The sequence below is a fragment of the Rhipicephalus microplus genome, chromosome 4, assembly GCF_043290135.1.
Source record: "Rhipicephalus microplus isolate Deutch F79 chromosome 4, USDA_Rmic, whole genome shotgun sequence".
Taxonomy (NCBI): domain Eukaryota; kingdom Metazoa; phylum Arthropoda; class Arachnida; order Ixodida; family Ixodidae; genus Rhipicephalus; species Rhipicephalus microplus.
The window spans coordinates 33,806,343-33,934,114 of record NC_134703.1 but is presented as its reverse complement, the minus strand read 5'-3'; the positions used below and the strand labels follow the sequence as shown (position 1 = coordinate 33,934,114).

At 45.1% G+C, this 127,772-nt stretch overlaps 5 protein-coding genes across 6 annotated transcripts; all 5 read left to right on the top strand.

Annotated features, from left to right (window-relative positions):
• The first annotated feature begins 5,469 nt into the window (after positions 1–5,469).
• On the top strand, positions 5,470–7,145 carry LOC119171371 (uncharacterized). Its single transcript, XM_037422219.2, has 2 exons — positions 5,470–5,617; positions 6,809–7,145. The coding sequence occupies exons 1-2, from the start codon at positions 5,606–5,608 to the stop codon at positions 7,076–7,078; spliced, it is 282 nt and encodes a 93-aa protein (XP_037278116.1). The 5' UTR covers positions 5,470–5,605; the 3' UTR covers positions 7,079–7,145.
• A 25,991-nt stretch (positions 7,146–33,136) lies between these two features.
• LOC119171856 (uncharacterized) lies at positions 33,137–64,230 on the top strand. The gene is made up of 4 exons (XM_037422718.2): positions 33,137–33,563; positions 47,195–48,210; positions 60,631–60,764; positions 62,518–64,230. The coding sequence occupies exons 1-4, from the start codon at positions 33,418–33,420 to the stop codon at positions 62,821–62,823; spliced, it is 1,602 nt and encodes a 533-aa protein (XP_037278615.2). The 5' UTR covers positions 33,137–33,417; the 3' UTR covers positions 62,824–64,230.
• Positions 64,231–64,371: 141 nt separating this feature from the next.
• On the top strand, positions 64,372–75,370 carry LOC119171370 (uncharacterized). Of its 2 annotated transcripts, XM_075892505.1 has the most exons (7): positions 64,372–65,022; positions 66,264–66,694; positions 68,276–68,545; positions 71,553–71,817; positions 72,807–72,875; positions 73,544–73,633; positions 75,245–75,370. In XM_075892505.1, the coding sequence occupies exons 2-7, from the start codon at positions 66,273–66,275 to the stop codon at positions 75,365–75,367; spliced, it is 1,239 nt and encodes a 412-aa protein (XP_075748620.1). In that variant the 5' UTR covers positions 64,372–65,022; positions 66,264–66,272; the 3' UTR covers positions 75,368–75,370. The 2 variants fall into 2 exon arrangements, with proteins under 2 accessions (XP_075748620.1, XP_075748621.1); XM_075892506.1 differs by lacking the exon at positions 73,544–73,633.
• Positions 75,371–77,375: 2,005 nt separating this feature from the next.
• Positions 77,376–79,870, top strand: LOC142813883 (uncharacterized). The gene is made up of 2 exons (XM_075891841.1): positions 77,376–77,818; positions 79,462–79,870. Exons 1-2 carry the CDS (start codon positions 77,596–77,598, stop codon positions 79,803–79,805), a joined length of 567 nt encoding a protein of 188 aa, XP_075747956.1. The 5' UTR covers positions 77,376–77,595; the 3' UTR covers positions 79,806–79,870.
• A 19,943-nt stretch (positions 79,871–99,813) lies between these two features.
• On the top strand, positions 99,814–123,545 carry LOC119171855 (UBX domain-containing protein 4). Its single transcript, XM_037422717.2, has 12 exons — positions 99,814–100,074; positions 102,209–102,314; positions 103,508–103,536; positions 104,220–104,338; positions 108,061–108,203; positions 111,733–111,787; positions 112,762–112,931; positions 114,360–114,482; positions 115,173–115,275; positions 116,849–116,986; positions 121,645–121,865; positions 123,324–123,545. The coding sequence occupies exons 1-12, from the start codon at positions 99,993–99,995 to the stop codon at positions 123,472–123,474; spliced, it is 1,440 nt and encodes a 479-aa protein (XP_037278614.2). The 5' UTR covers positions 99,814–99,992; the 3' UTR covers positions 123,475–123,545.
• Positions 123,546–127,772: the final 4,227 nt, after the last annotated feature.

Sequence of the window (127,772 nt, the reverse complement as noted above, 5' to 3'; positions counted from 1 at the left end):
CCACGTGAAACACCAATTATTATTATTATTATTATTATTATTATTATTATTATTATTATTATTATTATTATTATTATTATTATTATTATTATTACAAAAGGAACCACCCGTGAACAGTGCAGCATATCAATTTAAGTATGGCGTATTACGTGTCAAAACTACGACTTCGTGGCAGAGCACACTGTGCAATAATTTTTGACTGCCTGGAATGTCTTAACGTGCTGCTGTATCGATAAGCAGAGACAAGTTCTTGCTCTTCACTCCCTTCGGAGGGAAGGCGGCTGCCATAATCGACAGTCAAGCGCATCTTCCTGCTGAGCAGCGCGTCATAAGCACAAACCTGACCAAAGTGTATACGATGGAGCGCAGGAACCGTTGGCCATTTTTACTGCGGCACTTTTCGTCGTTTTACTAGGAGCATAATCGATGCTGTTTGCGTCATTCATGCGAAGCTTGAGACGAGCGAAAAGTGATTGCAAATAGGGGAACAGCGTACGAAGCGAGCGCATATGTTATGTCAGACGCGCACTGCGGGCGTCGAACAATCCTTGCCGTGACGTCATGCAGGTCTCCCGCCGGGTGGCGCCACCCCGTCTTCTCGGGGCTAATACGACTGTAGGCTTCTGTGCTTAAATTCGCAAGCTCGTGACAAAGGTCGTATCTAATTTAGCGATGACTGAGTCGCCCATACCTAAGCGGAAGTTGTGGCCTTCTTAGCGGCCGTCTTCAGTCTGCTCACTCCCATGTTCTTTGCGTCATCGTGCGTTCGTGAATAAAAGCGATGATATACGCTTTGTGTCTTATTGTGTTCAGGTGAATGTTTTAGATAGGTGCATATCAAATATCCATTTTTGTAAATGCGAAGCAGCTCTTTGACTAGCCTGTGTAACAATGTCCATCCGTGTCTCCGTATACCAACTCGCCGCACTGCGTTCTCCCCGCCGGAGGGTTCGGAACGATGCAAAGTAGGTCAACTCACAGCTGAGCGTTCACGTCAGTCTCTCCCTCACCCGCAGCAGCTGCCGGCTCCTCCCAACACATCTAGGTGGTGTTGCTCCTCCGTCCACTGGCAACACACTTCTCTTTCGCTTCTTCTCTCCACCACCCACTACACAGGACCACACGTCGAGAGGAAACACTCTTACAGCTCATTTATCTGCGATGAAACACAAAACCCAACCCGCCTCCCGTGTCTTTGCGTTTCAAAGAAACGTTTACTCGAGTAAAAGCTACACCGAGTTTCGCTTGAAACCGTTCTTCCAGCCCCAGCGTCGACGCCCATTTCAGCCGGGTCAAGTCAACGGCGTGTGCACCGCTGCTGCTGCCAAAAATAAAAGGAGTTAATGAATGATTTATTTACTTATTTATTTATTTATCAAGTAATAAGTATTATCTCCGTCAGTGCCTTCATTATCTAACACATCGCTGAATCAGACACACACACAAAAATCACTGCATATCCACGGAGTGAATGATGATGAGTGGGGCGAAGTCTCCGTCAGCCGGTCCACGCTTCCGTCCGTCCGCGCGACCCTCCGTGTGTCAATCCATGCTTCCATCCGTCTGTCCATGCGTCCGTCCGTGGGTCAGTCCATCCTTCTGTCCGTCCATTTGTGCGTCCATCCGTTCATACGTACGTCTGCTAGTCAGTCTGTCCGTCCGTCCATGCGTCTGTCTGCGCGCCCATATAGTGAGCACTCCAAGTATATTGGCATCTCACATGTCGCAACTACTGTGTGGCACATACCCACTCTAGAGTAGGTATGTGCCATCGGTAACTACATACATACATACATACATACATACATACATACATACATACATACATACATACATACATACATACATACATACATACATACATACATACATACATACATACATACATACATACATACATACATACATACATACATACATACATACATACATACATACATACATACATACATACATACATACATACATACATACATACATACTGTTGGGACTCCGGGTCCTGCCGGTCTCGTTTTCGGTAGCTGGCCCCGTCGCAGGATCCATCGTCCAACAATTCAACAAGAAGAAGCGCCCGAACGAACGACAGAGATTTATTTACATGTGGAGAAGTGATCAACTGATCCAAAGAGAGAAGAGTGAGAGTGATACAAAACGTCTTCGGCATTTTATAGCGCCACGTTGTTGACACTGGGCGCCTTGTCCGCATCGTCAGCCAATACGGTGTCCCCGGCACCTCGGCCACGAGGGAAGGGGAAACACCTCTCACAACACATGGAGTGGCACAACCTAACACGATGTCCATATATGGTCACGGCGCCCTAAAATGTTACCAAACATGGTCACGAACGCACAGCAGATTCCGGAGTTCTCCCTACGAGAGGAGGAGCCTGAATGGGGAGGTGGGGGTGGACGACCCCGTCGGTCAAGAACCGGTTCTCCCCCAAACTCTTCTTGCTTGGTTCCCTAGGGCCGGTCGTAACAATACATACATACATACATACGTACATACGTACATACGTACATACATACATACATACATACATACATACATACATACATACATACATACATACATACATACATACATACATACATACATACATACATACATACATACATACATACATACATACAAATGGAGGAACGACAGACCCACGCCTTAAGAGTTTTCGCCCATAAAAGCTACAGTTCAATCATCAGGGTGAAACAGTGAATGAGTTGGCGACGAATTGGAATGTTCTACAAAGGGAGGTGATTTGTCGCTACACTTAAAAACTTGGGTGACGGTTGACCTTCGCTTCCAAGAGAAGGACGTCATATATATAGCGTAATCGGGCCCCGCGCATGTAGTCTTGATGAATGCCTCCAGGAAGAGAACGTCTGTGTGCGTAACAGTGGCCGTTGCAAACGTTCTCCTGGATGTACATACAGTTGCTAAGTGCTTACGAACTACTTCAAAGTTCTTTCGTTTGCTAATTGGCGAAGTACCCACTACCTGACCGTAAGGTACCACATGCACATGCACAGCTGCATGTTTTGTAAAGGGTGGGCAGCATTTTTTTAATGGGTGGACTGACAATGTTTTTAGATAGGTGCATTTTAGGATTCAGCCACGCCATATTACGTGCGGTAAAAAGACGCCTGCCACTACATCATATATAGTTTTTTCCCCATAACGGTATCATTACAATCCCAAAATTTTAATTATTTTATTTGCATCTTTTTTGGACGTTTCAGTCATGACTTTTTGCTCACAACCAGCAACGTGAACACCGACGCGGACTACGGAAGTTCTGCGAAACGAGCTCTTCTGCGCTGTGGCTTTAAAAGCTCTGGCGCAAAGGAATACGGCTCCGCTGGCAATTCGCTCCACGGAGCGAGGTGGCTTTTGAACTGCATATCGCTTCAGCACAGCTCGTACCGAGACATGATCAATCTGCTCATCGCTATCGAGATAGCGCGCGCAACCACGCCCGTGTGATCAAAGTTTGATTGATTGATTGATATGTGGGGTTTAACGTCCCGAAACCACCACATGATTATGAGAGACGCCGTAGTGGAGGGCTCCGGAGTGATCAAAGTTTGCATTTCCTGTTCGAGCAACGCAGCCCCCCTCCCCCAGCCTGGGCCCCTTCACTATACGTTGATGGGCTAGTTGGTGAGGTGGGCGTCTTTCTTAATCGTATGGTGGTTTTGGGACGTTAAACCCCACACATAAAATCAATCGGTTGGTGAGGTATGATATTGATGAAGCAGCGCGCAAAGAGCAGATTCACACACCCATAAACAAGACACAAACACCAGTGCTTGCGTTTGCCACTTCTTCACGCTCCTTCACGCGACGCACCCAGTTTGCGTGTGTCAACTGTATACTTGGGCTTTCCTCCCACATAAAGCATATGGCATGCGCGGTGATCTTATCACATAGGTGATGATGGTGAAAACTTGCCTCGACAGTCCGTATAAGTGCTACGGTGTTCAAAGAAGCATTCATTTCTGTCCATGCGGTAATTTCCTCTTTACTGGACAACGATTCAATAAAGCCGTTTAGCCATAAGATAACAGTAGACCACTAAATGCAGCTAAAGCAAACGCTGATGGCACAGCAACGCTTTGTATCTCGCCCATCAGTCGATATCACCAAGTTTCTCATGCATGGATATGTAGCGGCGGGAACTGCATCACAGAAGAACTGCTCTTTGGGCTAGTTGGTTAAATTGCATGTCCCTAGGAGTTGCAGTGCAAGCACGAAAGTGCTGACAGAAAAGCGTACTGTACGTAAGGCGACGAATGGAAATCAACACGCGAAATCGCTGAGGCGTTTCATATTAGAATATTAAAAACACATGTGGTGACGAACGCGTCACCCGGCCTTTGGTCGCTTTGCATGAAAATGAAATTTCGCTTTTGAATAAGAGTTAGTCATTTACCATTGTACCTTCGTTTTTATCGGACACTTCCCCCGAAGTATGTCACGTTGCTTACGTTTGCTTGTTGAAAGATTTTGCCTGTTTGTGTATATGAAATTGTGTGCTGTGCAAAATAAATTCAGTTAGTATATACTCAGCGCTCGTGTTGTCTTTCTTTGCCTTCTGTTCTTCGCCCTCCGTGCAAATTCCTTTCAGCACTTTCGTGGTTGCGCTGCGACCCCTATTAACATCCATCGCAAAAGTAAGCACCCTTACCGCATTCTCTTAACGAATTAGTGGTATACGTCGTATGATGCCGTTTGATATAGCTGTTCCATGATTAGCCTATACGTAGTGCTGAACAAGATCTAAAGCCTTGCTTATTCTCAGATTTAAATTTGTAGTAGCTAAATGATGTACCCCGCAAAATGTATGCATCTAGTACGTGCGTGGAAATCACTTCTGACAGTGCGGATATTTTGTGCGTGCGGTTTGCCGGTGTGATCAACAGCTTTTATCCACGTGATTGAAAACATTTATTATAGAGAACCCAGTGTCGTCCGGCGGGCCCTGGGCGTGGGTTGACTACTCAGTCGTCATGAGCCGTCACAGTATATACTGAGGGCCGTTGCGACAAGATTCGAGCCCGTCCCGGGAGTTTAACCAAGTTGGGCGTAACCCATAGAGTGATGCTGCTGAAGCGGTAAATGTGTGTGTGCCGAGAAAACAGCGAGCGATAGAAGCGAGAGGTCCGTGAGAGGCGCGCGAGTAAGCTAAAAAGGAAGCTTACAGCTCAGCGCGTCCCGAAAAGACAAACAGTTACGTGTATACGGGCGAGGAGGAAAGTACCCTCCATCACGCCCAAGAGAAAGTGAGAGTAGCCCGAAGAAGAGAGTCGGAATTCTTGCGTGCCCGACTCACTTTCCTTTCGGCTTCCGAGAGAAAAAAAAATGAAAGTCTTTGCGGCACAGTGGCAGCACGACACACCGACACACGTGCCGTCCCAATTAAAGGTAACCCCTCGCCTCAAACATTGGGGGAGGCACCGGTCCAGCATCCCCGCCCACCAGCAACACCCGGGCTTTGTGGCTGACCGTCGGCGGGTATAAAAGCGCGCCTGCGGTCCTCATCCCACACAGTTCAACCAACTCCGAACCATCGCTCCTCCGCAAGGACTTTCCCAAACCGGCGTGATCATGAAGTCCATGGTAAGTGGCAACGTGACGTACGCTTTTTGTGTGAAAGGGGAGCCGTTCGCGAAATTCGGGTGAATCGTACTTCTCGTACGCGGTTCTCACGATAAAGGCTGCACATTGCAACTAACCGTTGAGAAGCAGAGAAACTATGGATTAATTTAACTATGCCTTGAAAGCAATGACGCTTTAATCGCCCGTATGGACAAGGATTATCAAAGGCAGACGGTAAAATCGTTCTATCACACGTAGAAAGATGTCTAACTACAACTTCCATGATTATTAAAACTTCTTGAGGCACGTAAGGCCCCCGCCAGTGCTACCTAAAGAACGGGACACAGAATTTTAGCCTCGGTATAGCCGGAAAGTTAATTTACAAGCCCCGCGTTGAATTATTTCCTTGTAAACTTCAAGCTGGCTGCTGGGCTTGCTTTGGTTAGACGCCAAAGTACCTAAAACAGGAAAAATCAGATGTCTATATGCGAATCATTAACTTTTTCAAATTATATTAAAAAAAAAGCTTCTTCCTGTTTTTGAATCGCTTCTCGTTTGCCCAACAATTTCCGACAAGCAAAGCCTGTGATTTCTGTACTTTTCTTTTGTAGCTCGTGCGACATGCGATGATTCGTTATTGCTTAGTTCTTAAACCCATAACATTATTCCTTTATTGTTTTTATTCACTGTTACTAACATTTTTCATTCAATTCTTGAATTTCTATGTCCACTCTTGCGTCGAGTGGAAGAAAGCGCTGTTAATCCTTATGGTGCGAGCTTCTCTTTCCCCCCTTCAGCTGTGTATATTCGACATGACAAATGTAATATTTCAGCATAGTGGCATGGCTTATGTAGCATATCGATGACTGTATTAGTCCCCCTCCCCCCATTTTTTGTCAGGTCTTGTAAAAGTTTCCTCTTGCAAAGCCACTATCTCGACGGTACACTCAAGGGCTCTACATTGCAGTGTAGTTCGGTAGCGTGTATACGAGAACCAAGCTAATGTTGAAGGTCATCAATCACACGCAATGGTCCGATCCCTCCAGTAGACTACAGGGTGACTAGAATGTAGTTAGTGGCTGTAAATGTTGAATTCTGTTCTCCACATCAATCTTTGTCTGTATGGGGTGCCAGCCCTTGATTGCGCCGGTATGCTAGTTCACAATACTAAAATACACGGTACTGTTGTGCTTATCAAACTATTTCTTGCAGTTCCTCGTCGCTCTGGTGGCAGCCGTTGTTGCAGCGGTCAGTGCCGGCTACCTCGGCCACTACGGTGGATATGGCGGATACGGTGGCGGCTATGGTGGATACGGTGGCGGCTACGGCGGATACGGAGGCTATGGTGGATATGGAGGCTACGGTGGACACGGCGGTTACGGTGGATACGGTGGTTACGGAGGCCACGGAGGCTATGGCGGATACGGAGGCTACGGTGGCTATGGCGGTGGTTACGGCGGCTATGGCCATGGATGGTGGTAGTCCACTACACAAAAGAAGAGAGCGAGAAAGAGTGTTGTCGGTTGTAAATAAATTTTTTAACAAGTAATCTGCTGAGTTGTGTACCCTTATTGTGTCCTCAACTTGTTCAAGTGTATATATGCTTACACTCATTTTTTTTTTTATCGAAGTGAAAGTTAATGAAAGAGTTGTCGCCAAATCTTGGCAATGGATACCTCTTTTCACTAGGTTATTAAGAAAATGAAACAAAAACTCAGAAAGGTAATGTGGCGTTACGTTCAGTGAACGCAACAGTCCTGGTTTTAACACAGCCGATTATTCTCTTAACTAGGTCACTATTAATACCAGCCAGTAAGTCGATCAGTCAACACTTTTACTGAAAGGTCCTGGTAAGCTTGAGGACACCTAAGCAGTCGCTACTTCATAGGCAACGCCCGAGTTGAGGCGATAACGTGGTGACGTTCCGCCACTTCTTAAGCCTTCTGGACTTCCCAGAGTTGGTAATGGAGCTCGTAGTTCCCGAGTGCCTCTTCCCAGTCGCACCCAATGGGGAGAGGGCCCTGATTTATTCCAGATAGCGGCATCTTCGAAGAAGTGCTGAATAACTTCAGCCGCTTTATTATGAACATCTGATGGCCATAACCATAATATTTTGCCAGTGAAAACGCTTGTTTTGAGCCTAAATGGAGCTCCTGTTCGAGTGGCTCTCTAGGTGTGCCACGTCATTCATGGTCAGAGAAACAAGAGGTCGCATAAGTTTTTATAGAATCAATCGGTTATAATTGACGTTCCGGCTGGTTGCGGGCTTTTTCCTCATTATTGAGAGCAACACAAGAATGTTCAACCCTAAACACGTTAAGCGCTAAGAGCTATCGGTCCAAAATTGGACGTGCTTTAAACGCCAAATAATATATTCATAAATTCGTTAACGAGCGAAAAAGGGCTCAATACCTTTTGAGAAATCACCGGGCATCATCAAGCTCCCTACCTTTCTTATATACCTTCTCTCTCTCTCTGCCTCACATTCACACAGGGGGTGCTATTCTGGACACTGTCTAATTCCGCCGTATTGTCAAATTTCGTAATGGCGGCATTTTAAGCCAATGAGAGAGTTTGTAGCAGCTCACTTGGCCAATTAGCATTGATCAATGACGGGATCTGACAACATGGCAGAATTCGACCCTGGGTATCTCATGCATTCACGTAAGAACACAGTTCTCCGATCGTATGAGCTGCGAACCTTCCCACTGGCATCATGTAATTTATCTCATCGTTGCGGTAATTTAGCTCATCACCCAAGAGCATGAAAATTTTTTTCTTTTTTTCAGGGGCGAATCTCTTTAAGGTCGAGGCTTGTCCGTTGGCGGCATTGGCGTTGTGCGCCGTAGCCGCCGATGACGTTGATGACGATGAAAAACAAGAGCGTTTCTGCCATCACCATGCAAACAACCAACTACTATACGTAAAGATGATGACGATAAAGCACCCACTATGCCATTAATTATTCTGCTGATAAGCGAGATAAGGCATTATGTGTACAATGTGATGTGGCTGATGACGATAAAGAATAACCACGTTTCAGACAACACATTCTTTTTCTGCCTTGGATGTATGTCAGAAAGAGAACTTGAGAAGAGCGGCACGGGCACGACAGCAAGCCGATCCAGGCTGGTGGCTTTGATGTAGATACAACGAATGACGACTGACTTGTGCAGCGTATGACATCGTGATATGTTCTCAGAGGCACTTAATGGGGCTATAAACAACAAACAACAATCATGGGGACGTGTTTAGACCTGGTCTTTGCGATATTCAGCTAGCTTACATCCCATCCAAGAACCCTTCATTTCACTTATCTGAAGGCAGTCCTAATAAAGAGAAAACGAAGTCTGCACCTCAATACCATAAACAAACAATAAAACAACATCGTATATGGTATGCACACGTGTTATCTTTGCATGCTCGAGTGGGCAATGTACGGGGGATTCAGGGTTACCCGATTGATCCTCCAAAGCTTCGCCCACTCATCATCATTCACTTGGTGAATATACTGGGATTTATTTAAGTATTCAAGACCAGTACGCACGTAACAAAGAATGAATTCAGTCACACTACAGTAGCGCGTATAGTAGGCGGAACACGAGCTCAACACTTACGAGCAAAAATACAAGAAACGTGACACAGTGCGAAAATGCACACAGTCGCAAAGCATGAACATTCCTGCCAATGACAGATTGCGTTTCTCTCGCAAGCAATAGTAACGTTCGGCAAGTTTCGTGCATCTATTTTATTTGTCAATGAACGACACATATATTGCGAGTTGGCTGCAGTCAACGCATTTTATTCGCCGACTATCGGCTCACACAACTCACACACACAAAAAAAGGCGCCGCTGCGTACATTCGTATGCGTGCAGCCCACCACTTACGCACACTTGTGCGTTGACGGTGCTGCCAGCTGTAGGCCGATATCGGGGCGAATGCTGGGAAGGAAGGAAGCAACAAAAGGGAGAAGGCAGGGTGGTTAACCAGAAAGACATCCGATTGGCTACCCTACACTGGCGGATTAGGCAAGGGGACAAGAAAGATGAGAAAAAGGGAAGAGAATGGCGAATACTAACTCCATACATACACTATGATGCTATGATTTAGCCTCTCCGCTCCCTCTTTTCCTACTCTCACCCTGACTTCTCTTTCCAGCTGCTTGCTATACATGGCCATCTTATAATGGGCTGCGTGACACTAGAGTTACTGTATATATTACCTTTAGGCTAAAAGTAGCATATACACTAACTCTACGTGACACCATATGTGGCTTCGCTGTGCTAAACACTGGCACTTTCTACTTTGCATCCTCCTCCTCCTGGCTAGAGTGTACTAGAAGAAGTAGGACACTGTACCCTGGCTTCTCGTTGTCACCCTCTTGCTATGCACGGCAATGCTTCAGAAGCGGCTGCCATGACATCTCGAGCATGGCGGCCGCTTTCTTGCGTAACTGAATGCGCTCCGCTGTAGTGGACATGTCCACAATGCGGACACATTGAGAATAACTATTATTGACTTGACTTAATGTAAGCAAGACAACAAACACAGGTGGTATGCACCTCAGAAGTTGTATCTTGCCTGTACTTACCCATGGAGCAGAAACCTGGAGGCTTACAAAGAGGGTTCAGCTTGAGATGAGGAAGACGCAGCGAGCGATGGAAAGGAAAACGATAGGTGTAACCTTAAGAGACAAGAAGAGGGCAGTGTAGGTCAGGGGTCAAACCGGGGTTAAGGATATCATAGTTGAAATCAAGATGAAGAAATGGACAGGGGCCGGGCACATAGCACCCGGGCAGTATAACCGCTGGTCATTAAAGGCTGCTGACTGAATTCCCAGGGAAGGCAAACGCACGAAGGGGAGACTGAATGTTCGGTGGGCCGATGAGATTAACAAGTTCACAGGTATAGCCTGGCAGCAGAAAGCACAAGACGGGTTGATCGGGGGATCATGGGAGAGGCGTTTGTCCTGCAGTGGGCGTAGTCAGGCCGATGTTGATGAAACGAGACAACATACACAAATGGTATGCATATCAGGATTCTCCATCAACAGCAGTGAAGGCGCAATAGTAGGCGTGTGCGAATATTCGAAAATTTTTATCGAACAGAACAGCGTTGTGTTCGATTTGGTACAGGAATCGAATCGGGCGTATCAGAAATACCGAACATTTTTCGTAAAGTAAGCACCAAAGAAAAAGCTTCAAAAAGAAGGAAGCGTTGAAACAGAGAGGAGTAATGTTTCTCGTTTTAATAATCGAATCACCAACATGCGTGCACCCCAAAGTTTTACAGGACTATCGACGTTTTCAATGATTGCGTGATGATGTCGTTTTCCCTTACAACTCTATAGTGTCCCCGGAACGATAGTCATAAATCTACTATATTCCTCATGACATTCATGGCAATGTTCAATCATGAGCATGATTTGATATTCATACATCAATTTATTCGAAAGCTGTACAGAAAGTGACGCTTTGAACATTAGTCTCTGCTGTATTTCAGCTTCCAGTTATTCGAAAGGAAAAAAAAAAACGAGAGAGACGTAGCGATGTGAACCAGTTTGGCATGACCGCTATGCTACCCTGCAACAGTGGGAAGAGATGGGGCAGTTCAAAAGAAAAGTAAAGAAACTGAAAGTGAGGAGAGCGTGCCCACACAGACACTCATAATGTGGAAGCGCAGAGCGGCAGTCTTGTGCGGTATACGGCATTAGGAGTACTATACTGTACAGCCGCTCGTACAAGTCTGTTGTCCTTATTGGAATTTTAGCAATGCCCTGGTTGTTTGAATTATCGATGACCTTTCAGGATGACATTGGAGAATAGTTTCGAGTGTCATCGTTCTGTCGTCAAGGGGCGTTGTGCCCGAGCTTGCCTCAATTTACATAATGTGAGTTTTTGTTGTTTGTTAAATGTAAACGTATGTCCTTTTGCTAAACCTTGTGAGTATTTATTTATTTATTTATTTATTTCAATACCCTAAAGGCCCAATTGGGCATTACATAGGGGGGGATTTAAGTGAATACATACATTTCAAGCAACATGAACGGAAAACAGATTACCAAAAAGTAACAATAAAAAGGAAACAGCGAGTAAATCGAATCACAGCATCAAGTCAAGTACGTTCACCAACATTATTCGAGTACATATTCATTAGTACAATAATAATGAAAACACTTAAGAAAATTACATCGAAGAACACTGAATAAGTATCGGGAGCAAAAACAGCAGACGAAACGAGGGCAATCAGACACAGGTCAGCCATGTTTTTCACTATGCAAATAGCCCTGAAGCATGGAGTTAAATATGGAAGGATCTGTAATTTCGGCGATGTTAGGTGGAAGAGAATTCCACTCGATTATGCATAATGATAGTGGCGAATTTTGAAACTTCTTGGTCCTAGCAAAAATGGGGGCCACCTTGTGCGCATGATCAAGGCGGGGTGAAGTATGAGGGGCTGGAAAGTTATGAGACTGGGCGAAGGATGAGTTGCTGTGATAAAGTGAGTGAACGAACGATAGTCGAGTAAGTCGCCTGCGCATGGCAAGTGTGGTAAGGCCGAGGTCCGATTTTAGTAAAGAAACACTTATGTAACGCGAGTAGGATGATGAGATGAACCGAGCAGCTTTATTCTGTACCATTTCGAGCATGTTAGTAAGACCGATTTGGGGAGGATGCCATGTGATTGAAGGGTATTCTAGGGATGGCCGAATCAATGAATTGAAAGCGCGCAGTCTTGTGTCCTTATTAGTGAAATGCAAGCGACGTTTAAGGAGGCCGAGTTTCTTGAGAGCCTTATTAGTAGTATACTCTATGTGAGCAGTCCAGCTTAGATCTGAAGTGAGTATTACGCCCAGATACTTAAATGACGTGACTTTTTCTATTATCGAATCGTTTATTTTATAAGAGCTATAGCATACAGAAGTGATATCAGTAAACATTTGTTTAAACTGAAATGTGGAATTCTTTCGCTGCTCTAAAATGCTTTCATTGCCATTTTAGGGCTGCCTTGAATGTGGCTGCCTTTTTATAAAACTGTTGGAAAAGGGCTCTATTCACGTTTGTATTCGATTTAGTTCCGAAATTTACTATTCGCGTACCTGTACGCAATACCGATGAAAAGTTTTCATCTCGCATGCGAGGAATATCGCATGACCCCAATGCCTTCGACCACAACGCAGCGCCGTTTGTTATAAGCATACACCGACTGTCTTGGAAAACGATGCCCGAGATCTAGACAGCGAGTGAATTGATCAGCGAACAGCGATGCTCGATATACATATTCAAGTGTGAAGGTGATTGGAACGGTTCTGCAAGGCAGGCGAGGCCTACTCCGCGGGCTGTCAATGGAACCAACGTTCACTTTGCGGTCACCAACATAGGAATGAGCGATGAGCTTTAGAATTACCGCGACTACAGCAACGCGTCGGCGAAACCGAGGCGGTAGCAGAGCAGCTGCGCGGACAGTTGTCGTCGGCGGCGGTTGATCAATTCGCGAGCTTCCACGTTTTCGAGCTCGACGTTATACATTCCTGCCTTCGGCTGTCTGTAGGCGAAGACACTGACCCCTGCTGGGCTCTGTCATCGAAGCGCACGCACTGGTGCAGGTATACGTTGTACAACTGTGGCTGTATAGCCGCTCGGTCTGAGAGTGCTCACGCATACATCAGCGTCACACCGGCGGCGGTGACAGCGCTCTTCCGGGTCCCTACGCTGGGTTCGTAACAACCGAACAAGCGCAGCGCGTTGACTTCGGCGGCCGGAAAGTCCCGTTCTGCGCTTCCGACCGCGATGGCGATAACTGTGTTTCTGGATCACTCACTCATCGGGAAAAAGAAGCAAAACAAGACGAGCATAACGAGGAAGAGCGGCCTTTTCTGACGAGCGCCTGTCGATAGTTCGGTTTCGTTTCCGCCGCGTCGCTCTATTTAGCCCCTCCTCTCGCTTGTTTTACGGCAGCCGTGTTGAGGGCAGGCCGAATAAAAAGGCAGCGGGGCTCGCGCGACGGTTTTTCGGCCCCGCTGTCACGACGCCCAGCTACGCCGTGAGTTCTGGAGCTGCAACATGGGACGAGTAAGTGCGGACTGGACGTTGGACGCACCCGTGGCACGCTTGCACAACTCTCGCACTCGCACCCCTTGCACCCCTTGCACTGGATCGCAGAAAGTGCCGCGTCCCTACTGAACAGTTTCGCGCTCGAGGGAATATACAAAATGCCATTGTCGGCTATATATGCATGCAAGTGCTTGTCACAGATGCGCGAAGTAACCTCAGCTGGGGCCACTTTCTTAAACGAACTCGACAAGCCGTTTTCATCGAAACGAAACTTGTTTCGTAAACTTTTTGTATGCTCGCTCCCAGTTGACGCGCCACACTGAATGTGACAAATTTTCTGAGAATACGGTCTGTGTAGTGTCGGTGACTGAATCTGTATTTTAGTCAATTGCGCAGAGAAACAATATGTGGCACTCAAGTGACTTTATTGAAACACATTCCGGCGACTTTATTTGTTCGATTTTTGTTTTCGGAGCTTTCTGCGTCGATTGCTCGCGAGAGTAAGCCGATTCCGACCACCACCGTCGCCCCTGTCGTGTTGATCCTGTAGCAATTCTTTCACAGATAAAAACTAAATAAGACTTACATAAACCTGAACAATGCCTCACAGTTGGGTATCCAGGAATATAGGGAATTTCATACTGATCACTGTCGTTGTATAAGACTCCACGCCGCGGAGCTCTAGAGGCTAAGGTACTCGGCAGCTGACCCGCACGTCGCGGCATCGAATCCCGGCTGCGGTGGCTGCATTTCCGATGAAGGCGAAAATGCTGTAGGCCCATGTGCTCAGATTTAGGTGCTCGTTAAAGAACCCCAGGTGGTCGAAATTTCCGGAGCCTTCCACTACGGCGTCTCTCATAATCATATGGTGGTTTTAGGGCGTTAAACCCCACATATAAATCAATCAATTGTGTAATATTTATTATGGAAACGTTGGAACAGGTGCTTCTTATTTGCTGTAACTTTTTTATTAATTTTGAAACTCATAGTGCCGAGCCAACTTGCTGAAAGAAAGAAAGAAAGGAAGGAAGAAAGAAAGAAAGAAAGAAAGGAAGGAAGAAAGAAAGAAAGAAAGAAGGAAAGAAAGAAAGGAAGAAAGAAAGAAAGAAAGAAAGAAATAAAGAAAGAAAGAAAGAAAGAAAGAAAGAAAGAAAGAAAGAAAGAAAGAAAGAAAGAAAGAAAGCCGTTGCACACCACTGTCACTGACGCCGGATATCTGCAGCTTGATTGGAGGAAGGAAGCACCCAAGGCACAGTTGGCGCGCTCAAGCAGTAATCCGTGTCTCAGCAAAAAAAAAAAAAAAACGGCCACGTAGACGGCATTAAAATGGTCATTAACTGAAGCTCATTTGACGATGTGTAGCTTACCTCTATATGCAAATGCAGTATTTTTTTCTGGCCAGCATCATTTCTCTTTAACACTGTATCGTTTATAGCGAAAATAAAAGTTGATTTATTGACCGTGTGACTGATTGATTGATGTCAGAGTATTGTAGCGTTTCTGTTTTTTCATTGTGTATCTTTATTTCATAATACAGTGCTATGAATCAAGCGATAAATACACTTTTTTTTGTACAACTTCAGGTGCACTGTAAACGACATGCTCAGAGTGATTCAGATAAGGGACGTTACTTGCTTTACTTAGGGGGGGGGGGGGATTCATTAATGACATAAACATAAGCTGTCGAACATACAGAGAGACCCAAGTCTTCTACGTGGCCAGATAGTTGCAAAAAAAAAAAAAACTTTTCTAGGCGTAACGCTGTGCTCGACGGCGTTCTTTCGGTCGCGCTCATTCACTTGCACTATCTGCTGCTCGGCGCAGCACGTTCTGCTGCACGTTCTGCTGCCGCCGAGCAGCACGTTCTGCTGCTCGGCACGAGGGGCCCGTTGAAGCAGGTGTTGCCGTATTTTACAAACTTATCCTAGACAGAGAAAATTTCTACATTTTCACGCATTCTAGCAGCCAGAGTTAGAGTCTGGAAACTGCAAAGGAAAATCACCGTTTTTTTTCTCAGCTATTTCTAGCAAAACTCCCATTATATCGGCTTTGGCGGCCAAGGTCATTCATTAAATCGGGTAGATAACACAGAGCCGCGGGGGTATTTACTGGGTATGCATGAATAGGAGAACTTTATTTGGAGTCCTGAAAGACACGACTAGCACGCAGTTGGCTTTTCCCATGTTGGGACAGGCATTGCTAAGCCTGACCGCCGCATCATGGGCTCTCTGGACGGCCTGAAGATGGTGCCCTTTGTCGGGGCTTCTGATAGCGGAGCACCACTTGGCCGGGTTTACTAGGGAATCAAAATTTTGGGGTTAGTTCAGAAGCTCCGTAAAAGTGGGTTTCGTTAGATCGAGTTTAAACTGTACTTACTGCCACACTTGAGCATACGAGGAAGCATTGACGAGGATTACAGATACACGGGACACTGCGAAGCACGAAAGATGTGTCGCTGATGCAATGTGTACGTTTCTAGTTTGACAGGCTTGAATGAGCTCGACAGACTAACCCCCGTATTCTGGAACGTCCCTTCACTCAATGCTCCACCTTCACTTCAGAAAGCCGATGGAAGCGCCCTCCCTGGGCACAGCATGTCACTGCATATCAGCGATAATGTGGTGCGATTCTCGAGCAGCGCAGCGTCATTTTCAGCCGAGCGGTGGCGCAGTGCTCATCTCTGTCAAGTGAAGGGTGAAAGTCGAGTCGAGGAGCATTTGTGAATACGGGGGTAAGCCCATTCCTACTTCTGCTTAGAATTCGTACGCTATAGTCAGCACTGGCTCGCAGACACAGGTCCTAAAATGCGTGGCTTAATGAAAAAACAAACTATTACTGTCAGATTATTCTTCTTCACGTGCTTACGCATCGACCTGTTTCTCTGACATAAACCGTTTACACAATTAGGCACCTACGGTGCTTTTGCAAGATGTTCTCTTGCGTAATTGGCAATAGAAATTAAATCGCACTTCTATTTAGTGTTGTGTGGTCCCAATAGACTTTTTGTTGTGATAGAATACAGCTTATATATAATTATTGGCAAGAAAAAATAGTGAGTAGATAGCGAGCGTTTCTTAGCTATAGTTGTTTCTCATCTTGTAATCAAAATTACCCTTAACGTATCGAAACTGCGTACATATTCTTGCGTTAGTCGCACAGTGTGGCGCCAAGTTTACGACCGGTATCGCACGCAATCGTACGCTATGATGTTAAAAATATCGTAACACAAGACATTATTTTGGTTTTAAATATTCTGAAGACAATCGAGTTGATTGTAATGATGTTCTTCTAGTGCCTCTTTCGTCATGTCATTTTGTGTGATTTGTGTTGTCGATACTACTGCATTTCCTATCTGAAACGTATATTCTCTTTATTAACCTATTCCGGCGTTTTGCCATCAGAATGTTCAATCCACGTGCGTGCGACATTTCTTTTGACTCGGGTCCTAAGTTTTGCCATTAAGCCTTTTTGTTTTCGGTTTCGTTCATTTTCTGTGAATACATGACTGTGCATTTTTTAACAAAATATAATAATCTTTTTCTCAGCTGCTGGAATTTCTTTGAGATTGCTGCTTTGAGATAAACGAATAAATAAATAAATAAATAAATAAATAAATTTACAGAGCTACTCCGCTTCACCTGCTGTCGTGTTTGTACATTTTGAGAGGACAGTGGGGTTTCGCTTCGTCCACTCACCGCCGCAGCGACACACATTTCAAATATCTCAATTGCCATCTGCGCCAAAGCGCGTTTTCATAAGGAATGCGCAGAACGATATCCAACCTTTCATTGGCAGGTCGGTTAGTACGCGATAAGGACATTTACCCACGACTTCCGTTCCAGCTCGTGCGGCCGGAAGTGCGACCTAAAAAAACTCGGTTCCCTTCACACTGCGTAATAAAGCGTCATCGCGTACACAAACCCGATCTGAGGGCGATTTGGTAATTTATGACCGGATTGCTGCGCCTGATTTCTGGGTGGCGGGTGGCACGACGATCAGGCGATAGGCGGCCACCAAATATACCGCCCTGCACAGCGCCCACTATCAGCACCATCTCGTTATTATCACCTCTGATTTATCTCAGCTACGCTGCTTTAGCTTCCATTGCTCAATGGACGCTAAGATAGATAGATATGTGGAGTTTAACGGCCCAAAACCACCATATGATTATGAGAGACGCCATAGTGGAGGGCTCCGGAAATTTCGACCACTTGGGGTTCTTTAACGTGCACCCAAATCTGAGCACACGGGCCTACAACATTTCCGCCTCCATCGGAAATGCAGCCGCCGCAGCCGGGATTCGAACCCGCGACCTGCGGGTCAGCAGCCGAGTACCTTAGCCACTAGGCCACCGTGGCGGGGCAAATGGACGCTAAAGCCACCTCGAACGATTTACCAAGGTTGGTTCTTGCCCACTAAAATATATAATACTAATAATTGAGGGGGTTCAATGCCCGAAAACCGCGATATGATTATCACGAAAGCCATGGTGGATGCCTGCGCAAATTTTGACCACCTGAAGTTCTTTAATGTGCAAATAAATCAAAGTATTGAAACATCGAGCAGTTTCGCCTCCATCGAAAATGCGGCCGCCGCAGCCGGGATTCGGTCCCGCGACATGTGGGTCACAAGCCGAGCACCTTAGCCAGCCGAACAGGGTGGCTCCCCACTAAACCATCTTGCATGACACCTTCCCCATATGAGTTGTTAAGCAGGGGCTTATTTTAATTATTTTATTTTATTCATACTGTCAGCGCATAAGCCAAGACAGGACATGGAGTTACATGACTCTCATGTGCACACGCAGTACATGCTAAAACAATTTTAACACGGAACACTCAAGAATTGCACAACATATCAAAATAAGAAAACAAAACACGAAGTCATATTAGAAAACATCCCGTACAGCTCACCGATATATATAAAATAACAGGTTCGAATATATTCTGTATACGTCACCAAAGAAATAGTACATTGAACATATTCAGGCAACGGATAACCAACAACAAGACAATTGAAGGGCAAACAAATGCTAAAGCAACGCAAATTGCTCACAAATATTCTGACAAAGCCCTTTTCAAACTTTGTAGACCGAAAAATTCAACTATGTTTTGACGTAACCGATTACAATCATCAATGCTCCGAACTAAAAAAAAGAATGCTTGCCAATAAATCTGTTCCTTGGTTTATTGGTGTAATATGTTTCGAATGTTTTGTTCAGGGTGAGGTAGTTTTCCCTGGTACGATGTGTTCACTTAGGTTAACCCTGAAATCCCTGTTCAGTGTGTGAAAAAGAATATCAGTCGATTGAGTTGCATTTTTCGTTTCACTGTCATTATTCGAGTTTTTTTTCTCTAAGCTCGCCAATAGACTGAGTTCTTGAATACGAGTTTGAAATGAACCGTAAGGTTTTATTTTGTATGCACTCACAATTTAGTGTATTTGTTTCAGTGTAAGGTTCCCATATATGACTTGTGTAGGTCAGTACTGGACGAACAGCCATTTTGTATGCCATTGCTTTAGCTTCTGGAGTAGCATTGTGCAGTTTTTGTCGTGAAGACCAAAGTTTACGCATGGCTCTATTACAAACATCAGCATGTACTGACCAGTTCACGTTGTGTGCAAATCGAATACCTAGATATTTAACATCTTTTGATTGAGTTAAGAGTGCGCCTTTATTGTTGTAAAGGAAAAGATAGCGGGCATTTTTACGTGTCATGCGCATGAAAAGGGTTTCGGATGCATTCAGTCCCATTTGCCATTCATCGGCAAATGGGACTGAATGCATTTATGACTACGGATAGGAAATCTCGTCCCAATTAAATTGAAAAGTTGTCACCTACGATGGTGCCAACGAAAGTTGGTCCCTGAAAGAGCTCGTCGTCGCAATGCCGGCTCAGAGCTGCTTGCCAATAAAGAAGTCCAAGCCAAGCGGCAGCGACGAGAAAAGACAAGCGTATCTGACTCGGATGCAGCACAGAGAAGCCTTATTATCTGTAAACAATTCAGGGCAGCCCAACGCCCTCTGAAGACGTCAGCTTGCACCAGATAACCTGACCTAAAGCAAGGGAAAAAGACAATATAGCAAAGGAAATAATAACAAGAAAAAACTTTGGAAATAAGAGAGTGAACGCAAGACACAACGAACAAGCTTGGCTCTACGACGGTTTTCACGACTTGGTACTGCTTATGGCTGCAAAACTTTCGCCCTCACTCTTCTATGAATTTTTTTAATGACACATATGGCCATCTTTGCCAGTGACAAGATGCGTCCACTTTTGCTCCACCTGTTGAAAAGCAATAGCTTCTGTTTACAATTTTTTTCCTGAATTGCTCTAAAGGATTACCTAGGCAGAAACTTCACTTCAATTTTTTTTCACTAACAATTCACTTATCACGGATGGAAAAAAAATTTTTCACTCTATCGAAAGACGGGGAATTGTTTTGGGGACGTTTTCATGCACTCGGAAACAGTTTCGGCTTCAGGAGGTGCCACGGCCGGTGCTCCCGGGTATTTTCTTGTTTTTTCTTTGTTGCGAACACTGCTCGACACGTGAGCATGCACAGCAGTGGCACACTTATTACGCGCGCCGAGCGTGCTATAGCGTGCACGTGACTACAGAGTTCACTGCTGCAGAAGAGGCCAGGCAAGGAGCACGGCTACGAAGCCCGGCAGCCAGAACAAGCTCGCGACATAGGCCATTGCTTGGTTACAAGTTGATGTCGATGTGGCGAGGTGACCCGTTTCGATCGTGATTCGATACGAGCTTTATAAGTAAATTACTTCCTTCATACTACTTCTTCATAAGTATGTCATGGGCAATATTAGCCATTGATATTTTGTAGTGATGTGCGTATATGTCTCAGCTATCTTACAAGCTACCTCACTTTCAAAGTTTGGTGCCAATAATGCTTTAAATTATATCGATACCGCGAATTTAAGAAGCTGAATACAACATATGGCTTAGACGTTGATGTACAGTAGAACGTATCTTCTTTAAAACAGACGCAATCGTAACTGCGAGGAGGCAACTTGCATTTTCGATATGGGGTACACTTATAAGTTACGCTATAGTTCTTCAAGTCACATTCACCAAAAATGTCTCTCTTCTTTTCCTATTCCAGTTGATTTGGCTGCTGTTGCTGCTTGTGGGTACGACAACCGGCAGCTATCGAGGCTACGGCCACTACGGCTACGGTTACCCATTTCCGTACTACGGACTCGGCTACGGGAGGTACGGCCTCGGGGGATACGGACTCGGCTACGGCTTGGGACACTATGGACTCGGTGGTTACGGGCTCGGCTATGGCTTTGGATACCCCAATATATGGGGCTGAAGAAAAGTGGAAGCTGGTGGACCCACGAAAAAAGCTAGAAATGTCTAGGAGCCAGCAAGAACCACGAATAATTCTACATGGCGCGTAGCATGAGGTAAGACCCTTCTCGTCGTAAAGCTAGAGATCAACGAAGTGGCAACGTGCCATATTAAAGTGCTGTGCTCTGCATTCGGCAATTTATTCGACATGTCAGCGTAATTCTTCGTTTAATCTAAGGAGAACAGCATGTCCTGCTCTTTGTGACGATCTTAACACTAGAGCATGCAGACAACACGTAAGCGAGAACAATTGCTGAATTCTTGGAAAGACCCATTCATAATGTCATTGTAAACAACGTACTTTATATGATGTACGCAGTCACTCCCGGTTCTTTAAACGCAATTTTCTTTTTGCAGGTCTTTTCTTCAAGATCACAGAGGGCATTTGCTGGATTCTTAGAAGGACCCAATCATAATGTCACCGCTCCCGAAATCGAGTGTTTTCTATTGCTAGTCAATAAAAGTGATCGCCCGCTACGCGCACTCACCATCCAAGAAAGTAAAGCAAACTGGTGAGAGACCATCCTCGTAGAATAAGCACTGTGGATGTGAGACTTGCTGCTTTGGATTAAATCACTTTCTATACAATCAAGTTGGTTCAAACTAATGTACAAGGCTTGTTCTGTCATTGTACTTCTCTTCGGCGCGTAATTATTGTTTACACTGTTCTCCTCAAATACTTTCACCTTTGAGCACCTAGCCAAACAATGAGGCAAACAACGAGGAAAACAGAAAGCCAGGCGCGCACACTTCATGGACCTACGTATCGCCTGCGCCACTCGTGTTTTGCAAGAAGCCTTTGTATACACTGTGTGGTAAGTCTCAAAAGACTGAAAAAACGGTAATAGCAATAAAAAACATATTTTGAGCTATGTGAGCTGAAATCAACCTTAAAGAATTGGATTGATGCGTTCTTGATTGGCAAATGTCTATAATCTAAGCATACCTTAGGGAAAATTTCACTAACAATGGATAAACGTATTGTTAGCGGGACGCAATATCGCCTGTAATAATCTTTCGTTGTAGCGGATGATTTTTATCAAGAAGGCGAAGAAAAAGACAGACACGTTAATACGCAGAACACGCTACTATGGTCGCTCTACAGTTGAGTGGTGCTCCGCCTCAACGGCAGTTTATTTTGGGTGGCTGACGGTTGCTGACGTCAGGATGGCATATCGTTCACGCTCCGAATCTACGGCGGTAGTTGGGCGGTACGTGTTGCTGAACGCCAGGCCGCACCAAGTTCGCAGTTGGGGAAGAAGCCTTGGATGGGTACGGCATGCTGCCGCTGTCCGCATTGCTCCCGTATTGGTCGACCGCATGCCTTGCGGAGGCGTTAGACGCCTGGCTCTGCGGCGAGATTCGTCTGCTGCGTATACCTAAGACGCGAGAGATACAAGAACGTCAGGTCGGGAGCATGCTCATGGATCCAATCAAACACCTCCTCTACACGCCACCACGTCACGTGCACAATCGTATACACCGTCATAGCGTAGGCTTTATGTAAGCACACTATCTCGCAGCAAGATGTTACGGGGACGTTGATTGAGATAAAATTCGTTAAAAAAGAAAGAAGCACTCACTGACGCTCACGAATCCCGTAGCGGCCAGGAGGGCCACCACGACGATCAGAGTGATAGACACGATGGCTGCCACGTTGCACACAACCATGACTAGCTCCTCGCTGGAATAGGTGCAATGGACGGCAGTTAGCCACGATAAAGAACATAATATAAGGGAGTGACGGGCTAGCTATCGATACCAAGCTGATTCACCCGAATTGACAAAGGGCATCTATGGCTAACATTAAAGAATTGTTTAAAAATTCGTACCAAGAGAAAAAAAACAACTAAAGCCCAATGCATGCCTGCGATATTCGGGTGAACAGCGTTAGCGTTACTGGCAAGCATTCACCACCAGCTGGCACGCATACGGAGTTATTTATATTTTTATTCCTTTTTTATTTTTTATTCTTTTTTTATTTTTTAGCTCTTTTTATGTGGCCCCATATTCTCCTGTCCTTCCTATTAACCTTATAGCATCACTCCTCCTCATCCTCACTCCTTTCCCACATCTTGCTGTGCTACGCTGCACATGGTTGCGATATGGTCCACCCTCAAATTTTAATAAGACGCCACGGTCACCCTCCAACACGTCTTGCCCACCAATCAGTTTGTTGTATCGGGACCACATAGGAAGAAACTTAGGTGAAACTCCTGTTAGAACGGGCGTCCGCAGATGTTTAGATAACGTGACATAAAATACAAAAATATCATGCTCCAACAGAGACACTTCAGTTAGCGGTGCCTGGTGGTGCAAAGCGGCGACAATGAAAAAATCACAGCATTTCCACGAGGTGAATGATGACGAGTGGAGCAAAGCTGACATACGGACGGACGCATGGACGGACGGTCGGATGAACGTAATGATTGCAGTAGTTCCGTTAAAAATTTTCACAGCTCCACTCCGCTGCGGTGGTCCAGTGGCTAAGGTACACGGCTGCTGACCCGCAGGTCGCGGGATCAAATCGCGGCTGCGGCGGCTGCATTTCCGATGGAGGCGGAAATGCTGCATGCCCGTGTGCTCTGATTTGGGTGCACGTTAAAGAACCCCAGGTGGTCGAAATTTCTGGAGCTCTCCACTACGGCGTCTCTCATAATCATATGGTGGTTCCCGCATATCACATATCAAAAGTTTTCACATCTCATTGCACTCATCAGAACTTGAATCTAGCTTCGCATGCAGCTGTGCTGAAACCGGCAGTGACATTGCACAATGAGCCTGACTTCGATAGCATTTAAAGCTGTATGCTTCGCCAGCTTGAGAAAATTGCGCACACTCGATGAATGGCTCACCAGCGGCAGTTTTTGGGACGCGTTGAAGACGCACTACCAATTCGGGCGACGCCATGTTGACGACTAGCAGAACGTCACTACCTCACAACAAGCCTCTGCAGGGAACACCTATACCACTATACCCCTGCGCTCAGCGGCGCCCATGTGGGTTTTTTCTGTTATTTTCCCGACTTATTGAAACACATTGGACGTTTCAAATCATCGATCCTACCCATAATGTCACTTCATGCATTCGTAGTGTGCAAAATAGTTCTTTATTGCTAAGACAGTTGAAGAGCTATTTGCTGTTCTCAAATCACTGTGATTGGGTGGGAGAGCTCTACCTTTCGCTGCACTGCCAACAGCTTGTGAAACGGAGTAGAAATGTTTCTTCCGCCATGATCGTGACACAATAGGTCGTGAGAGCGATGTTGCTTTTTTGGACGCGCATTGAGTGGGACGTCTGTCGTACGTTCCAACGAAGACCACGGGCAGGGCACGGAACGTAGGCACGCCCAGAAGCACGAGTGTGCGCGTTCCAATGCCACTGATGACGATTGGCCAAATGAAGCCAAACGCACTTGCGACGCCATGCATCCGCCAGATTGCACCCCCAGCTGTGTTGCTCTACCCACTTCATAAACGCTTTGGAAAAGCCACATATCTTTTTTTCAGTGGAAGTTGATTCATATCTTGAGATTGAGATTTGGTTTATTTCATCATAATCGATACATAATAATATATACAGTTTGAACAAAGGTCGAATAGAAAAGAGGAAAAGTATCATACATGGTGAGGATAGCAGGGTAAAAGCTGCAATATCTGCAGCTTGACAAGCCCCGCCACCCGCGCTACAAACGATAGAACTAATGTTCTTCTCTCTGTATAAACTTTTCTATATCTTGAGTGAATTGCATAACAGTTTTTTCAAACACACCTACAGCTATAGAAGTGTGAGCACCTCGCTAATTTTAAGAGAATTATTAGATAGCCTGAAGTCCTTCAAGAAAAGACGTAATACAACACGTTGTAAAGTTTCATGAAAAAGAAATAGATAAAGAGTGAACTTACAAGGCACGCACTGGAAAATACCGAAAGGCGGGAGTTTTCACAAATGAGAATGCAAAACCTTCCGGTGATATTCGTGAAACCTATAGATAAGCACCAAAATATTAGGCGGAATTTAAATAACACGAGAGACTGACCAATCTTCTCAAGTTACGTAGAACGGTAAAAAAAGACAGTTACCATTCGCGATGTTTACTTTCGTTGATCTCAGAAAATTGCCCAGTTTGCAGACATAAGAATAAAGAAACAGAAGGCATAGTACCGCATCTATCTGCAAACGTAAGTGGCCTTACAACAGTCAGTGCACAGAGATCACTGTAAGCGTGAAAATTAGTGCTAATAAGCATTTTCGTTAATTAAAAAAAGAGAAATCGTGGCAGTAAAACAAGCATTGATTGTCAGCATCCTACATTCGTGGAATTATTTTTTCTCGCGAAAATTTTGAAAACAGCACTTGGACTATGCTTCCGCATGATAAAATACACGATCAAATGATACACTAACACTGAAAACGAATTAAATTTTATAAGAATCGAAACGGGGAAAAAACTTTCTAAAAGGCACATGTCCGCGCACGTGTAGTCGGGATAATTGCACGCGTTAAACCATGTAAGTCTATCAAAATTGATTTGGCAGGCATAATAAAGAAATCATGACTAGTTATAGTAACCGTCGTGGAACCATGTGGTGACCCATCAATCCTTCCTGCAGTCCTTCCCTAAACCTGCCTTAGTATACGTATAGAACGGTCGTCGACACAAACACGCCTGTCAAGATAGATTTATGACCGAACGAGCATTCGTTGCGAAATCCTGATTAAAGACCTGAAACGTGATTACCCGCTCGTATTCATTTTTCTATTACACGGGTGTCAATAATGATCGCGCCTATCACTGGGCGTGATCTTAGCCTGAGATGCTGGCCCTTCGCAACAGTAAAGCTTAGATATATCCCTTATGCCCGTTCAATAAGCCACGAAAACTCACTCGTGACGATGCAGGCTGCTCAGCGATCTTGAGTCCTGCTTGTCATCACGCCTTCGGGGCGTTTTTAGGGTGGCAACGATGATGATGACCTTAGTTGTGGCAGCGACACCCGTACACTTATTCAGAAGCGACCAACAATTGGACTAGCTTGGCGCCCATGTTCATATGTAAATATCAAAAACGCGTCGCGTGATGAAGTGCGTAAGATCGAACTCAATGTAAATATATTTTGCAGCTGCTGCTGACGATAAAGTCCTCCTAAAATGGCACAGTTCCACTGAAGGGTCCAATGGAGGCGGAAATGTTGTAGGCTCGTGTTCTCGAATTTGGGTGCACGTTAAAGGACCCCAGGTGGTCGAAATTTCCGGAGCCCTCCACTACGGCGTCTCTCAAAATCATACGGTGGTTTTGGTACGTTAAACCCCACATATCAGTTAATTCCACTGAAGGGGTAATCCGCCAATCCGGTAAAAGTATGAAAAGGGGAAGATACGCTATTATTACGAGTAAATTGACTAGATGGGAAAAAGAATTGTGCAGGTTCAAACCATAATTTCGATTTCTGTGAAAATAAGCAATATTCAACAGGGTAAATAAATAACGTAAAACTTTTGAAGCGATGCTGTTTCCCTTTCGTGTACACTTGGAAATGTAATCTGTTTTCAGTGGCTATCGAGAATCACTGGAATTTTAGGAAATCAGACTGCATACTAATTACCACTGCAGTGCCCACAAAAATAGCTTTACATCAGTGGCCATAATTTGGTGGAAATGCCAGAATTCCTTTTTTACACCAAGCCACCAATTGCTCTATATAGAACGCGTGGTTTGATGAATATATAAGGTATCCACAATTCTGTTAAGTACATACGTTTCTACAGCTTGCTCTGAATCAAAAGACCGGTAAAAAGTTTGACATACACCATCAGCACTTAGATGCTGCGCACGCGCCATACTGCTTGTGCCGCATCTAAAGAACATGCCCTACTGCGATAATCGCGATGCGTCAGTGAAGCATGCATGTACTTAAAGACTCTTTGTTCATAATGGAAGAAACAGCGCGTTCAGTTAAGTGATTGGGACAACAGCTTCTATAGATGAGCACTTACAATTAGCAAAGTGTTTGGAACATGAATCCATCCTCATAATCCAAGACCTGCACTGAGCCCTCTACTTGATTTCTACAAGGAGAAAAATTGGATGAAATGTTTCTGTTCGACATTATTGGTTCTCTTCCTCATACTGCGCAGCTAATAGACATATTTCACAGTCATGTTATAAGTAGGTGCATGAGGACTATATGGAGTTCAATTGTGAGAATCCTTGCGAGCTAGTATCTGCAAAAGTCAATCAAAGGTAAATAAAAAAAAAGCCTCAAGGCCGGTGCATTATGATGGAAAGCATGCGACGGAGGCGTACTAACCCTGTGGTGCTTACGTGCGAGTGTTAATTATGTTAACAAGTTCCTGGAATGGTGCTTGTTGACGTGGTTAGATGAAGGCACGCGCATGTTACGCATGCGTTCAAGAAAGGTGGTTTATATGCCTGTATTCTTTAAGAAATAAACAGCTGTGAGTTAGCGCCCGTCTCGTCCGAGAGTTCCTGTGCGTTTGTGCGTAGTCGTGCTCTTGGCGCCAAGTTGACAAACAATGCTGTACAGCCCATCAGATTGCACAAGTCGTAAGTGAACTCATTGCACAATGGTACAGGCGTTTGGGTAGCCAGATGGGTGAGAAGCAAATACTTTAGTGGTGGAGCAGCCCTGAAGCTCTGATAGTGAAGCGGCAAACTATATAAGCGAAACACGCACAAAAAAAGAAAAAAAATTGTAAGTGTTGCCATAAAACACAGATAGTCACCAGCAGTGGCGGACCCACAGAGGGGCGGTAGGGGCGCCCCAAAGCAAGTGTCTATACCCCCACTCCCTCTCTTCAGTGCTTGTTATTCATCTCCTATCACCACTAGAACAACTGAGTGGGGCCACTGTGAGCACATCATTAACAGTATCTACACTATCACTGGGCTTTCGTTCTACCAAAAAAAAATCAGACCCCCCCCCCCCCCCTCTTTCGGCGTGTTACTTCAAGCGACCACCCCACCAAAAATTAGTCCCTGGATAGGCCCATGGTGACCATGTGGCGAGCCCTCTCATTGGCTCGTGGCGCTTCTCTCACATGTAATAGGGGTGTTAGGCGGGTTTCGCACACTATGGTGGTAGTGGAAACCTGTGCATATATTAAGTAAGGTGCAGTCAATGCGATTTATCGGCTGGCAATCAGCTGATTCACTCTTACAGTGGCGCGCTACTGCGGACACGTGCCGGCAACCGCTTATATAACGCGGGGACTGTGCTGCCACCTGTATACCCTACATCGCGGCTGCAATATTTATTTTAAAATGCTATGAACGAAATGAAAGCACTGTAATGATATAGTTTATTCAGCGGCGACTGGGGATCGGGTGCCAATTAGACGCACCTTACAATGGTTTTATTCTCGAAGGCCACGGAAGGCTTTCATTATTGTCGCTGCGCAAAGTGGTGCTTCTGAGGCTGATGGGCAAGTTTGAGCAATCGGAACGCGTGAACGAGAACGAATAGAAGGAGCTGCCAAGTTCTTTCTCTGCTAGCAGGGCGGCGGCCGCGAGAACAGAGTCCAGAGATCGCGACTGGCCAATGTCCATCTGCAGCGGAGTACTGGTGCTTGGCCGTTTGGCGCTTGCTAGTCGCGTAGGAATCTCTACGGCCGAGACGGCCCTATTCGACGAGAAACCGCGCTGCCCTTGTAGGCTGTGCGGACGCTCCCTGCGACGTCGCAGCTTCGGACGCGGCACTTCAATGCTGTGTGGACGAGCACCACGCGCATCGCGTATCGGACTGAGGCGATCCACCCAGGGAAGTCTCTCAAGAGAACGCGAGTGGTGATTCAAACGCAGCCAGCTAGTCACAGTTTCGGGCTCTAGCTGATGTGACGAGACCGAAGATAACGGCCTCCGAGACTTTCTCGCTGAAAGATTGTCGGGTGTGTCCACTAGCCGCCGCTTGATGAAGTCCAGCGACACGGCACGTTCGACGCTCAGAATTCGCGGTTCCCCGAAATTCATCGGTCCGGCTGAACTACTAATAGGTCCATTATCCACAAGTTCGACATATTCAAGTTGGTTGGGTCCAGTAAACTCTCGGCGCTTCGACGACGACACAGCCGGGTCCATCTTGCGAAGTTCGGGAGATGTAACGTCCGCGTCCTCGAAAACTGGAGCTGTGTTTGCCTGGCTGTTTCGGCTTGCCGCACCCCCGACTGCTAAGACAGCCGGTATCTTTGTTCTGGGTAAGGGAACGGGACGCTGCTTATTTACAATCGCAGTCACTGGAAGATGAGAAGGTGCCGATTTGTTGTCCGCCACCATCGCCGCCGTGTCAGCCTCTTCGGTGCCTTCCGATAACAGCGAAAGCTCCTGTGATATTGATAAGGTGTGGCCCAACGACTCTCTTTGGATATGATTCGAAGAATTACTGAACGGGTCTGATCCCGAGCTGCCAGATGTGAGCGTGCCGGTTTCGGACACCGAAGCGGAGTTGTCACTGTGCCCTCCGGTGCTTCCCGACTTTCGCCTCACGTGGTGCGGTACAGACATCGAGCTATTCATTTCGGTCATTGTGCTCGACGTCAATCTTCCCGTACCTGCAGCCGTGCTCGACGTCAATCTTCCCGTACCTGCAGCCGTGCTCGACGTCAATCTTCCCGTACCTGCAGCCACGTCGCTTTGCGCCAGGCTTGCGTTGCTTGAACAGCCCTCGCTCTTGGTCCCCTCTAGCTCCTCCGAACTTTTCCTACGGATTGGTGATAGCCGTTGCCGTTGGCTCATTTCCGGAATCTCGGGTGTTCGGCCAAGCGCATCATGGCGAGTCTGAATGCGCGAATAGTCTGTTTCGAACCGGAAGGTAGTGCTTACGGTAGACAGCCTCTTACAAGTGCTTCCGCCTTCGAGGCACTTGAGGAAGCGCTCATAGCGAAGTTCTCTGCTGTCCTTGGGGGCAGTGGGAGATAAGCGGAGCGGTGACCGTACCCTGAAGTGGTGTCGCTTGCGCATCAACTTGGTGTAGCCCAGTCGGCCGAGCACAAGGACCACCGAGACGAGCATCGCGAGTGCAGGAAAGAGGACAACTCGCTGGACAGGGTGCCATGCCACGACGTCTGGCAGGCACAGCAGACTCGCCTTGGTCGCGTAGAACGTCGGTGGGCACCTGCACACCGAACGCAGACAGCGGGCGTGCTCGTTGGCGTGGCTGCATTCAGCGTGGCTCAAACAGCGCTCGTCCAGGCGCCGAGGCGGGGCACACGCGAAGCTATCGTCGAGTCGCAGCAACACCGGCGTGAGCTCGGGACATCGGCAAGTTTCGGACAAGCACACAAGAGTGGACGGGCAGTCCTTGCGTCCTCGGCACGCAGAGCCCGGCCACGCAGTCGTGTTCCCCGATGTCGCTTTCATCGTTACGTGGTGCGACGTGTGCGCTGAAGGACGCTCGATACGCCGATGTGGATCATCCAGCCCGGCGCCTTGGAGCTGCATTGAAAGCGAGTTTGAGGACCCCTGTGACCGTTGCTGTTGAAATACAGTCAAGTCAAGTTCCATGAGGTTGTGGCACACACCAACGCTGGGGGATTGGCCAAGAACTGAATAGTTTTCATGAAAGACTTATTTAATAAAAGGTTACGATAAATCTATTTACGAGAGAGAAAAGTGAAGATTAAACAGGTCGAACTTGATAGTGGAACTTCGATTCACTTCAATAAACTAGTGTGATGCAATGAAGCGGCTCATTTGAATTAAAAATGAATTTGCAAAAGTAATAAAACCTACCAAAGAATGATTTCAACACCTCTTTGAACCTTTGACGAACTCCTGCAATGCGTCAACAATCTTCCCGTCGCTGTAGCGTAGCATTAGATGATGACGACGATGATAATGGTGACCTGTTATGAATGGCACTCACCCACAAAGGGGAATAGGCTAAGAACCGGGCGGCAGGATGCTTAAAATAATGAACAGTGAAACTAACCCCAATCTTGGAAATTAGTTTAGAGATAAAGCTTCGAATACACGAAAATTCTTACAGAGCGAGTGGTCAGACCATCATTGTGCATTTTGCAGATGAAGTACATTTTCTGTGAGGCCATGTTTCCTCGTAGATATCAGCCAATTTTACTAAGCCCCTTAACAACAGCAAAAAATAAGAACACCTGACAACGAGTAATTCTTGTGAGGTGACTTCAATGCCGAGACAGCTATACCATGCGAGCCACATCTAGTTTTCTTATCTTTTCTTCAAGAATCACTACACCTTCTAGGGGTCTTGTTCCACTCGGGAGCACTTTCCGTTTCCGGTGTTGATCGTCCTGGTTTTAGCAACTGTTGCGGGCTCAGAGCGGGTTGAGAGACGTGGGCTATGGCTGGCAAGGTTGGTATGCCTTTTTCGCGGGGCATTAAACTTCACCAGAGTCACCTTGATTGATATGTGGGGTTTAACGTCCGAAAACCACTATATGATTATGAGAGACGCCGTAGTGGAGGGCTCCGGAAATTTAGACCACCTGGGGTTTTTTAACGTGCACCCAAATCTGAGCACACGGGCCTACAACATTTCCGCCTCCATCCACCAGAGTCACCTTCTCCATCAAGGTGCGGCGCCAGCTATACGCGACAGTTTGAGAAAAACGTAATAAATTGATTACTTCCCGCTACTTTCTGGCTGGAATTGAGGTTGCGCCTGCCGATTTCTGCACCGAACATTTCAATTTGACTGCAAATACCAGTGGCAAAATTTTGTTCAGTATAGATCCCTTTAGGCATGATGCAATCCAGTCGCATCCACGGCTTCAGTGTATGACGTAACAAACTTGGAATAGTAGCTTATGCTGACGATGTAGCGTTCTTACGCACAGGTCATTAAACCAAACGTAGGAAATGATCTCTCTACAACAGCACAATTTGGCATTGCATCAGGACGTCGTGCAGCCGCCTCTAAGAGTGTAAATAGCAACGTTTATTTGTGGCCGAAAAGCTGAGAAGTTGGCCTGAATCGATCTTCTGGCATGCTACTCAGCGTTTTTAGAGAAGGGTGAGGAGGAAGATTGATAAAGAGATGAGGGAGAAGGCGCTGATGATGATGGCGTCGATGACGACGGTGACAACTAGCCACCAATCACCCGACACAAAGGCTTCTATGAAAGTCGCGCTACCAGTTTACGTATACCTAGATGCGGGCGCAAACCCCGGTGGAAGAAAGTAGACTACACAATGAGCTCCTTGCGAGGCCGAACCGAAGTACCGAAGCAGTGGTAACAGAGCACTCTTCTGCAATGTAAAGAGGGCTTGGTGCCAGTATTAGGCACTTTTGTTTGTTTCCCAGCTCCTAGAGTGAACGGGAAAGCTGAGGCACCGTTTAGTCTCAGCGTTGTGCCAGACAGTGGTATGCTGAATAATAAGCAAGCGCGTGCGGAAATGCTGCGTTTAGGTCGACCGGGGTCTGCGAAAGACCAATTTTCAGCCGCGAAAAAAAAAGCTGGGCATCTAGCCAAGAGTCTCGCAAGCCCCAGCGTGTAAACCAAGGGAGGTCGTTTGCTTCAAATCCATAGAAGTATTGAGCAACTGGCGTAGGTTATACAAAGCAGTGCACTCATAGGCAGAATTATCTGATGCGAAAATCTGCACGCAGGTTGATGTAAGTTGCCGGACGAGAAGGTATCACCCGACAGTCTCCGCTAAGTATCTGACAGAGCCCGAGGGCGGAGGTCCAATTCGTGGCCACGACAGCTGCATTTCGATGGGGGTTGTATGCGAATATGTTTGGCAGCACGCTAAAGAGCGTTAGGCTTTCGAAATCTGCTGCTCCTCGCAACAAAATTAAGTGCCTCATAACAACGATAATTGTTGGAACTTACTTCCCAAAACAATGATTATAAAGAACGTCGCTGTAGATGACTCCAGAAATTTCGACCGCTTGGTGTTCTTTAATGTGCGTTCAAATCAAGGTGTATTGGCCTCTGGAACTTCACCTCCGTCGAAATATGGTGCTTACTAATCATATCGCGGCTGCCGCACGTATACAACTCGTCGAAATCCTGGCAGCGAGCAAGCAAGCTCGATGGAGCGCCGGTTCTTTCGACGCATACAAGAGCGCGGCGAAATATGGTCAAACCGAGACAGAAAAAGGATGAGCCAACAAAGCGGAAGAGCGAGCGAGGGGACGATAACGTCATAGCGCGGAGAGGATCCAGTTGTTGGGCGGCCATCTGGACGGTCGTCGGCGGCCGACGCGACCTCGACGAGGCGCGCAGCGCCCCAGCGCGGCCGCTCGTTCACAAGAAAGCGGCGTTGGGAAGAAGGCGTGTCCCCGTTGGCGAAGCGTGCATCCAGCCAGACCCGCGAGGAAAGTTTGCGCCGAGGTCGAGCGCGGGAAGAGCCGCTGGCTGACTGCGACGAGCCGCCAGGAGTCCGAGCCATGGCGTACGACACCGACTCGCTCCGACGGCTTGTCGGCAGCGGTTCACGTGGCTGGAGCGGCGGCGCTCGGTCGGCAACGCCGGGGAGCGGGAAAAACGTAACCGGAGCACGTCGTCTGCCTCCGCTGCTTCATTTCGGATCCAGGTGAGCAAAGCATGCAATGGGGCGCGAATCGCGTGGATAGCCAGCCGTAAAAACGTTGCCTGTCCGTCGTGAAAGCGCGAAGTGTTGAGATAATTCTTATTTGACATGCTTGCAAACTCAGAAGACCGAACTAATGGGAAGTGTTCGAAAAGGGTACGCAAAGCTTTGACGTTAACGTTCGTCGCCACTGGGCATGCATGCGTCGTACGCTTTCCTCCTGCGGACGCCCCCTTTAAGCTCCCCGCCGCGGTGGTCTAGTGGCTAAGGTACTCGGCTGCTGACCCGCAGGTCGCGGGTTCGATTCCCGGCTGCATTTCCGATGGAGGCGGAAATCTTTAGGCCCGTGTGCTCAGATTTGGGACCCCAGGTGGTGGAAATTTCCGGAGCCCTTCACTACGGCGTCTCTCGTAATCATATGGTGGTTTTGGGACGTTAAACCCCCCACATATCAATCAATTATCGCCCCTTTAAGCGACAGGAATAGCGGGCGTACGCAACGAACACTGTCTTTACGTATACGCTTTTTAAAACTACCTAATACTTCTTTCCATGAATTTGAGGTGCGATTTCAGTGATCGCGTAGTACAGACGCTCACAGAATAATTCAAAATGCCGGAATCACAGTTACTTGTCGGCGGAGCGCGCTAACGCATAAATACAAGCAAGGTCAGCGCATGCGTGGTCGTGACCAAGTTTCGCTTCCTAGTGAATCTAGATTAGCGTTGTCTTGCGCCAAGCGGGTATAGCGTCAGATGCCCATGAAAAGGACTGCGCGAGGCGCGGACTATAGCGTACATACGCCCCGCAATCTATAAATGTCAAGCAAAGTCGATTCCTTGGGGCATGTTCTCACCATTATATGCAGCCATTCTGGCAGCTGGTCTACGTGCTTGTGTCACGCGGTGCATGGCTACAACGGCACCGCGGGCTTTTTATTTTTTATTTTTCAGCTGTATGAGCCTGTTCTGTTTTTTGTTTAGTTACCATGGTCGTATTTTGGTTACACTTTGGTGGAGGTGAAACGGTAGAAGTCCGGGTACTGTGTGATGTCAGCGCACACCAGATGGTCGAAATTTCCGGGGCCCTCCACTACGGCGTCTCGCATGATCATATCGTGGTTTTGGGACGTTAAACCCCATGTATTATTATTATTATTATTATTATTATTATTATTATTATTATTATTATTATTATTATTATTATTGGCTGAGTAGAAAGAGGACAATTTTGACTGTTACGTGATCATTCCTTTAACCGGCAATGAAACAGTTTACTAATTAAGAATCTAGCCGCAAGATCCGGCGAGATCTGGCCGCTTCGTAGCCAGTATATTCGCCATTTCCATCGCATGTGTTCTCCTGCTGGCACATACACTTGCTTTATTTCCTTCGTAGAGAGTATATAACGCTGATCAAGGAATATACAGCGGTATTCGACGTTATAAACACAGTACAAACTCGTTGATATGTTCCTGAAACAAAAGCTAAAACACGGAAAATAAACGTAAGATCCCAATCTTGTGAAAATCGAGGCGGACAAGCCCATATTGAAGTGTTTGAGCAAAAAAACATTTATTAAAAAAACATACACGGACTCTTCAATTTTCAAACTTCTGTCCATAGAGTTTCCTAAATAGGGAACGGGAGCTGCAACGAATGGCACTTCAGTGAGCATGGGAATTATGGGTATGACATGGATTTGCCTAGTCTTCGTACTTTACGTTCGTTCTGGCTTCGCGTGTCTTAAAACTGCTTTGTCACGAAAAAACAATCGGCATATGTTCAGCAGTTCGCTTCACCACCTTCACCTTTTGGGCTTATACATTTCAAATCGGGTCACGAAGTTCAAAATGGTTCGTTCTTTCCTTCGATACAAAACGAAAATAGAGCAATAAAAGAAACCACAAGTGCATTCGCCTCCCGCACGCACGAATACTATAGGCAAATCCGTGTCTTACCCATAATTCTCGTGGTCGCTTAACGATCGCAGTGCCAGAGTCCCCTCGAGTTAATCTGAGGAAACTCTATGATTCTTGCATCTCGCTGGCAGCCATAGGTCAACCAGCTATAGTTCCGGGGTCCTGACCGGAAACATTATCGTGATCACGTGTGTTGGAATCCGGAGACAACCCACATGTTCCAAAATTGAACGCTGGGTCAACCAGCGTTAACGTAAAGAAACGCACTGGAAACATGGCAACAAACAAAATTTCGCGCCGCGTGATCGTCGATTCTGTCTGCATTGCCGATTAGAAATATATGGAGCTTGTATTATCTGGTTTGGTCTGCCGAAGAGCGCTAGTGGCACGTTAAGGAACCCCAGGTGGTCTAAATTTCCGGAGCCCTCCACTACGGCGTCTCTCATAATCATATAGTGGTTTTGAGACGTTAAACCCCACATATCAATCAAGAGTGCTAGTGATATTTCCGATGGTATGCACTTGGGATATTATCACGTACGGGGGGGGGGGGGTCTAAAAGTTTTCAGGCCACGCTATATCCTTGCACGGGATAGTAGCCTGGGAACTTAGGCCAGCCCTGAACGTTAGCTCAGGGGCGACTCGCCCCGTCTGTGAAGACATTGAACTGCCGCTCGGCTGACGGCTTAATTAGCGTAACTCATGCGAAGAATGTGCCATTTCAGCCTGTGACTACGGGTCCTCCTTCTGCGTATTCTTACGATGTACTTATTCCTTTGTTTGATTCTAAATATATGATTCCGATTCTAAACTCTACGCAGTGCACGTAACAGTCGCGGCACAACACGATATGACGATACGCGAAATCTTGCGGAAGTGATAAACGTACCCGAAAGCGACAGGTGCTCGTGGCTATCGCGATATACTGTTCGTCGCACAGGCACGCTGATAAGATTGCGTGCGGTGGTATGCTCGCCGCCACCCGTAATCGCACCATCTCACACGGCGGACGGGCTTGAAGTATACCCAAGCGCCTGCATTGCGATCAGTCGATGGCAATTTACCTCCGTATTCTAGAACGTCCCTTCACTCAACGCTTCACCTTCACTTGATGGATGGATGGATGCTATGAGCGTCCCCTTTATAACGGGGTGGTGACAAGTATGCCACCAGGCTCGACAAAAAAAAAAAAAAAAAACTTTTTTTCTTTTTATGTTGGCCTAATGCCTCTACTTCGATAAATTCTATCTTAATGGAAAAAAAGGTAAATTTTCAGCTTAAGTTCTCTGCCATTTACGGCACACTGTCCATATTTTATTTTTCCAATATTTATTTTTATAACCTTCTCTCTAATTTTCTGCCACCAATACTCTAACCGTCTCTTACTTATTTCAATCGCGGGTGTGTTCAGCTTTCCATTGTTGTCCCTAAAACCCAAGGCTTCCTGTAGGCTCGTGCCCAAACGTACACCTGGGTGGATATCTCCACATTCAATCAGAACATGCTCCGCCGTTTCCTTATCTTTCCCGCAGCATGTGCATTGTTCTTCTTCTTTACTGAATCTTGCTTTATAACTACGCGTTCTAAGGCAACCCGATCTCGCTTCAAACAGTAAAGCGCTTCCCCTTGAATTATCGTAAAACGCCTCCCTCCTTATTTCATTTTTGCCCTTTCGGTAGTTACTCAAAGCCGGTTTTTTCTCCATAGCTGCCATCCAGTAAATCCTCTCCGCCTCCCTGACTTTTCCCTTAACGCTCTTTGTTGACATACGGCTTACAATACCAGCCGTATACTTACTAGTGAGTCTTCTAGTTCTTTTTCTCCACTGTGTGTCCACGCTCTTCCTATACAAATAACGGAACACCTTCTCTGCCCATCTACTCTCCTTCATATTTCTTAGCCTTTCTTCGAACCTTATTTTGCTCTGCGCTTCCCTCGCCTCAAAACCTGCCCACCCCATATCGCCCTTTACAGCCTCGTTTGTCGTCTTCCCGTGAGCACCCAACGCGAGGCGTCCCACAGTCCTTTGATTTACATCCATTCCCGATTGCACCTCTGCCCTCATGCACACCACTGAGTTCCCAAAAGTAAGCCCTGGAACCATTACACCCTTTCACAGACCTCGAAGCACCTCATACCTATTGTATCCCCACAACGCTCTGTGCTTCATTATTGCCGCATTCCTCTTTCCTTTTGCTGCCGAGGCTTTTTCCTGTACCTCCATGTATCTATCACTCTCATTTACCCATACTCCAAGGTACTTGTATTCACTTACCCTCGGTATTTCTTGGCCTTGTATGGACACCGTCTGATCACAGGGATCATTGAATACCATCAATCCACACTTCGTTACACTGAATCCTAGTCCAAGAGCTTCACCTTCCCTTCCGCATATATTCGCCAGCTGCTGTATATCATCTCGACTGTCCGCAAATAAGACGATATCGTCCGCATAAAATAAACCTGGAAGCTTCTGCTCAATCATCATGCCGCCCTGTTTGTGTGACAGATTAAAACCAATGTTGCTACCTTCTAGCGCTTTTTCCATACTCACCATGTACAGCATGAATAACAGCGGGGACAAAGGACATCCCTGTCTCAGACCCCTGCTAACCTCAACGTTCTCTTTGCTACGCATTCCTTCCCACTCTATGCAAACTGTATTTTCTCGGTATATCTCCCTCAAAATCTGTATACAGTCGTCGCCCATGCCCATTCCTTTCAATATATCCCACAAAATTTCCTGATTAACGTTGTCGTATGCCCCAGTGATGTCTAGAAAAGCCACGTACAAGGGCCTATTCTTGCTTGAGAAAGCCGATGGAAGCGCCATCTCTAGGCATGGCAAGTCACTGCATATCAGCAATAATCTGCTGTGATTCTCGAGTAGCGCAGCGTCACTTTGAGCCGAGCTGTGGCGTAGCGCTCAACACTGTCAAGTGAAGGGAGGAAAGTCGAGTCGAGGAGCGTTTGTGAATACGGGGGTTAGTGTATCCCACCACTTGTCCTGTCGAGAGAGCGTCCAACTCGCCACGCTACTTCAACGCCACAGCGTGTATAGTGTCCGTACGCTTCTTTTCTTTCAGTGTAAAGGAAAGGAATCCCAGGAATTCCATTGAATAGCCGTGGCATGTTCTCGGTTTCGCGACGACATACAGAACGTGCATCGCGCGGAATCCATACTCCTAGTTTTATTTCTTTTTTTTTTACCCTTGATATTCAGCAATCGCTGGAGCGTCTCGAGTGCTACTCTCGTGGTGCGCCTTTAATATCGCCGCCCGCCCATCTGTCGTCGTTGGGATGCACGAGAGTTCAAACCAGCAACACCCACTCGCGTCCACTTCGCCGGCTCAGTCGGCCATCTTGAAGGAAGTCGCGCGCTGCACACAGTTGCCTCGAGAGGCTTCTCCCCTCTATCCAACCTATAACGCTAGAATGCAGGGGGAAAAAAAGCAAAATATGTCCCGCTTTTCGCAACGCCCATCGAAGCTGATATATGCGTGAATTCCATTCGTACGCGTTCTCAATATTGCCGCACACACAGAAAAGTGGAGCGTTGCATGCGCGCGCACTTGAACGTGTTAAGTTGATTTGCTGCGAAATCTCTAGCACGCTAAGAAACGGGCTGTAAATACGACGCGGAATACTACCGAATAAAAGTACTAAAGTAAAAAAAAACACATGCGAAATCAGATTTTCACTGCTGTAGAGAAAGCGCTCTGCGAGTGTGTGATATTGGAAAGGCGTATATACTGCTTCAGAGAACAGAGATTATTTGCGCCACGAGATATCTTTCTAGTAGCAGTTCGCGATGACGCCACTTTAAGTCCTTGGTATTGACCTCTTATTGGTTTGCAGACTATAGAAAGGTCTGCTCTGTCTCGCTGTAAGTCATTTAATGGTTTAAAAGGAATACTTTCATTTTCAATGAACGAGGGATTGACATTTAGAAGAAAGGGGAAGGAAGAGCAGGCGTTGTATGTGAACGCGTGGATCCAGTTTGCTGTCCTGCGCCGGGAGAATACGATTAAGGGATGGAAAAAATTGGGAGATCGAAGGGAGTGAGCCTAAACTTGGGCCTAAACTACACTGCCTCGTTCAATGCTAATGAACGCGGGACATCAGGTGAATCATGTTCCACTGAAGACAGTCGAGTCACGGGGTCTATGGAAGGCTCGCAAATAATGGACGTAGTAAATACCTCTTGTGCGGACTGGGCGTATGCTTGGTGAGTACAGCTTGGCGACGAAGACGTGAAGTGCTTGCAACGCTGGCTGAAGCACCATGATGATTGGTTTGTCTTCGTCACCCAACTTGTCAGTCGGAGACTCTGTTTTCGTTGTTGTTGACATTCTTCGTGGGTTTGCATGTCGCTGCGATTTCGGCAACGTATTTAAGCCAAGCTGCATCAATTGTTGTCATGCATTCTTTGGTGTTCCTCTTGGTACCGGCCGCCACCGATCCGTGTAGCTGTTGCTTCGGTAATTGAGGCCAAGTGGAATTCACAGTAACCGGGCTGTTCAATGCGCTTTGTTTCGTATATTGGCCAAGAAGTGTGAGGGTGGCAAGAGAGATGGCGAAGCGTGGCGTTAAAGAGGCCCTGCATGTGCAGAGGCATTGGTTCACTCTGAAGAACTTCAACGCCGATGGCACCGCTGTCTGACGGTATCGGCAGCCTCTGAATGGAATATAGCTTCACCAATTGTTTCAGTACAGCTGTTGCCCTTCTAGCAATTAAGGACCCTAATAAAGCAGTTGTGGGGTTCATTACATTTCCTTTTAGGATTCGCTGAAACTTCTGGAAACATTTGCGTACTGACGCTCGAATTTCCGCGAGAAATAAAAAAAAAGGGAGGGAAAGATAGAAACTTGTCCTTCATGTATTCAGCTCTACTTGACAACACGATTTATTTTGAGTGAATAAGAATTCCCGTTTTCACAAAAATGTTTATTCTCGTAAGCTTCTCTTCAATGTTTTTTTTTTTTTTGCACTTCGCACCCTGAGCAACAACGAGGGGTTTTGCTGAAGCCGTGGTAACTTAGGTTATCCACATGGCTGCAATCGTACTTGCAGCAAAATTAGCGAAAGCTTAGCGGCATTGTTGTCGGGTCGCTATGCTCGAAGACGTGGGTTGGTTTCACAGGGACGGCAGCCGAATTTCTATAGAGCCACAAGGAAAAAAAAATTGTCATGCACTCAAACTTGGCTGATCGTGAGAGAAACCCTAGGAGGCCCAAGGTTAATCTGTAGTATGTCACTCTGTCGTGCTTCGTAATTATATCATCGTTTTAGGCTGCAAAACTTCCGAGTTTAATAATTGCATATTATAATAAATATTTGGATGAAGTAATCGGGGCGCGATGTGTGCTAACTGATGCGGAGGAGCGACCAACCTGATTGGATGTGCGATTGACGCGGCACTGTACGAAAAAGACAGCGTTACGGGAAAGGCAGATGCTCAATGGCGAGACTTGCGCAAGCGCGCGCTTGGCAGAATTGAAATGCGATGCAAGTGCGACACAGGAAGCAGCTGGAGCGACCATGCTGCCTCATCGCCTACATAGCAACTGTCGGAATTTTTTCGCTATGTATTTCTTTCTATCTCGTTCCCTCTCCATTGTCAACGTGCAATGCGATGTCGCGGCTTGTCTATCCCACTATTTCATTCCCGTGGTTTTCATCAGTCGTTCTACTTTGACCCGCTCTCTTTTTTTTTTTTTGTGCGTAGCCCATCTCCTGTGCGTTTTCGGACTGTGCGAGGTAACTGCGTGAAAGAGAGAACACAATGACACAACTCCGAACGCCAGCCTCGAAATTGTTCCTCTTGGCGCGAGAGCTGAGGCAGAAAAAGAGGAGCGGATGTGATATGCGGCGGTGGCGTACATAGGATATTCGGACGCCATTCTACAACTAACAAAACTCCACATAATTATTTGGCGCGTTTTGACGACAGCCTCATCGCTCTCGTTGAGATACTCCGTAACCGAAATACGGCGCGAATGAAGGGGCACAAAAATCAACGTGACCTATGTCACTGATGACGTCTCGTTATGATGTTGCCATTGACATAGTATTTTTAGGTCTCTATGTGACGTAATAACGACGTCGCACATAAATAATTGCGGAGTCATCTTGACGTCACACGACGACGTCATCCCATATGGCATCGTCGATTGATCTAGTCTAGTGCAAGAATAGTTTATGCGTAGAAAGTTTCGTGGTTGGTATAAGGGAGGCTGAGAGTGGGAAGGAACGATGCAATCAAATAACAAGGTGAAGGTAATTTATTGCATGTCAGATCTCACGCTGCTCTTCGTTATCTCTTGCCAGAAGTCTGGTACTCGATGGTATAACTTAATGCATCACCAAGGGGGCACCCTCCTTTTCTGGCTTCGATTGCTGGCGAGTGTGACATCCTGCAAAACTTTATTTATTTATGTATTTATTTATTCATTTTATTTACTCGATGTCGCCCAGATTAAGCCAAAATAAAAGTCACTTGTGGGCGATTACATTATAAATTGCTGGGTTTTGTGCATTAATGACATGAACTATCAATAATGCACCGTGAAGAGCGTGCATGTGAAATGACAAGTAATTATAGCACGTACTACTTACTCTGCATGTATCGCAACAGTGATCGGCAACGTGGCGTGATATGCGAGAAAGAGAGCTTACGTAATTGCAGTCTGTGTGTGTGTGTTTTATCAGCGGAGCTGTTTAAGCTCAGTCATTATTTGTGTGCGCAGCCTATCAGGAGACTATCATCGTCACAAATGAGTATGTGCCCGTAGAAACTGGGTGAACCCACTACGAACAATAGGCGGTCTCATCCAGACTTGTCTCGACATGTTTGTGAAGTTTTGTCACGTTGTACGCGGGCGCTGTGAAGGACGAAGTCGCCGACGCGCGGCACCTGGGCAGTTCCTGTTCGCCCACCACTATGGAGTGATGCATGAGAACCGGGGATCGCTGGTGACAGGGGTGCGCCGGAGCACATTGTCAGCTGGGCAATGCCACCTTACATCCAAGGCCTTTGCACAAAATTGAGAAAATCCGTCGTAAGAAAAAATTACGCGTAGCAATATATCTGTTCTCACCTGCAGCGACGAGTATATAAGGCGAAGCTAGCGTGATCGAAGGGTATCGTACTAATACCATGGACTATTGTAGATAAGTTTGCTTTCACCACATTATCTTGCTCCTCAGAGCACATGTTTTCGGGACGTAAAACCTTATGAATTGTTATTATAGAGGTTACTTGTTACTTTGGCTGGGTGAACCGCACCCTTTCAAGACTTTACGTGGCGGACAGGCGATGTTGAAACCAATTGTGAAGGGTACAGGAGAGAAACGTGCAGTATCGAAAATAGTCTGTCTTGTCTTTTGTTTTATATCATTAGGCGGCATGGTAAATCGGCCTTTTCAATTTATCATTCTTACAGACGACTGTGGGTTTTGAAAAATCGAGCAGCACCGATGACGGATTCAGTTTAGAAAATACAATGAAATAACTTCACGGCCTGACATCGTGGTCGCGAGTTCGAATCCCGGCTGCGGCGGCTGCATTTCCGATGGAGGCGGAAATGTTGTAGGCCCGTGTGCTCAGATTTGGGTGCACGTTAAAGAACCCCAGGTGGTCGAAATTTCCGGAGCCCTCCACTACGGCGTCTCACATAATTATATGATGGTTTTTGGGACGTTAAACACCACATATCAATCATCATCAGTCATCAACGTTCTGACATCGTAAGTCCCAGCACAGAGATCGAGAGCAACACACATGGCCGTTTGCTTACTCAAAACATTTTAAATCTACACTTCTATGTGCTCGTTTTACACGTTTGCGGAAATAATACGTTATAGTGCAAACAGGAAAAGTGTCTTATGCGGAGAACGTGGGAGTCGTGGTATGACCATACACTGGTGTGATGCGGATTTGCTAAGAGCCAATTTTCCGCGCAAAACGTGTGTGTGTGTGTGTGTGTGTGTGTGTGTGTGTGTGTGTGTGTGTGTGTGTGTGTGTGTGTGTGTGTGTGTGTGTGTGTGTGTGTGTGTGTGTGTGTGTGTGTGTGTGTGTTACACTGCGGTTTGTTATATTTTATAAGAACATCCCTGATAGTACGAATTAATGCAATAATAACAGCTAAAAGTGTTACAGAGAGCGTGACGTGCCGCCTTACAGTTTTATTTATTTATTTCCTGAGTGAGCTCGTCAACATATACTCTTAAACAAGCACTCTAATCTCGTTCGCATAATCTAGCTCCTAAAAATGCTTCCGTTGCAAAGTTTAATAAATTATCGAGTGCGATAACGTAGGTGTTATTAGTTATTGTAGAGCTGCCTGAATCCACCCGCGTCCTCGTTCAAGTGCCGCTCTCTCACAAAGACCACCAACGCTTTGTGTTGTCAAGCAACTGGGTTTATGCGGCGCCAGACAGGCCGTCTTGTTTGGTTTGAGCACAAGGCGATGTCTTGTGTCGTTGAGGCCACAGCGCGTTTGTTCGCTTCGAGCGGCTGCAGTCTGACGGATGGGCTCTGTGGCCATGAGATCTTCGCGGCGTCATTTGAACCCTCTCGGGACCGATAGTTTGGCTCAGCGAGAGATTGCGGTGCCAGCTTTCCGTCACCGCTCGTTAAGCAATCGAACGGTGCCTTGACACTGATATCTTTAAATGCGAAGTAATACAGTAAAGTAAAAGCGATAAATGTGGACAGATTATCGATCAAGTGAACCCAGTTTGCCGCAGTGCTGCGGGCGGAAAAAGAGACAGCCACTATATGGAAGGTCAAACGGCAATCCAACAGCATTAACTGCATTAAACTTGCAGCATACTTCCAGAAGTGGCAATTCGCTCCTCCGTATTTAATCATCACCACCACCGCCACATCTACAACTGCGCCCACTGCAAGGCAAAGGCCTGTCACATGTTCCGCCAATCAACCCAGTCGTGTGCTTTGTGCTTCCACATACTTGCAAACTTCTTAATCTCATTTGTCCACTCAACTTTCTGTTTCCCCCTCGTGCGTTTGCCTTAATTCTCTTGAAATACAATCAGCTACGCTTAATGACCAGTGGTTATCCTGCCTATATATATGCGGCGCTATCTGCTTGGCCCATGTCCATTTCTTCTTGATTTCAACTGTGATACCTTTAACCCCCGTTTGTTCCCTGACCCACTCTGTTCTCTTCTTGTCTCTTAATGTTGCAGCTTTCATTTTTATTATCTATCGTATTTCAATGTCTGTAAATTTGCGAACATTGCGAAAGGAATGGGAACGTAGGTAAACAGTAACCGATAAAATATGGGGCTTTTTTATGTATAAGGTACTAAATATATATAATCTGGTGGAAACACGAATTAAGTCAAAAAGTACCCGTAAAAGGTAAGAATAACTCGTAGCGACCAACCTAAGCCTCCGTATCTCGTGCCAGTTTAACATGTATATGCTTACTGAACGAGTGACAGCATTAAAACGGACACAGGTTCACGCGCGACACTTAGGTTAATAAAATCTGCCTCATAACACTGACATGTTAAGAACGTATTTCACCTCTGGGAATAACACTACAACCAGTAGTTTGGAAAAGACGGTATTAATTTACGGTGACTGCGACATTTGCTAGCACAATTTGCTAGCAACATTGATGCGTGCAGCGTCCGTAAGAACACTCCAATGCATCACAGTGCAGACATCTTTCGTTCAAATCTAGAGCCTTATGGTGTTATTTATGTGCAGATCTTTTATCCACCGAACATGACCTTTCATAATCCCCACTCATACACTTTTTATGTCGTCAAAAGTATATTGGCGTTCCACTTACGTTTCTATGTCTACGTTTATTTTTATTTATTTTTTACTTAAATATGATGAAGTTGTCATAATCTCTGAAAGACGGCGGGCTCTTTTGACTTGGTTGTTAGGATGTAAAATTTTAAAAAAGATTTTATGGTTTTAAGTTTGAAGTCTTGGCATAATTAGCTCTATAATACGAGCTGTTTAAGCCCGTAGTAGAGCAGGCAGTTACGCAGGCACATTTCTAGCTGCCTTAAGCAGCACGGGTGCAAGACAACACGTGAAAAACTTCAGACATGTCTTGACCTTGTTAGATGCTCATCAACAGCAGCAACAATTGATACTGCATAAGAACATTGGGTCACAACTCTTACCGTCGCTGAGACGCCGAGTGAGTGTCATCAACGATATGAGTACAGAACGATTCAGACTCGTACAACACAGGTTTACGCACTCAATGTTAATATCTGGTGGAAAAATGGTGAAATACTTGCGCTTACCTTATGGCATTTGGAAAGGCCAAAACACATAGCAGAGTGTGCAACCACGGTGTGAGAATACCACAGCGCCGCTCAAGACGGGTGATGCCCCGATTTAGCCACCTTCGTTCATTGTTTCGTTGAGCAGCTGTGCCTGGTTTCCTGCACATTCATTTCCTTGTATCGTTCATCATGCTTCTCTAAACAACCAGCGAACTAGCGTTGGGATGTCGCTTGTGATATGACTTGCGATTCTCGCTAAGTAAGTGTCCTTACAAGAGGAGGCAAGTGCGATGTATGCATGAATTCTACCGGTTCCCGCTCGTCGCACAATTGAAAATGTCAAAACAAAAAAAAAACTGAAAGAAAAACACAGGTGGAACAGTTGTTTATTGTTAATTCATATCTTTTTTATCTGTTTAAACTTGTGAATGGCAAGAAATGCAAACGATCGTACTTCTTTCCACTATAGATCTTGGGCGCAAATGTTGTAGGCCCGTGTGCTCAGATTTGGGTGCACGTTAAAGAACCCCAGGTGGTCGAAATTTCCGGAGCCCTCCACCGCAACGTCTCTCATAATCATATAGTGGTGTTGGAACGTTAAACCCCTCATATCAATCAATCAATCAATCAATCAATCAATCAATCAATCAATCAATCAATCAGCTATAGGTCTTGGGATACTAGGCAAGTTACCGGGAGCACGCATGTCCCTTGAAACGCCTTAACTATAGCACTCCATTTACTGGGGTTAATATCTACAGTTTGTGAAAACGCAGTGAAGCACTTATAGTGGACTACGAACTGCCATAGGTTATTTAGAAGGCGCGCCTAGTGCTGTATACGTACTCGAGAACGCTTACATATATCCTATTATGCAAAATAAATTCGTACTTACTTTCAAACGCGATTAATACTCGGTAGTTGTGGCTTTATATGTGATACATAATGTAAGAACCCATAGAGATGGGGACAAATGATCTTATGCCTAAACTTCTGTGTGATCAACACCAACAGCGTAAGGGGCAGACCATTCTGGGCGCATTTATACCCTTTGCAATATGTCGCGTTTATATAAGGAAACAAAATATTTGCTGTCTATGACACGTTCACAAAGCCGCGAACCCGTACGAATCTGAAAGAACGAAATTCAGACAAATTCATATACCACTTCGCACGCTGACTCGCTTTCCTTATAGTTGTCACAAACATTATCGCCATGGAGGGTCACATTACAGTCCACGCATCGTCACATTTGTGGTATCAGTGAACACGATACGGTGCGCGTATACCGCATCGGAAATGTCATTATGAGCACTCAATCAAATAACACAAATTATCGCATGAAGTAACTAACTTGTGCTTCACTTCAATTAAGCTGAAAGACCTTAACGTGTGCTGTTTCAAACAAAATGCTTTCCACCTCCTTTGCAGGTTGCCGCGTGCAAACGTTAGCGCATGTTTCCTGTTCCTGTGCCTCGTCGGTGCGGTCTCATCCCTCGAGAACGGCACCTCGCCGTCGGTGGTGCCCAACCTGTGCAACCTGGCTCAAGAGGAGCCCATGTACTGTCGCTGCTCTTCCGAACACTTCGAGGCGGACACCACGGGCGTCGTGTGCTACGTGGGGAAGCCGCTTACCGGAAGCCACGCCGTGTTCCAGGCGCTGCGGCGCCAGGGTGCGCTAGCCTCCGTCACCTTCACCGTGTACGGCGAGGACTATCGGCTCGACTTCGTCCCCAGTGACGCGCTTCGCCGGTTGAGCCGACTGGAAAAACTGCGTTTCACGGACTGCAACCTGGGCGTGCTTCCAACGAAGGCCTTCTACAAGCTGTCCGCGCTCACACTGCTGCAGCTGGAAGGCAACGACATCATCGACCTGCAGCCGGACGCTATAGCGCACCTGCCTAGGCTCGAAAAACTAGAGCTGGGCGAGAATAGGCTCAGGAACGTGAAGGCCGGCTGGTTCTCGCGGCTTCCTTCGCTCACCGTGCTCTTCTTGGGCAAGAACCAGATCGAATACGTCGAGGACCTGGCTTTCGCGGAGCTGGGGGCACTCCGGGAACTCGAACTCGGGGACAACTTCATACACGTCGTGACCAATCGGACGTTCAAGGGCCTCGCCCAGCTGACGAGACTCGACCTGTACCGCAACAAGTTGATGCGGCTCGATGCCGGCATATTCGTCAGCACGCCTCTCCTGGAAGAGCTGGACCTCAAGCTGAACCAGATCTCGGTTATCGATCCGCTGGCGTTCGATGGATTGGCACGGCTGAGGCTCATCTACCTGGCCAACAACCAGCTGCGAATACTGCCCGCCGACATGTTCGTGGGTGCGCCCAACCTGAATCTGGTAGACCTGGAGCAGAATCAGTTGGTCACTCTCACGTGGAGGACGATACACAACCTCAAGTACCTGAAGGACGGCGATGATTTCACGATGAGCCTCACGGGTGAGTGAATGCGACTTATTAATGGTCCAGACACGGTTGTCTCTTCTTCTCGCTGTAACTGATAACAAGGTTGGCCGCACGAAAAGCTGGGGGCAAATCTTCGCTGGAAATTTTAGTTTCAAATTGCACGACTACGATGTCGCGAAGCTGACGCTGGACACTAGAGAAAACAAAACACGTATGGTGTAACAATGTTCAAATCAGGGTCTACGTAGCGTCCTCATGACCTTAGAAAGAATCTCGGCATAAGTATGCGAAAGCCAACAGATTGGGCAATGCAAGCCGTTGTAGCGATGAAGGCGACTGGGTCACAAAAACTTCCTGAACACATGTAAGGAAGAGCCCACTGAACCAGAAATGAAATCGGGTCAATAATAAATGTTGGGATTGCTGGAGAAGTGCATTGTATAGAGTGTACATAACCGCAACAAGTACTGGCTTCGTAGTCTCCTGCTTTAATTAGGTGGATGACCATACATGCTTTCCCAAATATCCTCGATAGACTTATGTGTGTGTTTTCGCTCCGCAGAAGTTATTTTCTCGGAAAGCGTGCTTTCCAGGTTAAAAAAATAATAAAAACGCCTGACTAATAGGCACTTCGCGAAGCCGAGTCATAGAGAAAGCTGGAAGGGTGGCCTAGCTTTCGAAGCCTTTTTTTTAAACACTATTTGGATAACTGATATAAGCGCACTCCCAATGTACCCACTATGCCATAAATCATGAAACATTATGTTTAGTTCGGAGGCATTCACTATCATACCAATCAATCAAGTCTTTATTTCAGCTTGTACATACAAACTGGGGATGGTGAGAAAAAAAAAAGCAGCGAATTTAACGCCACTTGATGGGCCTCGCCATACGTACATGTCGGCTATAGGCACAAAGTGAAAGACAATTACTGCATGGAAGGTTCATACAAAACACTATGTATTTACAAAACAAATCAAGAAAAGAAATAAAACTGCTACTACAGACTTATGTATTCTAATTAGCAACTCTGCTGCGAGTACAAAACAATAGCTTATATGCCATCCTTCGTCACTCTTCTAACAAATGTGGTACCAGCTACACACTTGCAAGGAATTTCGTGCAATTTTCTTTTATGCTGTGGCTGACGACGTAGAAGGAATTATGCCCTAAGCTTTAATAATGAGTCGGAGCATTCGACGACCCACTCTTTATGCAAGTCGAATAGTTTGACGCCTGATTGTTCCTTAGCTCTTTTATAACGCTTTATTACTCATATTAACGTGATTCCTTTCTCGACATCAAGCCTGCCTATAGGGTCCGATTGCAACAGAGTTTCAAGCGGTGGCGTAGGTCAGTGGTAGAACACTGGGCTGGCAGGCAGGGCACCTGGGTTCAAATACCATAGTGACCTTGGTGCTTTTTATTCTCATTCAACGTGATAATGGTTACGGACACCGATGGCGGTGGACAGCTATGGCACACGCGACCATTGTTGTGATCTCATAACAGTTTTCGGGGGAAAATATGGCCAGAAATCGAAAAAAAATATAAAAAAAGCAACCAAGAAATTGCCAATTGGAAGCAAGGACAGCAAAATTGGCAAAAAGTAGCCACGCGTGTTTGGGAACAACATTGAGATATCTATTTAAATGACTAAAAGGAAAAGCCTGTCGGTGTAAATGTAAATAAGCCGAACACAGACCATTCAAAGGCATGAATTGTCGACTTTAGTAATAATTACGTTCAGGATCATGAAGTTTCGGGTGGTACTGTTGTCAAATACTCTGTGACCTCACAAAGAATGACGGGACCTGGTCAGAGAACACCTATGACCTAGTAGTACTGGGTGAAAGTATGAGCTGACTTTTAATTAGAGTTTTAAAGCAGCATGGCCAGTCCTTTGATGAGACGGAGCCTCCATTTTAGACAGGCCCAACAACAGCCATCTGCTCCGGTTGATTAACGGTTTTACTATAGTGGACCATTCTTTCTGTAAGAAGTTTTGAAGTAACTTGGCTACGCGAGAACGCGTGAATTCGCGGAGAGCTGGGTGTTCTTTTTAAAGTTTAAAATAAAACGAAGAAGAAACTTTGCACCTTCGTAAGAGAGAGACATATACTCAGTAGAGGGGAAGACGGAGATACCATTCTGGCTTCCGGGTTGCGCCTTACGCTTTTTTTTATTCTTTTCTTTTCTCGGCTAAGTTTTTTCTCATTAATTTTTCTTCAAATCTAGCCCGCTCCTGAGGCAGGCTGCAACTTGGTGTGAGCAAGTGCGAGCGCGTTCCCGAAATAGATGAGACGACGCCCACAGCAAGCCGAGCTGCAGAACGTCCCGGCAGCGCATGCATGGAGATCATTCTCGTTCTCGCCGTTTCTCACGCTTAACATTGAGAGCATTCGCGGCTTCTTACCTGCCCCCCCCCACCCCCCTCTTACACCACGTACACTCGCGTATACGTTCAGCGATGAGTATACATAGCGCAAAGATTTCTCACACTGTTTTACGCTCGAAGAGCCTTCGACAGGGTCCGCATGTTCTCGTTTGATTCCCAGAAAGTGACGGTGGATTTTGATTCGAGGTCACTTGAAGCTTGGATGAATATATGATGCGCTAAATTGTGTATCATAGATGGGGATATGGTGATATGACCACCTTGTAGATCCCAGGGACTTCTTTTTTCGAAAGCCTGTCTTTAAACACCGTAATTTGTTGTGGCAAAAATACGCGTGCACATTTGCTTCGTATATATAAAGTCTAATAATGATCGTCTGTAACGTCCACGGTTCCAGCGGTTGACGTCGGGAGGTCGGCCAGGTCTGGGACCTGCTGCACGAAGATCGCAAAGACGGCTTAGTTTCCGGGCTGTGCAAGCTCACGAGTGTGTCGATTCAATAGTTGCAGCAACCAGGTTTTGAATATGTTCTTTTCATGTGGGCTTGCTAGTGATGGAAACGCCGAGGTACCGGTATGATTGAACGAGCCCAATAGAAAGCGAATTCAAAGAGTGTGAGTTACGGTAATTACACAGAGAATCATGCACAACGTACAACGCAACACCGTTTTCCATTCGCAACAAAACAAACCCACCTTACAGGGAACCGAAATTTGTGCGTCAATAGTCCAAAAGGCATTGGTGGCCGGAACCCGAGCCACCGCTGCAACTATGGACTCCGAACTATAGGGATCCCTCCTAGTGCTTGTGAAGGGCGGGCCCTTCTGATTCGCTTCATCCACACATCTAACTGTATATAGCTCAATATTTTCCACCGTGCACCACCAAGCGTTTGACACACGTCTCATTGCATGGAGGGCAGCAGACGCTGTGGGACCGCTCTAGCGATGGGTCTCGATCAAGAGAAAAAGCATTTAGATACATCTTGGAAGCGAATTATAATTTGTTATAAGCGTTTGCTGGGCCCGACCCTTTGTTTCCTCGCTTTGCGTTTAATGACGTCACACAGGACATGGCCAATAATAGTGGCAAACCAGGTGGGTCGTTCGAAGCAACCAATTGAATTAATTTCTTTACATATTTCCTGTAAGCTGTGGTAAACGTGCAAAGGAACATACTCCACGAAATTTATTGAGATCCGCTGACTTCGAGAAATAGCCGAAGTTGGCGTCTAAAAACACCGCTTTAGAAACAGCCTGCATGCGCAGTTATTCGGAATTAAGAAAGGCTGCTCTTTAATCAAGTTTACGCATGCGTATCGGCCATCGCATGCTTCGTCCTCTGCGTTCTCAGCTGACCTCGTTCTCACTCGATTCCGCGTGGCTTTTCTTTCAACCCCGAGCGCGTCGAATTAGCATCGCCTTCCGTGTCGCCGAATGATGCAGCTCACTCGAGCTCAAGGTCGGGCACCCCAAACTCGGCTGGCGGCAGCTTGTCCAGTTGCGCCTCGGCTCGTCTGGGACGTCGCCATCGGATGATGTGTACACTCCAAATTTTGTATGACGTGTGTTGAAGGTCTCTTTACCGAGCATTGTTTCTGAAGGGGAAAATATATTTAGCGCTAAGCAACACAGAAACAGATACAGAGCGCGGGACTGGAGCTGTTTTCTTTGTCTGTCCCCGTGTTGCTTTGCGCTAAATATTTTTCTTTTCCTTCAGGAGTCATGAACCAACTAGCCCAAGAAGAAGTTTTGCTAAGCCACGTTTCCGGATGTTCCTGTGTGCTCTTAAAGCACTCACGCAGAACCTGGAATACGCGTACTTGAATGAGTTCAGTGTGATTGCAAGTCGTAGTAGCCTCATGTTATTGACAGTAGCAGTACGTAGCTTAGCAGATGGCTTCGCACTCCTGAGCACGAGGACGCGGTTTCCATTCCCAGCCACGGCAGCCGCGTTACCATGGCAACAGCAACACCCGTGCTCTCAGATTACATAGCACGTTAGAGAACCTCACGGTCATGAAAATGTATCACCGACTATGGCGTGACACAGTCACGTCGGGCTTATGGCACCGAAAGCTACATCGATGATGGGTAATTATTTTAGGATAGCGTTAACAGCGCCATCCGTTGACCCGTGCAACAGACTAAACGTATAGTTCGGCAGCTAAAAATTTTGAAAGGTTTCAATCGACTCTCGCAATTTTACGAAGGATGGGTACCCAGAGCGGCTGAATGTTGACCGCTCGCCATAAAAACCAGAAGGCGCATCAGGTGGTGGAAGCGTATCAGATCAACAAACATGAGAATTCTTGCAACGGCCTGTCTGTCTTCGGTGACACTATTCCGTAATGAAATACAGTTGTTGGAAAAAGGGGTAGGCGTGCGCGTGGTGCTTCGAGGCTGCTTTCAAAACGACACATCACCCTGTTATTACGCGTTTTCCTCATATAATAAGTTAATGAAATGTGTAGCCGTTTCTTTTTTTCAGGCTGGGTGTTGCAGTGGTGGCTCTCTTAGCTTTCATGCTTGTGATTTATGCGATTAAAAAAATGAGTTTACGTTCAGCGTCAGCCGTGTGTGGTTGTTCGCTCTTCCTCGTACGTTTTTCGGGCTACGTCCGCAATGAATCCGCACCAATCAGCCCAATTGGCAGTTCTATTTAACGAAAGTGTGAGGCCGCCCCATTCCAGCCAGGGACGCACGAGACAACGAGGAGGTATGGCGACAACGTACCGCTATAGGCACCATGTAACTTCCGCATTAACAAAATTCAGCGTATGTATATAACTACAGTTACACAGTTACACTACTCAAACACGAGTATTGTCCATAGCCACAGTCGATAGTCACAAGCCCAGCGCCAAGATTGCTACAGAAATTTTGTGTTGAGATCAACCACAACTGCACTTTTTGTGTGTGTACGTGTGTGTGTGTGTTTGTGTGTGTGTGTGCGTGTGAATTCTGTCCCAGTCGTGAAAGTGCACGCCACGCTGTTCAAGTGTTTGAATGTCACCGTACGGAGCCGGTTTACTACTGATATCTTTGAATTAGCAGGACGTTTTCTTGGGCCTTTTGATTAATGACTTCCGAACGAGAAATTGTAGCTCGAAGAACACGTGTTTTGTTTCCCTTTCAGAATGCTATCATTGGAGCCCGCGGGGACGAGAGCTGGCTTGGTTTAATTCATTGGAGCCCGCGGCTTGGTTTAATTTCGTTTCTTTTAATGCCCTAATTAGGAGTGCAGATATACGCCCGGTTGCATGTTTGGGCACAAAGTCTTTTTTAGAGACAACAGTGTAAAGGTAAGCACGTCTGTGATAGATATAGCAAGAAATTGTTTGATAACAATAATTGTCCGAGTTTAACGTCCCAAAGCCAACATATGATTATATGAGACACCGATTATATGAGGCTCCGCAATTTTCGACCACCTGAAGTGCAATAATAATCTCCTAAATTTAAGTACACGGGCTTCAATCACTGTTGCCTCCATCGAAAATGAAGCCGCCGCGGCCTGGATTCAATCCCGCGACCAGCGGGTCGGCAGTCGAACAACGTATATCCACTGGACCACCGCGACTAGTATGAGACGGTTTGACAGATTGTCGACGAAAAGGTAGGAATAAAGGGCAAAAATAATCTGCGAGAAAAGTGGTCACACTACCGTGAGGCGCAGCAAGCTTGAAGGATCACCGACGTTTTTTTTGTTTTGTTTCTGTATTAATATCGATTTAAGGGATGTATAGACAATGTATCAGCGGCTTTAACGGTAGTTTCTAGCTTCGGCATTGCTCTGTGCTAGCTCACCCCAAATGACACGCGGAATGGCTGGATTGATTGCAGCATATCGGCCGCTGATTTTTATCATTTTTTCCTCGTGACCTCCGGCCCACGGATAACACCCACATCCAACGATGGCGACGCCGTCACCCGAATCTCTGCGATCTAGCGCGCCAAAGCGACAGGGTCACATTCGGCGCCGATGCGGCCATTTCAGATGCAGCGCCCATTTCTGACACATCGAAGCGCGTTTACCACGCCGGTTTCCGTCTGCGGGACGGCTATTTTAGACCGCGCCCCAGACTCCTTCCTTCTGTTTCTTTTATCTCGACGCTTTTCGACGCGAGAGACGCGGCGAGCAGTGCGCGCCCAGACGTCGTCTGGACGCTCGCCGCACCGCGTGGTGCTCGTTATTTCTCGTAACCGCCGTGGCGAGGCGCGAACAAACCAGGTTCGGGGCACGGCACGAGTGTGTATATAGTGTGCCAAGAGCTCCGCTTTTTTTTTTTTTTTTTTCAGAATCTGCCCCTTCACATGCACCGCCATCTGTGGCTGCGTTCGAATTCTTAGACAGCACGTATAGACAGTCTACGCAGACTGCTTAGAAGACCGTACCGAGCCCGTGCTGTCCGAGAATTGGAAGTGTGACAGCTTGGGCTAGTTGGTATGGCATGACGATAGTTGTAGCGCGAGAACAAAACGACGACACGGAGACAAGAAGGACACGAGACAAGAAGGACAAGTGTCTTTCGTGTCCTTCTTGTCTCTGTGTCGTCGTTTTGTTCTCGCGCTATAACTATCGTCCCAGAATTGGAACACGTTTAGACAGCTTTCACGCGACGATGCGCCACCTCACGTCGAGAAGAAAAAGCTAAAAGAAACAAATGAAACAGTTGTAATTTCTGGCTTGTTTCGTGTTGAAATAAATAAAAAAAACTTTACTCACATTGACCGTCTGGGAAAGCGTCTGCTTGTGTGCAGACGGTCATTCCGGCGAGATTTGATCTATCTGAGCGATTCGCTGAGCCGCCATCTTGTTTAGACAGCAAAGTAGCCTGCATCGTATTTGTCTACGATGCGGTCTTCTCGGCACCGTCTACTTTGCCGGCTACGTGAGAATTGGAATGGGACTCAAGATGGCCGCCGTCCATTTAGCTGTCTATTTAGCCGTCTGCGGTGAGCATTGGAACACAGCCTGTGAGTCCGCCGCGTTGAAGCATTCAGTGGCTACGGTCGGGGCTCAGTTGGTGACCCGAAGGTTGCGGGTTCGATACCGGCCGCGGCAGTCACATTTCGATGGAAACGAAATGCTAGAGGCCCATATACTGTGCAATGTCAGGGTTCGTTAAGGAACACGAGAGGGTAGAAATTTCCGGATCCCTCCACTGCGGCGTCTTTCATAGCAATCTCGTGGTTATGGGACGTAGACTATTATTATTATTATTATTATTATTATTATTATTATTATTATTATTATTATTATTATTATTGAGTGAAAAAGTTCATGGGTTGCTTTTACACAGCGCTTTTGCACATTACCGCCATCTCGGCAGTACACACAGTGGAAACGAGTCATTTGAGCGTATCCTTGCGCACAAAGTCGCCACGCCTCAAGTCACGCGTTTAAATGTTTTGCCAATTACTGCATCAGTATTCAGTATGGGCTATATACTCAAGTTCTGCCGGCACTGACATTTTAATTTGGCGGGAATTTTCTGCATTGGCTTGAAAAAGCTGCGGTAGAATACCTTGTCGTTCATCTAAGTATATTCACCGGCAACGTATTTCGTGCGCGCTTCTACAACGCCGACGAGTGTTCTCCGACAGTTCCCGCAGCCCTGCTAAGAAGGGAATGCAAATTAGGTGAAGAACTGCAACCTAGCGATTGGCATATATGGAACAGCGCAGCGCTTAACTATATACAACGGCCCAGTTTTGCCACGCATGCTGCTGCACGAACAGGCAGTTCCGACTTGACGCGCAAGCATGAGGTGGTTATCTTAGCTAGAGTGTACTAGAACTATATCTTCGCCGCGTAGTCAGGGTTCTGATAACGAATCATTTGGTTTTAGTACGCATTATCTTTTAGATAAACCGGACACATCGGAATAACCTTTGCGCAGGCGCCGTTTTCAAGACCGTGTGGGCGGCGGAACGAATGTGCGAGCCTTTGCTATTCTTTTTTTCTCGCAATCGAATGAGATCAGCGTTTATTTTATGGCGCTATTTGTTAGCGACATAGGGCTATAGGGGAAAGGTTGACCTCTCGCGACCCCAAAACAGTGCCATAGCAGGTACGACGAAAGCCTTACAAATAATAAAAAAAATGCGAAGGCAACCCCAAAAATTATTATCCACATCACGTGGTAAACATTATCTACGCCGACATTTTCTTTCTGAAGTATGTGTGTACCTGTTAATTATGTATGCTGTAAAAGCGCATGAGACGGGACGAGTAAAAAAGCTAGCACAGGCCCGAGCGGTGACTATACGAGAAAGACTATTTCTAGAAACAGCACATAAGTTTACATCGAGAACGCGTTCCAAACAAAAGGCAACAACAACGAGAGAAAGAAGAAAGTGGATCAACAAAAGAAATGATCCAGTTCATTTCCTGGACAGACGGAGAACTTACGCATGTAACAGGATAGCTAGGTGGGGTAGTTGGTATCTAATGATTGGTATCTCTTGCAATTTCTGCTGCCGTAGTTAAACACGTAAGCAAAAAGGATTTTTAGCAATATCTTTTGTTCACGTATCGTTTTCTTTGTTTTTTTTTCATATTCGGTTCGGTTTGGGAAATAAACTTCAGTTGTAAGTTTAGCGCTTATATATGTTTATTCCTAGTCCCTTGTTGCGCTGTTGTCGGTATAGTTGACCACCAACTTGCCCAAAGATTTGCACTCCAAAATGTCAACATTTTGCTCGGGAAATTGAGCGCCTATAGGGAATGCGCTGTATATTCACTATGTAGTTCTTATCTCCCTGAAAGAAAATAGTGCGTTGCAATTGCCGACTATTTTTTTTCTTTTAAAAACCATTCTTTGTGGCGGGCCCCAAGGAAGCATCTTGGGACCAAGGCTGTTAACTATCTACATCGATGATGTTGTTCACGTAAGAAACGATGCATCACCATTTTTTTTCTTTTTTCACTACCCGCATGTTAACGTAAATAACAGCGCTCTATTTTTACGTTACTCGTATGACGGCAGTCCTTTTGTTTCTGGACACGATTCATCTGAAAATATTGCCAACACGCAAAACGTGCCATCAGAAATGCTGCAATGCCTCTACAGCTGATGTCATGCGAATAAACGAGACGAAAAAAAAACTACAACAAAAGCAGTCATCTTCAAATACAGAGGCACGGAAATTAGTCTGAACAAATCACTAATGCTCGAGGGAATACCTGTGGAAATAGCGAGAGATCACAAAGCTGTGCGCCTCACTTTTTCTGCTCATGTGAAATCGTCGTGTCGTGTTCAATTATGGCCTAAATTGTTATCGCGTCCTCCTAGTGTTTTGTCACGATGTAGACATTCTTTTCCGGAAAATGCTAAAATGCAGATATACCGTGCTCCGTTTTTCTCCCACAAAGTACTGCCTACATGTCTGGCCCATGCCATATATCCCCGAAATTGTTTTTTTGTCACAATATACAGAAAAACCACTCATCTCCCCCCCCCTCCTCGGAAAACATTTCTAGCCACGCCCCTGCCTGGGGCACCACATCCTTGGGCAACACAAAGAAAAATTATTCCCTAGTTCCCAATAGGGCACAACGATATAATGCGAATTCATTACGCTATACTAGTTCTACAGGTGCATTGTTCTCCCTTTATAAAATAATCGAAATGCAAGGCCCACTCTCAATGGGTTCTATAACCAATTTTCGTCTGAAAGACCCAACTGTAGTTCGAAAAAATTGGCAGATCTCACGTACAGTGGGAATCGATGAAATGCGAAGCACGAAGGAGGTAGGTTGATATGTCACTTTAAAATCAGCACAATGCTATGACACGGACGTAATTATGCCGTACATGACTACCATGTCATGATTATCATGCTTGTACGTGTTATTTACCTTCATCATATATTCACGTCACGTGATACGAAATTTGATATATATGTTGAGCTAGCGAAACGGCCATGAGCGTGCTATGAGTGTAGCATGTAATCATGTTTCACATGGTACTCATATCATGATTATCATGTTTGAACGTGTCATTTACTTTCGTCGTCTATTTACGTCACCTGATACTAAATTTGATATATGTGGAGCCGGCGACACGTCTGCGAGCGCGCTATGAGCGTAGCATGTAGTCATGTTTAACATGACACGCATGTAATGATTATCATGTTTGGACATGTCATTTACCTTGATCGTTCATTCACGTCATGTAATACTAACTTTGGTATATGCGAAGCTAGTGAAAGGGCCTAAAGCGCATCATGTGCGTGGTATGTTGTCACCTTCTTATATGACACTCATGTCATGATTATCATGTTTTCACCAGTCATGTACCTACGACATCCATTGACGTCACGTAACGCGAATTTGGTATTTGTGAAGCTAGTGAAACGGCCATGATCGCATCATGAGCGTGGCATGTAGTCATGTTCATATATGACACACTTCTCATGATTATCATGTTTGCACCAGTCATGTACCTTCGTCATCCATTCACGTCCCGTAATACCAAACTTGGTATATGAGAGCAAGCAAAACGACTGCGAGTGCACCATGACCGCGGCATGTAGTCGTGACTAGTCATGACATGAAACTCATATTATGCATGCCATGATTTCCAAGTTAAGGCTTGGCAGTCATGTCATACCATACCAGTTTTGCAAACTGTCATGTGAACGAAACCACCGCTAGAGCAGCAAGACCATGAAATGTAAATCGTGACATTCATGATGTACAAGTCATGATTTTCATGTTATGCCATACCAATTTTGGTATCGATACCATTATTTAGTCAGCCAGGAGAGCTAAAAGTCGTAGGCGGCTAGATAGATAGATAGATAGATAGATAGATAGATAGATAGATAGATAGATAGATAGATAGATAGATAGATAGATAGATAGATAGATAGATAGATAGATAGATAGATAGATGGATGGATGGATGGATGGATGGATGGATGGATGGATGGATGGATGGATGGATGGATGGATGGATGGATGGATGGATGGATGGATGGATGGACGGACGGACGGACGGACGGACGGACGGACGGACGGACGGACGGACGGACGGATGGATGGACGGACGGACGGACGGACACGCTCATAGTCGCTGAAGTTCGCTAAGAAATGCTTCGCGTTTAACAAAGATTTCATTTGATTTTGATTTGAAAATACTATGGAATTGGCCTCAACGCAAGCTACGTGCGTGATCTCGAAAGCGGAATATCGAAATGAACCGAGCTACCGGGCGAATGCGTGGGCGGCGTGTTGGGGCCATCACTTTTCGCGAGGCGGCCTCCTGCGACCCGTGCACCGGTTCTTCTTCCTGAAACACGAGCAGCCTTAAATATAGCTGGGCGGCTGCCTCGAACGCAAGACGTGTCACCGCATGAGAGAATTCGGGATGCAAGGGCGCGTGGCCTGAATGTTCCACGCTTGAGTTGCGACGCGCCACCAACGTGCGATTCCAAGGCTACTCGACTGAGAAATATTTTCGGAGGAAAGCAACGCCTTCAAAAAAAAAAAAAAAACTCATTTTCTTGATGTTGCATTATGCCTCGTGATGACGGCCCCTTCTGATTTTTATGTCAGGCTTCACTGCATAACTTAACTGCGTTGCCGCGGAGCTGACTTATGTTCACCTTTATCAAATAGATGCGAGGATTTGTTTCAGTTTTCTTCGACATATGCACACCAGCATACTTAACTCGCGTTCACACATTAGAAAAGCAATCATAGATAGAAACAGCTTGAAGGTCGCACCGGACCGCACAACTCATTTAGATACCGATGAGATCAAATCGACGTGCATTGCCTGTTCTTGGTTAGGTAGAAATAAAATGCACTCATTTCACCTTGAATGTCACGTTAATATCCGATCCCTCCCCCTTTCCTTTACTGCAGTGTTCCTTCATTAGTTCCACCACCTACAAGAGGTCCCTGAAACATCTGTTTGAGAACCGGTGGTATAAATGATGCGTGTGTTCATTTATTTATTCAACTAATATCCCGTATCTTTTGTGTTTTATTCTTGTGGCCTCAAGCAGAGTCGAAGCATCATTACTCTGTACCACACGCAGGCAACCAGATGGCCTGCGACTGCCGCTTGGCGTGGATTCTGCAAATCGAGAACGCCACGCAGAGCGAGAAGTTCCGCCGCGAGCTGCGCCACGTGAGTTGCGTGTTCAGTGACCCGGCGCGGGGCAAAAGCAAGGTGAGTGAAATAGAATCGGGCGGCACGTTTTTTATTCGCCGGGCAGCGTACACTTACACAGCAAGTATAGTGAGCGACTTGTATTGTCTGTGCTGCGCGGTCATTCCTTCTTTACATCGCCTGTGTTTTGCGTCCTTTCATGCATGCGCAGCATCATCCAATTGCTTCTGGCTCCCACAATAGCAACGCGCAAGGTGGCACGCTACACACGAAACGCTGACTGACCACTGAATATTTAAGTGCGGGAACTCTCCTGGACCGGCATGTCGTCCATCCACACATCCCATGTGACGTGATGACGCTCGCAGTAAAGCGCTCAGTAAATGTTCCAGCGTTGTTAAATGCTGGTAATGCTGCGAACCAAACAGGGATAAAGAGAGAGAGACAAGTAAACGTTTATTTTGTAAACAGTGCCCCGAGCAACGCCCGGTGTCACCCTGAGGTGGAAGGGCTCCTTAGTCCAGGAAGCATCTGGCTCCTACTGCCTTCTTGGCACTGGTGACGAGTTGTTGTTGGTCTTCCAGGTCCTCGAGGGTGAGCTTCGCCTCCCACGTTTCGGTTAGGTCTTCGTTCGTCCGTCCTGCTTCGTTATCAGTCCTGCGTTGTTGCAGATTACGTCTGGCAAAGTGTAAAATAATATATTGAGCAGAAATAACAGAAAAGTAATTGAAATAAATAATTGAAAATTGCTAAAAAGTTTTGAAAAACGTTCGGCTGACTCCGTGGGGCCAGGCGAGGGATGGATCCACCTCTCGCCGAGTAAGCGAACGCCCTTACCCCTATACGCTTCGTGGGCTCTGTATACACTGCACGTTACGGGGAAAGCAACTTGACGGAACTCGCTGAAGACGACGCGTATATCAGTTGCCGTAACAAGCTGGAAGCCGTGACGGCACAGCAATATAGGTATAGCGCATACGTCACTCGCCGAGTTTGAGAATGTCCCTAGCAAGATTCTACGCATGCCGAGGAAAACATGCATGCTTTCCTCAAACATTGGCGGCGTCATCCACGCTTTGGTAAACGGAGCAGTGGGAACTGCACGAACGGGAACTGCTGGGCGCCCGTGCTAGGCACTTCCTCTGGCTTCACAGTTGCCATACGTTTCTTTTTTTTGAATGAATGAATGAATGAATGAATGAATGAATGCAAGCCTTTCTATACACACTGCTGACCAGAAAATAAAAAAAAGTGTTAAAGATATGATCCGACACGTGTTCCTGCTTCTGACCACGTGACAGCATTTCATGTATAGTGACAAACATGACAAGGACGATTAACGCAGTGAACCGGCGTAGACAGATTGCAATGTCACAGGAAAAACATTGTGAAGCACTAACAAGGCAGATTACCGATGGTACAAATGATTGGAAGGTTGCGGGACGGGTGTATAAACGAATCCCTAGCAGCACTGGTATACAAAAAGCGATTAGATACTTTGTGAAATGGGACTCGTGCTCGTATTCATTCCGCCGATAGAGCTTTGTCCGCACGTGTTTCTTGCCCCGTTTTTCTCGTCTCTGGTCGTCAGTTGGCACAAGAAGGCTTGCAGGTAACCGAGTAAGTTCTAGTTATCAGTCAGTGATCCGTGTGTCCCACGTGCCTTGTTCGTAGTGCCGCCTTAAATTACTCGTTGTCAACTTGCGATCATGCAGTTAGGCACTAACTCGACTGATATGTGGAATGTGTGGCACTCCTTTGGGCGAGTGGCGCTTTCAAAGCAAGCACAGTGAAGGTGGCGTTTCCTCCGCAGGTTACGCGCCTGAGCATGGAGGACTTGGGTTGTACGGGCCAAGAAGAACCACTCCCGACCACTCCTTCTTACACGATTTGGCCACCCTACAGTCCGGAAGAAAAGTCCACCAGCCACGCTACAGAAGCCACAACGAAACGACCGTTGGTCACGGAGAAAAAGGAAGGCAGCTCCGCAGAGCCCAAGTCGAAGACGACCAAGGACGATCCGGTGTCATCGGCACCGGGCTTGTTACCTGCCCTGCTTACGGTCATCATTTCAGCTGTGCTGTGTTGTGGCCGAACATATTCAACTTGTACGCCCTAAGGTAGGGCTTTACCTGTTCGTTGGTGTGCTAGGAAAAAAAAGACAGCTGCGTGCGAGACGTGACGGACAGTGTGCCTTACAGACGCTAGTGTTTCCTGTTATCGAGCTTTGACAAACTATACGACGAGTGCTGCTTTTAGGCGTGCTTGGAGAGGATGGCATGGCGAATGGGATTTCATTTTTCGGCCACGATGAGAATGTGCATTTTGGAGTGTTTCTGTACTGGTGATACGTTGCTACTACTTTCACTTTTCGCTTATCCGCGTCATTTTGTTACATCTATTCACTCATCCAGTGCTCAGTTCGATCGATTTCCCAGTTCGATGAACGCTAAGCGTCATACGTCACGCAATGTGAATCGCGTGAATGCCTCGCGTGGGTAGCACGTTAATTTCAGGCGCATGTGTTCTACTTCAAAGTAACTGCTTGGAAGTGTGCTACTTCGAAGTAATAATTTAAGCACTGCCAAACGCCACTGCCTCACGTGATTGTGATGGAGAGCGAAGCCCAAAAAGCTTTAAAAAACAACTCCAGCTCTTTCCTCGACTTTCGTTGCTCACGCTTTTTTTTTTTCGAAAGTAAATATCTTTCTTTGCTTCTTTCTACATTTTTTCTTGTTGACGGCACGACTTTATATACTTGCGCCGATACAAACTCGAACGCGCCTGAAAGACGTGTTCTCTCACTGCTTTGGTTTCATCATAATTTGTACAGCGCGATATGAATGTGGACGGAAATTAAACACACTGGCTCGATGTGCCACCCCTGGCTACGCCTCTCGCCGGTTCTGCCTCGTCTAGTATGACTATAACGTGCGCGATCGATCGATCGATTCCCGTTAGTTTTGTGCACTTTCGAATGCGCAAGCGTAGTTAACTTAATGTAAGCTGCCAAACGCTATAAGTCTTAACGCTTATTTTTGCATTGTTAACGTGCTTCATGAAGAAGTAAGTGGCGAGGAGGCCGTAGCGCGCGTAGGCCCTACGCCTGAATGTTCTCGCCTTAATTGTAGTTAAGAATACATAATAATTAGTTAGTTAGGTTAAGTTCAAGATTATAATCTTGAAGATTAGTTAAGGCGAGAAAGTGACCACTCGCTCTTCTTTCAACTAGGAGTGGTTTAGAGGCCCTTTAAATTGTACTGGTGGTCTAGCTGGATATAGTCATGATGTAATATGGCAGCGTGAACCACGCAGAAGAATAGAGCCTGGCTTTGCCGATTCTTTAGTGTAGTTCACGTTACGACACGAGACACCACCGTCATCGAGTCTATTTTCATGTTATTTTACTACGTAAAACTCACTTGTCGCGTTTTTGACGGTACTCATCATATTGACATCGCAAAATATCTGATGCCGAATATTACCGTGCAATAATAAAAAAAAAGTCTATATTTGTGACCACCGACACCGTTGTGCATTTATTTACGCTGTGACGTTTGTCGAAAGAGGCTCGTTCATGAACTGCATCACACAAGCAGACGTATTTTTAATACATTATGGTCGATTTCTGAGTCCAAAAAAAAAGTATGGAACGACCACAGCTAGGCCTAATTCGCATGATGTACAACTGCGATAAGAAAAGATTCACCCCATGTCCACGGAGTGACTGAAGTTGGCTTTTACGCGATCCCGTGGACTCCATTAGCGATAATTGCATGTCGAGCTCGTGTGGCGAAGGCTTTCTCTGTATATGAACCAAGCAATGATATAACTGCTTGGTAATTCAAAGCGCTTTCCACATCACTTATTCGTATGAACCTCTTCCATTCACCAGCGCCGTTCAATCGACGCGAAGGGTTTAACTTTGGGCCACAACAATACGTGTTTCTTTCCTACAGGAACCCCTTAACCCGATTGTTTTCATCGATGTAACCGTACTGAGTACCAACACCTCACGAATAGCACCACGCTATAAAGGCTCGTGAAAGTCGATCTGAAAGCAATTTTTCTCGTAGCACAAAGGAAGCACTTGATAATGCCATGCATGTGGTTTAATGTATATAGATTTGGAGCCGTGATTGAAATCCCATACCATTACGAGTGCGGTCATTTCTCTACACTGAATGAGAACGCATGAGTCTGTGTGTGCGAGGCGCATATAACGGTTACTGCCTTGGCAACACGTTCTCGGCTCGCAGCGTTATCTCTCAGCGAACAGCACGAGCGAACAACACCGTCAAAGCAGAGGACAAGAAAGGTGAGAGACACACCACAACCTTCTGGTTGTTCTTGTGTGCAGAGCAAACATCCTTGAAGGTACACTGAAGAGACAAATGATTTTTGCTGTATTATTAAACTGCTCTATGATACTTTCAATAATAAAATAATTGCTGTGGTAAGAAATGTCGTAAGCGAAAAAAAAAACCCGCAAAAAGATAAAAGGCTGGTAGCGACGCCACCTTGAAGTTTCCGCACCTGCGCATCGTGACGTCATGAATTACGATGGCGTCTATTAAAGTCTACGTAGTTCTTAGTTGGTGAAAATGATAGACATTCTCCACCCATGGCACTGGAGGCTTAGCTTGGCAAGTTTCAAGAAATCTTTTTGAGTCAGTGTGCAGAAACGTACGCGAGGGGCAAAGAAATTGAAATCAGTGACATCAACGTGGAGAGATTTTGGCACGAAATTTTAAAACGACACTTTCGCATTTAATTTTTGCTTTATTATTGAACATATGACGGCGAAATTAACAAAATTAGAGTTCTTAAGCTATATCTAAGTTTGGAGTATGCTCAATGTGTCATTCTATTATCCCTTTAAATGTCATTGTTTTTAGCGTCAGTATGGATCTATGATTTGTAATCCGCATGAGGCTCACGTGGTAGACCAATTAAAAGGAATTCACCACAATGCAGAAACTTTATAAAAAGAAGTAAGTGTTCTTGCGCAACTATAGCATCACATATGTCAAGGAATCGTTTTCATTACCTTCTCTTCAAATGCAGGCCAGCACTGCAAAGCCTTTATGTCATTTGTACTCGCTTTACCATGCAGTGCATCCCTGTTTTGTGAATCCTGCATCAGTAGTTATAATAATATTTTCCAGCATCTTAAGCGCTCATTTAATGTAGTGCCTTTCTTTTCGAGCTCTAATTTGCGTCGTCCTCGCCCCCTACTTCTGGTAACATACTTTTGAAATATACTATTGAGAAACGTTGTGTGCGTCATTAATATCTAATATTTTGTTAAAGAATGGAATTTTTTTTTTCTAAATGCGAGATCATTTCCCATCGTATACTTCGCTGCTCGTGCTTTTTTTAACTATATCATTGTATGCCATCAGTGGTGTTTATTTATTTATTTATTTATTTGTTCATATTGTTACTGTATCCCCCTCTCTTTTAAATGACCGAAGGAACCTTTGATGTATATGAATTAAAAAAATGCTTTACAAAAATAAACATTTAACCTCGTACTGCTTCTGTATTGATCAGCAGGTGGTACTGATGAAACACTCTCGCGGCCTCAGCATGTCCCTCGCCGAGGCCCGATTCAATTCTGATTCGTGGATCCTTCGCCTGTCCGGCTGCCTGCCACCCTCGCAGCGCGAGGACCGACTGCCGGAGCGACAATCACGATGGGGATACACCTTGCTGACGGCAACACTGGTGACCGCCGCGTCGCTGATCGAGCTGACTTCGTTGCTGGGTCGCTCCCTCTTTGAAACCCGACAGCTCAGCATTTTCAACGGTGGCCTCTTCTTCACCCTGAGACTCCTGTTTCTGGCCAAGGTGTCGTCGCAGCTTGCCGCTTTCCTCGCCACGTCTCGGGAAGTGCGGACACTCGTGGCCCGAGCAGCGGAGTACGAAAGTGCGCGCCCCCTGCCCGCGGCACATCGCGCCTCTCCGCGCTGCAAGACCATCTACAGGCAAGCAGGGAAGAATTCGATAACAACAAATTGGAATGTTATAAGAAGTATGGCTAACAGCCATCCTATTTTAGCCCGATTCAACAACACCAGCGTAAGGAAGCGCATTCTTAGCAGTGAATGAGTCGACCTGCTAAAACCTGCTCTTAATCGTTTCAAAGCAAACTGAGCGGTGAGAACACTTCACGGAAAGATTTACATGCCGTTAGCTAATTTCTGTCGTTCTTCCGTGGCACTGCTCGTGTTCGTCCCGTTTGCGCCTTATTCTTCCCTCTAAACATGCACCACCTAGTCACACGAATAGTTCTACTTGAATCGGTACCGTCTGCTAATTTCTGTCAAGGTATAGGACACACGTGACCTTTCCTGGCCGATACAAGCACACATTGCCTGCTGGAGCCGTGCAGCCACCCACGTAACAGCTACAGCAACAACATGCTGCGCAATTCGTGTCGCACAGACGAACGAAGAAGTTGTTCCTAAATAAACTTCAAGGTGCCCTAGTCCAAGCACGCGAGACTGGACCACCGAGCCTAATGAAGGGTCCCGGGTATGAGTGCCCTTACGTTCTAAGCACTTCTTCTGCCCCTTTCGTATCGTATACTTGGATATATGATTGCGGGTTCTTTTACAGCGTCTCGCCCTCCTCTTACGCCACCGGACTTACCCCTCTGCTGAGGCATAGGCGATTCTTTTTCCTAAAACCTCTTATTTCTTATCGCAAAATTTGATGAGGCTTGCGTATTAGTCTTGTCAGACTTGTGTGCTTATTGCTTTAGCAATGTTGGTCCGAGCTACATACAGTGGCTATGTCAACCCTTTTACTCGTTTTACGCACTTTTCTGTAAACTTTCTCGAAAATTGTTAAACTTCACTCTGAGACGGCGAGCGCTGCTGCGTAATGTACAAAGTGTGCTTTAGTAGCTCATACCTAATTGTTATATTTATTTATTTAAACATACTGCCAATCCCTCACGGGATTCTTGCAGGAAGGGCATAGACACAGTACATGTCAGATATTTTCAAGAAATGTGGGATTACACAGTCGATGGAGTGTAGTACACATTATACGTTCTCCATTGAATAAGTATGAACAAGGAACGCATACATTTTACAAAAGTAACATACCGTACAGGTTTTGATGTTACAGGTTACAACATTCCTCTGCGTAAGGGATTACGAAAAAAACCTTTTCATTAATGATTTTTTCAAAAATTCATGATTTAGTGATAAGATGAAACACAAATGTGTTGATACACACATTCACTCGGTGATAACAAGTTATTGTCCCATCGTGTCAATTTTTTTTTACCAGAACTCTGTTAAACTCATCGTACCAGTTATTGAGTTGTCTAGAGAATTCCATTCCCTTATTGCTAATGGAAAGAAAGCGTACTTGAAACAGTCAACGTTGAACCAGTATTCTGTTAGCCTTAGGAGATGTTTTAGTCTGGTTAGCCTTGATCGATCTACAGACATATAGTCTGAGGCCTCTAATTTTAGGTGACCGTGAATAAGTTCATACAAAAATTTTAATATGAGAACCGCCACAGTGTTCCAAGAGAAATCTTCACCTTCCAGGGCGCTTCACCTTCTCGTGGTGACTGCCTTCTTCACCACACGTTGGTACGTGTTTCTCACGTGGGTGCACAAGAGCATACCAGCCTTCCTGTCGGCGTCACTGTCCATGGTCACGGCAATAGCGGCCGCAGCTGTCACCGCCTGGGACAGTGCGCCAGGAATTCTGTCCAAGTGCTTCGCCGAGGTCTTCGTCCAGTACCTGAGAGCTGAGAACACGGCTCTGACGGCCGCAGCCCGCGGGCAGGTGGTGGTCGTTGGCGCAGAACAAAGGTATCCTCTCACTAGCAACATGTTTTGATTGAACGTCAGGACGTTTGCCTGCAGTGTCGGTTTGGGCACTGATCATCATTATTATCATCATCTTCACCATCTCCTTTTTGACTACGCCCACGGAAGGGCAATGACCCATCCCATGCCCCGCGAATCAAACCAGTCTTTTGCTTTGTGCTGTCACGTTAAACCTGCAAACTTCTTAACCTCAAGGGTTAAATCATGAGTTTGCCTTCTCTTGGATTCCAGTTATAGTTACCCTGAATTACCAGTGGTTATCCTGCCTACGCGCTACGTATCCTGCCTGTGCCCATTTCTTCTTGATTTCAACTACGAGGTGCTTAACGCCCGTTTGTTTATTGACCCACTCTGCTCACTTCCTGTCTCTTAACATTAAACCTGTTTTGGGTCTAGATAAAACCTTCGGTATTAAAAGGGGACATCACCGGAAAAGTATAGACGATTTTCCGGAGCTGGTTTGCGCACTTTAAATCGGATGAATTAAAACACCGGTACTGTGGCGTTGAGCCTGCAGCGTGGCCTTGGGTGGTGCTGCTCAATGTGTCGTTATCCGCACCACTTCATCTGCTCGGCGTTCCCATAGAGTATGTGCGAATCGTACGCATAAGGTCAGAGCAGATGGCAGATCCGGGAAAAATACAGCATGGTGGACACCATCAAAACGAATTTCTGATCCCATGTGTTGTCATACGCTGTGTGCTTCATATGTTAACGAGAAACACTTGTATGTGCTTTAAGTTTGCGTCCTGAGGCATCAGGCATCGAGAGCGAGTTATTCGCCACTATTTTGCCCAATTTTCAATATCCAGCGTCAAATGCTTGTAGACAAGGCCTAGCAAGTGGGACCCCAATGTTACAGCTGATCTAAATAATAGATACAAAACACACCTGTTAATTTGCCCACTGCTTGAGCGGACACAAAGCGACAGCCGATTTCACCTTTTATTTTCCTGACAGTGGCCAAGTAGCAGGGTAGCAGTTGGTGGCTGGATACTTCGCGCCAAGTTTGACTTTCGAATGAAGTTTATTTCAAAGCCAAAGAAAGTTATCAAAGCCTGTAAATTGACAGCTCTCAGAGAGGCTGATACTTGTGCCCTTGAAGAGGCTCCTTATATAGGTTTCTGCAATGGCAGCACGTACGTAACCTAAACAAAACATACTGGTTGTTCGGTGACAAACCGTGGGGCAGGGAAGAGGCGTGGTGAGTAAAGGAAAACTCGAAACATGAAAAATTTTATATACAAGAACCTTTTCGGCTTCTATGTGGAAGGCTCGTTCGCATAGTTACGTTCCAGCCATGCAAGCTTATGTCCGTTTTAGTATGTTGCCAGGACACCTGGCGTATACACTGGTGGGAGATTGTCGCCGTTTTTGTTCATCGTTTTTCTCGTAGGCTGAAGAGGACATTGACGCGGACACCAGTTTACTTGTTTTTCCATTACGTTGCTTGCCTTGGCACAGTAAGTGTCAAAAGTAGAAGTAGCCCCGTGTTCTGCGAATACCTTGGACACGGAGTTCTTCTTTCCGCGGTCATTGTTGCGGTTGTTCAGCCATCTGTCGAAATTTCTGCTCTTCCCGACAGACACAAGTCGCCACGTGCGCACTGCGCGTCAATTGAAGCATGAAATGGTGAACGAGACTGACGTGCTCAAGAAAGAAAAGTTGTTAGGCCCTTTTCGCAGAATTATCTGTGTAGAATATTAATGTGTTCCTATCTGAAAGAAATGTGATTACTTATGTGAAACGCATGCGATTAAGCATAAGACCGCATGGATATGGATGCGCTGAGAACTAACACTGTAGCTTCTCTGATGGGGGCCGTAGTTCTTTTTTCTTGTTTTTCGTTGTTTTCTATGCCCAGCGGGCCAGCGAGGTGGCCGGCAGGCTCGGCTTGTCGGTCTTCACGTGGGATTGAGTAGTCGCGTTCCTGACTCAGTGGCGTTCCGTATAAGGACCGAAATACGGTTATTTTCCTTCCTTCTTCTCCACGACATTCAAAATATCTTATTTTTATTTATTATTTATTAAGATATTGTGAAAGGCACTTCTGTCAGTGTGTCTCACGTTGTTTCTGATCTTAGACTCTGATATGGTCACGTTGGCTTTCTTGCCCAGACGGTGTTTGTGTAACGTGTATAAGAGATACGCCGGCCCGCTGAGCTCGTTCGCGTTAACGCTGTTCTACTTGCGGCTTGCAAACGGCAGGGCAGCCGAACACGTCGATAACGGCAGTCTTGAAACCAGACCGCGTCAGAAAATCGGGACATGTGGTCGGTGCGGGCGGAGTCGCTTTCTGGGCGGCGTCTTGCGGCGTGGTAGGTGACAGCGTTCCGGATCGAAGCTCCAGAGGCATCAACAGGGAACCGAAGTTTTTTTTTTTTTTTTTTTGAGGACACAGCGCTCGCCACCGAGTGTAAAGCCGTTTATTTAACGCTGGCATACCAGTCGACCGGTAGCTTGATCAACGGTTTATCTTGTTGTTTCCTGAAAGAATGGCACAACCCCCACGTGGTATTAATTCACAGACAACGAGAGCGAGCGTAGTTTACGAGCGATGCGTGAACCGATTCACTACACTTCACTAGCCAGGGTGACCCACCAAAACATCCGTTCGTCTTCGCTACAATATATTCATTCTTATTCGAAAAAAAAAATGCCATCTTTGAGGTGTTCGCTTTTATAGTTCATTTCACTGCCTTGTACTTATTTATACATATAATTTTTGTTATTCCGTTCATTCATGCCATGTCTGCTAGTTGATTTTATTGTTGCGAGAGTTACGTGTTGCCATTCTTGGGATCATTCTTGTTGTCGTGCACATGAGCTCTCCTTTCAGTTTCTACTTCTACTAATACGGGACTTCTTTCTGCAAATACGCATCATGTAATCATCTCCGTTTATTAACACGAGTAAATTGCTACAGATGACACGTTTGACTGCCGTATATGCTGGCGTGCTCTGTTCCGAGAATCGTACCAACTTGCAGGAGGGACGACCTTCGCGCCGTACTGTCAGACTGTCGGGCTAACGTGGAAGCCATTCTGCGTTTGGTCAGAGACGCCCAGCGCCTCCTGGGAACACCGCTGCTCCTGTGCTTCGGCGCCAACATGGGTGTCGTATGCGCCGTTCTCTACTCCCTGACCGACTCCTCGACGCCCACCGGCCTAATCATGTCCGGCATCCTGTACTGCAGCCTCAATTTCGCCGACGCCTTAGACGTCGCCTTTGCCTCGGAGTCACTCGCCAATCAGGTGACGTGCCTGTGGGACTTGTGTAAAACCACGAAATGTGAAAAAGAAACTGTAATCTGTCTGTTTTTATCCCGAACTACAAAGAAATCGCTCCTGAAAAAGAAAACCTTGTCATTGGGAACACACAGGACTACCGGGGGTCGCACGCGTAACCGAGAGCTCCAAGCAAGGCCACGTTCTTTTCGCCATTGCGCACAGAAGCCAACGAATGGCAAAATAAGAAGACGCGCAGCGTGTAAAATAGTGTTCCATTGTTCGCACGTAATCAGGTGTACTTGCCTTGGCCAGCTAACCAAAGAAATCATTGAAGCTGTAGAGATTAAGAACAGACATTCTGGTGGATGTCTGTCAATCATTAATCAGAGAAATAAGCGCCCTTTTTTTTTGTTGGGCTTGGTTGATTTCGCTGTTTGTTATCCTGTCATTTGCTCTTAAACGCTGGTATACTTGGATCACGTGCGATAAAACGATTAGTCATCCTTTAGTACTGTGTCGATCCCGTCTATTGTCACTGTTCGTCTGCTTTTGTGCGCCACTTCGAGAGTAACGTCGCAAAGACAAAAGAGTAAAAGAAAAAAATGCAATAAAGGAAGTGAAGAGAAAACAAAAATAATCACATTCGGATCCTCATTTTCTTCGGACTGGGCTCCATATTGTGTAGCTGACTTCATTTTTTGTTGTAGATAATGTTCGTTTTCGAGGAATAATTAACATTGCTTTTTTTTTCCTTATTTATGAACCATGGTTCGACACAGTGTAGCGACACCAAGCCTTGGTGACACAAAGATGGCGATAAAACCGCTCAAAGAATGAAATTGCAAAAAGCAAAAATACATCTGGAATAAGCGCAGTATATGTGTTCGGTCATCAGACACATCGCGTCAACTTATCTACAAACTGTTATGTTGTTTCTTTTTCATTTTTAAAAGTGTATTTTAGTATTTATTACATTATTTCTCAGTTTGTGCCTTCAATATATTTTCTTGAAGGTGGCCGAGATGAAGTGGACGCTGCGGTCTCTGCCATTCCAGGGCCACCTCGATGGATTCGCAAAAGATGTAAGGCGCTTCGATGGGCATTGCATCGAGCACTCTAGTACTTCTTCAGAATCTTGCTAGCGTTGCAATCACCGTACCCCCTCCGTTACCTGAAACACTATAGTTGTTAAGCTGGCCCACATAGATGTCAAATAAACACACAGAACAGCTGATGATCATGTTAAACTTTGCGTCATTATTTTGGGGGCGAGAAACTGAACAAAAATTATTTTATAAACATTAAATTCGACAGATTCCTGCAGAAGTCATGGCACTTTGGAACACATTCCTGAAGACCTTACGTGTATAGTTTTCTTAAATACATGCAGAGTACCGGAAGCTACGAAATCCTGTCACACCAATATGTCGTGTCATTGTTTAACCTTATTGCGAAGTTTTCATAGCCAATTACAGTTCACGACAATGTCAGGATCCCGACCGCACGAATGCCGACTACGGTGGCCGCATTTTAGATGGAGATACAATGATTGAGGCCCGTGCGCTTACTCTTAGGCGCACGCTGAAACCCCAGATGGTCGAAATTTCCGGAGCCCTCCGCTATGACGCCTCTCATAGACGTAATTGTACCGTGGTCTTAAGATATTAAACGCCAGAAATTATATATAATTTGCGAAAGAAAACATTAAATAGTTCGATCTATTGAAAGCGTGCGTCCACTCTTGTTTCAGGTGCGGTCATTTCACGAAATCTTGGACCCGTCAGCGATGTTTCTCAGGGCCCATGGTTTCTTCCGTGTAAACATGGCGCAGATGATATCGGTAGGTGTGGACGCTCGGCACAATTTCTCACGTGGATGATAAAAGTAACAAAAGCTCGCCAATATGTGTACATAAAACGCTGTGAACTGCGGAGGTGTCTTCCACTGAGAGAGGCAGTAACGGAACCGCGCTTTTTTCTTCCTTTTTCCTCTTTCCAAAGCCACTTCGTTATCGCATTCCTTCTTTTCTCTGTGTCCGGTCGGCGAGTAGTTGCGTTGCCGGTCCATCATGGAATACACAACAGGCCTACATTGTACCTGACATCTCCAACACCTCCTACGTAGCGCGCAAATAAGGGAATAATAATGATTCAAAGGCCAAATTTTCATTCTTACACTTAACCTAATCAGAATAACACTATTTGTTGGGAATTAACGTTGCAAAACCACTATGTGGTTATGAGAGACGCCGTAGTGGAGGGCTCTGAAAATTTTGACCACCTGAGGTTCTCTAACTTTTACTTAAATCTGAGCACACGGGCATCAAGCATTTTCCCCTCCATCGAAAATGCAGCCACCGCAGTCGCGATTCGATTCCGTGCTACGGGTCAGCAGCCGATTGCCTTAGCCATTATACCACCGTGACGGGTCGACGTAATCAGAAACCAAGTGTCCTGAAAGCCAAAAAAAAAAAAAAACACAGAGGGCATCATTTGGAGTTTTTGTTGACAGAACAGTTACTATGTCACGAACAAAAATGAGGTTAATTCGTATGACTTGCGATCCATAGGAACCTAACCAAGCATTTTCGAATCGCGCTTCTGGTGTACTATTCGATCATTACAGCGACTATAGGCGGCACAGCGGAAGCTATAGAAGTGACGGACGGGAGGGTGATGTCGTGAGCGTTTACGTCAGCGTCGCAGAGCGTGAAGAGCGCGTTAATTGGTTTATGACTGCCGAGAAACCGAACTTGCGTCGCAGTTTTATCACCGTGCGACAGCTTCGGAGCACGGCCACATGGCGCCGCCTGCGTCGCTGCAATGACCGAATACTGATTGAGCTGCGACGGGCGCTCGTGCCACGGCGTGATAGCTACACGAGTGGTGCTGGCCAACGTCCCCAGGATTGCCAGCGCAGAATCGCACAATAAACTGAACGGGAAAACAATCGCCGCCGTATATAATAGCTTAATCGGTAAAGAGACCGCACACGTTATCTGAATATTGTGGGATCGATTGCAAAAGTTTGGGGGTTACACGAGTTACACAATGTGTCGCATAACTGTTCGTTTCTGCAACGCGCGTAGATTTTTCGCCACGCAGGCACTATATCGGCACGCGCTTTATATATCTACGCCTTATATATTCTTAAAAAACAATATCCTTATACAGCTGAGCATATATCCTTATATTACTCCTTATATTTGTGTTGTGTTTCGTAACTATTTTTGCGTTAACTATGCCACCCGAAATCTATCGCTAGAAACGCCATTAAAGGTTATGTAAGGCTATGTTGGGTTGCCAGAGGCCCTCAACATGGCGGGCTTTATACTGTTTAGTATTCATAAAATGCTTACGCACTTTCCACCGTTCACCCATCCATCCACCTGCCCGTGTGCATTAATACATGCACTCAAATTTAATTATTCTTGTATTTATATGTATTTCAGATGACTGCAGCGGTAATAACTTACACTGTTATCCTTATACAAACAAGTCAAAGTGTCAAGGGACTGCATCACCAGGCTCTGCACGTTCCAGGCAGGGATAATAAAAGCCATATGCACGAGTGATAACTTATAAGTTTCATTTTGTGTGTGTGTTTTAAGGGTGGGTGTGTGTGTCAAGGGAGCACGTCGCGGTCATCCTACTTCAGTGTGAAAAATTCTCAAGAGAATTTTTGAGAGTGACGTGAAGATGTACATTACCTCTATGATTGTCTCTTTATAGCACGTGTACCGTTATGCTCCTATTGTAGAGTATATGTACTGCTCATCCAGGTAACACATTGCATTGTTCAAAGTTGGCGCGGTATGTTTATGTGTCAGTAACCTTTTCCCTGCTCTGGCTCGGACCAAGAACAGCAACAGGCTCGGCAAAACCAGGTCTCGGCGAACGAACGTTCGAGATTTCCTCACGAATAGAAAATCCAAGCTTACTATCGGGCAGCTTAGTTCCAAGAAAGAAGAATTGGGTAGCGCCGGTGCACCTCAGGGATCAGTGATATCACCCATGCTTTTTCGATTGATTGATTTGTGGGGTTTAACGTGCCAAAACCATCATATGATTATGAGAGACGCCGTAGTGGAGGGCTCCGGAAATTTCTGCCACCTGGGGTTCTTTAACGTGCACCCGAATCTGCGCACACGGGCCTACGACATTTCCGCCTCCATCGGAAATGCAGCCGCCGCAGCCGGGATTTGAACCCGCGACCTGCGGGTCAGCAGCCGAGTACCTTAGCCACTAGACCACCACGGCGGGGCACCTCTGCTTTTTCAACATAGCTCTTGTGGGGTTGCCAGACATAGCTCTTGGGTTTGCCAGCGTATGGCAACTAACCACAATTCACGTTAACCCGACGTGATGGCTTTTTCAACATAGCTCTTGTGGGGTTGCCAGCCAAGCTACAAGAAAATGAAGGGCTCAATCACAGCGTTTACGTTGACGACATTACGTTGTTGGTTACGGAGGGCTGCGACGACCACAGGCAATAGCCGTTTCAACGTTCAATTGAGACTGTTGTGCGATACTTAAAGAATACCGGCCTGAGCTGTTTTGTGGAAAAATTGGCAGACCCCACGTACAGTGGGAATCGATTATACGCGAAGCAAGAGTAAGGAAGGTTGATAGTTATGTCGCTTCAAAATCAGCCCAACCTTAAGATGCGGACGTAAATCAAGCCGCACACGACTTCTATGTCAGGATTATCATGTTTGGACGTCTCATTGACCTTCATTGCCTACTCACGTCTTGTGATATCAAATTTGGCACTATATGTATACCCACGCGAGCTCTATAAAAATCAGAAATCAAAATCTCAGTTCTAGCCGGAATCCAAAATAAGTATTTCGCGTGGCGGTAAACATGGAGGAACGAAAACAATGGAAATAGCATTACTTCACACGACTTAAACCCACTAAGTTGGTCCAACACGTGATCGAGCTGCCATAGCGAGCGGTAGGTTTTACCACTATCGGTGGCTTTCCGTTTCCGAACCTCCTCTGTGAGCCAGCGGGTATGCACCGACCCAGCGCGCTTCGATTAAACTATACCGGACGCCACACCCCCAAGTCTCGACAAATATCATATGTAATCTTGACGCAAAATGTCACGTGTTGGGTCAACACTGCTGAATTAAAAACATCTTGGCTTGCAAAGGCAAGCTGTGCGACCTAGTGTTGTCTCCTTTCTTTTTCTTTCTCTATGGCAGTCAAGGAGTCTACCGCAGAGCCATGCCACTGTTTGTAACCAATCTGAAAAAAAAATTATGCAGTCCCCATGTCGGGAAAGCAATTGCGTTAACATACGTAAAATTGCATGACAGCAGCATATTATTGCAGCAGGCGTTACAGCATGTTTATAGCGTAATGAGTGACTGATTGAAATCTGCACAAGTGTGCAGCGACTCTAATATAATGGCACACACACACACACACATACACACACACACACACACACACACGCACACACACACACACACACACACACACACACTCACTCACTCACTCACTCACTCACATGGTCGGCTCCGATCAAAATATAGCTGGAACAGACGGCTTTCACCTACGAGTCGTCCTGGGTGAAGGCATAAGTGAAGTGACCCTGTTCGTTTGTTTGTTTTATTCGGTGCCTTGCAAACCACTCAATGAAAGAATATAAGAGAGAGTGAGAAAAAACCGATAGCCCTTACAGACTTGAAAACTTCTTTCTACTATATAACCCACTATTACAACACTCCTAGTGTGTTCGAGCGACTACTACAGCGAAAATGAGATTGCTCAGTGAAGACGGCTGAGTGGGTATGAGCCATGGTGGAGGCCTCATCATCATCAAGATCATTCAGTTCTTGGTCAGTCTCCCCCACAGTGGGTGTGAGTCACACGAGAAGGGGAACAAGAACAAGAAGAGCATGAACCGTTTGACGTCGCCTGCGCCATGGCCGCAGAACGAAAAAGAGGTCGTGTCTGCGCGTATGGTAGCGGCGCCCAATGCATCCACCACTAAACTCCTGCCTCGCCCTCCAGGTAAGCGGTCTGTTGCTACCGATACATCGCGTGTAACGGCTAGCCACGTTTAATTTTTTCCCCAATGCACAGATCCCGTGAGCTTGTCCCTTCCCTTAAAGTTGAGTGTGCCGCACCATCATATAAAATGTAACGAACTGAGAAGCGTGGTGGTTTGGGCTAGTTGGTATGAAATGACGATTGTTATAGCATGACAACAGGACGACGACAAAGGAACAAGACGAAAACTTCTTATTGTCTTTTTGTCTTCGTTCTGCTCTCGTGCTATAACGACCGTATATATAACGAACTCATCGAGTTCATCCTCGCAACTTTGTCGTTCGGTCATTACCTGAAACTCGAATCAAATAATAAAAAAATATCTTAAATGCTTGTGCGAACATCAATCACCACCTAAATTCCAGATGCATAGCCCCTTAATCATGTCGCTAATTTAAAAATTTTACCAGCTACGGTCACCACTTTTATGGGTATACTGTCGAAATAATCACACGAGGTAAGGGTGATCTTCACTGAAGGTGTTCGTTTGCGGTTCAGAAAGGCAACTCCGCGAAATCAGTAGTTTCACTGAGTTGTTAAAAATGCGCGAGCCTATCTTGCTTTGTTAGCTGTAGAATGAAAGAAACACACCGAATCTTTTTTTGGGAGTTGCCTAAGTAAAGCTTCATTGCCTAGTTGCAGCTTTCCGTATAGAAGGTTGTTTTTGGGTCACATTGGCGAGGCACCTTGTCATTTTTTCGCGCGTTCAATCGTCAGCTTTCAGAACGGAAACACGAGGTTTGCACTAAGTTTTCGCGAAAGATAAATTTTGCTGGTGTGTACAATTCCGGTTTAAGATGCTTTGCAGAGGCCTCTCGTTTCACTACAACAAAACCCATTCTTACCAGATTGTTCCGCACCGCGAATGCAACATAATCATGATGTTCCGAGGTATTCACCATCTGCAAGCATGGGGTGTGTAGCCTGCGATGCGCGGGTTGGTTTCGAATCCAGCCCCACCATACGTGTTTGCTTTTTCTTTGTGGCGGCGAGCGCCTTACGATACTTTTATTGTTGCATGGTGGGAAACGCTTACGTTAGCTTTAGCGTGCGTCCCAAAACTATATAGTTTTAGAACAGCGCAATGCAAAGCTTTGCGTTGAAAGGCCATGCTTTCATGCAAGGTATACAATGAATAGACGCGTTCCGGCGTCCTGACGTATAAGATAGCGTCTCACAAAGAGCCTCAAGCAACCATCGTTGATGGGTTGTATGTGGGAAGGCATATGTGGTAACGCTAAATTCTTGCATTTGCGGTTTCCCGCTACACTAAATCACTCCTAATAGGGAGTTTTAGAATACCGGTTGCAAGTGCTGCGGGCGTTGTGCACGTAGCGGGTGCCACACGAGTTTTAGAATACCGTTTGCCCTGCTGCAAACCACAACGCACGGTTGCAGTGACATCGTATAGCCTCGAAACCAGCGCTTGCGGGCCGCGATCGCCGCACGCAATTTCGGATTTTCTGCGTGCGGTCCGCAAGCGTGAACGCCGATTCGCGTTACGACGCATGCGCAGTGGCAGCGACTGCACCGCAAGGGCTCGCGGTGCGCTATTCTAAAACTCCCTATTATGCACCGACGCAACGAACGTTACTCTCACGCAGAAGCCGCTAATCGGGTCACCCGAGCGGCCGCAGCTCTGAGCGCCATCTGGACGGCTGCCAACACACCCACCGATCGCGAGGCGCAGCCCAGGTGGGCCCTGCTCTACCTGTGCATCGCCGCCGTGGTCTTCCTGGCAGTGGGATTCTACATGATCGTCTCAATGCAGACTCCGAACACCCTCGGAGTGCATCCCAACGACACCTACTCGGACGGCACTACGACGCTGTTCAGCGCGCGTCGCAGCGGACGCCGCAATCAGCGACCATCCCCGTACCGACACGAGAATGATACGGACAACACCACAGATTTCGATCTCTTCCTCTTGCGCACGGAACGTGAATAGGCAGCTAGGCGTTCAATGTGACACCTGGCTGCTACAAAAATACATAACGGTTGATTTTGTGTTTACTTGTAGCGTGTACTTGTATCATAGCGTCACACCATGGGAAATGTGTAACATGCGGCTATTTTGCATAATCGAATTGGCAGACAAATTGGTACGACAAAAACGGTCCGATTTGATGACGGTGTTCAGTACAAAAATACGTAAAATGGCCGGCTGACTAATTATTTTATGTTTCAGGTGTGGACTATAAACAATTCTGTGAAAACAATGGCCGGCTGGCTCTCAGGCAACAGAGTGTGCATATTGTTTCTGCAATGGCCACATCAGGGGGTATTTTCGGCTGTAAATCTTATAGCTTGCAGTTGACGAATCAATGAGTGACCATACATTCGCGAAGCTCCTGTCTGTGAAGCTGTGCGTATTCATCTTGCATATAAGTTGCTGCAGCAAATCACTATGGACGCATCAGACTGCTCTGATTGTGGAACCCGCTTCCATCTCACTGCGTGTGTAACAATGAGTGGATTTCCGAATATGAACACGCATCTGCATATTTCTGGCGCTGACAGCACTGCCAAAGAGTTCTTCGGCATCTTTACGACCCGCACTCCCTCACCTATAGTCTGGAGATCAATCGAAGCTGATTTCTTTCAGACTGATGCCCAGGGAAAAAAACTGATAACCATTACTCTTTATTCTGAAATTACGAATTCACCACACTCCTTAAATACATTAATACACGTACTACCACCCGCATTACAATTTTAATGTGTCGCACTATTACGGCCGCTCTACTCAATCCACTTTGCTTTTAAGGTTTGGAGAACAATCGAAGTGCCTGTAGACCATCCACCCCAACGAGGTGGTCTAGTGGCTAAGGTACTCGGCCGCTGACCCGCAGGTCGCGGGATCAAATCCCGGCTGCGGCGGCTGCATTTCCGATGGAGGCGGAAATGTTGTAGGCCCGTGTGCTCAGATTTGGGTGCACGTTAAAGTACCCCAGGTGGTCGAAATTTCCGAAGCCCTCCACTACAGCGTCTCTCATTATCATAGTGTGCTTTTGGGACGTTAAACCCTACATATCAAGCAATCAATCTGTAGACTAGCCATTAACTTGATTTATATACAATAAGTTCATCAAAGATTCCTCAAGAGTTTGCCCAGGTCGCGACTACAGTTCTAAACTAAGAGAAGCTTATCCGTTTCTCATCAAGGTGTTTTGTTTTTATTTGCTTCTTCAGCAGCGAAACACGCGCGTCTTACCTGCTTTCATGGTGACTGAAGGACATAGTTATTATATTTTCTTTTATCACTTCGCCATTCTGCCTTTCAATAGCTGTGCCATAGCTGAGATATGTCAACAAGTCTAGCTATCTAGCCGCCTACGTACTTCTGGGGTCTCTCGATATCACCTTCTTCAATTGCCATAGACCGAAATTAGTAGGGGAAGATTAACGGGTTTTCCGAATATGACTGCCTGGTTACGAAGTGAATAACGTAAAAAATCTAGTCGCATGTACGTCGTCAAGTACTTTCCGTCAGACACGAGAGGCACATACCCAGCCCACGGTAGGTGGGTACGCGTCTGAGGTGATTTACAGTTCATATCTACCCAGGAACGGCGAGAATTAGTATTTGAATGCTCAAGCATTAAGAAGAAAAAAAAAACTGACATCGGCAGCGTTGACCCAACTAATCGAAACCGTTTAAAATCAGTTCAAAAGAAAGCGATCCGTTTCATCTTCCGCCGTTACGACTGAAATTTCTCGCCCTCCTCTCACCTTGCTAAGCTTACAAACCCTACTTGAGTGACGCGATCTCAAATGCGTAAAGTTTCGGCATATTTTCTTTAATACCCCATGCCGCACATTACCTAACGAATATAAGTTTCTTGATAAGCGTAAACGCACAATAAATAGCCACAATCTCAACCTGACACCGTTTCAACCACGTATACTACTAACCTATTTAAATTCAGCATCTTTCCACATACAATGGGAAAATGGAATACATTGCAGGGGTCATCTAGATACATTAGCTGGGTCATCTATATTATTGTCTGTAAAATATTCTTTGAATGAATGTACTGATTCGTGCTTTGTTTATTGAGAGTTTTATTCTTGTTTATTTGTCTTTTCTTTTTTTTTTCTCTTTTACTTGTAATGCATTGCCTTTGTGATTGTGTTCCAATGTAGAGAAACCCCACTCCATGCGATAGTTCAAACTTCCCTGCAGTATGTGAACATAAATAAATAAATTTAAATTATTGAAATATTAGAATCTCGGCCGGAATCTAACCAAGAATATTGCGTGGAAATCAGATATTCCTTCACAAAGCCACGACAAGTCTCGAAACTACTTTGGAAAAACACCCCATGCAGGCGTTATGTTGGTGAAACGGCATATTTAGTAGCATTCCTGGCTATCCAACTTTACAAGCATTACATATCCACTACTACTATACATGCGGAATGTTGTGTTAACATTAATTGTATACAATTGTATAATTAAGCACCATCCAGTGACGTTGGTTTAGATATAGCAATACAGCCAGGGCTACCATCCTTGCAAGCACAGTCTCTACACATCAGCTCACCGCTTCTATAGTGTTGGTAATACCAATGTTACTGTGTTGGCATAACTACGCAACTATAAACAACTGGTTGTATAAAACATATGCGAATTGTTGAACATATGTCTGTGTGTTTCGGCATATATTTAGCGTGATTTCGTAACATTTCACCCAATAAAAAATTACACCACCACCACCTTCCTTGTGCATTCATGCTTCGCAGGACGTCGATTCCGATAGTACGTGAGATCTGTCGACTTTTTACGCACATGCATAATTCGGATTCATTAGCTTGTGCAATCCTGTTCCGCTCCGATTGTCAGAGCTTGTGAAAGCTGCAGCATGACGTAGTCACTCGACATTCTAGAGGCGAACCTGGCTGGATTATCTAAAAAAAATGATAGGACCAAGCCGCAGCTACCATAAAGTACAAATTACTTAAATGATTTGCAAAATTAAAGCTTATTTGTTAAATTAGACTGCTACTCAGCAAGTCTGTGGACGCCTGGCTAAATATCTCTATCACTTTGAAGTTCCTGGTCGATTGCGAACTCCTGCACAAGAACCGAGTAATTATTATTTGTCACAATTCAACTCATGCATTCAGAAATCCCCATGTCAACTCAGCCCATTGGGTTATATACAATTCAAGTAAACTATGACGTTCCTAAGAATCGCACCATTATCCGGGAAAGAACTAAATTTATTGACTTTCTGCACATCACTCATTCTGTCGTATGAATGCAATGCCTAAGACGACCGCGCTGAATCTCTCAGTCGTTGCTGCGCTCTCGACTTGATCGCAACCACCGAACCGGCGTTAAACATTTTACTTTTAGGTGAGCACTACAAGGCTATCAGTTGTTTTGTTCTGAACTTATATTGCATCGCGTTTGTGATTGTTGTCCTATAGAAGTAATTAAGCAGGACGCTCATCTATACATCATTATAGCGTACATGTCGCAGAGAAACAGAAGCCTGCATAAGCATGCAAAAGGATGCGAGATAACTTGTAGAGATAGCAACGTGTCGGGAGCTTCACTGTGCAATTGCTGTGCCCTCAGTATACTTGAAAGATAAAAAAATTTTCCAAAGAGTGAGAGAGCGAGAAAACTAAAGTGCTGAAGCGAAACAATGGTTGACAAAGCCAGAAAAACAGCAGATGAGTATTAAAGACCGAATGTGGGCTGTTAACCTAGCCAAGATAAAGGTGAAAGTGAGGCAGGCATTGTAATTTGTATAAAGCAAACTGTCTGTTGTCGCTCTGATACCGCACGTCGCGGGATCGAATCCCGGCTGCGGCGGCTGCATTTCCGATGGAGGCGGAAATGTTGTAGGCCCGTGTGCTCAGATTTGGGTGCACGTTGCAGAACCCCAGGAGGTCGAAACTTCCGGAGCCGTCCACTACGGCGTCTCTCATAATCCTATGGTGGTTTTGGGACGTTAAACCCCACATATCAATCAATCAATGTCGCTCTGATAAACGTTTCGTCCTGTGAAACAGGTATAGCCGAGGATTCGGGATGTTTCGAAGAAATATATTATGGCATGCAGCGGTACAGTTGCAGTCGAGTGGTGAATTCAGCACTATACCGCGATTGTCATGCCGCACGCAAGTGCATGCAGGTGCCGGGTCCGAAATGTTATTCTCAGACAGAATGACGACGAGAACACAAATCGACTTCCAGCTTCATGAATTCGTGAGAGTATGTTGGTATTCGCAGTGAAAAATAAATGCAGTCGCCACCTTTGCACTTTCAGAACAAGCTATAACTTTCACTCGGCACAGGAGGGGGAAAAAAATCTGCTTCACAGAGATATCAAGCCGCTGTAAGGAACAAATTCACAACCTCGAGCAGTGTAGCAATTTAGTCTAGCTTCTATGGCGCAAATGACCGCGAACATAAAGAACTGATGGCACGATCGCGGACTATATCAACCGATTTTTGTATTGAGCGCAACTGCGCGCACGCACAAAGCAAATAAACCGCATGATACCAGGTATAACGCAAACAAGACCGGTACATTTATTGTGAATACCTCGTATCAAGCGGTTTATTTTACATACACACCTTGTGAAATAACACCAGTAAACGAGCGACTGATCCCCAAAGGAGCCCCCGCCGGGAACAAACTCCCGGCATACGTCGTTATCCTCCAACTGTGGGTAAACCACTTCATACCCCAATGTAAACAATAACTTTTTCAGAAAAGCATGTCGTCTTTCTTGGTAGCTTGAACCTTTGACCTGGCTTTTACCCACTATGGGGGATTCGCAAAGAAGCCGGCGGTAATGTAAAAGAAAGAATTTAGGCGAACGCAAGGAAGAGAAAATGTGATAAGCACACTGTTCGATATACTGCTCACTCAATTACGCTTCCTTTTCTTTTTCAGGCCCTACGGGTATTATATTTAAACTGTTGTTTATACGACAGCACTCAATTGAAGTTCTGGGACTAAACCACCAATCAGACCGGATATTTATTCGCGGACAGCTTTTCTTTTCTTTTCTAGAGGGGAAATCTGCGTTGTTGTTTTTCTCTTACACGTTGCGCTGTCGTTCTACAAGAAGTTCATATTGACGCAGTAACATGGCGTACAAAAATACCCCACTCACTGGCTTGAGCGTAAAGCAGATTCAGACACTTGTTGAGGCCCGCAACATGCCTGGTGTTCACACCTATTACCCGGTAAGCTTCCTTTTTTTTCTGTTTTGAAAAGCTGTGTTGGCACAGTAGCCGCGGCTTCCTGAATGCGACGACTGTAATTATTGATGCGTTCGTGCAAAATACCAGAAGGTGCGAGAAGCGCATTTAAGTGCGATGGTGAGCTCAGTGAAGATAATGAAAGTACTGAATAATAAAAAAATGCTTCGTTGTGTTCAAACGAAGCTGGTAGAAAGGACTTTACCAATAGGAGGGAGTCTGGGCGCAGAATTGAACGCTCTGGAAGCTGGACAGTTTCGAAGACTAGAACGTAACAGTTGGGGTATGGAAATGACGCATAAAATTATTTTCCTTCTAATAAGAATTGTTTGTTCCAGAAGCCTCGCTTCACACACAAATCCTACCCGAACAGTGCGATAAACCCAATTGAGTGCAGAATTTGTCAACTGCTGACACACGTAACTTTTGTAGCATTTGTGAAACTTTTTTTTATGGCCGGGGAATATTGATGTGCATGCAAGGTCGACCGTCAAGCTATACAAGAACAAAGCAGCAAGGATTCTGACTCATCATTGCCACACTAACGAATAGATAAAACTCCTGCGGACACTCCATGTGATAATTAGTAGGACTTCAATCATCACTAACGGCCACTCAATTCCACGCGCACTGTTTTTGCACTATAACGTTGGTCTTTTGTGCAAGGAGCTGTACCAGCAGGCGGTGTAAGCAGCGTCTGCTGTGGGCTTGAGCAAATGAAAGAAAAAAAAAAGATCAACATATCTGCACAGCGCAAGACTACGAGTGGTTACGACGCAACTATACAGAAGAAGAGACAAGTACAGAAAGACCGCTCTTTCTGTCCTTGTCTCTTCTTTTGTAGATATGTCGTAACTACTCGCAGTCTTGCGCTGCGCAATTATGTTGATTTCCAATCACCAATCAACTAGCCCAAGTATCTGTCTTATAAAGAGAGAGAGAGAGAGAGAGAGAGAGAGAGAGAGAGATATTGCTTTTTCTCTCTGCCGTAGTTTGGGAAACGCCTCCATGGGAATATATTTTAGGTTAGCGGTAATCATGCGTTCATGGACAATCGAGCTCATAGGTCACAAAAATGAACGGCCCATTCATCGCGCGAATTCACATGGCCCAGCTATGACATTTGCCACAATTCACTCTAATATGCGCTTGAATCGCTTCCGCGCATGCCGTTCACGTGACAAAAGGTGTTGCACGAAGTTTAATGACCAAGATCATCAAGCTTTTGGCAAGTAATACGACTCTGTCGCATTCTTGAAAACGCGACTATTAAAGCCGGTGCCAATTTGTCTACAGACTGCTGTGCTTGTCGTTGATTTCCTTATATGAGTTTTTGCTAAGCCCTAATGTGGTTATGCTGCAGCTTAAATCCAACCGTCTTCATAGTTTAGGCTCAGTTGGATGCTGCGCGACTGTTGTGAACAGTCACGACCTGTCTAACATTACGGAATTATCGTTATCTCAAGTATGACTACGCGTCCGTTTACCTGACAAGCCACGTCTTTCAGTTCACTTTAGCTTCTGACAGGCCGCCAAGAACAGTTCGGTCAATGACGTCCAACCGCCAAGTGAAAACCCGAGCCAACATTGCGGTTAATAAATTTCACAAAAGAAGCCAATCGTGTTCACGGAGACGCAATCATATAGGTGCTGATTTTTGTGTCACCGAACCATTAAATTTCAGCCATAATGCCGACACAAGACGGAAGTTGAAGGTAAGATGGAAGCTTGGAAACACGAAAAATATTCTTGAAACGGGAATGTCGCAGGGGCCAGCGTTTAGACAAGTGGACATGTCTTTGTCAAGGCACTAACTTTTCCTTTGTCAAAATCTTGGCTCCAGCAACGTTCTCTCTTCAAGTATTTATTACCACAGCAATTCTATGGGCTCTTGTGGCACACTTTTGTCGTCGGTGATCGCCGTGAGGTTTCGTATGAAGTCCAATGGCGATAACATCACCGCGACACCGCACGTCGCATGTCTATGTACAACCGACAGCGTGCAAGGGCAGCTGACGATCGAGCGGAGAGGGATTCTTTTTGGCCAGGTCTTCGAGCTCGCCCTGCCAGGTGGTGATGGCACGCCGAGCTCCCCCCTCCCTCGACTTTTATCCACCATACTACACAGTCCTAGATTGAAACGACGCAGGTCTGCAGCTGGTTTGTGCAGTTAATATCAGATGGCACCACAGGCACTGTGGCCTCGGAGTCCCTGAGTTGTGGTCTTGGGCAGCGTTGCTCAATATCCGCACGGCGTCCTCTGCTCGGGGTGCCTAAATGAGGTAAGCGAAAACAGGCAACAAATTACCGTTTCAAGTCACTTACTTCTATTGCTTGCAAAATATTCGAACATATATGATAGCAAAACATACGCTCAGGTTTCTTAGTCAGAAAGATTTACTGTACTCTCATCAACGTGGCTTCAGGACCGCATTATCAACAGTGACACCGTTAAGGGAAGACTTTGCGGTTACAACCGTACCGAAATATTATTGATGTATTTTGATTTCATCCCTCCAAGATGTGATAAAAATGTGAAAGAAACTGCCATAAGCTACCGTAGACATGACACTGATTTAAAAAATTCTATCGAAGCTTATTTTTTTTTTAAATTTCGTACTGACAGGTTGATATGTGCGACTTTATGTTCATTGTTCAAATTTTGGAAATGTCACTGGCGTTCTTAATTGTTGTGAACAGTATTTAATGATTATCCCATTTCATTATGAAGCGCCAAGTGTTACTCAACTTTATGTAGACAGTACGTATTTTTATGCGGCTAATTATATTTTTCCCTTTGTTATTATTCTCTATGAGAATTTGCAGTATTATTAAACAGATGAAAAATAAATAAAGCGCTTGCCCCAATTCTTGACGTAAGTGAGCGTTTTTGTTGTTGTTGTTGCTGTGGGAACAGTGGCCATTTTGTTGTTGTTGTAACCGAACTCTATTCTCGCACCTCTCTCAGACCGAATGCAAGTTCGTCCAGCAACTGGGGCTGTCAATTCCACTCTTGAATAAGAACGGTCGTGTGTACGTGAGTGCGTTGAACAGCCGTCGTCATGCTTGGTTGCTCTGAAATTTCCAAACCATCAACAATGATCTATTTTAGTATCATAGGTTCAATAAGAAGCCCAAATGTCTTATATACCTCCAGGACTGCACATCGATGTATCCATCCAGTGTCAATGAGTTGAAGATGATACGATTCACATAGCGAGATCTACTACAGGCACTCGTTGGGAGAAACTACCATTAGCAATTTTGCCTGCTTTGATAATCGAAGACCGATAGCCCTACTACTTTCATTGTGTAATAAACTGGTTGTTTCTTTATGCGGATTTTTTGTGCCTGCCATTATTTTACGATATAGTTATCAGGTATACAAGCATTACAATTAGGAACGGTACAGCGCAAGCTTGCGGCCACTGAAATAAAATTAAATGTCCGCTAAATTTTCTCGTTAACCTATCAAAGTAAGTAAACATTTTGTTTTAAGTCTAAAATGCACGAAATGCTTAGAAGGCACGCCATGCGGACTAGTGAAATCAGCATCAGTTTTGACTGCCTGGTTGTTCGGCCTGTACCTAAATTCACATAAATGTGTGTATGTCCGTTGCATCCTCATGAAATGCGGCTGTTGTGGCTTTTAATCGAACCCGCACCACTGTGCTCTTGAACTCGTCACGTTATGCGCTAAGCTATCACAATAGGTAATAACCAAGTTTTTTTATCTAAAAACGTTGGTGAGAACTAGGGGGGCGCGAATGCCTGTAGCAAAGATTCGATTAAGAAGAACAAGAAGAAGAGCCTGAAATCTGTGGCACACACCCACGCTAGTAAACAGACCAAGAACCGGGAAGTTAAATGGCAAAGCAGTTAACTATATATATTCGAGATTTCCTTTTCCGTTTTCTCCTCACCATTTTCTTACCTTTTTCTTGGCCTGTAGTGGGTTAGCGCCACATAACGTGGAACAGGCAAGCGACATCGATAGAAGGCCCAACAAATCCAGTGAAGAAGCGTCGCGAGCGGGGAGCCGTCATCACCGTAATCGAAAGCCATCACCGCTGATCTTCCGCTGAACCGGGCTTCGTTCTGAACCGGGCTCGTCCCTTCGGACTCTTTCGGACGGTGGTTTGGCTGAGTTTTGGGTGAATTTGACCTGTTGAAACTAGCTGACGTGGCATATTACTTCTTTAAGCAATCGAATTAGTGCTAATGTCTAATTCATCTCCTGGCCAAGGGCATAGCCCTTGGTCAGCCTCCTTGCCTAATGATGAATTGCCATTGGAATATTTTTTCCGCAGTGGTGTTGGAAGCATCCCTGTTGCGCTGGTGCCCTCGAGTGGTGGATTTATTAGGCTCAACAACCCGAAGGCGATCCAGGTGGGGTTGCAGGCCATGACGCCGCACTTTCAGCTGATAAGTGATGTTGATTGATATGTGAGGTTTAACGTCCCAAAACCACTCTATGAAGTGATGTTCGTCAGTTCGGAAGAGGTGGTTTGGTATGCAGATCGTCAGATCCTTCGTGCGTTTCTGACATCCTAAAATGCAAGACATTTGCTTCGGTCCCGGTAAGTGCATTTATCCCGCCTCATTTAGCGTGCATTTAGCGTGTACGAGGAGTCGACTCTACATTAACGCCCGCTGAGACTCTGGAAAAGCTGTCTGATGCTGGGGTCATAGCTGTGTACCGATGCAACCGATTAGTTAACGGTGAGAAAGTCCCCACTGAGTCGGTTATTGCTACCTTTGCCGGCACTTCCTGTCCATCCGAGTTGAAAATATGGCCGCTCATTTTCAGAGTCGAACGTCTCGCTTCTCGTCCTCTCCAATGTCAAAACTGTTGGCGTTTTGGTCACAGTGCAGGGGGCTGTAAATCAAATTCACGTTGCCGCATCTGTGACGATACCCACCCACCGAAGGAGTGCATCGCCGAAATCGAAAAGTGCTGCCTCTGTGCAGGAAATCACGCGGCCGATTATCTGAACTGCACCGCAAGGTCTAATGAAACGCAACTTCTAGAAATCATGGACAGACGTCGTTGCTCGCGGCGAGAAGCAATAACAGTTGTGAAGGATAGAGCCTTTGGATATGCCGGAGTCGCGTCGAGGCACGAACAACTAAGTGAGACGAAGATTCTTAATCTTATTGAGGCTGCAGTAGAAAAGGCGATGTCGAAAGCGCTGGAACACATAGTTACGAGCGTAAGTGAGTGCATCTCTCAAGTGTTTTGCTCACAGATGACACAGCTGGCTTCTGCGATAGCAGTACCGATGGCCAAGTCGGCACCTTGTGCAGTGGAAGTTATACCGAATTTAGCCCCACAGCGACAATCCCGCGAGGAGAAAACCCCAATTTCGTCCGTACCTTCTACGTCGACCCACGTGGAGGATCAGAATGAAATGGACGTATGCCAAGATTTCAGGCGTCAGAAGCGCAATGGATCTCCATTAAAATCTCCTTACCCAAACACAAAACCCAAAAAGGGCAGCGAAAATGCCAGTGCACTTTTTAAGGAGAGTATTTTAGAAGCCGCCGTTGCTGAAGTGTTTCGCTCGTCAACATAGATACCTTGAAAGTACTACAGTGGAATTGTATATAGGTCTTTGATTTCTGCTTCTACTGATTTACTTTGCTTAATTAATCAGTTATATCCGGATATAATCTTATTACAAGAAACCTGGCTTAACCCTGTTAAAAATTATCATTTAAACAATTTTAGAGCATTTCGGTTAGACCGTCCATCACTAGGAGGTGGTCTAATTATACTAGTCTCGAATAAATTTTGCCGCACAGCGAGCATAGCTTTTCAGCTTATGTCCACAGACTGTGAAATTTTGGCAATAAACCTCTGTCTGCCCGGGCACCACCCTTTTTCACTTATAAACGCATATTTTCCAACGGGTTTGCATAATACTCAACAATTAGATACTGCCTTAGCTAATTGCAAGAATGATTTCCTTCTGACTGGTGATTTCAACTCACATCATGTTTCATGGGGATTTCGAACAGACCATTCTGGTACTCTTCTGTGGGATTGGATGATTAATAAAAATCTTACCTGCCTAAATGATAGACAGCCTACTTTTATTCGCGGACGGACACGATCGGTATTAGATCTCACGTTTTGCAGCCCAAGTGTTTCAATAAAGTCTTGGAAAACAATTGATTTCTCTTCAAACAGTGACCATCTTCCTGTATACTTTGAAATCTCATGTGCTGTGAAATCTATTGAAAGGACAAAGAAAACATTGATCAATTACAAAAAATTTAAAGACTGCTTGCGTTCCAACATTAGGGCAGTGTCCAGTGGTCAAAATGAAGACCTCGGCAGAAATCTCTGTTCTGCTTTAAAAATCTCCAAGAACACTTCAGAATTTGTAATTGCTTCGTCGTCATCCAAAAGTGCCCAACCTAGTAGATGGTGGAATGATGAGTGCACACGAGATTATAGAAGAAGAAAAGCCGCATGGAAAAGACTTATATGTAATCAGAGTCCAAAAAATTGGAAGGATTATCAGTTCATTGCGGCAACATTTAAACGCACTGTATCGCGAGCGAAAGAGCAATATGACCAAGAACATTTCGAGTACCTGTCTAAATCAAATAACAAACGTGCTTTATTCAAATTCCTTCGTGGTAGGAAGAAGACCCCTATACCAGGAAACGTTGACTCAGTAGTTTACACCTCACAGGAACTACAGGAATCATTGAATCAGTTGGCTAAAGAATTAGAAAACAGGTTCTCAACGCATCTTCCTAATTCGGCTTACACAACAACCATCTATGACTACACAGAAATATCGACTTCCGAATTAAATCAGGCTATGGAAAGATTGTCAAATGCAGCACCAGGCCCCGATGGAATAACAAATACAATGCTAAAAATACTTCACAGGGAATATCCGAATGATCTGTTAGGTCTCGTCAATTATTCCCTTAGAAGAGCATGGATCCCTTCTGAATGGAAGATTGCGAAAATTATACCATTGCTTAAGAAACAGGGGGCAGGCTATAATTTAGACAACATACGACCGATAGCCTTAACATCTAATGTAGTAAAACTTATTGAAAGGGTACTTCATGTTCGTATAATTAGGTTTATTAACGAGAAACAACTGTTGAGTTCTTCCCAAATTGGCTTTAGATCTGGATATTCCATATGGCATGCACATGTAGATCTGGAAAGTCGTATTCATATTGCCCGTCACAAAAAGCACTTTGCGGCTTTAGTAACGTTAGACATATGTAAAGCATATGATAGTGTAGAGTATTCTATCTTGACTAATCAGTTATGGAGTCATGGACTTCCACCTTATATAGTAGCATGGGTGACGGAATTTTTAAGTAGAAGAGAATTCTATTGTTATCAAGGGGGTTTCTCTTCCTGTAAGCACAAGCAAACCCGAGGTGTACCTCAGGGGTCAGTACTTTCCCCGGTTTTATTCAACTTATTGCTTAGTACCATCCCCGTTCATCCAGAAGTGAAAACCTATGTTTATGCCGATGACATTGCTTTCTTTGCTATGGCACATGACTTCCACTGTCTCTACACTATCTTGCAAACATATCTTAATAAAATAGAACATTGGTTGGATGGATTGATGTTGAACCTCAATATCGGTAAATGTGCTATTCTTGTTTTTCCAATCAAAGATCCCGTGCACATATCTATTAATTACAAGCTTCAAGATATCCCACAAGTACAATCATTGAAATATCTTGGAGTTATGTATAATCAGCATCTAAATTGGCGCCCTCACATTGAATACATCGCGACAAAAGCAGTACGCGCGATGGGGGTATTGCGGAGGTTGAGCAATTGCAGATCAGGTATGAGAAGAAAGGCACTTTTGATTATATATAAAATGTATGTCCGACCTGTGTTGGAGTTTGGCTGCATTCTTTTTTCTGGTGCGCCAGCCTACAAACTTCGGCCGCTCGTTCTGTTGGAAAGAGAGGCTTTACGGCTCTGCTTAGGACTACCAAAGTATACTGCAAATGCAGTGTTATACCTTGAAGCACGAATACCAACATTATTATGTCGCTTTAACATTCTTACTGTGCAGACCTTTTTACGACTATATGAAGCACCGTTTAACCCTGAACAAATTATTTTTATTTCCAATCCTGACCTATTCTTCTCCGTGCATTGGCCCAGATTTACCAAACCACAAATAGTATTTGTTCAATCGTTACTTGAGCCCCTAAATGTACACGTTCGTGATCTGATTCCTTTAACTGAGCAACAAAATTCTCCAGAAATTGTTTACCATGATATCTTCCCAACTCACGCAAAGCTATTACCTACAGGCATTTTAAATGGTTTATTGCAGGACCATTTAAGTACTCTGCCAACAAATGTCATTATAGCAACGGACGCATCTCAATCACATGAAAAATCAGGCGTTGGAATATATTGCCCCGTACTTGATTGGTCATTTTCACTTCGCTTACCGGACTTTCTTCCTGTCTTTCTGGCTGAATTCATGGCAATAATGTTAGCTTTGCGAAAGGTAAATATTTCCATTCCAGTTGTAGCAGTCATAACTGATTCATTATCAGTGTGCTCTTCTGTGTCCGCATCTGGTCACTCACCTATAGTGAAACTTTTTAAATCGTTGATCCCCTGTCATCTCCGAAGTATTCATTTAATCTGGACACCAGGGCACAAAGGTTTGTTGTTAAACGAAATAGCTGATTCTCTTGCGAAGGCATCCCTTTCGACACCAATTATTCCTATTTTCCCTCATACAGTATACATTACGGTGGCGCGATTTCGCACACTTAAAATCAGGCAAAATTTATCTGACCCTGCACTGACGGCTTCTCCAGAGTACAAACACTTGTTATTTCCCTGGCGCAGTGAACTGACTAAATCAAGGATGATGGAAGTTGTCATCACGAAATTTCGTTGCCGCGTTACCTCCCTCAATTTTTACTTGCATAGATCAGGCATATTGAATTCCCCTATGTGCATTTACTGTAATCAAGAGGAAACGATCAGTCATTTTTTATTACATTGTCGCCGTTTCGATTTATTCAGGCAAAGCATACTAGCACCACCTCTTCAAAGACTGGGCTTGCAACTATCACAGCCTGATCTTCTTTCATTTGGAGCCTCTACACTGGGTTTCAGCCACAGGGATGTTTTATTCGCCGTTCAAGAATACATCACTGCGACTAAACGATTTTCTTGCTAAATTGCTGTCTCAAAATTTTTCTTATTTTTTTTTCTGCAAACTTGATATCGGTAATTCAAATCAAAATTAAGTTACAAAAAAAATTGTAGGAATGACACAATGCTGAAAGTTTAGGGCAAATTCACCTTAAAATCGGCCAATCCCCTTCTTTGGGTACGAGCCATTTCTACAGGGAAACAACAACAACAACAACAACAGCGTTTACAATCGCAGAAGAAACGGCAACATGTTTGTCAGTCGCTTCGCGTCCGCTGTCAAGGTCGGGTTTAGGGAATTTATGTTAAGTCTGTCCGGAGATCGAATCTCAACCGACTCCATGATCAGAGTGGAACAGGGCTCGGCGGTGTCGTTGAAGACACCCCGTCTGCAGGACGGCGACTACCCGAGAGGAGACCAGGGACAGCACGCATCATCGAAGGCTGCACAAGCGCGCATCCGACTGTCCAAACCGGCACGACCCTCGGCGCACCACAAGAGGGCTCTCAGCCATGTTCCACGTCGTTCCAGAAGCCGCTCCGGCAGCAGTCAACACCGGCGTTCACGCGGAACCCGGCGTAGAGCACTCTCCGAGCCCACAGGCCGACGTGCGAAGAGGGACCGGCGCCCAAAAGTAACCAGGAGGTCCTCCCGACGGGGTAAGAAGAAACATCCATCCGTCTAAGAGCGTGTCCTTTATCTTAGCAGTGCTGGGCGCATCGCTGGTATTCTTCCTCACGACTTTCTCAGCCAGCGAAGCGCTGTTCAAGAGGCGCGTCGTCCAGCTGGAACAGCTAGGCGAGCGCCTGACCATCGCCCCGCCGCTCCTGGACTTGGCTGTTCGGGGAGAAATCGCCTCTGCAGCAGAGGTCAAACGCACGCACAACTTTAATGTCATCGACGTCTTACTGGGAAGAGTTCTCTAGTTACGTGTCATCCATATATACGTTATTTCACGCTAATCCTGCAAGGAACAGCCCGGGCCTAGTTCTAGTTCCGAAAAGAATTAACTGTTCGCCTTTAGTTCCCGCTGCGGAGAGTGCATTTTTACAACTGGCAATAAAATTATAGTTTCAATTAGGATATAACTTGAAATCTAACCAATATACAAAAAATAAATAAAAAGAATTAGCAGCGTCTTAGCTCCGCTATACCAGGCTATATGTAGCGGGATTTACGAATGGACGGACGAATCATAGATGGATGGATGGACGAATGAATGGACCACGTACGGACGGACTAGCGAGCGAAATATTTCACGTGACACGTGGAGCTTCCAGGCCTTCGGCGCACCAGCTGTGCGCTTAGTGACGTCACTGCTCCTCGCACTTGCGGAGAACTGCTCCCCATAAGCCACGCGAAACTGGGGCTCAACCTCAGCCAGTTTAGCTTACGCTAAAAAATAAAAACAAACGCCAGGCCTGCGTGGTACGCGAAGCATGCACACTCACTGCGAAAGCTATTAACTCTCTTGGGGTTACAACCATACAACAGCACCTGTCGTGGCACCTACTACTACGCCATAAATCATATTTTTGTGAAGTAGTGAAGCATCTACTACGCCATTATGGTTATTCCGCAGAGAAGCAAGTTCCCGCTATACCTATAAAGGTACATACGTACTCACTAGCGGCAAAAACGCGCACGTCTAAGTATAACATACCACTGAAAACAAGGAAATGTGAGGAACAGAGAGAACGAAAGGAGGAAAGAAGAGTATGGAGAGAAAAAGAAGGAATAAAGAACGAGATTGAAAGAGATGCACAGGGTAAGGGAGAATAATAGAGAGAAAAAGAAAGTGATGTAGAAAGAAAAATAGAAGGACCGAAAGTGACAGGAATGAAAATCCAAATAAACAGAGAGATGGAAGTGAGGTGTGGGCAGCTCCGCTGCTGCCGCAGTCTTCGCCCCAGTAGCCACTAGTGCGGACTGCCTTACTTTTTCCGGCAATTTCTTCGACGTACGGGTCGTTATCGTAATTACACAAGTGACGTATAATTTACGCTGTCGTAATTACTCTGCGTTTAAATCGGCCCCCTAAACTCGCAATTTCCTTCTACTTTCTTTTTTTTTAATATAGCACACTCATCCTTGTGCGCTATGACAAACAGCAGCACATGACGTGCGTTGTGCATTTTTTTAAACATGATTTTTACCACCCCCTTTTCATTCCTGTGTGTTTACCGGTACCTATTAAATCAAAACTAGCACAGACCAAGGCTTATAAGGCTTGGCATCTATATTGTAATAAATAAAAGCAGTCTACGATCTCATACGTGGCACCGTGCAACGCAAAGTTATGTATGTCACATCACACGATGACAACGTTCGCTGCACTAGTTCTCCAAACAACGGCAGTACGCAAGGAGAATTCATTGCAGTAACCACTTGCTAAGCGGGATGGGTGAAGCAAAGTGTAAAGTCTGCGATATAAAGTTTTGCTGTGAACCATTTTTGGAATATTCTTGAGAAATACTGGTGGCAAAATCCGGTCTATATAACTCAAACGGCTGGGAACCTACCCGATAAGAGTATACATGCGGTTCTTAATAAAAAAAAAGACAGCATATGCACGGAGCATATGCACGGAGTGAATGATGATGAGCGGGGCGAAGCATCCGGGTGCGGCCGTCTGTCTGTGGATATGCTGTGCTGGCTACGCCGGAGGGATGGACTGCCCTAGACCATAAGGAGCTTCGCCCTTAAAACAAATAAGGTTGGGATTGGCCAACTTGATTTTGGGAGTCAATCAAACCAATTTTTGGGCTCTATATGTAGCTGGTCATTGTATGTGCCAGCTTGCGGAAGCCGGCCAGCGTGCACGGCTGAACGCCTTAATGAACGCTCTCTGCTAAACTCACCAAAAACATCGCAGCCACACGCCGGAGCAGAAGCGCTGGCTCTACGTGCGTGTTGTAGCCCAGCACTGTTCGCCATTCTCAGTTTCACAATCCGAGCTTCACGGCAGCTTCTTAGTCTGACGACACGTGTGATGGCCGACAACGGGCTCCGTTGAGTGCGTCTTGCATTCAAGAAGGCAAGGCGTGCAAACACGGACGCAAGGAAGAAGTCAAGACAGCGCAAATGCCAACTAAAAACTGAAGATGCTCACAAGGGTGGGAAGGGATGATGGCACGAAAACTGCCCTTGCAATAGGCGAATCTGGCACGCGTGGGGGCCTTATGTGTAGGATGACTATTCATGCATTTCAGTATATATTTATCCACATTAATCGAAGGATGGCTCACGTATACCAATATAATCGATATTGTTAAGAAGCGCGCCTCCGACGACGTTACGAAGGGCGCCACGAAATCCCGCCGTTGCCACCACTGTTACGAAAGACGGCGACGCCAACACGGTCCCGAAGGCGCCACTGCTTCGAACTCCGCCGGGAAGGTCACCAGCCGTTTGGTAGCGTAGGTTTCTCAGCTCGCGACTGCTTCTGCGCAGAGCTGATAGACGAGCGGACGAGACGACGGTGAGTTAAACAAGGGTTATGTACAGCATATATACAGAGGCGTTACAAATTCGGCACTGGGGCCGACAGCTTAGAGACCTGAAGAGCCGAGCTCTCCTCTCTAACACATAGGTCAACTGCTCCCGACGCGCCGCAGGGCTTTTTTTATATGCACCGGGTGGATTCTTTGAGTAACCAAATGTCCAACCAGAAGCGCCGCTAGCCGTGAGGCCAGGATCCTCCAATGGGGTCGCCGCTGGGCCGCGTCATTCTCATCAAATCTGGAGCCGCTGCGCTGCACGTGGCTGCACCCATGGACGAGTGACGTCGCCACGTATTGCGTAAGACTCGCCAGACAGGAAGGCGTCGGCTCGCTGGCTGAGGTGACTCACTGTGCGTGCGCGGCAGAAAGTCACCGCCGCGTGATGACGCCGTTGAGTTGTTCGCGTCAGGCGGGCTCGCGTGCTGGCCTTGACACAGATGGCCTTTTTCAGAGGCATGGACGTTCGCTGTGGACTCGCAGGCATAACAATATGATGCCTCAATAATCAGACGCATTTCTTCATTCACACCTATACAAAGCCGCGAGTGTTTAGCGCACTTTTTCCTTCCTCCAGTCCGTGGTTTAGCCACTGGGTTTAGCGCAGATCATAGCAAAGAGGAACATAGAGGTAGAAGAGAGGACAAGACTTTATCAAACTATGATGGTGAAGTGACGGTACCGGACTCTTGGGTGATGAAATGCAGTTTGCCTTCATGAAAGGAAATCGGTTGGCACTAGACAGGACAAATGTCATCCTAGCTAGCCCTAATAATATTAATATCTGAGGTTTAAACGTTACCACCATATGATCATTGACACGCCGTAGTGGGGAGTTCCGGAAATTTCGGCCATCTCGTGTTCGTTAATGTAGCATTTTCACCTCCATCAAAAATGCGGCCGCCGCGGCTGGGATTCGATCCCGCGACGTGCGGGTCAGCCTTGGAGGAAAGAAACAAGTGGGTCAGCATTCGAGCTCCGTAACTACTAGACCACCGTGGCAGGTTTACCTAGCCCCAGGCGTCCCTTTGTAGTTGTCCTGGGGCTGATATGTGAAATTGTTGTCACTGTCCTTTGATGCCAGCGAAGTTTGTGAGCCAAGCCAGAGAGAGAGAGAGAATAAACTTTATTGGGTTCCAGCATGCGGGATTCCCTCCGGCCGCGCAGGGCGTGGGGTTCACCCTATCTCACGTTACACTAGAAGTCCTAATGTCACGCGGGCCTAGACCTCAAGGCCTTCGTGCCCCGTCGCCGCTCGGGTTACTGAGGGTGTCCCCCTTTCGCCTTTGCAGCGCCAGTGCGACCTCGAGCTGCCGGACGGCCCTTCGCTGGTCTTCTGGGTCCGTAGACCCCACACGCTGTTCTACTTGCGGCGGTAACACCGGACCGTCCGCGCTGTCTGCGTCACATCCCCAGAGTATGTGAGCCAGGGTGGCTCTCGCGCTCGCGCACACACTGCACATTTCACTCACGTAGAGTTCGGGGCACACGTGTCGCGCTAGCGATGGGGTCAGCACAGTCTCGGTTTGGAGCTGGCGCAACCTCACCGCCTCCCACCGGGTAAGATCCCTGTGCGGAGGCGGGAAGCCACGCCGTTGCTCCCTGTACCACGCGAGGATGTCGCCGTAATCGAGCAGCTGCTCCTCGCCTTCTTCTTTGGTCGCCGTCGTGTCTTCGGAGGCGGGCGCGGCCGCGGTCCGGCACGTGGCGAGACCACGGGCCGCGGCATCCGCCTCCTCGTTGCGGTTCGGAGATCCTGGTATCAGGTCCCTACCCATGTGAGCCGGGAACCATTTTAGCGTCAGCCTCGACTTGGACTCGTCGCTTGCCAACGCCCTAGCAGCCGCCCCGCACACGGCTCCGCGCGAGAAGCTACGGATGGCCGTCTTGCTGTCAGCCAAGCCAGAGAAGACCTACGCCAAACCGGCCACGACCAACAGCGCTGGCTACAAACATCATCGCGAATAGCGAGATATAGCTTGGATGTGGTGAAAAAGGCTGGCAACTATGGGCTCAGCTGCTCTTTTTTTCGGTTTGTGCTTCGGCTGTGCGAGGGGATTGCTGCAGATGACGTGCCTCATCGTTTTCAGGTGTAAACAGCGCGTAGTTGACTGCTGAATCCGTTTGCTTTGTGTTGTGTGCGGGAGCTTCGATTGATTGGTACAAAAGCAAAATTTACTGCGGTCACGAAAGCCTTCTCGGCTTCAGTCGGTGCGACCATGAAGTGGTTCGAGGGATCTATTCCCGAGGCAATCGCCCTGGCTAAGTCCACGCAACAACTCTTCCTTGTGTTCATTGAAGGTAATTAACTTCGCTTACATGTTTTGAGTACATGCGCACAGCTGCTTATTCGAGTCGGGACAGGGATAGTCATATCATAACCAAACCCTTGTAAATTTTTATCTGACGTGCTTTGCTGGCAATAATGTCCGCCCTGTATTACTGTCACTATTGCGTCGCCTGCTCGTTCGCATACTTGTTTGCGCCGACTTTACCGTTTTATTGTTGTAGCCTGCGAGGTTGCTATTACGCAGTCCGCAATTCTGGCAGCTACATGACGTGCATGCAATGATTGGTGCATTTACATCAAACATGGCGCCGCTCGCTAGTGCAGATAAGTTACGTTGTGATTCAGCACTTCTCGCTCTGCTGCTTGTTCAAGAAATTGTTTCATCGAGGAGACACATCGTTAAGCCAACTTTGTCACTGTCGTGTTTCTTGCACTGATCATTTCGTCGAACGTACTGCTGTTGGAAGCACAAGTTCACCGATGGGTCATTCGTCACCCGACGCTGCTCGTGGAAGAACTTGAAAAAAAAAAAAAAGGCGAACTGTCGTCATTCTTTTATGGTCGCTCGTTTTCTAATTCGGTTTTTATTTAATTGAATGCGAATAAAAGTCGCAGGAGCTTTCTGTTTTGTCCTATTGGTAGAATATAACATTTCTGATGTGTTATTGTAGTGCGAACTCTCAATATTTGAAGTCGATATTATGAGGCTTGATTTAACCAGAATACAGGCAAAACTTATTTTTCCTGACGCTGCGGCCTCTGTGATGTCGAGAAGTTACGGTGCTGAAAGATGTAATTCGCGCTCAAAAGCTTGCGTTTACTGGTGAAGTCCCTCACCATCCACAATATTTAGCACAGTGGACCACTGTATTACTGCTGTGAACAGCTGATGAATCAGACACATTGTTGTTGATGGTTTGGCTAAGGGACATACAAGAAAGTAAGTAGTGTGACAGGGTGCATATTATGATTAGCTCCACACCTCTACAGCTTCTGTTTTAATTTCCCATATTTCATGCTTCATGTTCAGCCTGCATATTGCCGCATGTGTTTCTTAGTTCATAAAAGGGATCGTTTCTGAAGTCGTATTGTTTTCTGCAGTTCATGAGTGGCATTATTGCCGTATTGGGATTACATGTCCAGCTGCTTATCCAAAATTCTTGCTTGTCCCCAACCCATCTCAAGAGCAAGCATATTCAAAGCACAACACATCAGTTCAGAGCCTCTCTGCCACCCTGAAGGAACTCGCTTGTAATGGGTCCCCCCCCCCCCCCTGTCAGCAAAGAAACTCTGGAGCCACTCCTGCTGAGCGTCTTTTTACGGACCGGCAACCAGGCAAACACGCTAACCATTTATAATGGCATTACTTTTACCTGCAGTGACAATGAAATCATACATGCGACGCATGCTGCCAATAGTGCGAGGTGAGCGTGACCGCAGAGATGTTGTGTGTTCGCTGCAGTTTGCTGTGCATTCACGAAATCGGCAAGCATGCACCGCAGGTCGACATGTTCTCCCAGTTGCCATTAAGGCAATGTTGCTTCTCATCATCAACTCTGTTTACCTCGTAAGCAGCTCTGAGTAGAGCGGCGTTGCATTATAATTTACGTACTCTAGTCTTGAGCACTATTTATGACGAACTTGAAGCATCGGACTATGTGGAGTAAGTGGAATGACCCTATACTGCAGCATCAATGTCCTTTCACCACAATGTGCAACATACCGTTTTTTTGATTTAATGAAATCTCCATGAAATTTCGAAATGCTTACTTCATTCGTACTATTTTTTGACTTTTAACGCAATTTTTTAATTTAAAGCTAAATAACTTACAAGAAATGGTGCCTTAATCTGTTAATATAATTCATGTTTTTCTCATTTCCAGGAAGGTCTAATCGCATATTCTGACCAGTTGTCAGTGCCTTTTAGGCGGAAGAGGCTGTGCAAAGCTGTGTGTTAGTACTCTGGATTCCAATAATGATCTTATTTGCGAGAATATGAAGAAGAAAAGAGTTTCAGTTGGTAACGATTAAAGCGAAATTCTAGAGGATCGCTTTGTCATTGAGCTTTTGATGCAGTCTGGTCGGTAAGATTTGTAGGTTGAAGTTTGTGTCAGTTGAATGACAATGTCACTTGCTTTTCACCAGGAAACGATGAACTCTCAAAGGCCATGGGCACCACCTATGAAGATGCAGCTGTTTCGTCTAAGTTGCAGACTTCTCGCTGTGTTGCCATCAAGCTTCAGGCTGGCAGGCAAGTGCTCATTGTCTTTAATATTGCGAGATATTTTACAGCATCATTTATTACTTATCTTACCGACGAATTAGATCTGCAACAGCCCTGCCGACAAGGGCAGGGCTACAAACACTCAAAATCTGACAAAAAATTCCCCCTTGATTGTTCATTTATCAGACGTCAGCCAGTAAATTCAGTCTGGACTGCTCCCACCTGCAAAAATTCTTGTTGCACCAATCACTATAATGTATTTTTGCTCTATAGCTCACAAGTTGATGTGTATAAGTATTCCTTTATTGTTCACACAGCCTTAGTCTAAAAGTTTTCTCTGGCATCGATAGATTGGCTTCTTTTGAATGAAATGTGGAGTTGTGGAAATGCACCTAGGCGAGTCAGACATGGCAACTCGCGCTCGTGTGCAGCCGCTGCGCACTGACAATCCATCAAAAGTGTGGGTAATTAACTCTTGTTTATTGGAACAGCCACATCTTCGGAGTAGTTTTCATTAGTTTTTTCCAATTTTCGTTCAGTATTTCTTTAAGACTTTACTGCATGCCTTTCTAAAACCTTTTCCGGTGTTATGAAATTACATTACTAAGGTTGCTGTGTGGCAAAATTGATGCCATTGTACTACTACTAAGTTTGAAAGGTGATAAGAATCATTGAAAAATACTTCAACGAAATAGATTTATTTGTGCTCGACTCGTGTACAATTTCTTTACAGTACGTATGCATTCAAATCTCGGAGATCTTCATTCAACTTCCCATAGTTGAAGCTGGGCATTGTTAAAGACACTTTACTTCCCCTTTTTCTTGTATTCTAATCAAATAAAATAGGGAAAGTAATGGGTAATTTACTTAGGGTTATTAAGCATTTTAATTACATTAAAGTGTGATTGTGGCATACTTCCACTGAATATTTTCATACATTAAGAGAAGACTGAGAGGCTTTATATGAACTAATGATAAAATGATAAAACTTGAAATAATGTTGTCGCAAATTATGAAGAACATAAATTTATTTGTTTATCGAAAACATGGGTAAGCTGTATATTAACAAAATAAAACCAAGAACGATAAGCATTCACTATGAGTGGGTTGCACATAAACCATTGTTGCCATAACCACTATAATTTTATAGGCTGTTTATTCTGTCTTGCATTTTTCGTCTATTCTACCTAATCTTTGTTTCCCATGCTTTGTTCTTGCAGTGAGCCATGCCAGCAGTTCTCGCAGATCTGTATCCTTTTCTGGTGAGCTCAGTAGTATGCTCCTGGTGGTCAGTGTGGATGATAGATCTAAACATGTGAAGGGTGAGGACAGTGCAGATGATGGAGACAGCTTATCTCATTTCACCTACAGGTTAATTTCACTGCCTTACTTTCATGGCCATCATTAATTGGACATTGAAGTAATCATACTGCAGTTACGAATGGGTTATACAGGCTTGACCAGTAGCTGTGAAGCCAGTGTAACTAGATGCGACACCTATATCTTAGCTTTGCGAGATGGTGCATGAAGAGCATAACTGATAGGAAGTTGCTATGTTTAAGAACCTTCCTCTTTTTTTTTCCCCCATTGCCAAGACAAGATGATTAGTCATAATCATCAGATTTTCCTAATGTTTGGGGTTTTCATATGAAATTTTTCTACATTGAAATTCAGCAGCCACGAACAATTTTTTCTGTCCCATCAATTTTTTTGTAGCGAGATGCGACTGTATTTCATATTATTAGAGCATATCAATGGAGCATATCAAGGGAGCAGGTCTCTTGCCTGTGTGTGTGTGTGTGTGCGCACGTGTGCATGCATACGTGGGTATGTGTGAGAGAGAAAGATACATGCATGCACATTCATGTTGATGATATACTCTCGTCATCAGCCTCAGTTTACTGTGTATGCCATGACCCAAGATGTGTGTAGACCCAGTTGTGGTTGTGCCATCAAGCTTCTTCATCGGCTGCAATGGCATTCCTCTGGAGGTGATCGCCGGCAGCGTGGAGCCACCAGAGCTGCTGAATCGCATTGACAAACTCTTCCAGGTAAGTGCACATCAGGCAACCAGCAAGGATAGTTATAATCCCCCCAGACATAGGGAAACTTGTGATCACCCACTTAGAGAGTTGCGGTGCTATTTGTCTCCTATTGTTCCTTTGTTTATCCTGAAAGAAAATCTCTAAACAGGGGTGGTGGGCTCGAGCTGACGTCTAGACAAGTGAACTTGTCTTCTTCAAAGCTGAACTGATTTCAGTTCTAGCCTTGAAAAAGATAACTTCATTTGTAGAAACATCGGTGTTACCACAACTCCTTATAAGAGATTTTTCATTGCAAATTTCTATCTTCCCCTTGCCCCGCCGTGGTGGTCTAGTGGCTAAGGTACTCGGCTGCTGACCAGCAGGTCGCGGGTTCGAATCCCGGCTGCGGTGGCTGCATTTCCGATGGAGGCGGAAATGTTGTAGGCCCGTGGGCTCAGATTTGGGTGCACGTCAAAGAACCCCAGGTGGTCGAAATTTCCGGAGCCCACCACTACGGCGTCTCTCATAATCATATGGTGGTTTTGGACGTTAAACCCCACAAATCAATCAATCTATCTTCCCCTTCCTACGCCCTTGTTTATTATGTTCATTTTTTACATAGATGAAGTCATACTCGAAACGCAGATCATTGCCAGTATAAAACAGCATTTTTTAGCACGGTTTTCTTCTGGTGATGATGAAAGGATAAAGAAAGGACACTAACCGCAGTTCTTACTCACTACCAAATTTGTTTTGTTCTTCCAGTCTGCACAAACATATATACTCCACAAATGCATCAAGGAAAGAGAAAAGCAAAAAAAGAAAGATAAAAAGAGAGAGATAATCAGTCTGCCCAGAGGTTATAAAAAGCTCTTTGAAACAGAAATGTCAACTCCTTCAGATGGAGGGAAATCGAGGAGAGGCTTCCACATTCCTCGCTGCCATTGCAAATTTGATATGCTTCATAAATGAGACTTGCACGTTCCTGATGGTATTTTGACAGGAATGTTGAATCTATAAAAAAATAGCTTGCAGCAGCAATAATTACAATGAAGGGACAGTTGAGCATCTCTAGGTTGTTTATAGACCTTGTTCACATGCTTGGTCATACAGTAATTAGCACACCATTCCATATGGCCAACACGATAGCAGCTACAAGAAAGAGGAATCTTGTATGCAGCACCATTAAAACATTCAACAAACTTTTGCTGAGGCTTCTTACTACATCGTTTTTCTTGATTTCTCGATGGAGTTGCTGATGCCGATTACCAAGCTTATTTCTGGCAGAAAACAAAAACCTCATGTCTGCCCTGCTACCTACTTTCTTGAGAATATGCACCATCTTGTGCACACCTTAGGTGCATTTTATGGACTCTGCGCTTGTTTCTTGTTTTCTTGAGATTGTGGTGTAGTATATATGTGCGGACTGGAGGAATAAAAAACACTTGATGATCAGTCAGCACCGTGGTTTGTGCCCTCTATTCGTCCCATTTTTCTGGTGCAGTTTTCCATCGATTGTCATGACCAACCAGTCCAAATGCATAGTGTACTGCGAATTATCTTCAGTTATGAATTTAATCTTGCGATAGCACGTGGCCCATTCTAGAGGATCGTCCGTGAATACATGCACCTGCACATATATCCACTGGCCAAATCATAGACAATCAAATAAGACAAAAGCCACAAAATGTGCTTTTTCATTAAAAGAATGATGTGTTTGATAAGTCAACATTGTTTATTCATTTGTATGTTGTATAAAAAGCCCTCCAATTATTTTTTTTTTCTAAATGCAGAATAGAGGTGTGCTTACTCTTAATCAGGCAGCAGTTTACTTTGAAATACTTGCTTGTACTTGCGTACAATTCAGCACACACTAAACAGCCTTTCGCACTCTGTTAGAGTGTCCTTCGTTGTGCAAGTATTTATTTCCCTGATATCCTGTCAGCTGCATCACCCAGTGACATCTATTTCCACCCTTCCTTTAAAGCTTTTTGTCATGCTGTGTAATCAAAATATTTTTTTTTTTTGTTTCTGTGTGCAGAATATTACTTGTTATAACATTTGTGAAACTAGCAAACACAAAGTGACAGACACAAACATTGTAGCTTCAGTAGGGCATCCTTTTTTTTTTTTTTTATGCACAAAACATCTTGAGTGGTGAAAACTAAAATACTGATCGGAAAGCCTGCATCATGCAACCTAGTTATTTGTTTTGAAGAAGACATGTGCCATTTTGGGGTGGCATGAATTCAGAAGGTAACTTGATTTTACCACCTTAAAATGTGAAGAGAACTTTTTTTTTTAATGGGGACAGTAAGGCCAGCTTTAGTGATTCACATGAAAATATAGCTCAAGATCAAGAAACTGCTGCAAAATATCTTGCAGAACCTCATGTATGAAATCTATGCCATTTATTTTTTTTTTTGCCCCGCCGCGGTGGTCTAGTGGCTAAGGTACTCGGCTGCTGACCCGCAGGGCGCGGGTTCGAATCCCGGCTGCGGCGGCTGCATTTCCGATGGAGGCGGAAATGTTGTAGGCCCGTGTGCTCAGATTTGGGTGCACGTTAAAGAACCCCAGGTGGTCTAAATTTCCGGAGCCCTCCACTACGGCGTCTCTCATAATCATAGAGTGGTTTTGGGACGTTAAACCCCACATATCAATCAATCATCAATGCCATTTTTGCTTGAAGAATTCTACAGTCTTGGCTTTTCTGTTTCATGGATGTAGAATCTACTAGCATGCAGCAATCGTCCAGATAACTGAAAACAATAATTACAAGGCCGCTCGGTGCCTTTTTCAACAACCAATACAAATAACTTTCGATACGGATGCTACACGAGAGCCAATACAAAATTTTATCGCCCCTAATTACAAGAGTAGCATTCAGGTAAAAAAAAAAAGGAGTACATAGTTTTATAAAGCCATCAACAGGCATCATACATTTGTTAATGAATGACAGTTAATCTTCCTGGATGGTACAATTTTCCTCACTATTCACAAGTTCAGGGTATGGTACTGAGTAAAGCATGTTGACTATATCGGTGGTAAAATCACTGTTGGGAAGAATTCCACAACCTGGTTAGATCCTTTCACAAGAAGAGGGTTCCGAAACTTCAAGGCAGATGGATGAAATTGGAGGAACGTTTTCAAGTTGCCTAGTGCCAAGTTTTGTGGTTATCATTTGAAAAGGGATGTTCAGTTTATTGGTTTTTGCTGAAAAAGAAAAAAGAAAGGTTCCAGTGCATGTTTAGCTCTTTTCACTGAAGATAAATGTCAACACATGTTGCTAGCTTCCAGCAGAGCACAGGGTCATCTTTAACTTGGCTTGTTTTTCTGAAACATCATTAAAGTTTTTCCAAATAGTAGCGGATGCTTTTGAAGCATATGGTTCTTGATGTTAACAACGAAACACCCGTCCTTATTTGCAGTATAAAGCCTCAGCATTTCAGCAACAAAGAAACTAATAATTGAGGGATAGATGTTGGACAGATCTTGGGATTCATTTTTAAAACACGAAGGTGTTCACAATGAATCCAAAGCTCACCTTTCAACCCTTGTGCAAGTGCCCATGTATGTTGCATTTTAATGAAAATTTTGTTAGGAGCCAGATCTTCTTGTTTTTTGTTCTTCCCGTTGCATGCATTTTATGTTGCGCTGTTTGAATTTGCATCGCATATCCGCACCAGTTGTCCCAATGTTTGCCTTTACGGGTGGATATGTAAGCTGTCCAACTGCTTTCTAATGTCCAGGAACCCACCTCTGTTGGCGACAATGGTAGCGTGCCAACTGAAGCAGCCCTTGAGCCAGCACCAAGTGCTTCGCAGGCTGAGGTCGTGCCTTCTACAGAAGCCACGCCGTCAGACACGGCTACCCTGGAGGAAAGGGTTGAGAGGTTAGTTGCTACATAGGAGCAGTGCTTCATTCGGAATGGCAAGATTTAATTCTTTTTTAAGGAAGGAGCCCTCCAATGCCCCTGAGAAACTTGCTGGGCAACATTGATAGCAGCATCACAATGCGGTGATTGCACGCACTTGGTAGAACAAACATATCTAGAAGCTCAAATGGCTTCTACTGCAGGTATCTGATGAACACGTCATTTTGAGGTCTGTTCCGTCTCTTCCTGAAAGAGTGGCTGTGTTGCTTGCGGAAGCAATGTAGCTTGTTATCCTCTTACCTTGGCACCTCTTTTTGCATCGCTTTGCGAGGGCTGTGCATGTATGCAAAAGGCGTTGCGTGCGAGCAGACCATGTTACCTGGGGTATTCTGGATGTGCTAGAAATTCCGTGTTAATTTCAGCGTCAATTACAGCAGTGCCCAAAATTTATTTTATGGTTACGCTTTTCACAGTGCTCTGTAAGAATTCTGCTTTGTCTTTCAATCCTTCTTACAGTGTTCCTGCATTCTCTCATCCCTTAAGTTAAAGACTGCACAGCTGAAGAATTGCCGGAGCTCATTTCGAAAACTGACTAGAGCGATTTCAGTTTCTAGAACCTTTTAATCAGCCAGACAGATCTTCGTCAATATGTTTATATATAAGCGTGATATTGCATGCAACCATAATCGTTGAGTGCAATTATTACATGCCATTTGCATTCCTATGATATTGCGAGTTTTTAGGGGTGAAAATGCAGCGCTACACAATACAAACTTGGTACGTATCAGCAGCAGACATAGCATTGCAATCATGGGAACAACATTCCAACATGATGAGTTGTCTGCAATGCAACAGATACCTTCTCACGGAAACTGTTGTGATCGCGAAAGTGACACTGTGTTCTCTGACGCACGACAGCGGAGGCAAATAAAACTGAGAAACGGTGTTAACAAGCTTGGAAACAGTGGTATGCTGGCCTTTGTGAACGTTATATTGCTATTTGCAGCGCCCCCTACATTATGGGAAGAGTGAAATCTGAAAATTTGAGTAGAGAGTAACTTCCATTTTTATTGTATTACCTCTCTTGAAAATTTTCTGATAAATAACCTGGGTTCGTGTGTGTTGATTATTGGTTTCTTTTGCTGCTTGGTGTTCTGCAAAACCCCTTTGGTGTATCATATTTACTCAACTGTAACAGGACCATGATTCTAACGCGAGAGGTGATTTTTTGTTGCCTCCTTGACGAAAAAACAAACAAAAAAATGGACTCTTTGCAAAATAGTAAGCGCTTTCTATCTTATGCCTGAGAAATCGTTCGGCGTGTGGGTGCAAGGGTAAATAGTGGAAAACATTTCCTGCCATCATATTGTTTCTGCCTGTGCAAACAGGCTAGATCTCGTGCTATTCAGCTGACGTTGTTTGTTAACCATCTTTTGTCGTGTCAAAATGTTGGAAGAGTCTATTTTGTTTTCTTATTTGAACAAGGTCTGTACTTGCAATATTTGCGATGTTCGATCGGCACTGACGAGATTTGGAGTTGTATGAACTCAACCCCCACGACTGTGCGTCAGGTTTATCGTTGTTGGGCATTAAAGTAGAAAGCTACGTGAAGAACATTATGATAAACCTGAACACCAGTAACCCACAAGTTGGCCTTGTTCAGGCAAGAAATATTTTTCGGACAACCAAAAACAGCTATCAGAATAGAGGTCAGAGTTCGTAGTGAGTAGGTCTTGTTTTCTGTTCAATTAGGAGCAGAAGCAGTATGCAATAGTAGAACCATTGTGGTACGACCATATTTCCATTCTGAGAATACCTTAAAGACTATAGGTGTTTATTCTATCAGGCTTTGGTCGGGCTGTAGCGAAGTAGATTGCGCTGACATATACTTTTTAGTCTTCCGAGACACGCACTGATAATTTAGACACGCGGCAGAAGTGCGAAGCCCATGGAACTATAGAATGTGTCCATGCGATAAAGGTGGAAACAAGCCAAATCTGTCCAGGCGTTGGCGAGGTGCCCCTTACGTCATGTGAAATATTGTAGCATGCTTGCTGTGTTCTTTGCCTGGAATGCGCTTCTGGCTTTTGCCCCGGCAAAGTGGCAGATCATGGACTGGGTGATTGTGGTGCTGCCACACTAATCTATAAATAAATGCTCAAGCCCAGATTTTCTTTCGCGTGGGCAATCCTGTTACACAAACACACGTGCACCAGTTTTACATGTCCTTCTTATGCTCCTGCTTTAAAGCAGTATATATATCCCCGCTCCCGTAGGAATGCGTATTTTCTTAAGTTTTAAATACTAGGGAACTAGCTGCTACCCTACAGTAGCGTTGCATTATGATCTTGTTGATAGTGAAGGTTCATTTTTTGCAAAAACAATTATGACAAGAAATACACTAGAATATGTGTTCATATTTTTTGTTAGCCACTAAAGCAATGTGGCCATAAAGTTCAAGGTCATGCTTTCTTTGGTGCAATGTAAATTTTTATGCACTGCCCTGTGCACTACTTGTTTCTTTCACTTAGCTCAACTCTATACAAGTCTTTTTATGTTTAGATGCGTATTATATACCAGTTTTTATGTCTGCATACTCGGCCAATCTTGTCAGCACGTTTCTGGACTGCTGCTGAACATAACCGACAAGACAGCCTAAGAACAGGAGTCCTTTATTGATGTGCCATGCAAATGTGCTGTTCCTGCAGAAATTATAGCAGTGTATCTCCTTTTTCAATACCGTATAGAAATGGGTTGAAGCTTGACTGGGCTGTGCTAGTGCGGTCTACGGTAGAAAACAGCGCTAAATGGCGGGACGAAGAGAGGACACAAACCACGGCGCTTTATTTATTCGTCCCGTTTTTTAGCGCTGTTTTCTCTTTGTGAGGGAGAGGGGGGGGGGGAGGGTACTGCTTTTCGGACGAAAAGCTAAATTATATGACGCTGCCCTTGCCGTGACAGTTTTCTTAACCGTACGCGATGAAGTGCGCAGGCGTGGGGCCTGCAAAACGGCAAAAGTGATGGCCTCATGCGACTCCTGAGCGTACCGAAATGCCGAAGCCGGAGAGAAGTCGTCTGCTACCTTTCCAACCACTTTGGGGGCGCTCGCGGGAGGTGTGCTCGAGCATGCGCTTTAGCTGTTTTGCAAACTGTCCATTATGTGCATCATTGCACATCTTAAACAACTTGAACTTGCGTATTCGATTTTTATGTGAGCGTCGACTTCAGGTAGCAAAGATATGAAAAAAAAAATATTAACTTGTGTTTCATTGTAGTAAATACAGTACGCGATGCACTGAATCTAGAACCAAGGACATTGATCGCTTATGTGTGCAATTAAACTTTGTGTCTTCAACTTGGCTTTCCCACTGTTATCTTGACCCACTAGTATTTTCCCACTAGTTTCCCTAGATGGCAGCTGTGCATTTAATCTATTAGTCATTTGTGCAATGGAACAACATGTGTCGATTGAGGAATTTAGGTACTGTATTGATTTAAGAACTTGCGTGGGGGCCTGTGTTCCTAAGTGTTATTTGTATAAATTCAGGGCAAAGCGCCTTGTCGAGGAGCGGCGCCTGCAGAAAATCAAGGAGGAAGAGGAGGTGAGCTTCCAAGGCACCACTGTTTTTCTTCTTGCAGATGAGTCTAATTTATTTGCCTGTTGCTGTTTGCATTGTCACCCCTTCCGAGTATCTGCACTACATTTGAACCCCTGTATAAGAAACACTGATATGAGAGACAGATGGGTAGTATAAGAGACTCCAGTGTGCCTATTGTAAAATATGGCTTAATAAAGAAATGCATACGTGGTTCCCTGCTTATATAATTGATGTCTCATATAAAGGACAAGAATTGCTGCCTGCAGCATTCCTCTTGTAAACGGGTTTAACTGCGTATCTTAGATTGAACAGCCATAGCATTCAAGTTGAGTCGATTCCTGGTACGTACTATTCTAGGTTGCTATCATGTGCTTTGAAACAAAGAGAATTACATTTGCACCTGCCTCGTTTGAGTTAAAATATATATATTGCAAATTGGCAATTTACATATTGTATTGTATTATATATAAATGCGCAAATCTCATTTGAATAGTGGTAGAAATTGACTTTCGGAAGAACTCAAGCGATAACCTGTAAAACATGCTGAATTTTACAAATTACTGTACTTACACCTTATAAATCGGTATAACAAGCTTATAAACATTAAAAAATGATGGATTGATGTCGGGGAAATATGTTCACTTATAACCTTGAAGTAAGGCTTTGCAGCAGTGTAGATTTCCCCTGGAAAGGTGTGTTCACCGTACATCACCCCTTTACTGAAGTGAAACCACTTTTAGAGGGGGTTATGCGCAGTTTAGAAATGTCTGTTTGTTCACTTAAAATAATTCAAAATTTAGTATAATTTATTTCAATTCAGGTTGAAGTGAATTCAAGTACTGTAATATTCATTCAATTATTCGAGTATTCACACATCTGGGGTGATGGTATTAGTTTCAAATAGAGTCTGTTTTTAGGGAAATGCTAACACTACCTCCCAGTTGTGTTCGGTGACTGTCATTGTGGATGTGCCCCAGGCTGTGCGGCAGAGTGAGATTAAGCGAAGGCGAGTGGCCAGGGAGCTGCAGATGGCACAAGAGTCGCGGGAAGATCAGCAGCGTCGTGAGTTGGCACGTCAGCGGGCGCAGGACAAAGAAGAAGAACGCAAGCACAGGGAACGCATCCAGGCCCAGATTGCACAGGACAGGTAAGACATCACTTGTAAACAGTAGCACGCGTGCCAGTGACTGCACCTTTTTGAGCGACGCACCCCTCCCCTCCTCTGGCATCCCTTCATGCCCCTTACGAATAGTGGCCGGGCGGTTTCTCTCTTTTTCATGAGCAATTGACGGCATGTCTCACACACGGGTTAATGGTGTTGCATGCGTCCTCTGTGCGATGGAGACAGCCAGCTCATTTCATAGCCGCTCCTACTGCGTTCGTCTCCCACCCTTGCAGAGCTTTTACTTGCGGGTAGAACGAAAGATGGGCAAGCGGTACAAGTCGGTTCACTCTCGCAAGGAAAAGATGGTTGTGCACAAACTACTGAAATACATAGAAGACACGAGTGGAGACAAACTTTCAACATTTATTTTTCGTCGCAGTCACATATTCACTCGCATGTTAACGATGGTTATCATGTTAGCCTGCTTTGTAAATTGCTACAGGGCATGCAAGAACCTCGTTTCACAGCCCCATGAAGAAACTGATGTTTAGTCTACACAAGCATCCCCTCTCGATGAGATATAAAAGGCTTCCATCAGTCCCTGGGCAGTGCTGTTGGGACTTTCGTCCAAAATTTTGATGCCTCTGAAATTGGAGCACACATGCAATGCCATTGACTTTATTGATTATCGATAATTCACGTTCCCTTACATGGTCGAAATTGGACAGTGCGAGCCTGAGCTTGCCGACATCTTCTGTGTCCTTATGTAGTTTGTGTGCAGCTATCTTCTCCTTTCTTGTGAAGACTTCCCTGGTACTATGCAGAACAGGCTAGTGAGAAAGGAAAAAATATTTTCTAAAGGGACACCATACAGAAAAACAATTTTTCATGTATCGGTAAGCCACTCTGTCACAATACGAGTATCATCACTAGAGACTGGATTTCAGGCAAATGCCTATTTAGTTCCTTGCATTCCTATCATGCAATTTTGATATATGGGCATGAATTAGAGGTTAAGGAGGGTTTTCAGAGTGTTTTTGTATTGCCTATAAATGCTTATTTTTGACGTTCGTGCCTGAATTCCTATAAGTGCCCACAAATGCCTCTTTTCAAGATCAGTGCCCACACGAGCATTATTTAACCTCAAAGTGGCTGCTAGTTTGTGGACTGCTAACCCTCCTCCTGACATTATTTTAGTGGCGTAACAGTCTATGGGCATTGCAAATAAAGACTCATTTTAAGTTCAGTGCTTGTCTAGTGTACAGTATCTTTGTTGACAGGAATTTAAATAGCAAAAAAAGCATTCACAAGAATAGGGGCCTGGACGGGTGCCCGTCTTGTCCTTTCATCTTGTGGATGGGTGCTTTTTGACTCTAAGAATTTTCCTCTTGCGAGTGGGGATCTGCTGTGACTTCTTCTTCGTAATCTCCACGTTTGACTTGACACGGACACTTTCCTTGTGCCATGCAGGGCAGATCGCGCCGAGAAATATCACAAGGAGAAAGCCGAAGAGGAACAGCTCAAGCGGCAGCGCGAAACACAGCGGCTCCTCGAACAACAGCAGAAGGCTGTGCAGGAAGCAGCTGCACGGAGGTGCGAAGCTGTCCTCTCTTATGTGTATGCGTGCACATGCAAGCACTCTATAGGCATATCCCGCTTGAAATGACTTTAGGGATGGAGGAGACTTGCAGTAAATGGGAATCTTTATGATCTAGTGTGGTGTATTGATATGGTCACTGTTGGAAATTTTGCCAAATTGTCACTTTTGATGTGAGGCCAGCACTGGGGATATGGAAAGACCTGGAGAGGACAAGGATTTGTTTCTTGCAGTCAGTGGCATGCCCATGGCTCGTAGTGCTGCTACGTTTTAGCATCGTTGATCTTGACGGAATTTCAAGTTGATGCACACATTTGCTTGGAATGAGGAAAAATTAACGGTGGTCACTTAGGGGCCCTTTACGTGCCAGTAACACTGCACATTTACACGCTCCGAGGTGCTGGCAGAAAAAGTATGATGGTACTACAAACTATTTCATGATCAAAATGTTTCCAATTGAAACACTGCTTCTAATATCATTTTGCAAGTGCCACCTCTGAGTAAGTCCTGAATGCAAATTTCTTTACTTGAAACAATGGTGAGGTACCATAAAATTTGTTGTGTCAGCCCAAGTGATTTCAAAAGAAAACTGGGTTTTCAACCCACAGTGCCATTACAAAAGTGCACCTAAGCGTAGTCATCCTGCTTCTTTTGTAACAGTAATGTTTTCTGTTGCCACCTTACAGCCAGGTAGCGAGGATACAGTTCCGTTTGCCAGATGGGTCATCTGCTGCACACACCTTCGATGCTGCCGCCACACTTCAGGATCTGCACGACTATGTTGTGGAGGTATGAGGGTCTGCACGCATGATCTGTCTACACAAAAGGTTATGCATTCATACAGGCAGGTAGTGGCTTCGAGTAGTGGTGAATGAATGTTCTAACTTTTTTCTCTTTTTTTTATCTTTTTTGTCTAGTGAGCTGCACTAGAATGTGTATTTGTAGACTTGAGAGAATATTTGACCACTTCAAATATTTGAATGAATATTCGAACTAATCTGTGTTTTGCACTGTTTCCCGTTTCCTGTTTTCTAGTGGCTGCTAGTTGATTCAATTAGCACTAAATTTTTATATTATTCAATGTACTGAAGATTAAAAGAAAGACTTCATTTACTAAAAATCAAATAGTGCTTCTACATAGTAATGTGTAGACACTCGGCTTGTTAGAATAGTAAATTTTAGGAATAGTAAACAAAGGGATTTTAGCTGAAAAATTTGGAAAAGATTTTGAATGCACAAGTGTATATCACATATAAAAAAGGATGGCCATTTTTGTCATGACCTGCACAATATATTTTATTAAACGTTGAAACAAGGCATGTGTAAATGCTTTTTTTGTGTGTGTTTGAAGAAATTCTAAAGAAATATGGTACGTTTTAAAGTTCACTATACTTGGAGCATATAAGACAGTATAACAAGCTTTTAAATTGTAAAAAATGATGAATCATTGCGAGAGTAACATGTTCATTCAACCTTGAAGTGGGGCTTCGCAGCAGTGCGGATTTTTACTAGACAGGTACTTTCACAGCATAGCACGCCTTCACTAGTAAGACCATTTTTAGAAAAAGTTACATGTGGACTAACAAATAGTTCATCTCGAACACTTCAAAATTTTCATCAATTTAAATTCATAGCAAAGTGAATTCGAATACAGTAATAATCGTTCAAATATTCAAAGCGCTTTTTTTTTTTTTTTTTCACACAAGCCCAGCAGAACCGCTTGCAGTCTCATTCTCAATTATGAGAAAAAAAAACACCCCGTTCTTCGTCTTGCAAGTCCGAGAGACCCGCATCACTGGCATGGCAGCGATCTCTTCATCAGTCGGAAACCTGGCTGTTGAGTGCAAACTAAAGAATGCTCTACACACATTCAAGCCTTTTGTCCACAAACATAAGCCATTGTATACACACAGCTTTCACGTCAACGGTAGTGAATACTGTCTGAGTAACAATTTATTATGCTTCAGTGAAGTACAAGCTCCACACGTGAGCAGGAAGTTTCGCTTAATATTGATCAAGTACAGCAAAACAGTCAAAAACTTATCACTTGATCACCGCAAGCCTTTCTTGTTTTTTTCCGCCATTTCAACTTTTTACCACAGTGCTTTTAGACGACTGGGGGTGATCTTGGTCGGGGATCGTGCAAGCTGTGTGCCGATATTTCGAACACAGCTCGTTTGAATTCTTCAAAATCGTTTTTGTTAAAATTATGCACCTAAACATCGACGTTTACAAATTTGAATGCTGGCGGCGAAAAAACTAAAGTATGCCCGTAGTTTGCACTCAAATGGTGAGTGTCTCTGCTGTGACCAAGCAGGGATGGCTTAGCTGTGTGCTGTGCTTTGTTCTTTCTGCCACGCAGACTGTGCAGCCGAGTTTCAGCAACTTCACCCTGTCGACGACGTTCCCGCGCCGGGAGTTCACCCAGGAGCAGTACCAGAGCAGCCTTCGGGAGCTCGAGCTGGCCCCATCGGCTGTAATTCTCGTGGTACCTGTCAGCGTAAGTGGCTCACTCATCTATCTACGCAGGCTGTTCTCAAACTCGAAACAGCATCTTAGACGGTTTACAATGACAGCCTAATAAGCAGCATCCCCTGTCGTCCAAGTGGTGGAACGTGGATGCATGACATCTGTGAGACATGATGCCACTTCAAGCTGACAAGAGAGTGCTAAGGACCTCAGACAAAGCTATTACTTTTCAACCTTCTTTGCATGTTGAAATATTTGTAATCTCAACACTAGTCTCAGTAGGTTCTTAAAAAAGCATCTACTTCTGGGCAGAACATAATGGTGAAATTCAAGCCAATGGCTTTTATACAACTATGATATGTAGTCTAAACAGCTCCTACGGTTCAATCATGCTCTTAAACTTAAGATGGCCACTATAACAGGCCCATAACGTCTATTCGGAGTTTTCAGTCCTCACTGTTATTGCTGCAAGATTCGTTGTCGGGCTCGGCAACATCACTGCTGGGGGCAACGTTGCCGTCACACAGAAAGTTGACAAAATACCACGCAGTGTTGCCTTGTGCATTTTAGTCACATCCGATTGGCACGAAGTGGTTTTTAGCACATAGAGCCTCTGAACCTGTCAATCCAGTGCCGCTACAACTGAGTGGGATGTTGGCTACTTCCACGCCTAACAAGCGATCACTCTTGTTGGTAATTTCATAAAATTATCTCTGGATGCATTGGCATCACCAAGTGATGAATTCCCAATTTGCTGCATTAGCACCACTGGCACATAGCGGGGCCGCCTTGACCATTGGACAGCCACATATTTCGAAAGGGTCCCTCTGAAAGCAATTGGCTGAAAATACTGCGCTTGCTTCACCTCCTGCTCGGCTGTGGACAGTAGGACTTAGCCAAATAATTGTTTGTGTATAAAACTGCACCAAACGTTCTGAACATGCATGGTAACTCACAAACACTGTAAACACAAAGCCAATGCAATTCGCATCAAACCACAAGAACTGTGGGAACATCTGTCAGCTCTAGGCAATCCATTATGTAGATGTTGAGGTGCTGGGCAAAACGTTGAGTGGAAATCACATGCAAGATGCCACTCAAAACACTTTCAGTATCTTTGAAAAGCTTTGCCAAAATTTTGTTGGATCCTCGAGCCACTGAATTTTTTAGGTGGTCACTGAGGTCAGCATCGCCCTGGGCAGACGTGTCAACCAATGCTATCACAGCGAAACGTAGTGTAGGTAGCGCAGGCATATTTTAGAAGACGTCGAAGGCAAAAACAGAAGTGAAATAAAAGTTCATGACATCTTCTCATTGAGCCAGTGGAACGTTTGAGCCATTCTGGTATACGAGCACAATGTTGTGAGACTGGTTTTTAGGTTTTATAATTTCCCAAAATGTTTACTATAGTTTTGGTTTGCATGGAGGATGTTTTAGATCTTGTAGTGGAGCTTTGTTTTCGATTTTTTCAGGAGGCAGGTGTACTCACGTAAGCAATTTGAATGTTCCTCCCATTTCACAGCTGAGGCCAGTTTGATAATGATACGAAACAACCATTTTTTCTATCACAATATCCTTTTCAATGAGGTAGAGTACCGCGGTTTGTCTACACCACTGATGATGCATGCCAGAGGAATGCTTTTATTGGTTAAATATGAATTAACCATTTGAGATAAGTTTATTATCTTTGACAATGCCGGAAAGGATCAGTGGGGAAGATTGTTCATAGCATGATTCTAGTTATGAGTTAATAGCTGAGAAGTCTACCTTGTTGTAGTCTCTAAGGTTCCTTTAGTTGCTTTTTGTGTATAGGTATTCGTATGTGGAGTATGATGGGAAGTAAAACTGCATGAACCAATACAGGGTTCAAAACCAGAACAATGTCTAGCATGTTACAACCTTGAACGATAGCTGATGTCCACAAATGGGTCCCTTTGTTCTTTAATTAATACAATTGCGCATTGGAAATAAAAGAAGAACGTGAGTAAGACAAGCATCATTTGCTTCTGTGCGAGAACTTTAGCAGTGCGACAGTTAGTAGTCACAGCTTCCCGCTTCTAATTGCCATTTAGCCTCTTATTTAGGTGTTTAGGTGCAGTGCAGTGATTGTTTCTGTGTTCCTTCCAAGCCTCATAATGTCATAGAGGTAACGCCAACGATGGGCCTCAATGCCCTCACGGGTAAGGGTGACTCAAAGGCTGAATACGGCAACCCAGTGATGTTGCCAATGAAAGTGGCAGAACTTCTGATAGTGCGACGGAAAATGTGGCCATCAATGGCGTTGAGTGAATTGAAATAAATATTGCTTAGTTTCATACTGTGATACCTTGAGGGGAATCTGGCACTAGTGTCTATGCAGGCTTGCTCAGCTGCCCATGGACCACCATAGAAATGATGGGAGGTAGAGACAGCGGATATGTTTCCGATCTGCTTCAGACGGCTTTATTCTTGAAATTTTCGACGATTGCTTTCAAAGTGTAAAACATGATGTTATGTCCGAATATTGAAGCATGCTTCAATCTTTTGTATGTAAAACTTATTCCAAAACTTTTCCGTGACTGTGAGTTGTAAGGGGAACCTGGACAAATTCAACCACTAGAGTAAGCATTGCTCTGCCATTGCGTTCCAGATTTCACAGTTGGATAAAATGAATATTCACAACACCTCAAAATGAATGCGCTTGTTTTTGTTTAAAAAATATGTATTATCTATTTATGGAAATAGCAGTGTCCCCTAAGGAGTGGCATTTCTCTAGGTGCTTAAAGTTTTTCGTACCATACAGTGCTTTATTGAGTGCGAAATGCTTAAAGGGACACTAAAGGCAACTATAAAGTCGACGTTTGTTGAAATAGCGGTCCAGAAACTTTGTAGTGCTACTTTTGTGCCAAGGAAGGGCTTATCGTGAAATAAGACCACGTTTTAGTGGCTCGCATCGGGTTAGCGCACTTCAAGTTACCCGCTTCAAGAAGCGAACCGACTCACGTCATCGTTGCCATGCACAAGGTTGCCCGACTTTGCTGCGCAGTTGCCGACACTAGTAGACAGGATGAAAGCAGCGGAAGCCACAGCAGCAACAAGAGCCATTGATCAATTTCCTGCCATTGGCTCCAAGATGGCAGACGTGTTTTGGTTCAACTGCACCCCGCTAGATGGCATTGCCTGTCCAGTGTAACCTAGTGCAAATTGAATTGTTGAACTACTTGCGCCATTCTCCATAGTAATGTCTGGCGGTTCTTTTTTCCATGAATCAAACAGACAAACAAGCAGCATTTTATTGCGTCTCTTGATGCGCGGAAGGTTCTTTATTTAGTGCAGCTAGATCGATTACTACTGATCAATCGTACGTGGTTTGTCTGACGTCATTGGTATCATTTTGGGAATGTCCTACTGGGGTGCATGTATTCTTGTGCATTTACCTTAATTTCTCGGTAAGTAGGGCACTGCTGCTGGTCATTGTAACTGTTGTCGATCATTGAGCTTTCACTCTGATGTAAATTGTTATTTGGCTTTTGTGTCCCTTTAACGTATCGGCTGCTGCGATGCCAGGTGCATCTGTCCAAGTAGTCTGTCCCCAAGGCATCACTTATTTTATTATGAAGTTGAGTCAGAGGAGCGTGAAGGTGCACCTACTTAGTTTCGCCGTCGTCTTGCATTCGATTTGAACAATTTTTGGTGAGACACACGTGAACTCTATGCTATATCCTGCATTGGCATGGGACACTGCATCAACGAGCAGTGGTGAGTGCATAGTGCTTTGCACTGTTAAATACAACTTCACAGTGAACCAGGAGACCTAGCAGTCTTCAGCCTTTTTGAACAACAGAGGCACTGTTTGAGTGCTTCTCACCACACCCCACTACTCTGGTTGCATGAGGAAAAACTATACAAAAAGATCTATAGGCAATTCGTTAGCTAACGCTATGCAATCCAAAGCCTATGCTTCCCATCATTGTCATGAAGGTACAATGATAGCAGTGCCAGTTTCCTTTTTAGGCTGCTGCATAAAACTTTTTGAAATATTGGTTTTTCATGCCTTAGAACAGCATGAGTAAAAAATTTTTATATTGCTGCTTATGGACATTCAGTGCCATGCATGGCTACGGCAATCAGTGATGAATGTACTTGGCATGTTTAGTGATGTCATGTCATGTTCATCGAGTTAAAAATGGGTGCATATTATGCAGAGGTGCACGTTGTACACTGGAAGATGTGTTACTTTTATAACTCTCTGCTCAGGTGCAGTCTTGCTTCCAAAAGTATGAATAAAATATTTTATGTTTGAAAAACTGCTTAATGTGCAGAAAAAGTAATTGCGTATCTGAAATTTTCACATACACTTGTATCAATCAGCCCAACAACTTCTATTCAAATTGTTGAATTTCGTTTTCAAATTTCAATACCCTTGATGCCCTGAAAGCAACAAATCCTCTATACAATAGCAGTGCACTGATAGTTAGGCGATTGAGTAAGGGTTTATGGTTATAAAACGGCACAATCATGAGACACAAAACACTGACAAAGAAGAAGACACACTGCTTGTGTTCAGATACTCTTCATTGTTCATGCTTTGTTTCTTATTATTGCACTGTTCCATAACCATGCAGTGCACCCACTTTGTTGCAAATTGGTTCAAAAGCCAATGCACTACCTGGAGTGATGTTGCAGAGTGTGGCTCCTGTTTGCGTGCAGACGCCCAGTGTCGTGGTGCCAGCAGCAGTGAGCAAATCGGGGGCATCACTCATGAACCTCCTGTGGTCTCTGCTGACACCATTTGGCGTGATTTGGAGTCTCTTCGTCGGCCTCATCTTTGGGTCACCCGACCCTCCAGTGTCGGCTCCCGACAGCAGCACCTCAGCTCAGCGCAGTGACCAGCCTTCTTTTGGGTCTCAAGAGCAGCAGCAAGCACAGGGGTGAGGGTGCTGATTCCAGGCGTGCAAACTTAAAGGACCGTTTTTCTTTGTTACGCTATATTAATGTGAACTGACAGATGATGATAGCAAGGAAAGTATAGATGATGCTATTAGGAAAAAGAAGTGGACTTACCGTCCACTTCTTGAGACGAGTATTAGTGCAGATAACTTGGCGCTGGCAGGGAATGAACCTGCAACTTTTGAATAAGGTAGGCAGAACAAGTGTCCCACACTTGCCGTCATGGCTACTAGAGCACGTGCATCTGTGCATGTGACATTGGTTCTTCTAAGCTCTCTTGGAGTGCCTTCTTCAGGTGCAGTGTAAAGTGCCCACTACATGCCTGTATGGAAATATGTAACTGCACACGTTTATAATCATGGGCCTAATGATGATTCCTGACGAATAGTTATGACTGAGCCCTTTTTAATGTGTGGGCTGTCTTTAACCAGCCACTCATTATGCTATTCATGGATAAAAAAACCTGGTGTGATTCTACCTTCCCACCACACAATATTTTATCCTTTAGTGTGACTCCTAGCCTGACATTACATCTGTTGTATAGCATCTTTTCATAGCATCTTCAAGCACTGGCATGGCCCTGTGGCAGAATACTTGATTACGAAAAGTTCAATCCTGGCTTGAACCAAAATTTTTATGCTTTCCATGTATTGCGATGTTTTTTTTTTTGCTCACAAAGAACACACAGACACTGCAGTTTTTTCAACAACAGCTCTTCTATGCGATCACATTAAAATGAAGCAGGAAGAGCTCGCACCACACAGACCGACAAGAAGCAAAATGCTGCAGATGGAGCAGACGCTTGACCATGCTGTATCCAACAGCAGTTAAGTTCTCTACTATGGTCTGCAGCAAGAGCGGCACGGGCACACCCTAGTCATCGCGCACAGTTTTGTCGGATTCTGTCCAAAAGTAGTACTGTATGGACTTCGGTTTAGATCTAGGGGCAGCCTGTGTGATCTCGATGCCAATCTTGACAGTCGCACATTGGCCATTGACTGGCGTTGTCATTTACAGGGAGGGTAGGCTATTTGAGGGGTGCACAAAACTGGTAGCTTGCATGAGATGAGACTGCGGAAAACGGGTGGCGTTGTCTTGGGTGCTGGCTCATAATGATGTAGCAGCACGCTGTCGGGTCTGCTGCAGCCATCCATTTACTACTGTGACTGGCTGGCTTAACTAAAAGATGTTCCTAATATGCGAGATTGTGTGCCGATGAATAATTTGATAAGAACACTGGGAAATGTTGGCAAGTGTTGTGGTAGCTCCAGTTCAATGAGAATGGTGCTAGAATGTCTGCTACCAGTATCTGCAGATTGTGAGAGGAGCACATGTCGTAATAATGATGATCACTCATGACAGGGTCGTCAGTACTGTATCATCTGCCTCGTGTCGGTGATCTGTTGACCTCACTGGGCTGCATATTTTGCTGCTTACAGGGGCGCACGCCGACGGCGCACAGCACCGCAGCCGCAGGGTGAAGGTGTGTACCAACGTGAAGGGAACGTATACCGCTTCTCTAACCAACGCATCAGTGATGAAGATGATGACACCAACACCTGGAATGGGAACTCCACTCAGCAGATGTAGCCTTGCCTTCAAATGAGGGTGGCCGGGAGCAGTACAAAAAGAAAATATATTATATATGTGTGTCTGTGCAACAGGGAGTGGGCCTTGTTCAAGTCGAAGGTGTATTAGATGTGACGTAAGCGATACTGCTGCAGTATTAGTGCATTTTTTTTTTGGCAGTTTAAACTGCGAGTAGCCCTTGTTTAAACGGGTGCCTTTCTGGAGTTCCAAGACAGAGTCTACAGTTATGTTAGCATGGTTAAACAAACTCGACCAATGAAGGAAAATGGCAGATGTTAAACAGCCTGTTTGTTTTTTTAGTCCAATTATGTTGGTCTCTAGACTACCCTGATAAAGATGCACACACGAAGTACTAGGAAATGTCATTGTAAATGTTATGTCTCTTTTTTTTAGTATTGCTTGCCAACCTCACAATGTACATATTCTTAGCAGAAATGTATAACCTAACCATGTGACCTAACTACATGCACACACAATCTCTTTTTGTGATGGCTGCACTGCACCACAAATTTCTTGCTCAGAAGAGGTGTGATAGAAGTAGGTGCGAGTCTTCACCTTCCAAAGCAAGGTGTCAAATTAAGCTAGCCAGTATTTCATGCCGACATTTACGGCGCTAAGCTAAAAGGAACAGTCGGTGAATATTTATTGCAAGATTAAGTTTTTTCTCTAGATGGTTCCGGCTCTCAAACACACTTTATATATGGATAGTGCACTTTTAAAACCATATGTTAAGTACTTGATCAACTTTTCATTAAATTTATGAGTTTATGTATATTTTATTACTGGTTTCAAATATGCATTCTGCCTTTATTCAAATGAGTAGTTGATATGCACATTTCAAATATGCCATCTTATATTAAACAATTCATGCGCCTTTTTGGGAGCAAGTATTTTTTCAAGACAGACGAGTCACGAACTAAATCACCATACCACAGTAATCAAAAATTGGAACTCTAGCAAAATAACAAAGGATGTTCTAAATCAATCTGAACAAGAACATGCACGGAGCCGATTCGATGTCAAGCTTGCATTTCGCTCATGAATGTTCAGCATACAACTTTGGTTGAGTTGGTTTAAACAACATGTGTTCTTATTTTACTGCATGAAGTTCCAATTCCAAATTATTTTGACACGTTGGTTTACTTTATAACTCCTTCAGTTTAGAAAAAAATCTGGCTCTCAGAGAGGCAGTTGAAATATTTGATATCCTAAAAACTGTTATGTCTAGTACTAAAAGATATAATCTACACATCTGTACACAAATATAGTTAAAATCAGCAAGATCAATAGTGAATTTACCCAATTGCAATGTGCCCATTTTGGAGGGAAAATAGACCTTAAAGCCGCATGTGCATTAGATTCGAGTACAGATTTAGCTGTATTTTTGTTTTTGGGTCACTCAAGTCAGGTGCACATTGGAGTTGGGTAAATATGGTGTAGAGTTTGAAAAAGTTCTTAAGGAGCAGCGTTTCTATTAATAAATAAGGCTCTTGAGTACCTTTTGTTTTTGAGGTGCTGTCACATGGTGCACAAATTTCAATGTGAATTACGCATGAGAAAATGGACTTCTACGAACTGATCAAACTTGAGCTATGCAAAACATTACGAAGGCATCAAGCAGGTATTTCTTGGCTTATTTGTGTCACTGATCTACAGCAATCTTCATGGCACTCCACATGCAGCACAGGGGCACGTTGTACAATGGCCTTTTCAAGGTAACACTTGCCACACCAAAAGTAGTGTATCTGTTGCCAAGACTGAACTGCTTCATTTTGCATATTTAGATTCACGATATCGTCTTGCTTTAAGCTTGGTGGTAGGCACAGCATATAAGAAAACATAATTCATTTTATGAATTCTTGGTCACTTTCTAAAGCAGGCACGGCAAACAAAAAGTTTAAGTTGGTGCGTTTGTACCAAGCCATGCAGTTCTGTGAAAAGAGGTTATTGGTTTTCATTAGGCATATTAGGGGCAAAGGTCACCTTTAGGCAGTCAGATTAACTAACGATAGTTTTGCTTTACACTGATTTAGCAGTCGATTTGTTTGTGGCTGCAATCGCTGGAGCTTCCTGAAAAATTTAAAGCTTACTTTTTGTTGATTATGCCCGAAAGAAAGCAATGGCGCTTCATTTTTTCAAAGACTTGTAGATGATCATCAGTTGTCTTGCTGCAAGGGAATGTTCATCAGTAGGCCAGTTTTACAAGTGCCATTTCTTCATGGTACAAGCTTTGTTTCCTCCTAATTAAGACTGGACATCATTAAAGTGCTAGGCAGTGGATAGATGCAAAGATAATTTTATGGGGGCATTTTTGCTGTGTTAGACAAAGTGCAGTGCCTGTTGATTTATATTTCGGGTATGCGATCTCTCCGAAAGTGCCATATTCAAATTAAAGTATGCTTAGTGCCTTTATTTTTGAAGTGATGTATAACAAAGAGTTTTCTCAAAAAGGTAGAGAAAGTGTTCTCTACTTTTCTTTAAGTAGGTTTCTCACAAACTTGAGGCTCATTTATGCTCATAAATGTTGGGCACTTTTCCTGCTTCAATCTTTCAAACTTCTGCCTGCAAGGAAGGCCATGAATGCAGTACTGTACTTGGATTTGGCACCATTCAGCATGCGTGGCCAATTGGATTCCTTGAAAGCAACAGGCTCAAAAATAAACGAAGGAATGGTGGCTATAAGGGCTTGTTTTTTTTTTTGTTAGATCTATCGTCAATTAAAATGAACAAACTAGAAAGCCAAGGTAGGTATAGGGGATGTCATTTTAGAGTAAATATGATGTTAATGTCAGTAAAGCAAAGTGGATGAAAAGATGACTTTCCAGTGGCAGGCACCGATTCTGTGACCTTCAAATGACTCGTAGAATTTCGCCAGCAGGCAAAAGAATATTCCACACTTGCAGTCATGGTTGTTAGCAGCGCTGACAAACACTTCTAGGTATAAATGGCCATCGATACCCAATAAAGTGGACAGGGATGACCGCTAGTGTAGCTCAGTCGGACGAGTTGTTCGAAGGCTGCTGGTTTGGTCCAGTCATTGGCTAGTTGTCTTATTATCCGCCTTATTTTTATTACTACAAAATGTTTCTGTTCACCTTCTCTTGTGGCTCCTCCTACCCACAGTGGAGGATTGACATTCCCGAGACTTACCTCGGCTTTCCATCTCTTCCAATCGACGCTCAAAGATAGCGAGACGTGTTATACAACCAGCCAAATTTGGCCACAGATTATGTCGCTATTCAAACAGGCACGGCTCCTTAGCACTGCTTTCGTATGCTCCGAGAACTTTTGAAACCATCTCCATAGCCCTCATTCTATTTGAGGAAATGCATAGTTGCTGGCCATACTGCTGCATGCAAAGGTCCTGAAGCTCTGCAAGGATGTCAGGTTCGTTCTTTAATGGAGTACAGATGTGAATCATAAACACTGAAGGCAAGAAAAAAAAAGTGTCATGTAGTTCCAAAATGCATAAAATATATTTTTAGTGCCGCTACTTTCAAAAATGCTTTTGGTACTGATGTTAAGGGGTGCCTTTACAGTGCATCACTAAGTCCGGCCATGTGGGAACAGCAACTTGGTGATGTATTATGAGCAACAGCAGCTCTGTAATATGTTGTCACTTGAATATGTTAACAAGGATGTGAGAATAGCCGCCCAGCCGTAAGCGTGTGCAGAGTTCCCTGTCAGGGTAAGGAAACGCTCCTCGCAGCCCTCCCCCCCCCCCCCCCCATCATATCAATATATATGGGGCTGGCTTTGCACCCGTAATTTCCGCGCCGCCGGAATTTCGGTGAAACGAGTTCTTTAACGCCATCAATCCGCTCATGTTTTCAGCTTTGCACCACTTCTTGCAACACGCAGTCATTTGTGTTCGCTCTACCATCTTCGATTGAAAGTGTGGTGAAAGTGAATTTTTGCCGCTTTACTATTTTTTGTGAGGTTGAACGAACCCAATAAAAATGCAGTTTATGCGTTGGATGGAAACCTCAGCCCCACTCGCCATATTGTAAAAATGTCATTCCAGTGTGACGCGACCAATGCAGCGCGGTGGGGAGTACACAGCGTAAAGGCAGCTCGTGAATACAATCCGGTCCACGCGTATTCGGCCGACACCGTCATCGGCATCCAGCAATCGAGAGTCCGACGTTGAATCCTTGTGGCGGTGCCGGCAGCCCTAAAAGTGCATATTGGGTGTTCTCGCCCATGCGGTGATCACGTGTGCCTCTTTGGAGACCCGACTATTTCAACGCCATGTAAAGAGGTTCTGGGAGTACTAATGGCCTCGCTGCACATGGAGC

What these genes read in the sequence shown, in the direction of transcription:
- LOC119171856 (XM_037422718.2), top strand. Translation starts at nt 33,418, where the DNA reads ATGGCGTACGACACCGACTCGCTCCGACGGCTTGTCGGCAGCGGTTCA. An exon ending in CTGCTTCATTTCGGATCCAG is followed by an intron (nt 33,564 to 47,194) that starts GTGAGCAAAGCA and finishes CCTCCTTTGCAG; the next exon opens with GTTGCCGCGTGCAAACGTTA. An exon ending in CGGCGCGGGGCAAAAGCAAG is followed by an intron (nt 60,765 to 62,517) that starts GTGAGTGAAATA and finishes TTTCCTCCGCAG; the next exon opens with GTTACGCGCCTGAGCATGGA.
- LOC119171370 (XM_075892505.1), top strand. Translation starts at nt 66,273, where the DNA reads ATGAAACACTCTCGCGGCCTCAGCATGTCCCTCGCCGAGGCCCGATTC. An exon ending in CGCTGCAAGACCATCTACAG is followed by an intron (nt 66,695 to 68,275) that starts GCAAGCAGGGAA and finishes TTCACCTTCCAG; the next exon opens with GGCGCTTCACCTTCTCGTGG. An exon ending in TCGATGGATTCGCAAAAGAT is followed by an intron (nt 72,876 to 73,543) that starts GTAAGGCGCTTC and finishes CTCTTGTTTCAG; the next exon opens with GTGCGGTCATTTCACGAAAT.
- LOC142813883 (XM_075891841.1), top strand. Translation starts at nt 77,596, where the DNA reads ATGAGCCATGGTGGAGGCCTCATCATCATCAAGATCATTCAGTTCTTG. An exon ending in ACTCCTGCCTCGCCCTCCAG is followed by an intron (nt 77,819 to 79,461) that starts GTAAGCGGTCTG and finishes ACTCTCACGCAG; the next exon opens with AAGCCGCTAATCGGGTCACC.
- LOC119171855 (XM_037422717.2), top strand. Translation starts at nt 99,993, where the DNA reads ATGAAGTGGTTCGAGGGATCTATTCCCGAGGCAATCGCCCTGGCTAAG. An exon ending in ATCAAGCTTCAGGCTGGCAG is followed by an intron (nt 102,315 to 103,507) that starts GCAAGTGCTCAT and finishes TTGTTCTTGCAG; the next exon opens with TGAGCCATGCCAGCAGTTCT. An exon ending in TGCACGACTATGTTGTGGAG is followed by an intron (nt 115,276 to 116,848) that starts GTATGAGGGTCT and finishes TCTGCCACGCAG; the next exon opens with ACTGTGCAGCCGAGTTTCAG.